This window comes from Erpetoichthys calabaricus, chromosome 5, assembly GCF_900747795.2.
Source record: "Erpetoichthys calabaricus chromosome 5, fErpCal1.3, whole genome shotgun sequence".
Classification (NCBI taxonomy): Eukaryota; Metazoa; Chordata; class Cladistia; order Polypteriformes; family Polypteridae; genus Erpetoichthys; species Erpetoichthys calabaricus.
In genome coordinates, this window is record NC_041398.2 from 29,296,464 (window position 1) to 29,411,770 (window position 115,307).

Here is a 115,307-nt window from a genome sequence, read left to right on the forward strand (position 1 = left end):
TGTGGTCAGCAACACAGGAGCGCCGCAGGGGACTGTACATTCTCCGGTCCTGTTCAGCCTATATACATCAGACTTCCAATATAACTCGGAGTCCTGCCACGTGCAAAAGTTTGCTGACGACACTGCTATCGTGGGCTGCATCAGGAGTGGGCAGGAGGAGGAGTATAGAAACCTCATCAAGGACTTTGTTAAATGGTGCGACTTAAACCACCTACAACTGAACACCAGCAAAACCAAGGAACTGGTGGTGGATTTTAGGAGACCCAGGCCCCTCATCCACTACATCCATTAAACAGTGTCATCTCCAGACAGAGGAGCAGTTTCAGCAACAGACTGCTGTCACTGTCCTGCTCCACTGACAGACTGAGAAGATCATTCCTCCCCCAAACTATGCGACTCTTCAATTCCACCAGAGGGGGTAAACGTTGAACATTATTCAAGTTATTGTCTGTTTTTTAGCTGCAATTTTTTTTTTTTTTTTTATATTACTCTTTGATTTAATATTTTTTGCTGCTGGAGTATGTGAATTTCCCCCTGGGATTAATAAAGTATCTATCTATCTATCTATGCTGATCACCGTTTTTAAAAGCCCTTTTCTTCTGGTTCAAAAGGCCCTTGATGTCACTTGTAATCCATGGCTTGTTGTTAGCATAGCAGCGTACAGTTCTTACTGGAACTACAATGTCCATACAGAAGTTGATGTAGTCAGTAGTGCAGTCAACAACTTCCTCAATGTTCTCATTATGAGATCCCTGCAGGATATCCCAGTCTGTAGTTCCAAAAAGTTCTCTCAGAGTATTCTCAGCCTCCGGGGTCCACTTCCTGAATGATCGTGTGGTTACAGGTAGGACTCTCACTTTTGGTTTATAGTGAGGCTGAAGCAGAACCAGGTTATGATCTGCTTTCCCAAGCGCAGGCAGCGGGGGTGGCGCTGTATGCGTCTTTAACGTTTGCATACAGTAAATCAATAGTCTTATTTCCCCGGGTGTTACAGTCCACATACTGGGAGAATGCAGGTAATGTTTTGTCCAGCGTCACATGGTTAAAGTCTCCAGCGATTAGCACAAGTACCTCAGGGTGCTGCGTTTGTAACTTAGCAACAGCAGAATGGATGATGTCACTCGCTGACTCCTCGTCCGCCCGAGGAGGGATATACACGATGACAACAATGACATGTCCAAACTCTCTGGGCAAGTAGTAGGGACGTAAACTTACGGCCAACAGTTCGATATCCCTGCAGCAAGTGGAGATTTTGACGTTAATGTGTCCAGAGTTACACCACCGTGTATTAACATAGAGAGCGAGTCCTCCTCCTTTGTGCTTCCCACAGGTACTTGCATCTCTGTCCGCTCTAACTGTGCTAAACCCGGGTAGCTCCACGTTGGCATCTGGGATGGTGTTATTTAGCCAGGTTTCGCAAAAACACAACAAACTGCATTCTCTGTAAGTCCTGACATTTTTCACCAGCGCAGCCAGTTCGTCGATCTTATTTGAGATTGAGTTTACATTCCCCAGAATCACAGAAGGCACCGAAGGCTTGAAACGCCACTTTCTTGCAAGCCGCTTCATTTTTAGCTTAGTGCCGGCTCTGCTGCCACGATACCGCCTTCTTACCTCGTCAGGTAAATATGGAACCACACCGGCACTGGCATTTGTTCTCAGCGCTCGAAGTTGAGTACTTGAATATGCGAGTCTCTGCGTGTAAAAATCCATGCCCACGTTGTAATAGTAAGTGTGTCCAGGGAACGAATCCACATAAAATAAAGTAATAGGAGTGATCAATAAATAAAAATAGAAAAATAAAAGTAGAAAAGTACACATACATATACAGTCATACACGGAGCTGCTGAAAAGGCTGCCACTCACGGCGGCGCCGGATGTTTGATTGTAGCAAAAGAAGTATTATTTTTGACACATACACAGAGTACAGCAAAACTTTCACATGTATGTCTGAAGAGTATCCAACATATTGCCACTTTCCAGTGCCATGCAAAAGTATCAATGACTTTATGAATTTCTAAACATAAGATTACTGGGCGATCATTCAGCTTACCAGTTTTAGATATGCAGTATTAACAATAATAACATTTCTTTACATTTACATAGCATCATGCCATTTCAGTTTCAAGAATTCTATTAAAAACTTTACTTGCAGCACTTGCCTTATTATTTTTGTTAATTTCAAGCTCTTACTTTTTGTTAATTTCCCAGTCTCACTTTTTAAAAAGAATTCTCCTTTCTTTATTTATTTTTTGTTTGTTTTTTAATTTTTGTGTTTTGCCCTGCAGTGCCATTGTAGCTTTACCAGTAACTAGGCAGTAACTTTAAATTGAACTATTTCTGGCTGCTTCAAATAAGACATTGCTAGACTGTTATTACAAGAATCCAAAGCAGATTTAAATGTTCTTAACAATTACAGAGCATTTTTAGATTTTCATTAAGGAAATATTGTGGTATCATATAGGCAAGAAAGAGACATATGCCAAACACACACACACACCCACATAAATATATATATATATTGTCACAGGAGACTGGGGGACAGACCCAGCCGGAATGCCTGGAAGGACCGGGAGGTGGCATATATGTCCCCTGGGCCACGAGGGGGCAACCGCCCTGGATCTTGAGGGGACCACGGGAGAGGAGCAAGGAGGCTCAAGCCCATTGGGGCTTGTGGCCACCGCCAGGGGGCGCCCTGAGTCTCAGAGAGCCTGGGAGGCATTCACTTATGCCACACCGGGGAAGATGGAGGAAGATTCTTCCAGGGACGCCCGAAGTGCTTCCGGGTGCAAGAGCAGCATTTCCACCACACCACGAAGTGCTGCTGGGAGGACATCATCAAGCACCTAGAGCACATCCGGGTGGAAATAAAAGGGGCCGGTGCCCTACAATCAGGGAGCTAGAGTCGGGAGTGGGAGCAGGACAAAGCTCACGTGGAGAGAGGAAGAGGCGGCCCACGGACAGTGTGAGAAAGGCCCGTGTTAGGAGTGATTGGAGCTGGGAGCACTGTGTGCTGTGCGGGACTGTGTTAAATAAATGTGTGTTTTTTTATAAAGTCTGGTGGCGTCCGGGCATGTCTCACAATATATATATATATATATATATATATATTTATATATATGTGGAGAGGTGCTATGTGTATATATACAGTATATATATATATATATATATATATATATATATATATATATATACAGTAATCCCTCCTCCATCGCGGGGGTTGTGTTCCAGAGCCACCCGCGAAATAAGAAAATCCGCAAAGTAGAAACCATATGTTTATATGGTTATTTTTATATTGTCATGCTTGGGTCACAGATTTGCGCAGAAACACAGGAGGTTGTAGAGAGACAGGAATGTTATTCAAACACTGCAAACAAACATTTGTCTCTTTTTCAAAAGTTTAAACTGTGCTCCATGACAAGACAGAGATGACAGTTCCGTCTCACAATTAAAAGAATGCAAACATATCTTCCTCTTCAAAGGAAACAGAGAGTAAAGCAAACAAATCAATACGGCTGTTTGGCTCTTAAGTATGCGAAGCACCGCCGGTACAAAGCTGTTGAAGGCGGCAGCTCACACCCCCTCGTCAGGAGCAGAGAGAGAGAGAGAAACAAAGTCAAAAATGAATACGTGCCCTTTGAGCTTTTAAGTATGCGAAGCACCGTGCAGCATACTTAAAAGCTGCACACAGAAGGTAGCAACGTGAAGATAATCTTTCAGCATTTTTAGACGAGCGTCCGTATCGTCTAGGTGTGCGAACAGCCCCCCCTGCTCACACCCCCTACGTCAGGATCACAGATATTCAGCGCAAGAGAGAGAGAAAGAAAAGTAAGTTGGGTAGCTTCTCAGCCATCTGCCAATAGTGTCCCTTGTATGAAATCAACTGGGCAAACCAACTGAGGAAGCATGTACCAGAAATTAAAAGACCTATTGTCTGCAGAAATCCGTGAACCAGCAAAAAATCCGCGATATATATTTAAATATGCTTACATATAAAATCCGCGATAGAGTGAAGCCGCGAAAGGCGAAGCGCGATATAGCGAGGGATCACTGTATATATATATATATGGTTGAAATAGTTTACTGTCAAATAAATGCAAAGAGTACACGACACGTGTTTCGCCCTCATTCTGGTTATATATATATATATATATATATATATATATATATATATATATATATACTGAGTGGGGCAGTGTTGCAGGTGGCTGGGGGGGGGGGCGACCTGGCCGGGATGCCCCGAAGGACCGGAAGAGGGCTTACGCCTTCCCCAGACCACGTGGGGATGACCGCCCTGGTACCTATGTTGGGGCCTGTGGTCAGTGCCAGTGGGCACCCCAATGCCTTTGGAGCCCTGGACCTCAACACTTCTGCCACACCCGGAAGTGCTGGGGGAAGAGAAGCGCAGCCGGCACTTCCGCCACACTGGGGAGTGCCGGTGGAAGATTGCTGGGAAGCACCTGAAGCACATCCGGGTGATTATAAAAGGGGCCACCTCCCTCCGTTCGTAGGCTGGAGTCGGGTGGAAGTGGACAGAGCTCAGGATGAGAGGAAAGAGGCGGCCTGAAGAGAAGGAAAAGGCATTGTTGTTGGCCAGGACTTTGGGGACTTTTGGGGGTTTTGAGGTGCACTTTTGTAAATACGCTTGTAAATAAACGTGTTGTGGGTGAACCATCAGTGTCCGCCTGTCTGTGTCCGGGCCGGCTTCCACTATATATATATATATATATATTTATATATATATATATATATATATATATATATATAGATATATATATATATATATATATATATATATATAGATATAGATATAGATATATATATATATATATATACTTACATATACATATATATATATAGAATAAAATTAACAGAAAATATATTAGACAAATAAGAAATGAACAAAGCAATATTTTGGAAACCATAGAAGACAAATAAAACACTAATGAAAATTGAAGAAAAAAGACAAAAAGAAACATATTTAAACATTAGCCAGGGGAAGAACCCTAGCTTAACTATAACTGTGTCTAGTGTTGTTATGCCTCACCCTAAGTAGGCTGACCCAAAACCACACAGATAGGCTTTGCCCTGTACAGCCCCAAAAATGAGGAGCAGGCTTTTAAAGTTCAGAAATACTAAATATATAGTATAGTATACTATACTATATAGTCAGTACATGGGCTCTCTCTCTCTCTGTCTCTCTCTCACTCTCTCTCTCACACACACAGGTAGATAGATAGATAGATAGATAGATAGATAGATAGATAGATAGATAGATAGATAGATAGATAGATAGATAGATAGATAGATAGATAGATAGATAGATAGATAGATAGATAGATAGATAGATAGATAGAGGAATCTATCTATCTATCTATCTATCTATCTATCTATCTATCTATCTATCTATCTATCTATCTATCTATCTATCTATCTATCTATCTATCTATCAAAGTTCTGGCTTGAGAGACAAGTCTTACAAAGAATCTTAATAAAGGAGGAAATTTATTTATAACAAAAGTAGTTAAAAATGACCCACAGAAAGCAAGTACTAAATTGTAAGCCAATGATTAAAAGCCAGATTCAAAAATTCCAGAAACCAGAAAATTCAATACTCACAGCTAATGAACCCTTCAACGATCAATGAACTGCTGACCCCACCTCTTGGAGTTCCACCCACGGAAAATAAGAATAATAACATCAGAGAAGACATGGTACATAAATAATAAATTATAAATAAACAGAAAAATATTAACAAAAAATGAATTATCACAATATATACATACATGTGCCAGGGAACACACTTTTACTGTAACATAATACTTTGTCTACAGGTTTTTATAATAATAATAAGTTAATTAATAATGTAATTATATTATGGCAATCAATACACCACTCTCAAATATAAACTAGAATAAAAGGAATAAAACAGAAAATAATGAAAACTTGTGACTTGGCCATGACAGTCCCAGTGAGGCTTCATGCAGCCTTATTGCTGTTGGCATAAAGGAGCCTCTGTGGTGTTTGCATTTCTGCTGAATGATTCATTGGCTGAAAGTCCTCTGTGTTAGTGTGTTGGAAAGAGAATGTGCAGCATTATTCTTAATGCTGCTCAGATTTATTTTAATTCTCTCCTTTGCTACGATGTCCAGGGGTTTCAGAGTGTGTCCCATAACTGATCCTGCCCTTTTAATTGTTTTTTTATTCGGCAGGCTCTGTTGAAGTGATGTTACCGGCCCAGCACACCACAGCATAGAAAATCACACTGGCCATCACAGAGTTATAAAAGATTTGAAGGATGTCACTGGGAATGCCACTAAAGGAATACCAAAAGACTCTCTCCTTTCCTTTCTTATGTAGCTCCTTTGTGTTACGAGACCAGTCCAACCTGTCATTGAGGTGGACCCCCAAGCACTTCTACCAATGCACCCACTCCTAGTGACCGGCGTAGAGTCTCTTTGGGATGGTGAGAGTCAATAACCATTTTTATGGTTTTGCTGATGTTAAGAAACAGACATTTCCCAAAGTTCTCCAATAAACTCCTATCCTCTGTCTCATCCGCATTATCAATACAGTAATCCCTCCTCCATCGCGGGGGTTGCGTTCCAGAGCCACCCGCGAAATAAGAAAATCCGCGAAGTAGAAACCATATGTTTATATGGTTATTTTTATATTGTCATGCTTGGGTCACAGATTTGCGCAGAGAGACAGGAACGTTATTCAAACACTGCAAACAAACATTTGTCTCTTTTTCAAAAGTTTAAACTGTGCTCCAAGACAAGACAGAGATGACAGTTCAGTCTCACAATTAAAAGAATGCAAACATATCTTCCTCTTCAAAGGAGCAAACAAATCAATACGGCTGTTTGGCTTTTAAGTATGCGAAGCACCGGCACAAAGCTGTTGAAGGTGGCAGCTCACACCCCCTCCGTCAGGAGCAGAGAGAGAGAGAGATAGAGAGAGACAGATAAAAAAATCAATGCGTGCCCTTTGCTTTTAAGTATGCGAAGCACTGTGCAGCATGTCACTTCACGAAGCAGCTGCACAGAAGGTAGCCAACGTGAAGATAATCTTTCAGCATTTTTAGACTAGCGTCCGTATCGTCTAGGTGTGCGAACAGCCCCTCTGCTCACACCCCCTACGTCAGGATCAGAAAAAGTCAGCGCAAGAGAGAGAGAGAGAGAGAAAAGTAAGCCGGGTAGCTTCTCAGCCATCTGCCAATAACGTCCCTTGTATGAAATCAACTGGGGAAACCAACTGAGGAAGCATGTACCAGAAATTAAAAGACCCATTGTCTGCAGAAATCCGCAAACCAGCAAATAATCCGCGATATATATTTAAATATGCTTACATATAAAATCCGTGATGGAGTGAAGCCGCGAAAGGCGAAGCGCGATATAGCGAGGGATCACTGTACACCCTATAAGTGCAGAATCATCAGAAAATTTCTGCAAGTGACATGAGCTGGTGTTGTATTTATAGTCTGAGGATAAAAGCAAACAGGACTGTTCCTTGTGGTGCTCCAGTGTTGCTCACACAGTCCTTCAGCCTCACAAACTGCGGTTTACCAGACAGACAGTCCATCATCCAGGTCACTATCGGCTCACCCAACTACATATCTCTGAGTTTACCCCTTAGCAGGGATGACTGGATGGTACTGAAGACACTTGAGAAATCAACAACCATTATCCTCACTGTGCTGCCATTTTTGTCCAGGTAAGAATAAGTCTTGTGGAGCAGACAGATATGATTGCATCCTCTAGTCCATTCTTTCTCCAATAGGCAAACTGCAGAGGGTCTAGGTGGTCTACCACAAAAGGACTCAAACAGTCCAGGACAAGCCTCTCGGTGGCCTTCATGATGTGAGAGCTAAGGGCCACTGATCTGTAATCATTAGGTGAAGAGATGCCTACCTACTTTGGAAAGCGAACAATTCCAGGATGTTTACTACAACAGCAGCACTTTTTGGAGCCTTACTGATAAAATGAACAGATAGAATACATGTCACAAAGTTGGTCAGCATGGACCTTAAGAAATTGATGACTGACTCTGTCTGGTCCCGTGGAGTGTCCTGTGTGTAGCTTGTTGAGTTGTCTCCTCACTTGGCCATTAGTTATGAACAGCTCATACTAATAGTCAGTGGTGGACACCTCACTGGCCATTCCAGTTAAAATTGTAGTAATCGTTAATGTAGCAGTGAGTTACTCTTACTTCTTATTCATCCAGTTGTTTAATTAACTGGCCATTCTTCTCTTATTTTGCATTTAGAAGAGTCCAGTAGTGTTAGGTTTTACATCTAGAAGAAATTTAGTGGCATTCATTTTCTGCCTTAGCTTAAAATACTTCAATTAACTTTTTAATTAACCTTTTTCTGTGGAGACCAGACCCTTAATTGTATCCAAAGCCTGACAACTCATGAAAGCTGTGCAGATGCAGATGCAAATGAAATTGAATGTGTTGTGGAGAAATCTCAGAAAAAACAAGCAGAGTCTTCAGAAAGGCAGTCAGAATTTAAGACTTTATTGCACAGCATAGAAAACAAATGCAGGGCAAATAAAGCCTGTCTCAATTCATGAAGTGAGCCCCGAGTGTCCAGAGAGCCCTGAATATATTACAATTCCTATCTCAAAATGCCCCCCTTCCAGACTAGTTTCCCAACATCTACTGTATGGAGGTTCCTATGATGTTTTCCCCACTCAGCACCTTCACCCATAACACTCATCTGGTGTTCCAGACCTTCTCATAACGATATTCTTGCCCCTGAAGACTTTCAGTCTTCTGCCCGATAAACCTTCTCATAACAATATTTTATGCTGGAAGGACATATTTGCCATATTGGCGATAAGCATCATCTGATTACCCCTCCCTTCATTCTTACGGCCCAATCCTGAGCTGTTAAGATCGATGGCCTTTCAGTTTGTTAATCAATTTTTAACTCAACAATTAAGTTGAGATCAGAAGGGCCCATGTATGAAAACTGAACTGCCTAATTAATAATTCAATAAATGATTACTTGTTGCACTAGCATCCTGTAAGGCTAAAGCTAACATAATAGGCAACTGTGCCAGTGAGTGGCAGCGCACAGCTTCACTGATAAGGGCCAAGTTGTGAACAACCGTGACACGACACAGTGCTTGAGAGAAAGAAGGAAAAAGACAAGCCTTTAACAATTGCTTCTTTCAGCTCACTCATATGTGCTACTATATCTTATTATCATTATCACTAAGCTGTATAAAGAAACATTGCCATATAAACTTAAATGCTACTGTAAAACATATATGTGTGTGCTAATATAAAAGCCCATGAACGCAGACAGCAGCGCTCTTAAGTCATGGCACACAGCTGCCCAGTGGTCTGACTGAGGCCAAGCTACTGCTTACGTCACGGCACATGTTCAGGAAAAAGTCCTCTAACTTTCAATAATCAACTCTTCTCTTAAGCCCCATAGTGTTCAAACTAACAAATATCATAATACATTGTGTTTTAATTGTATTGCCTAAGTTATTATGAGCTCTGATGCTGCCATTTAATTGCTTATATGTTTTATACGCTAGCTTAAAAGCTTACCCTTTACTCACACAGGCAAAAAGCTGTGCATGCAGATTGTTTTGTCCTTTATCAGTATTTATTTATTTATAAAGCACTTTAAAAACAACATCAAGGCTGACCAAAGTGTTGCACAATAAAAACCCAACATATCAGACAAACAATAACCAAAGGGTAAAAGAAACAAACATACAAAACACATAAGAGCCAAAGAGATTCATAATAAAAAGTACACATATCATACTGGGTTAAAGGCCAGGGAGTAAAGGTGTGTTTTTAAATAAGATTTAAAGACAGCTAGTGAAGGAGCCTGCCTAACGTGCAACAGCAAATCGTTCCAGAGTTTTGGAGCTGCAACTGAAAAAGCCGATCACCTCAGAGTTTGCATCGTGCCTTAGGAACACGTAAAAGCATCTGGTCTGCTGACCTGAAAGAGCGAGACGGTACATAAGGGTGCAGCAGTTCTGACAAATAAAATGGGGCACAACCATTAAAAGATTTAAAAACAAATACAAGGATCTTAAAATGGATTCGAAAACGAACCAGAAGCCAGTGAAGGAAAGCCAAAATTGGGGTAACATGCTCATTCTTGCTTGTGCCAGTTAAAAATCGAGCAGCGGCATTTTGCACCAGCTGTAGGTAAGCAATGGAGGCCTGGCTAATTCCAAAAACTTGCAGTAATCTAGACGAGAGGTTTTAAAAGCATGGATCACTGTTTCAAGGTTGCGTTTAGACAAAACAGGTTTGATTTTTGATAGCCGCCTCAACTGGAAAAAGCAAGATTTTACCACTGCTTTCACATGGCTATCAAGTTTTAAAGTGGAATCCATTTTCACACCTAAATTTGTGATTATGGATTTCTCAAATTGAGCCACAGTGGAAAGGTCGAAAGCTCTGCTCCTGCATTTCTCAAAACAAAGTTTGCCTGCTTGCTTCTTCCGAGAGCATGATGACCTCGTCTCACAGCTTGCCTCGCAGAAACTCAAAAACAAAGCAAGTAAGAAGGACAGGTGGGCAAGAGGCCTCTCTAACAAAATAAATGGTGTCCTTTTAAAGTTGTTTCAGGCCTAGACTTTTCATAGCTAAGAGCACAAAAACTAATAATGCAGCACATTGATCCTTGATCAAAATTCTCAACAAATGCTAAAGTAGTGCAGCTCCTTTTCCTTCATATTTATTTGAGTGCTAATTAGTAAGAAAAGGATTAACTCCGTGGTCCTTTAGTTCAGTTCTGTAGACCTCCATACTGTTTACCCTAAATGCCACCTGCTTTAAAATGTCCTCCTACCTTCATTGAACAAGCTTTTATTTCCCAGTTTTAACCTTTTCTTTGTCAGTCTGGAAATGACAAACACAATTCTAGTTCAACTGGAATTTAACAGTTTTGCATGTTACACTGTGATTGGGTAGTTCTCATTTTCAGGTTTTTAAGATATTTTTTTTTTGTGATCATCATTTTACTCAATAAAGGATAAGCTGAAGGCTTTTTAAGATTTTGCTGTTTTTTAATGCTGTGGTTATTTCAGGTTTTTCTTACTAATTAGCACACAAGTGAATATGGCACTCAAGGAGCTGCTCTGCTTCAGCATTGTGTCATTTGCAGCTGCTTCTGCATGGCTTGTCACTAATTGTCAATGTTTGGATACATTTAAAAGGGCAAAATCCAAAGCAAAAAGGTCAATTAAAAAGAAAATGGAAAAAGTAAGTTGAGAATTTAAAGTTACGATGGAAATGCGTATTTCTGAACTTCTTAAAAATGTAAATATTAGCACACCTTTCTGAATTCAAAATAGGGAAAGAAAAAGGCTAATTAATTTAACAATTAGAAGAGTGATTCACTGATTTATGAAACTAGCTGGAATAAAAACCTGAAGTGACAGACGTACCTCATGGCTGAAATTGAGCTATTTCAATCACGATAAAACAATGTTTCCATTTTTTTCTTTAAGTATGTAACATTCAATATTACAATTGCATTTTGTTATGTTTTAGCACTGGGGGTCCCAGAACTCCCATTGCATTCCTTATGTATTACAACCTTAATTCATGTGTGAATTCATTTATGAATATTTTTTGTTGTCTTTGTTAATTTTGAATTATTTTTATTATTTTTATGTTATATCTGCTTTTTTTGTTTACTAACTGCGTATGGTCTTCAGGACAAAAAAAAAACAACCCGAAGACCTAGCAGTTTCACTCTATTTGTGAACTTGGAGAGGCGTCAGCTAACACTTAAGAATTACCCAGGGCAGAGGACGAGGACCCACCTTGTGCTTTCTGCCCCACTGGCTTTCGTAAGAAGACACTGGCGATACCTCATCTGAGCCGTATTGCTGACATATGAGTCCTATTAATCTTTGTCTCGAGAAAAAACCTCCAGATAGACAATGTTTTTGGTGAAAACTTCAAGCCTGGTCCCCCTTTGCTAAGGTTTTTTTTGTGCTAAATGCTTTATTCAATTAAAATAGATTAGTTTTTCTATCCCAGTTTTCCCATGAATTCTGTGACTTTAGATTGGCTTCCATTTGTGATTCAACTATAAAAACATTTTCAAACCGTAAAAACCATAAACAAATATTCTTCTTCTTTTGGGTGCTCCCGTTAGGGGTTGCCACAACGGATCATCTTCTTCCATATCTTTCTGTACTCTGCATCTTGTTCTGTTACACCAGTCACCTGCATGTCCTCTCTCACCACATCCATAAACCTTTGCTTAGGCCTTCCTCTTTTTCTCTTCCCTGGCAGCTCTATCCTTAGCATCCTTCTCCCAATATACCCAGCATCTCTCCTCTGCACATGTCCAAACCAACACAATCTCGTCTCTCTGACTTTGTCTTCCAACCGTCCAACTTGAGCTGACCCTCTAATGTTTTCATTTATAATCCTATCTATCCTCGTCACACCCTTAGCATCTTTATCTCTGCCACCTCCAGCTCTGTCTCCTGCTTTCTGGTCAGTGCCACCGTCTCCAACCCATATAACATAGCTGGTCTCACTACTGTCCTGTAGACCTTTCCTTTTCACTCTTTCCGATTACCCGTCTGTCACAAATCGCTCCTGACACTCTTCTCCACCCATTCCACCCTGCCTGCACTCTCTTTTTCTCTGTACTCTGTACTGTTGATCCCAAGTATTTAAACTCATCCACCTTCGCCAACTCTACTCCCTGCATCCTCACCATTCCACTGACCTCCCTCTCATTTACTCACATGTATTCTGTCTTGTTCCTACTGACCTTCATTCCTCTCCTCTCTAGAGCATATCACCACCTCTCCAGGGTCTGCTCAACCTGCTCCCTACTATCACTACAGATCACAATGTCATCAGCAAACATCATAGTCCATGGGGACTCCTGTCTAATCTCGTCTGTCAACCTGTCTATCACCATTGCAAATAAGAAAGGGCTCAAAGCTGATCCCTGATGTAATCCCACCTCCACCTTGAATGCATCCGTCACTCATACCACAAACGTCACCACTGTCACACTTCCCCGGTACATATCCTGTACAACTCTTACGTACTTCTCTGCCACTCCCGACTTCCTCATACAATACCACAACTCCTCTCAAGGCACACTGTCATATGCTTTCTCCAGGTCCACAAAGACACAATGCAACTCCTTATGGCCTTCTCTATACTTCTCCATCAACACCCTCAGAGCAAACTTCGCATCTGTGGTGCTCTTTCTTGACATGAAACCATAAACAAATTAACAATTTAAAAAAATGCAAAAACTTACTTTGCCCAAGGGGTGGTCCTTCTTTTTCATTTCAGGTTCTATGATTCAAGAAGTTGTATGTTTTCCACGGCCATCTGTAAAATATGGGGAGAAGTTTATCTTTCTTTGCATATAACTGCCTCCTTACCCAAATTGCTTCTTTTATGTAATTTATTCTTACCCATTGTTTTTTTCCCACGTTCTCTTGCTTTGACCTGCCAAACATGACTATTTCTTTATCTACTGCACCTTCTACTATTTGTTTCGCCTTTGCCATTCTCCACACTACTTGTGCATTCTTATATTCAAACAGTGCATGTTTCACAGTTTTGATTTCCTTACATTGTGTATATTGGCATTTTGTATTTTTGATGGAGTTTCTTTTGAACAAGTTATTATTTCTGTGGAGGATGTCGTGTACGGCCTGCCATGCTAGGTTTTTCAAATAGCTGGGCAGATATTTACTGAATATCATTTCCCATATTTTTGTGGATTTCGCTTTCAATGTTTCTTTAATCCATATGGCAGATTTCTTTTCTTTTACTGTTTAAATGATTCATTTCCAGTTGATCCACACTTTCCATCCTTCTTCTCCGAAGTTATTTTGTTGAATACAATTTTTCATGGGTTTATATATTTGGGTATATTAAAGGCGTACAGTCTTCTATTGGTGGTTTTGTATAATTTGTACTTACTTAGAGTCCCTCCCATCATATATCTTGCCATTTTTGCTACCTTTCCACCCCTTTCCTGGATCATTTTAATATATACATTTGTATATCTCAGCTTCAAGATGCGTTTTAAGTCAGGGAAATCCTTCCCTGCTTTCTGTCCAATTTTCATTACATTTTCCCTTTTGACCCTTTCACATATTGAGCTTCAGAAAAAATAAAAACATTGTCTTTCAGTTTTCTTAAAAATATCTCTCTTTGTGGCAAAAAGATTAATTTTGGTAGTATGATTGACTTAAGGAGAAGGATTTTCCCCTCATAATTAAGAATCCTCCATTGCTGAAGTGTTTCACTTACACGTTGTTGAGCCGTGGCGTTTGCTTCGTTTCGACATTGTGTCTCATCATTTGTGTGTTTAGCACGACTTCGTTGTTATGCAGCAGCATTTGATGCCAGTGAGATGCGGTGAGGTTCTTGGCTGGGGAGGCACTAACTCCTTCAGTGTCAGATCTACAAATATGTGAACCCAAAAGAGTAGCTTATTCACTATTCAGTTGGCAGTCAGCATGCACATTGACTACTGGTTATGTTTCATACCTCATCAGCATTCTTTACACGGACACACAGGTAAGGTGCATACTAAGAAAGAACGTTACATTTATAGCGGTGAGAGAGAGTGGAGAGAGTGCATTTGCTCTGCACCCTCCATGTGTTCTAAATTTGCCGTTGCAATTCCACAATTCATACTCATTCAATACAAATGAAAGTATAGAGTGCTGTACAAAAAAATGGGTTTCAATTTTGACCTTAAGCTTTTAATCAATTTTAATACAGACTGTTCAACAAAAGGATAACAAGAAAAAACAAAAGAATATTTTATTTAAGGTAAAAATTTAATTTTTAAATATCGGATTTTTTCTTAGTCGGATCTCATTTTTTATGAAATTGAAAACCGTTAATGGTCTTACCTTTATTTGTAAATGACGTCCATGCATCTATCCTTCTTCACGAAAATCTCTGTCACTTTCTTATAAAAGTCCTCCTTATTTTCCTTTAGTTTTAAAAATCTTAACCTTACATTTTGGCAGTTAGTCGGAACAAAAAATAAAAATAAACGGACTGCTGCAGTGCACTTGACTTTCTGATATCGCTAATTTATATGCCGTCTGCATAGAAGAACAGCAGCAACAAGCACCTGTTGGGCTCACATGCTCCCCCTTCAGTGCGGCATGGTACTGTCTGCCTCACCTTGTGTCTTTTCACGAGGTTTTATGTCCGATCAGCAAGACTAAATATGTCACACACATTCATTAAAGATATTAGCCAGACCGTGGAAAGTCAGGGTATATAACAAATGTGTCTGCAAATATTATATTGGTGACACACAGAGAGACAACAACAGGCACGTGCCAATTGCACGCATTAACCCAATGTGTGAGGGAGAGCGCAGTCCGAGGTGAGGTGAGGCTTGTCATTACCGCACCTCACATTTCTCCTCTGTATTTGATCAGGAAATGTGCAAATTCAGCGATTTTGACTATAAAAATGATCAAAATTATTGGAATCATGAAGAAAACAAATTTATAGCACAGATAAGTAGACAAATTTACTTTATGTTATCATTGTTAGCTTTTTTATTTTTCAATGCCTCCTCTGACCGCACGTCCCTGTTTGATGCACACAAATGTTTCGTAGCAAGTGCCAAAAAATGTAAAAATGCATGCAAGCGCCATCTAGTGGCTGCAGTTGAGCGGAGCAGATTGGACTGTTCCACACACACAAGTCTTTCATTTATATACTGTATGTCTAATTATTGATTAATGGTATACTGTCCCTTTAAGTCTGCATATGTCGCATGTTTTTGTGGGTGGTCCCAGAAGATGTGGAGCTACGCTGACGTCACCACTCCTTTGACTGACTAAGTCAGAGAAACTTTAGCAGCTGTTCACTGACATATGCTGAAGGAATTAAGGAATACTCCACTCAAAAATTATATATATATATATATATATATATATATATATATATATATATATATATATATATATTAATATGTTATCACTCAACATAGTTAATAATAATGGCAGAGACCATTTTTTCATGCAGAGTGGAGAGAAACAAGTTCATAATGTAATATTAGCCAATACTGACCAATGGTATAAAATGGCAAATGATGTGAAAAATGGCCAAGGGGAAAAGAGAGGAAAAAAAATCTTGCATTACTAGTGTCATGTAATCCTCATGTCAGTTATCTAGTCAAATGCACAAAACATACAAAATGCCTGCTTTTGTTAAAATATGGTTACATATTTACTTTCAGAATGCTCAATGCACATCATAAACAAGAAACTAAAGCCTCATGGGATTGAAATTTGAACTGAAGACCCGCCTCTTTCCCTCATTTGTTGGTCAAGAGTCCTATTTTCAGTTCTGTATGTAGTTGGCTGCATTCATCCTGTCTCTTTCATTCCAACAGATGGCACATCACAAACATTAACACTGCTTTAATGAATCCCATACCAAGTGGCATGTAACAGAGACATATGCATTGTATGGTGCACTGCAAACGTTAACATTGAGGCCTACATTAAATACTTAGATTTCAATTTGTCTTATATGGGTAGCACAGCTAGTACATATATTTTTTTGTCTCAGCATCTCAAAAGTGTGCCTTGTCTTTTCTTTCTGTCCGCATTTCTAATTTAGCAGAGTGTTGTATTTATAGAGAAGCCTCATTAAATTTAATTAAAGGGACTGCAGCCTTCAGGAAGAAACTCTCCAGGAAGCTTCATTTTTCTGTCTCAGGGGGACTGACAGGCAGCTGCATGCTTGAATCCCAGGACTTGCTGTGTAATTAAATCTAATTGCCGGCAGTGAAAAAAGACAACCTCCAGTCGTGCTGCAGTAGCTTTCTGGATTTGATGTGTAGCTCTGAATCCAATATTCATCTCACAGTGTTTTTTATTAAACAAATCATGTTCTCTTGACATGTTGATGTAGAATGCTAAGCATTAATCTCTATTAATAGAATGGATCATTTGTGTTTATTAGCTTATTCCGACAGGAAAACCCATTCTTTGCTGATTGATGACTATATATAAGAGCAGTGGAGATAAAGATAAGCCTTCAGAGGCTGTTGTATTCTTATTAGATGAGCTTTTAAATCATAGACCAGTTCCTGCTTTAGATGAAACTGCTTCCTTATATATGATGGTTTTTCTTGGTGACATGATGGCACAATGATAAGTTCAGCAACCTCACAACTCCAGCATCCTGGGTTTAAATCCTGCACCTGATTGTTATCTGTCTGTTGTATGCGTGTCCTTTCTGTGGTTGTGTTTGGTTTTCTTCTGGTACCCCAATTTTCCTCCTACACACAGACGTGGACAAATTTGTTGGTCCCCCCACAGCTCACAGAAAAAGCACTGTATGTGACCTGAAAAGTCCTGAAATGAAAATCAGTTGTCCCCTGTCTACCTGCATGTCTTTGATATGTCAACAAGTAAAGCAATGCAAGTGTGAAAAGGGATCAAGTGCTTCTTATTATACAAAGATGTCCTAAAAAATTTCCCCCTGGGATTAATAAAGTATCTATCTATCTATCTATCTATCTATCTATCTATCTATCTATCTATCTATCTATCTATCTATCTATCTATCTATCTATCTATCTATCTATCTATCTATCTATCTAAAATGGCTTGGACACATTTGTTGGTATCCTTAGAAAATATTATAAATAACTGGATTGGAGTGATTTTTCAAACTAGCTGTTTTCTTGAATTCTTATCACACACATCTCCAATTGTGCAGTCAGTCATTCAACTGATTTAAATGGAGGAAAGTCTGGGTTGGGGTTGAATTGAATTTAGTTTTGTTAAGTTTGACTTGATTATATGGAATGTTACGTGCATTTAATAAATTAAATAAAAGGCAATAATAAATAAATAAATAAATGGAGGAAAGTCATCACTCTGTTGCTAATTTCCATTTTTCCCAGCTTCACTGAAAGTATTGTTTAAGCTTTTCTTACTTTGAAGCAAGTGTGTATTTTATTAAGGCTTTATAACCAGACTTTAATACTTTTCATATTTAGTTAATTTGCAATTATTCTTTTTAATAAAAAAAGCTTGACATGTATATTTCTGTACTTTGTGCATCTAGAGTAAATAATGTAATAAAATAGATACAGGGAAGCTGGTGGGGAGATTGTCGCTTTCTTTTTGTAAGGGTTGGCAGGCTGAGTGTGGATGTCCCTAGTGGAAGACAGCACGGTGAAAGTAATGCATTGTTGGTTGGTAAGTGTCATTGCCTGCCCAGGGTGTATTAGATTCAGTGTTGTTATGAAATAGCTGCACACAAGATGGTGAAAGGGGGAATGCAGGCCACAAAATCCACAAAAAATGTAGACCAATATGTCACTGCTCTGACTCAGAAACAGGCCTCACTCACGACAGTCAGGCCCCAAAACACAAGAGGCAGGCTTTAAAGCCTAATCTGACCAAAATTGGGGCACTGGGTTTAAAAGTAAAAACAGAAACAACAACAAAAAGCATTTTAAATGCTGACAATACATAACAGTGCCCTACAAAAGAGATGAAAACTGTATTCCTCTGGCTTAAAATGACAAAGAAAAAAAATATTCTTTAAATTCAAAGAATTTATTAAATTATCCAAAATTAAAGTAAAACAAAAACAAAGAAAAATAGGAAAGCCTAAAAAGGGCAAACAAATCCCAATGGCTATCTCAAAACAAAATCCAGAATCAAGAAGCAAAATAGATAAAATAACAGTAATCTCTAAAGAAAACAATACTCACAAGACAAAACACACACTGCAACAATCACAATGCATTTCTGAGAGACCTGCTCCACAGCCAGCAATATAAAGGGCAGTGAGATATATGAGGGTTGTCCTGCAGCGATAATTTAATGGTTGCCATGCCTCTTGTGTTCAATGGGTGGAACCTGCAAGGAACATGGGAAAAAATACACAATACATAAATAATAAATAATGTACAGTCAATATAGCAACATTACATAAAATTACAGTCAGTCAGTCATTTTCCAACCCGCTATATCCTAACACATGGTCTGCTGGAGCCAATCCCATCCAGCACAGGGCGCAAGGCAGTAATAAACCCCGGGCAGGGTGCCAGCCCACTGCAGGACACACACACACCCACATACCCAACACACAGTGAATGTGAACTTCCCCTTGGGATTAATAAAGTATCTGTCTATCTATCAGTAGGGATAATGTAGGATCGCCAATGCACCTAACCTGTATGTCTTTGGACTGTGAGAGGAAACGGACCACCCGGAGGAAACCCATGCAGACACGGGGAGAACATCCAAACTCCATGCAGAGAGGACCTGGGAAGCGAACCCAGGTCTCCTTATTGCGAGGTAGCAGTGCTACCACCGTGCCGCCCTACATAAAATTACATAAGAGTAAAAATTAAAATTTTAAAAACTACAGAAATAACCATAAAAGGAAACTAAAACTAATGCTAGGGAACTAACTGTGGCTGAAAGATAACACATGTCTAGATTTTTCTCTGACTCCAAGGTGTGTCACGTTTTAGGTGTAGATTATATCTGGGGCCACTGTGATGGTATGTCAGCCTTTATGTGTCTAGATTATTCTTAGTTAGGCTTAGGTCTAGGTTATATCTGGGGACACCCATGTGTTATTCACATACTGAGGAGGAGTGATAGACTGTGCAGGCATCACTAACAGTAAGTGTTTTAAGTGCATTGTATGTGTGTCTGTGTGTGTGTGTTAGGCTTTGAATGTGACAGTAGGCTGACTAATAATGAATATGATGAGTCCCACTAACCCTACAATAATACAGTGGGTGGGCACATGAGTAGGCCTTGTAATGGTCTGACACTCTGTCCAGGGTTGGGAGCTGCCTTGTGCCTGATGCAATCAATGTAGACTTCAGACACTCGTGACCTTTAAATGGATTATGCCAATTTGTGCAAGATAAGTAATGACTTCCATTCTCAGTTGAGACAAATTTTGTCAGCCTAGTTGACATTTGCCTACACGATAATGAATTTTTGGAATGCCTACATAATCATTGAGTGATGAGTTGGCCAAATGCTGAAGGAGACTGTATAAACTGTAGTTTATTTTTCTCTTTACATTGTTGTCACTCATACCCGTGAACAGAAATATTAGTGTGCGTGTATATAGTAGTATACATATATAATACATATAGTAGTGTATACAGTACATATACTGTATAATAGCAATAATAAAAGCAAGTATTCAGGTATCGTTTTGTCATGAAGTGCAGAATGCATGATAGTACATAGAGAGACATTTATAATATGTGTAAGTGCCATGTAGGAGAGACAGGCATCTCGACTGGGATGGAAACCGAGTTCTTGCCCAGCCTGGATACCATAATTGAAGAACCACAGGACTACAGACATAACACAGCTGGAGCGCCCTATAATCTTCGTCCCATCTGGGTGAACGTAGATACTGGGAGCAGTTCATAACCCCACACTGAAGGTGGCAGTGTTCTTCCAAGCTGATCCCAATCAGGACACTTACAGGGTTGCATGGGAATTGGAGTACAGAAGTACAGCCCTGTTGGGGTCCTTGGGAGCAGCCAGAGGCTGCAGCCGGAGCAGGGCAATACTGGTTTTCACGTTGCCTGGAATTGCTCCCAACATACAGTATGGTGTTACTGGAAGCAGTCCCGGGTCCTTCTTGAACAGGAGCCTGCCACCTCACTTCAGGAAGTCAGAGTCAGGAGGCAGTGGACGACACTCTTGGAGGAAGGGAAGAGGGAAGAAATCAATCTGATTTGTTATTGTGGTATTGATCTTTTGACAGGTGATTATTGGAAAGGTGTGGTAGACAAATAAATATCTGTTATTTGAATACAGAATTGTGTTGGGCATTACTGTGTCTTGGTGGCTCAGTGGCACCGCTGCTGCTTCACAGTAAGGTGACCCGGGTTCTTGTCCTGGATCTTACCTTCATACATGTTCTCCCCGTGTCTATGTGAGTTTCCTCCAGGTGCTCCACTTTCCTCCCACAGTCCAAAGACATGCAGGTTAGGTGAACTGGTGATCCTGAATTGGCCCTAGTGTGCGATTGGAGTGTGTGTGTGTGTTTGGCCTGCGATGGATTGGCACCCTGTCCAGGGTTTATTCCTGCCTTGTGCCCAATGCTAGCTGGAATAGGCTTGAGCAGAACCCCGAGACACAGTTTGGGACTAAGCAGGTTACAAAATGACTGGCTGACTGCTGTGTCTGTGGTTTGTTCTCAGTGGCGCCCCCCGGTGGTTGCAGATGCTAATGATGTACTTAAAAACTGGAGTGGAACTTTTAAACTCTCAGCTAAAACAGTAATTGTGCAGAAGAAAGTCAGATATGTGAGCTAAAAAAGAATAAAGCAGGGGAAATGGAGAAGGTGACAGTTCTGCTTGGGCGGCACGGTGGCCAAGTGGTAGCACTGCTGCCTCACAGTAAGGAGACCTGGGTTCGCTTCCCGGGTCCTCCCTGTGTGGAGTTTGCATGTTCTCCCCGTGTCTGTGTGGATTTCCTCCGGGTGCTCTGGTTTCCTCCCACAATCCAAAGACATGGAGGTTAAGTGCATTGGCGATCCTAAATTGTCCCTAGTTTGTGCTTAGTGTGTGGGTGTGTGTGTGCCCTGCGGTGGGCTGGTGCCCTGCTCGGGGTTTGTTTCTGCCTTGTGCCTGGTGCTAGCTGGAATTGGCTCCAGCAGACCCCTGTGACCCTGTGTTAGGATATAGCAGGTTGGATAATGACTGACTGACAGTTCTGTTTTCTTAAGGGACATTGGTAATGTAATCATTTTAAATTACAGAGTACAGAAGATGGCAATAGAAAATTGAAAACTAATTAGAAAATGTCTGCAATGTGTAACTTTCATGGACTTTATTAACTGATTGAAAAGTTGGAGAATTTTACATTTTTAGGTACTTTATTCAGTTATCACCTTTTTGTTTAATACAATTTTTGTCACAGTAACTCATACCATACAATACAATTTAGCTATAAATGTAGCCCACATGGACTTGTGGGGGATCAATAGTGTTTCTAGATGGCAGAGTCCAATTCGGGTGGTGTGAAAGTGGCATAAACTGGTATGCCATTTTTAGCTGTTGGCTGCAGAGGGTCTGTGACTAATGGTACCTTACATTTCTTAAATGTAACATTTTTGTAAGAATTGTCCCATGCAGAATTACAACAATTTTAAAATTCTCAAGGCAAAATTGTTGGCTGCTTTGGCCCATCATGGAGAACAAGTCTGGAGCTTTGCTGATGATTAAATCATTGTAATGTGCACATAATGCAATTGTGGGGTTGTTTTAATGTAACATAAATGCTGAGGACATATTTGTTCACTCTGGGCTTACAGGATTAATACAATACAACTCGGAGTCCTGCCATGTGCAAAAGTTTGCTGATGACACTGCTATCATGGGCTGCATCAGGAATGGGCAGGAGGAGGAGTATAGGGACCTAATCAATGACTTTGTTAAATGGTGCGACTCAAACCACCTACACCTGAACACCAGCAAAACCAAGGAGCTCGTGGTGGATTTTAGGAGGCCCAGACCCCTCATAGACCCCGTGATCATCAGAGGTGACTGTGTGCAGATGGTACAGACCTATAAATATCTGGGAGTGCAGCTGGATGATAAATTAGACTGGACTGCCAATACTGATGCGCTGTGCAAGAAAGGACAAAGCCGGTTATACTTCCTTAGAAGGCTGGCGTCCTTCAACATCTGCAATAAGATGCTGCAGATGTTCTATCAGACAGTTGTGGCGAGCGCCCTCTTCTACGCAGTGGTGTGCTGGGGAGGCAGCATTAAGAGGAAAGACGCCTCACGCCTGGACAAACTGGTGAGGAAGGCAGGCTCTATTGTTGGCATGGAGCTGGACAGTTTAACATTTGTGGCAGAGCGAAGGGCGCTCAGCAGGCTCCTATCAATTATGGAGAATCCACTGCATCCACTTAATAGTATCATCTCCAGACAGAAGAGCAGCTTCAGTGACAGACTGCTGTCACTGTCCTGCTCCACTGACAGATTGAGGAGATCGTTTCTCCCCCAAACTATGCGACTCTTTAATTCCATCCGGGGGGGTAAACGTTAACATTTAACATTATACAAAGTTATTGTCTGTTTTTTCACCTGCATTATTATCATTCTTTAATTTAATATTATTTATTGTATCAGTATGCTGCTGCTGAAGTATGTGAATTTCCCATTGGGATTAATAAAGTATCTATCTATCTATCTATCTATCTATCTATCTATCTATCTATCTATCTATCTATCTATCTATCTATCTATCTATCATAATTCATTTTCTCTTGTTTTTCTCCTTGTTTTTTTATTTCTATAGTTAACCTACCTCAAGCAGCAGGAGAAATGAGCTGTTGTACCGGCAGTGTTTGACCATCTTGTATTAGAGATCCATTTTCTCATTAGGAGCAGTGGCTGGACAAGAGCATGTAAAAAAATATACAAGATGAAGCAACTATTCTCAAGTTAATAATTGAAAACAGTCAACTAATTCATAATTGAATTGCACAGAATGTTTTCCTGTTCTAAGACAAACAAATTCATAAATATTTTTCAATAAGAGATTATGAAATTTAACAAAATGTGTACAATGTGCCATATTCAACATATCTCAATGAAAACTGAAGTTTTTAGACATCTTTCCTTGAACAATAAGCGTGCCAAATTTTAACAAATTTGGTCCACTGAGATCCAAGTTGTTTTTTATGTGAACTAACACACAAAGTGACACAGTAAGTGTTTTTCATCTTATATGCTAACACACATAAAAGAGGGTACAGGCAGCACCTCGGTGCAATGCAACTGACTTGTCAGACATGCTACAATTTGCATGGGTGACAGCTTAAGGGCTCTTGTGATGGTAGATACCCACTGAAAATGGCATTGGCTCTGTGGACTAATGCCTTCTGGGAGACTTACAGCCGCTTCCATTGTCCGTCCTCTTGGATTCACCCTTTCCTGCCAAGTGACTATATAACCCAAGAACCAGCCATCTTGTTCTCAGTTCTATTCTGAACTCGTGTGTTGCATTTTTGTGCACTCTTTCAAATTATAAGGGTCACCAAGGTGGTGCCCCAAATCCTTCACGTTGTTGTGTCTCCTTTTCACATTTGCTGTTCTCCAAATCACTGTAGACTGGCACTATCATCACTCTCCAAGTGTTATATGTGAAATAACCTCACACTTTTCAACAGTATTTTCATGATTCAGCTTTTGAGTATGGATTTTTATGGGCCTTGCTGTCATGAGATTGATCCATTAGTAAAAAGTGGTTCTTTTCTATTAAGTCAGACAGTGAATGAATGAAGCAAAGGTAGCTTTAAATACATAGTTTTATAAATATGTGTACTTTTTCTATAGGCTTCATGATTTCACTCACTTTTTTCATTATTCTATTAATTCAGTTTTTTTGTATGGCATTTGGTCTCTTAATTGTCAATAGTTGTCAATATTAGCATACGGGTGGAGAAGACACCAGGACAAAAGAGGCTGAATGCTAAAAGTCTGCAATTACTTGAGTGTCAGAGCCATTTCTTTAACCAAACAGCTGGAAAAGCAGAATGATGATAAAGGTTTTTAAAACCAACAAAAAAATCAATTAGTTATCCTCATGCAACATATATACTGTATTTTTCGCACCATAAGACACACTTTTTTTTTCCCCAAAAAAAGGTTGGAAATGTCTGTGCGTCTTATGGAGCGAATATTGCGTCACAGACCATGATGTGTATTACCTGACAAAAGTCGACATCCAGGGGTAGAGGGCAACAAAACTCATTGTTACGTTACAGGCATTCCCTCTGTGATTGGAGGAATGTTAGACTCATTGACTCGGCATCTAATCCTTGCGTGTGCGTGAGTTGCGAAATGTAAACAAATATAAGCAAAGGCAAGATGGCATCTACATCTCATGAGGGAGCGAAGCGAGTGCAGAAAACAAAATACTCAGCAGACGATGTTTTGCGCATTATCACTGAGTCGGACTCTGATTTTTCAGAATTTGATTTTGTTGAGAGTGATCAGGAGATCGAACAAGAGAGTGAGGAACTGGCATCAGCTAATCGGGACACCAGCCGATGCCGCCCCAGCTGAGCATATTTGTGCAGCCGATGCACCTATGGCAAGGAAGGATGGCGTGGGAGGAATACCTAGACATTGATCCGTGGGAGCCAAACTGGCTACCGGACTTCACAAGACAGTATGGCTTGCTGTTGGACTCGACAGATTACCAGCCGCTGGACTACTTCAGACTGTTCTTTCCTGAAGATGCCTTTTAGCTACTGTCAGACAAGACAAACAGGTATGCAGAGCAATTTTTTGAATCGAGGGCTGTGCTTGCACCGCATTCTCGTTTTTCAAACTGGAAACCCACAACAAAACACGAGATGAAGGGCTTTGTGGCATTACAAATATAGATGGGACTAGACTGGCGATATAACTTCAGGGAGCATTGGTCCAAACGTGCTTTGTCCCCTGGTGGCTTTGGACAGGTTATGCCGCGTGATGATAGGTACGTGCTCCTGCAAAGTGATTGTGAGCAACAGAGCTTAATAAATTCTGACACTAGTGATGAAGACTTCTTGGGGTTTCCATAAAACTAGAAGAGTGCTTGAACCTTAAAGTCTCTCCTTATTTGTTAATGACAGTGATGATGTTTCTTAATACCGCTGTTGAATTTACATGGTTGAAATATTATTCTGCTATATTTTATTAAACATATTAGTGCACCATTTGGTTCAGAATATTTTTTTTTCTTGTTTTCCTCCTCTAAACCTAGGTGCGTCTTATGGTGCAAAAAATACGGTAAATACGGTAAATACTGTACTAATTTCTAAATATGTTCTGTCTGACATTTGCGGTGTCTTTTTCATTAAGTACAGTGAAGTAGAGCACTAGCTGGTATCTGCTTTTTCATCCCATCTGTTTGGTATTTGAATGAAGTTTACACTTGTTAATATGCTGTTTTTGTCTTGTGTTCTGCGTAAAAAAATCAGCCTAGAAAAATTATGATAAATGCATCCAGAGAACTCATGTCATAGGGGACCCTGATGGTGACCATCATTGTATCCAGAGGACCTTAAATGCAACATGGCATTCATTGGATCAAGAAACCTACAGCATATGCTCAAGGGCTGACGTGTGGGGTGAGGCATCAAGGTAATAATCTCAGATGGTATTTTGGTAAGGACATGATGGTGTTTTTGTTAACATTATGAAATAATAATACCAAAAATTACAGTTAAATATGAACTATAAAAATTATATATACAGTATTTCAAGTGCTTATTATTTATGGTATACCACCTTTAAAATTGGTAATAAATAGTTTTCACTCTAAAAGTTTTAAATTTCTCAGAACTGCAATTGACACAGCTTCACCACACTGTGAGCTTTTAAACATCAAAAGGACACATCGGCATTTCATAGCTACATACAGTCCCTGGTATTCCTGTTCATTATCCTGATTTTCATCTGCCATATTGTATTGTGTATGTTGGTAGTCATTTTGTACACTTTTTGGAATTTCTGGAATGTTATTAAGCTGTCCATCACATGTACAGTGTTTGTTTAATATCTCTGAAGTTTGCACCTCGTGTGTTAGTTAGAAAGGGCAGGTGCCTTTTAGCTTGAAGGACAGTTTGAAAGTGGCAATGCAGAGAAGTGAGCAGCCAAGTTTCATTATCACAAAACCAGCCTATTAAAAATATATCCTGCATTTGGATCAAAATGAAGTGCTGAAGAACTTATACATGTTTATTGTTCTTAATGTCTATTTTGTAAGTTTTACTGTTTAACGCTAATCTTTTTTCCAGATTTTTTTCCAAAAATAACAATATTCATTATTTTGTTCATTATTCCGACCTTGCACTAAATTTTGGGAGTATTGTATTGTGAGGCCTGTATTACAATACATAGTGTTTTTGGATTAAGTATAATGACTCAAACACAGTAAAACATATATATATATATTGTGATAGACAGCCAGGAACCCTGCCCCGCCGGGACATCTGGAGGAAGGAGGGACCGGGACAGTGGCACTTCTTTTTCCTGGACACCTGGACGGTCCTTGATCCCTGGGGGTCAGCGCTTCCGGTACACCAGGAAGTGCTGACAGACCAGGGATGGTGTACGCCCAGAGTGCTTCCGGGTACAAGAGCGGCACTTCCGCCACACTGGGGAGTGCTGCCGGAAGTTCATCATCAGGCACCAGGAGCACATCCAGGGCATTATAAAATGGGCCGCCTCACTCCATTCGGGGAGCCGGAGTTGGGTGGAAGTGGACAGAGCTTGCAAGAGAGAAGTGGAGGTGCCTGAAGGACCAAGGGCTGCCATAGTGTGTAAATATTATTGTAAATAGTAGTATAATAAACGTGTGTGTTGTGGACATTACGGTGTCGTGTCTGTTTGTAGCCGGGAAAGCTGTTACAATATATATACACACACATATACACACACAAAGAAAGTGGGTTTTGTACAGGGCAATAATGTCTCTCTCTCTCGTTCAACAGAAAAACTGTAGAATAAAACACACCGTTGGAAAACTGGCAGATGATACCACACACACATTAACAAATCCTTTACTTCCGACCTCACCTGATGACTGCAATCGCAGTGTCAATGTTCCATGTCATGTCTGCTTGTCCTTCTTCCCAGCATTCCCTCTGTATTCAATTTCCTGCCAGTTTTACTATATAAAATACTCTCATTTACTGCAATGTTGTCCTCTGTATGATTCATTTTGAACACATAAGCCAGGAAAGGCTACTTTGGACCTTACAGTACACGGAGCTAACACACCAAACCTTTATGAGCGTGTTGTCTCAACTTCTTTCTTTCACTAAATATATATATATATATATGTATATAATGTGTATCCATCCATCCATCCATCCATTTTCCAACCTGCTGAATCCAAAAACAGGGTCACGGGTTCTGCTGGAGCCAATCCCAGCCAACACAGGGCACAAGGCAGGAACCAATCCCCGGCAGGGTGCCAACCCACCGCAGTATATATATATATATATATATATATATATATATATATATATATATATATATATATATATATATATATATTGTGAGGCATGGCTGGCCAAATATTCCGGGCCACACCTCCAAGCCGCTAGATGGAGCTCTCCCAACAACATGGAAGTGCCCCAAATTCCAGCAGGGCCATATGGACTTTGTAGTTTTTATAAATAGCCTTGCTGGATACCATGGGGACCACTAGGAGCCGCTGGAGGGAGGCTCATAGAGGGCTACGTGCCCTATAACCCGGAAGTGCATCATGAACACATGACTGAACGGAACGAGGTGCTTCCGGGATGAAGAAGTGGAGTTTTCATATGACCTGTGTTCCTAGTCACGTGGACAGAGAGGGCGAAACACTTCCAGGTCAAGGACTATAAAAGGACTATGGGAAATCCCAGACGTCGAGCTGAGCTGGGTGGAAGGGTGGCAACACGTCTGGGAGTGTGGAGGATTGTTTATTGATTGGCTTATTGTTTATTAATTATATGAGTATTGTGGAATGTAGGTGCTTTGTGCACGTTAGTTATAATAATAAATATTCATCTTTGGATTTTACCTGGTGTCTGGCATCTCGAACAAGGGTTCAAGGAAGCGATAGCGACCTCAAACTGTCACTATATATATATATATATATATATATATATATATATATATATATATATATATATGGGCAGACAAAGTGTGCTCTGCCTCATTCAGCTTTATTTAACATGCCAGCTCCCCAAACACTGTAAGTAGGAAGGCAGTTTCAGAGTTTTTCCTTATATCCAGTTCGTCAACGAATAAAGTACATGACTCAGCTCACAATAGAAAAGGGTTGGTGTTAAAGACCCACTTCAGCAACATCAGTTTTTTTCTTGGGGTGATGTCAAACATCTGGTTTGAAAGTGGAAAGAGATTCTTTCAGTAGACAATGTCAGAACTCATTAGGGCGCAAATCCATTTTTTGTGAAAAATGTTATCAGCTTTAAATTCAGAAAAGCTTCAACAGCACAAGACGTAAAGTGATCACAGGCCACACAGCTATACTAAGTGTGGAAAATGCTTTACACTTAAGAACATACTGTAATTCTAGAGGATATACATTGAAGAGAAGCTGAACAGCATGGTGTAAATGTTTAACGTAGAAGGGGCATCTCCAGCATCTTAAAATAATCAATACTGGGGGAATACTGTGCTGTTATAAGAATTAACAGACACAGAAAGAACAAAATGGGTTGGAGACGGTGGCACTGACCAAAAAACAGTAGACAGAGCTGGAGGTGGCAGAGTTAAAGATGCTAAGATTTGCACTAGGTGTGACGAGGAAGGACAGGATTAGAAATGAGTACATTAGATGGTCAGCTCAGGCGAGATTGTGTTGGTTTGGTCATGTACAGAGGAGAGATGCTGGGTATATTGGGAGAAGGATGCTAAGGATAGAGCTGCCAGGGAAGAGGAAAAGAGGAAGGCCTAAGCGAAGGTTTATGGATGTGGTGAGAGAGGATATGAAGGGGATGGGTGTGACAGAACAAGATGCAGAGGACAGAAAGATATGGAAGAAGATTATCCGCTGTGGCAACCCCTAACGGGAGCAGCCGAAAGAAGAAGGAGAAGATACCAAGAGATGTAATCTGAGATCAGACAGACAAGGAATAAAACAATTGAAATTGTCCCCATTGTCTTGGCAGCCACATCTGCCTTAGAAAGGCTCACAATATGATTAAAGACCTTAGCCATCCCACACTGTCACTTTCTCATTTCCCCTTTAAAGACTGTGAGCACTTATATCATTAGATCCAGGGAATGTTTGCTACCCACAGCCACATATCCTAACAATCAAGTGAATGAGTGTTTCTTGTATGTCCTATTTAATCAGTGGTATAGGAACGAGAGATGCCTGCCTAGGCTGAGCTTCAGCATCAGCTTATCAAGATTGTATTTACTTCCATTGATGTTACTAATCTATGAGAGAATACGCAAATAAGAATTTCACTTTACTATATACACGACAGTAAATTTCATCTTAAAAAACATCTAGGCCCATCTAGATATCTAATGCTGGCTAATTCAAGAGAATAAAAAGTAATTCAGCAAAATGCCACTTCTGTCATGACAAAACGTAAAAATATTTCCCACTTTGTAAAAAGTGTGTCAAGAGGTTTGCACATAAAGGTGATAATTAGCAGCACCCAGAATTACACATTAGAGAAGTGCCATTTAGTTTAGTTAGTATGCTTTGCAAGCACCAAACCACTCATATGGTAGATCAGGAGATGCAAAGAATAGTCAGAAGTGGAACAAAGTAGCAATAACTGTCCCGATTGGCCTTGGATTGACAGGATTTATCAGAAGAAATTTCCCTGCCTACTTAAATGCCAATTACCACCATCACTACTTAAGAGCTACGGGAAGGTACTCATAACAAACTCAAAGGAAATGAAAAAGCAATACCACAAAACAGCATAATAAATAACAGAAATTCAATGTTGCCATAAAAGACCATAAAACAAACCATTGTGGAGAAATCAAACTGCTGTGAGTGGGTGTTTTGCTGCACTGAAATAGGACACTTTAATCAGTTTGATCTTCCAAAGCCTCAACAAGCTCACAACATGAAAGAAGGTAGTACAAAATGGTGGCTGAAGAAGTTAATGGACATCTTGCTGGAGTATTGTGAGTGATGGTAGAGGACAGAAATAAGGGTATAGCGAAAAAAAAATTTTTTAGGTGGACCTGTCAAAAAGTGGGCAGCCCAGGCTCACTTACATTTTCAGGGACCCTGGAGATTGTTCTCAGCTGTTGCCCTACTGCACTAGAGGAAGGAAACTAATGCTGGTACCACAACCAGATGCTGAAGGAAATGGCCAGTGCCACGTTCAATGCTATGTCATCTCCTACAACAGGCACTACCACCTCGTGTGACCTTATATAAGCTTCATCAGGGATGGAGAGAAGCTAGTTAAACAGTCAAAAACAACTGCAGGGGAGCGCCTCCTTACGAGAGCACCAGTCTGGAATGTAAAATCTGACCCTGGCAGTCAACTTAAATTCAGCAATACCATGCTCAGGACAGATACTGTCCAGCTATCAGAAGCAGCAAAGCAGATGGTTTCATTAGAGCTCATGGTACCCTTTGAAAAATGGGTACAGGAGACCTTTGAAAGCAAAAGAGCAAAGTACCATAAATTGGTAGGATAATGCTGCAGGTTGGGGTGGCGTATGCAGTTCCTACCCAAAAAAGTGGGATGTAGGGAGTTTACTGATTGATCCCTCAGTAAGGCATTCATTCTTCTATATTTATATTAATTAGGGTAAATGCACCTTGTGCCCTGTGTTGGCTGGGATTGGCTCCAGCAGACCCCCGTGACCCTGTGTTCGGATTCAGCGGGTTGGAAAATGGATGGATGGATGGATGGCACCTTTCCCATGTGATTATTTAGTTCAAACACCATTTAGCTGCAGGTTGATAATGTTGCCTCTTTACAGTAATAATCTGAAGATAAAATTGTTCAGTCAGTTCAGTCTTATACAGTATGTGCTTATGTATTTGCCCTGTAAGACTAATAGGTGTCACAGGCGCACACAAGAAAAAAGACATCAGAATTATCACAGAGGCAGCAGTGGGGGCCATTAGCTGGTTTAAGAGGAGAAACCCATGGACGATTGATTCTTAGACACAGGTTAGGGCTTCAGCAACCCAATTTTAGTCACTTGGGCCAGGGTGCACTGTTGAAAGATGCTAAATATCTGATAACCCCAGGAAAATCACATCAGATACTACATAAGTTCTAGGTGCTAGCTTACTACTTCTTGATGAGTGTTATCCACATTGCACCTTTCCTCATGCCTCAATGTACTCATGTAGAGAGAGCTCTCTATGAGTGAATACATTACACGTGTGTGTGCCCTGAAGTGAACGTCAGCGCTGAAAACTTCATAAGCTTTAACACTAGAATTACCAGAGCCTACGAAAAAACTCATAGATCCGGCCCACCTTAAATCCTGTCACACCTCTCTGCCAGCATCTTTTGTCATCTGAATGTGCTGATAAAAGACAAGTTGCCAGCAGCCGGCTATTCCATCCCCCCACCGACTTAGAACGTGCATGAACTTCTCCCAGCTCATGCCTTGATTGATTATCTGAGAGTGAAGTGGAGTTTTAGAGTGGAAATAATAGATCGTTATTTGGAACACACACATTTCATGTGTGTTCCGTTTCTACAGTAATCTGTGTAAACACATTGTTAAAACAGAAACTATTTCATATTTTAGTAATAAATGTTACAAAATGTAGGCATAAACTATAGAATGTGTAAAGCCTGAGTTCCAAAGATCAAATAAACACTTTCACAAAAGGTTCAAGAATGATACAACAGTTTCCATGGTGTAGCGCGCTAAGATTTGCTTCTCAGAGCGCAGCTGCTTTGCCGTGCCTTACAGACCTGAGTTTATCAGCACATTTAGATGACAAAAGACGCTGGCAGAGAGGTGTGAACGGATTTAAGGTGGGTCCGGATCTACGAGTTTTTTTGTAGGCTCTGGTAATTCTAGTGTTAAGTAGGGTTGATACCCCCACTAGCTTTTATAGAAGTCCTCTAATCAATTATTTCAATGCCTCTCTTTGTATTGTCACAGTAAGGCCATTCCATATCCTGTATGAACCTTTTATTCCCTTGCCATTCTAGAAACTAGATAGGAAACAAAGACTGTCTTCTTTGTTTCCATTCAAATTGTATTATGTCTTGCATTTCACATTATTGATGGCTTTAGGCTGCACTTATTTTGTTTAATAAAATATGTATAGATATTTTTTGCAATTATTTAGCACCCATTACTAGTGTGGTCTGAAAATGCATGAACATATGGACGTTTTAATTATTGGGTGGCGTAGTGTGTAGCGCTACAGCTTCACAGCACCAGAGATTGAAGTTTGAATCCTGGCTCAGTCACTGGCTGTTGGAAGTCGTCTCTGGGAACGTTCTTCTTTCCATCTCCCAAACACATACAGGTTAGGTTAACAGGCAGTGTTAACTTAGTATGGTATTAAGGTTTCTGAGAAACGTAGTTGACACCAAAATCTTGACTACTTTTAAAAAGGTTTTCAAAAGAAATATTGCGACAACAACACAATCGGCTAGCTAACCAAGCCTAATGAAATGCATATTGCCCTTTCCTTTGTCAATATTCATATATTCTTTTGTGTGAATGTACTCTGCAGTAAATTGGTGTTTTACCTATAGATAGATACATTCAATTGTATTTGTCCCCATGGGAAAGAAGATAAACAAACAAACAAGGTCCCTGTCTTGCACCTCATGATGGTAGGATCGACTCTTGCTCTTTACAACACTCTACTAGAATAAGCAGATTCAGATAATGGTGGCAGTACAAATTGGATTTTTAAATAATTCAGTTTTTCTGGTTCAATGCAACATATTGTCATTATATCTTACAATACAATAAAATGTATTTGTTTAAAACTCTTCAACTCTGAACACATACTTAGTACAATTACACAGACTAGATAGCATATATAATTTATCAAAAGAATATAAGCATGCAATATTTGCATATATAATAAATATAAACATCTAAATGAACAGTAATAGAAATAAAATATAACAGGAACTATAAAAAAGCAATCCATCTGAATTTAATGTCTCTTTGTACAGCACACTTTTAATAATAATAATACATTTTATTTATATATCACCTTTCCCATGCTCAAGGCACTTCACAGAGTTTAAGATAGAACGGCAGGGTATACAGTATATAGCATTGTACTAAACCAGATAAATAAATAAAGAAGATTAAGACAGTAAATTCAGAGAAAAAAGCCTAACAGACAACATAATTGATACGTCTTATATTCCAAATCGTAACCTCAGATCCTCAACTGAGTGTCTCCTTAGAATTCCAAGAGCAAAACTTAAAAGAAGTGGTGAGGCGGTCTTCTGCTGTTATGCACCTAAAATCTGGAATAGCTTACCAGTAGGAATTCGCCAGGCTAATACAGTGGAGCACTTTAAAACACTGCTGAAAACACATTACTTTAACATGGCCTTCTCATAACTTCACTGTAATTTAATCCTGATACTCTGTATATCCAATTCATTATAATAACCATTCATGGTGGCTCAAAAATCTGTACTAACCCCCTACTCTCTCTTCTGTTTCCTTTTCCGGTGTCCTTTTGGTGGTGGCTTGCACCACCACCATCTACTCTAAGTACCATGATGTTCCAAAAATGATGGATGGATTAAAAGCCAAAAGTCTGTATGACCATCAGCATCAAGTGACTCCGTGAGAACCCTAACTACAAGGAGGACTATTTCATTTATGTTAGGTAGAATGCCCAGAGGGGACTGGGCGGTCTTGTTGGCCTGGAACCCCAACAGATTTTATTTTTTTCTCCAGCTTTCTGGAGTTTTTTCTATGTTAACTAATGTTGCCTTATTTTAATTTCTTATTTTGCCTTTTATTTTTCTTTGCTTCATTATGTAAAGCACTTTGAGCTACTTTTTGTATGAAAATGTGCTATATAAATAAATGTTGTTGTTGTTATACAGGTTACATGAACATCTTGACAGAGAAGTAAACTGAGAGATGGGTGATAAAGTCAAGTAGAGCTAAAAGCCTTCCTGAACAGATGAGTTTTGAGTTGTTTTTTAAAAGAATTCATGGAGTCAGCTGCCCTGATTAATTTTGGTAGGTCAATCGAGAGTCTGGGCGCTATACAGCTGAAGGCCCTGTCACCCATGGAGTGTAGATTAGTGTGGGGCACAACAAGATGGCCAGAATCGGAGGACCTTAGTGGGCAGACAAGCACATAGTGATGGAGAAGGTCACTGATGTAGTTTGGCGCGAGGTCATTTAAGGCTTTGTAAGTTATTAGTAGGATTTTATATTCGATTCTGTAAGACACAGGGAGCCAGTGAAGACGGAGCAGGATGGGTGTGATGTGCTCGCTGCTGCTGGTTCAAGTAAGGACTCTTGCAGCCGAGTTTTGAATAAGCTGGAGCTGAGATATAAGATTAGAAGGGGCACCTGCCAGCAGCAAGTTACAATAATCGATGTGGGATGTGATAAAAACATGGATAAGTTTCTCAGTTTTAGAAAAGGAGAGGAAGGAGCGAACATGGGATATGTTACGGAGGTGAAAGTAAGAAAGTTTCTTAACGTGGTTTATGTGGGCGGAATAAGAAAGGGAGGAATCAAAAATGACACCAAGATTCTTTGCAGTAGAGGCAGGTCTGATGAGATCACTGCCAAGATAGACTGGGAAGGAGCTCATTTTATTAAGTTGCAACTGAGGCAGGTTGTGAGCTGAGAGAGCTATGATGAAGTTCCACTTTTAACATTGAAATAAAGTTGAGTATCGTCTGCATAAAAATGATAAACCAGTCCATAGCTACATATAATATGGCCAAGGGGAAGCATATAAATCCAGAAGAGAACAGGGCTGAGGACAGAGCCCTGAGGAGCTCCTTGTGTGACTGGCGCTGAGCTGGATCTGCTGTTGCCAAGACTAACAAACTCTTGCCTATCAGTCAGATAGGACTTGAACCACTGGAGGGCAGTGCCAGAGATACCCAGCATGTTCTCCATTCTGGACAGTAGAATGTCATGTCTGACCTGAGTGTCAAATGCTGCACTGAGGTCTAACAAAATTAATATGCTGGTTTGTCCAGAGTCTGCTGCCATAAGCAAATCATTGGTTACCCGTAGCAGAGCAGTTTCACAGCATATTCAGAATTTTTAGTTAAGCAATACTGTACCTCATCTCTGGTACTTGTTTCGTTTATGAAGATCTTCCTTTATTTCTTTACTCTTTTTTTAAGTTCCAGAGCTGTCGGTGTTGCAGTCATGTAAAATAAAAAGCAAAAGAAGAAAGTAGTTTGAGGATACTGTGAAATTTAAAGGCATCAATAAAGTAAATGCAGCCTTCCACGCGAAGCTTTTCTTAAAATCCATGAAATACTTCACATTTTCTGCAACAAAACACATTAAGCAATAAAAACAACAATTATATAAAAAATATACCACGTTTGTGTTTAAGTGTGAGCGAAGTGACAGCAAGTTGTGGAGATTTCTGATTAATGAAGTCTCCCAAAACTATCAGGTGACGCGCATGCGTACAACTGCACCCTCCGCAGGGTGTAAGAAGCACATGCGCAAGACGATAAACTCTTCCAATCTCAGCGGAAACGGAAACCTGTCGGCTGGTAGCTAAAAGTGGCGTGAGGAGATTAGTTGTGTCTGCGGTGAACTGTTGGAGCTTTTCGATGCCTAAGGCAGGTTTCGTCGTCACACGTTCAATGATCTTCTTTCACGTTGGAGTTAATTCCTATTCTTAACGGTCTCAAGTAGTTCATTATGTCTAAAGTGACTACTGATGACTGTCCACACGAAGAAGAGAAAAACGGCGTTAAGAACTCCTCCACTGATACAAGTGATCTGTGTTCTATCGATGGGGATATAGATGTCCTGGCTTCCATAAACCAGAAGCTGTCGGTATTGGATATGCTGCGCAAGGACATTCTGGATCTGAGAACAAGCCTGGAATTCAATCCTCGGCAAATTGACGGGACGCGGAGACACAATATCCCTCTAACGAGTAAGATGCAGAAATGATCGATTTCTTTATACATGTAGTCTGTGCACTTTGATTTTAAAATTCTCGGGCACACCAGAAAGCAATTCCGATATAACCGTGAGCTGACCCTAAACTACGTTGCGTGTGTATTTTCCTTAAAATTCTCTAAAAGAACAGGCTGGTAATACGAAAAGAATAATCTTATCAAAACGTCACATTTTAAGATTGCATCATTAATTAATTACCGCAAAAAATCGACCAAGCTTTGCAGCTCGCCGGGCACTCATTCAAATGTATCGTAGACAGGCAGTCCCGCGATGGGGCGACACAAGAGTGCAGTGGTCACGCACTATGAAAGTTAGGTCATTCCTTATTTACTTCATTCAAAAGTCAGTTATTAGTTTTTTTTGCTTATTACATAGTTTTATGACAATGAGTCATATTCAGATGTAATACGGATAACGGATTGCGATTCCAGGTGTTAGTAGACAACAGTAATACATCCTTTTTAACAGCACTTTACAATGGAGTTACAAATGGAGCACAAATAGGCAAGAATAGGGTCAGTATAGCTTTCATGCACAGAAGAGTGAAGTAATGTGAAAATCGAATAATGTGAGTTAGTGGAGGAGGTTCTGTGACTAATTAGAGTTCCGTTTTCTTAAACATAATATTTTTGAAGGTATACCCAATAGAGTCATATCAAATAATACAAAATGGCTATGCTAGCATTAATTACTGTCAATATTACCCTATGAAAGGATAAAAGGAACAGAAATAAGTTCCAAATCCAGCTGTTAATATTAATCAAAACACAGTTATTTGTTAAAATTTTATAAATAAATAAGAACTTGGAAAGGAACTGATTTATTTTATAACAGGAATCTATCTATCTATCATTGAATTGCATCTGTAAAAAGCCAAATTTACCCCTGGGGAAAAAATAAATAGTTGCTGTGTTTTCACCTGGTTTTCTTCTTTTATAAGTAAAATGTCACTAGATTGTAATTTATTTAAAAAAAAAAAAAAGCAGGATTTATATTCTTGTTTTGTATTTGTGGAATTACCATACCACACAGAAATCACATTAAGAAACTTCATTTCAACCTCTGCAACACATCCTGTGCTCGCTCATTCTTCTCCCTTTCTGAAGGCTAACAAACGCCATGCTTTTATTAAATCCCACATCGACTACTGTTACTCCCTACTGGCAGGTGCCCCTTCTCATCTGTTATCATCGCTCCCGTTTGTTCAAAATTCTGCCAGAGTCCTTACACAGATCCACAACAGCCAGTCCATAAGACCCATCCTTCTCCACCATCACTTGCTCCCTGTATCTCCCAAGGTTGAATGTAAAATATTATTACTGACCTATAAAGCTTTCGAAGGCCTTGCACTGGTCCACGTCAGTAACCTCCTCCTTCACTCTGCTTCTGTCTGCCCACTAAGGTTCTCTGATTCTGGCAATCTCGTTGTGCCCCAAACTAACCTGTGCTCTATGGGTTACAGGGCCTTCACCTTTATAGCGCCCTGATTTTGGAATGACATCCCGAAATTATTGAGATCGGACGACTCAAAACAACAACATATCTTGACATTCTGACTTTTTCTGTCCGTCCTGGTGCTCAAGATAATATGGTTGTGTATCACAAATGATGTTCAGGTTTGTTTTTTTTTGGTATTATTTTGTATTTTTGTTTTTTATTCTAGTTTCAAAGCTTCATGGTTCCAGTATTTATTTTGTATTTCATGTTTTATGCTGATATTTTTTTATCCAATGTTTGAGAATATTTGAGCTTTTTGGATTTCAGTAAAGTGCTTTGAGCATGAGAAAGGTGCTATATAAATGTATTCTTATTATTCTAACCAGAGCACTGTCTGTATTATTTAAATGCATTTAAAATTCTTGGGGCTACATACTGTACTTGTGTGTTACCACAAGGCAAATGTTACGATCCTCAGGTGATGTTTTTCATTCATCTTTTTTTTTTTTTTTTTTTTATATAAAGAACATTGACTTCCATTTATTTTGCTCTCAGAGCCTTGTTGTGGTGCAAGAGGAGATGAGCTTCAGCCAGTCAGAATGGCAGCAACAAATCCTTAGCTGCAGCCTGTATGTGATGAGCCATTTCAACTGAGGATTCATAGTGTTCTGTTCTATCTTTGAACAGTTCAGTTTGTGAATTCTAATTTCAGTATGTTATTGGGCTTCAAGCACACCAAGTAGCAGGAGCTGAAGAGAAATTCCTAATTTGTGGTTTGCTGGAGCACTTGAATTTCATATGACAGTGCTTGCAAAGTTCATGATTTGTATTAAGCTTTTTCTTTCTTTTCGTATCAAGCCAAATGCACGGACAACCACCATGGAGAGAGCATTTGGTATACAGGCCTGTACGGTGTTAATCAGAAATGAGTCAAAACTCCATTGCTTCATGTTAAGGCTGCAGTCCTGATCGGCTGTGCCAACACTTGCCCATCATCCCTACAGTAATGCCTTTTGAATCCAAAATGTCTACAATTTCTAGTGCATCTTGCCTTTGCAGTGTATGTCAAACAAGCTTAAGGTTGCTAGTATAAACATGGAGACTACTTGCTTTTCCCACGTTTAGCTTTATGTGGAGTGTTTAGGAAGAATTTGTATGTCATTGCCCATTATTCAATGGCACATCAATCTGCATTGCTATACTATACATTACTATAGAATTGTTTTCCGTTGCATATAGCTTTTTAAAAACACACATCTCTCTATTATAAAAAAAAAATCTTTGGGAGGGAGACTAGGGAGATGACACGTGATCTTCTCAGAAGACAATTTGAAGTCCTGTGAGAGACACTTTAATTTGCTCCCAGCTCTAAAAAAAAAAAAGACAAGTGACAAGCAAAATAAGCAGCTTGCCAGCAGCAGAAAGCCAGCAGATGATCCAAACGCTTCTCCTTAGCATGCGTTCAAACATCACCTCCCCTGTCACAACACAAGCAGCAGAGACGCGAAGTGGTAAAAGGACAGCTGCTGTACAGTCTTTAAAATGATCGACGTGCAGCGCGACAACAGCAGCAGAAAGACGGCAGATGATCCGACGGCATCTCCTTAGCGTGCATTCAGCCACCCCACTTTCACAACGTGAGCAGCTTTATACATCCTGCGAGAAAGAGATGTAACCACGCCTGGGGCCAAAAATAAAGGACAAGTATTGTCTTTACAAAAGTTTTAAGGTTAAAGTGAAAATAATGCATATGTAACAATTCCCATGAAAGTAACAATCTCTTTAAATTGTATATCCGGTAAACCAAACCCGGGGGGTGGGCGAGTGAAGCGAGCAGGGGGCAGAGCCCCCTAGTATTCTACAATGTCAAGGATGCAGTAGCATATTTCCTGGACAAATTTAAAAAGTTAAATTTATGGTAAACTACTGTGGCTGCCAGAAGTCTACCGTAAAAAAGGAGACAATATTTTTATGTCTACGATACAACTTTGTAGTAAAGAACTGTTTTTTCTTTACAACACATTCCCGTAGAAGTGAACATTTAACCATAACCTGAAATCCATGCACTGTAATAAACATGCCAATCAATAAACCATTAGAAAATATGATCAGGATCAAACAGCAATACACAGTTTGCATCAGTAAAGTAACAACAATCAATAGCAAACACGTATCACTTAATTATGCCCATTGAAAAGAATTCAATGTTTAGGGAAGTTGTGGCACATTATCTTCTGGAGAATTAAAGTTTTCTTTTGTGGTGTATGGTGTCATACAGGTGTGCCAGCTTTTTGAATACCACCCACCATAAATCAGCTTCCATAATCTCAAAATACCATCTGCTAACTTTTAAGTTTTTACTGTGCAAAGATATGTGATTATCCAGGAACAATATGATATAAGTGGGCGTGTCCTTATGCAAATATCGTAACTTCGGGTTTACTGAAACGGCGCTTTACCGTTTTACATTTTACAGCTTGTTTACCTTCGCTATTTAAGAGTTTTACACTGTAAAATTAACAGATTTGTTTTTTAGTGTAACTGTAATTTATCAGTAAACGGTATGTAGCATATTTTGAAGGTAGAAAAATACCGATTTAACAGAACGAGGCTGTACAAAATAATGAAATGTATTGTTTAAGATGTATAGGTAATTTTCAGTAGAACATAAGGTAACTTTACTTTTTTTCAGAAAAGGTATTTTTCTTTCACCATTTTTAGCATTTTTAGTGTTAAATTTACTGACATTGTTTATAGTGTACGATACTCCGCTAGTACCGTGTTTCCCCGAAAATAAGCCCTAGCATGATTTTCAGGCTGCTCTGTAATATAAGCTGTACCCTAAAAATACACCGTAGTCAAGATCGTCAGCTGAAAAGTAAGGCACCACACAATGTGACACGTGTACCCGAAACATCCATTAAATTCCGAGGACACCGTACCACAATATTTTTGAAAAGGATGTTTAATGATTACATCCATCAATTAAGGGATGCACCCATTCCAGTAGCATCGGTGCAAGACAGAAAGAAAATCGCTGGATGGGGCATCAGCTCATCGCAAGCTGAACACAAACACACACACACACACTGGCATCATTGTAGCTTCACCAAATCCCCAAACCTTCATGTCTTTGGATGGAAAACTGAGCCCACTGTGGAAACCCACCAGAAAAACCTGCAAACTCCAGGCAGGGATCACAAGGGACGCAACTCCCTGCAAGTCAGCAGCGCTACCACTCTGCCATCGTGCCACCCCCATGTGTGTAACTATTAACAGTGTTCATTATTTAAACAAAGTTAACGATTTATCTGTAAAATGTAACATCCATATTTTAATGCATTTCATCATGAAAGTGATATCAAGTATAAATCTAAGGATTGTAAATGTGCAGAGAGTTGGAATATCATAAATGTAATGTGTTCTGTGTGGTGATCTGTTGCTGCTTGCCGCTGCTGTCAGGTCAGGAGGAAAAACCAGAAGTGCATAGCAATTAACAACTGGGTCGGTTTTAAGATAACGTTTATGATAGTCTACTTTAATGATAAAGTAAACTACGAGGTTAAAGTGGACATTTTGAGATTAAAGCTGTAATTTCCACTTTAATCACAAAATAGACATTTTCATTATGTCCTTATTTTTTTTTTCTCTGTAGCTCAAATACGCCGATGTACATTCTGATGGTATGGTGAAGGTGCAAAAAAAAAAAAAAAAAGACCGCACAGAAGATTAAAATGTATCGTGCCATTACGATCAGGAATATGCGACGCTTGAATATAAAAGCACCACGAATGCATTTGTATGTCACCATTTTGCTTCACCACAACGAACCATTCATCAAACATTGAAGCAGGCACATCGATCCTGTAGGATCCTAAAAGCTGCTGGGGTAGCAAGAAATTCAGGCTGGAATTCAGGGTTTGAATGTGGAGAGTTATGACGATATTCCAGAAGAAGATGACATGACTGTATTTGGATACATTTAAGATATCTGCTGAAAATAAGCCCTAGTGCATCTTTTGGAGCAAAAATTAATATAGGACCCGGTCTTATTTTCGGGGAAACACCTAGTATGTCACCCATGAGAAAGTGCCCTGGGGCCTGGCCTGGCCCCTTTCCAATTCACATCCTCGCATAGAGAGACTCGCCAAGAACTTGATAATAATAATAATGCATTTTATTTATAGGGGCACTTTACATTAGCAGTAAATCTCAAAGTGCAACATAAAAAGATTAAACAAAGGCAAGGCAAGATAAAAATAGAGATTAAACAACAATAATTACAGCATTCTTGTTAATAAGCTTTCCTAAATAGAAAAGTCTTTAGCAGTTTATTAAAACAGCCCACAATCTGCTGTGTTCTCAGGATCTCTGGTATGGCGTTCCAAAGCCGTGGAGCAGCGGCTTCAGAGCTTCGGTCACCCATTGTATGACGTTTGGTCACAGGAGGACGAAAGCGGTAAGTATTTGTAAAACGGCGGTTTCTTGTAGTGGATTGTAGTATAAGGAGTTCTTTAAGATATTGTGGAGCATTTTCATTTGTATTCAATACGGAGATGGATAGGGAGCCAATGAAGTGACCGAAGGATTGGTGAGATATGTTCATATTTCCGCACATGATGTCTCGGTCTCGGAAAGGCAGAAGCTTTCTAGCTGGTGCTTTCTTCCTTGGAGGCCCTGATTTGTTTTTTTTTTTTTTTTATTTTCCACCGTTGCATCCATTTTCAAGTCTCTTCATCCAGCCACAAGGAGCTAGTGCTCGATCTGGCAGTACCGAGCATAATCTGGGAATGGGCCTTGTGCAGGGAACCAGTTCATTACAGATCATACACATACAAATTTACACTCGCACTACATTTGAGATGTAATAGAATGGAAAAACTAGGCAGATATTGGCAGGATATGTGGAGATTCGGTATAGATGGACAGTGGCTGCCTGGGACTTGAGTTGAATCTAGATCTATGAAGCTGTGAAGCTACTTCTATTGTGCCACCGTGAGAAGGCAGACAAGTAATACGTATTTAGTGACAGGGAAGAGACACAATCAAAGCAAAGTGTCATCAGTCCCACAGTCAAACCAAAAGTAATCATTTAAGAATTCACACAACAATGAAGGGAATTCTTTTTTTAATCTATCCGTAATCTCAGGTATTTTCAGGGTCGTGACTGTTTAAAGCGTCCACTTGTGACGACACACGCATTGCACTAATAAATACAAATACATAGCCATGCTGTAACAAAACAGTGTCCCATAAGATATGATACTAAATTCAAATGTTTCATTAGTGCACCTTTTATTATTGGCAAATGACTGTCAATATTAAAAAATAAATAAATCTGAATAACTATTAATGCTAAAGATAAGTATAAAAAAAAAAAATAAGTGTGATCACACAGGTGAAAACGCTATTAACACAGTTGCTGTCTCTCTTGTTGTTTGCTGCTTGTGATTAATTGCTTTCTGGTTCAAATGAATTAATAATGAAATAGAAATTCCTGGCAAGAAATTGAAGTTAAGAGACTGCTGTGCAGCAAAAGCCATGGCAGCAAGAAATGCCTTTCTGAATTTCAAAGAGAAGTAAGAGTCGCCTTATTGTTAAATTTGGGGATAGCAGGCTGAGAGCGAGAGTAAGGCGTCTAATTAAAACGAAGGGATCAGTGAACCACAAGATTGATGTGAAATTAACAAACTTGTAGGAACAAAAGTCTATGACTGTCATGACTGCGACTGCCTGTACCTGCTGTTCTGCAGTAGGATGTTGAAGTAAAAGAAATGGAGTACAACTGAAACACTGCCTGAAAATCTTGAATTCGGGGATAATTGTTGGCAATAATTGCAGCTCTGTCTCATAACATTTTTAAATGTAGGCATCGCCTGACATGCTGTGTATAAAGCGAGGCTCCAGCCCCTGTCACCCTGAGTAAGTAGTTTGAAAATGAAAGGATGGCTGCATAAAGTGTCAACATCCATTTGCTTAGCCCAGTTTTGCAATATGCGTCATTTTCTAAATGGCTGGAGCATCTTTTGGCAGTTTCATCCTCAAGGCAGGGACCTAATCTGGCCTAACCTGCATGACATTGAGATGTAGCATGAATTCTCAATACCTGATGAAAACCTACAGAGACAAAGTTTCAGAAGGCAGACATGCCATCAAAGGTAGACCTTTACACAGCTAGTAACCCAAAAGGGAGGTCTAAAGTGGACAAAGACGTCAAATGCAAGAAAGAATTGATACTGCGGTCAGGCAGAGGATCGAACACTAGATATCTGAACATGATTCAAACTCGACAAAATATTTAATTAAAAAAAAAACAAAACAAAGCAATGTCAAAAAGTAAATATGTAGGGGAACAAATAACCGAAAACGCTAAACCACAGCTGTTGAAAATGGTTGCCCCAGTGGTATTGTCGTCAGTGCTGTCTTTTTTATATCCCCAGCCCCAGACAGTTGTGTAACAGACATGGATAGTTGAGTCCAGTGCTACACAGTATGCAGATAAGGGGCATGGGGCTTCATTCAGCTCCTCACACAAAGGAAAAGAGTGTGGACGCTGCAAAGACAGTAGCTTAGCCTTGAGGTGAACCAAAGTCCTCAGAGCTGTGGAGCAGTAGACGGAGACGGAGCTGGAGGTGGCAGAGTTAAAGATGCTAAGATTTGCATTGGGTGTGACGAGGATGGATAGGATTAGAAATGAGGACATTAGAGGGTCAGCTCAATTTGGATGTTTGGGAGACAAAGTCAGAGAGGCGAGATTGCGTTGGTTTGGACATGTGCAGAGGAGACATGCTGGGTATATTGGGAGAAGGATGCTAAGGATAGAGCTGTCGGGTAAGGGGAGAAGAGGAAGGCCTAAGAGAAGGTTTATGGATGTGGTGAGAGAGGACATGGGATTAATAAAGTATCTATCTATCTATCTATGATGGTGATGGGTGTAATAGAACAAGATGATGAGGACAGAAAGATATGGAAGACGATGATCCGCTGTGGCAACCCTAACGGGAGCAGCTGAAAGAAGAAGCTTCTTCACTCACACTGGGACAGATTACCCTTTACATCCCAAGAGTACACTTATAGGTCATCAGGACATCTTGATAACACCCACACAAACAATTGGCAGGGTTTTCCCAGCTCCACACAGATAATGACCTAGTTATAAATTAAACCCTATTCCTTGGAGCAGTGAGTGCTAATCATCACCTTGCTCAAAGCATAAACATTCCTTCATGCTTTTTCAAATCCACTTATTTTATTTCAGCCTTGTATGGGCCCTCCATTTGAAAGAGCACACTAACGCACACCCACACTGTCACTCATTCTTGCCAATTTAGAGTTCACAATCTTTGGGATGTGGGATGAAGAAAGTTTTCCTTATTAAACACATTACATCCTGCCTGAAGAAGGGGCCTCGAAAGCTGGCATATTGGAATCTTTTTAGTTAGCCAATAAAAGGTGTCATTTTGCTTAACTTTTCACTACTTATTAAACACCCAAACAGACACAAGAGAAAAGATACAGATTCTACACGGACAGTGATGGGCAGATTCAAACTCACTCTACAGAAACAGTGAGGCTGTGGAACTAACCAAAAAGATTAATCAAAATGTATTGTAAGATAAATTTACAGAGTGCATAATTAGTGCTAGGAGGTATACCGGTTCATACCGAAATCCGTTTTTAATTTTTGTTATGATATGGATTTTTCTTATACTGCAACACCGGTTTAAATAACCTAAACAACATTTGGAACGTGACGCAGTGGGAAACTGTTTAGGGTAGGGGGGACCTTTTTCACTGCTACACCACTAAACATGCATGCAATGGAGTACAGTGAACCCTCGTTTATCACGGTTAATCCATTACAGACTCAACCGTGATAAATGAATTTTCACGAAGTAGGATTCTTTATTTATAAATCGAATATTTTCGCAGTTAGAGTATAGAAAACCTGTTTACGACCTTCTAAATACGTTTTTTAACATTATTAGAGCCCTCTAGACATGAAATAACACCCTTTAGTCACCATTACACTCGTATTACCCAATATATAAGAGAAAATAAGACATATTAGACGTTACAAATATCATATTATTACTAGGCTCACCCGCCTTTTAAGGCAACCAACTTTTATCCTCAGTTTGTGTGCGCTCCATGTGTACATCAGGCATGTAAGTGTAGGGAATGAGAACATCAAAGTGCCCATTCATGATTACATCTTGCCTGAAGAAGGGACCTGAGTTGCCTCGAAAGCTTGCATATTGTAATCTTTCTAGTTAGCCAATAAAAGGTGTCATTTTGCTTGGCTTTTCTCTACATTCATAATGGCTAACACGGTACAGCACCCTAGTACTACAGATAACATCCCCTCGAGTGCTTGTCCAAAGTCGTACAATGTCAGCCCGAATCTGTACCGCTAAAGATGGAGTTTCATGCACTATACAGTATATAGCTATAGATGAGAATAAGCAAGCACCATCTCCCCCGATATTTACTACGCGGTGAGGCATTTGTACTCTCATCAACATTAATTATTTCCAGAGACATAATTTTGTCTATTTCTCCAGCGCATCGCGCACAAAAGCAAGGGAACGATGGGAGCACCAGAACTCTGCTCACATCATGTCACTTCGTGCCGCAAGTAGTAAGTCTGTGATAAGCGGAATACCGCTACGCTTTGCACTCACGGGACGGAAGGACAATCTCGACCGCTTTTATATAGTAGGTTATTGTACTGTACATCTAATTACACACACACACACACACACACACAGTTCTTACACACAACCACTAACCTATGAAGGCACGACCTCAGTAGGAGAGTCTTCAGGTGGTATCTTCAGCAGGTGCGTCGTTGTCTTCTTCTGCTGAAGGAGTACTAGGAGTAGGCAGTGGGTGTCTGGGTGCGCGGCTGAAGAACACCTTGATAGACAGTTGCTGGTGCTGTCTTTTCATATGCATGAGGAGGCTTTTGTTGGGTATTGCCATCTTTGATCATATCCAAGAGTTTCACCTTCTCCTGGATAGTAAGCGTCTTCCTCCGGCACTTAGTTTTATTGTCAGAAGGCTTAGAAAAAGCAGCACGTTTAGGAGCCATTGTAGGGCTTAGATAAAAGTTCTCAGAAAGTGCATGTGTAGTGACGTAAGCGTGTATGAGAAAAAATCGCGATAGAGTGAAGCCGCGAAAGTCGAAGCGTGATATAGCGAGGGATCATTGTACATGCGTTAGTGGAGGTATTGAACGGTGAAAATGGACAGAGAACATTCCAAAACTGAAGCTGTAGCAGACGAGAAAGTTGAACATGATGACTCAGAAGAACTTTTGCTGAAAAAAGGAGCCACGTCTGTTGTCTGGAGATACTTTGGTTTTAAAATGTCGGATATGGACCAGACAACTATTTACTGCAAATGCTGTCGAGGTAAAGTTGTCACCGGAGGCAGCAACACAAGCAATTTGCCGCACCACCTTAGCCGCAAACATGCTTTGGAGTAGCATGAATGTATGGAACTAAGATTGGCACCCTGCACATCCTCAGGTAAAACTGAAAAAGCCAGAGGACACTCGAGTCAGACGTCACTTGTAGACGCGTTTGCTAGAGGTACTGCCTACGACGAAAAAAGCAAGTGGTGGATCGAGATAACCAACGCCATTACAATCCATATTGTTAACTTGTCAGTGGACAGAGAGTGTTAACATTAACAGAAAGTGTAGTTGGGTTTACAAAAAAGATTTACTATTTATTCCTTTTCTAAGACACGTTCAGTGCATTATTATGCACTCAGTCTTTATCGTCTATCTTTAGCCTATATAACCATCCAATTGGGAGCAGACAATGCTATGCTTTTAAATATGGTAAGAAAGTGATTTCTTGAGACATTATTTCTGATAGTTTCACTTTATTTCACTGGGCTTGGACACTACAGCACCTATACAGTCTTAGGCTTCCTGATGTTCCCTCAACAACACTCCTGCATCTTTTCTGTTCCTCACACACACACACACACACATCTCTCACTAACACTAGCACTTAGCAAAAATAATAAGGAACAAAATAATGAAGGCTGCGGCAATCAGGCAGCGCGCTCATCAGCCCCCTTCCCCCTCTCTACTGCAGACAGAGACAATAGTCTATAAAAAGTGGCTCATTAAGCTTAAAAGGACAACATGCACACTGTGTGGCTTTAGCAACCTCCGCTCCCCGCCCCCCTAACCAAGTCAGTAATGATAATGCAACACTCTGCTTATCCACCACTTTTATGCGTATTTACACAAATATTATGTATATGTGTGAGTTTAAACATGTCTGGGATTTATATTTCTCAAACAAACACTTTTTTTTTTTTTTTTTTTTAAAAAGAACTTCTAAACCATTAAAAATCCAATTTCAAAAACAGAAATGTTAGCAGTTTGTAAGTATTCATGTCCTCTGTTTAGTACTTAGTTGACTCGCATCTCACAGCTATTCGTTTTCTTGAATAAATCTGTATTAAGTTTGGCAAAATGTGGTGGAGTGGGATTTGCCCATTTCTCCTTGGAAAAATTATTCAGGCTGTGCTGAGTGGTGGTGGACTATAATATTTATTTCTCTCTCTCAGATGTTTAATAAGGTTGAGGTCACTCAAAGTCATCAACCTTCTTCATTTGAAGCCATTCTATCTTTGCTCAACCAGCTTGTCTTGTCCACACTTCCTCCCAGTTTAAGGTTTCCTTCACAATCTGCCTGGATGATGTAGAATTCAACTTTACATCAATCCTTGAGGTGGTTGAACTGTAAACATTCCCCCTAATCTGTCACTAACATCTGCAACTCGGTTAGAATGACAATTGGCGTCACAGTGGCCTCTCTGAACCAGTAATAATTAATAATAAATAATAATTGTTTACATTTATATAAAACATTTCTCAGTACTCAAAGTGCTACCACACAGAGAGGACCCGCGATGCAAACCCCTGATCTCCTTACTGTGTGGCAGCAACGCTACCACTACACCAGTGCCATTCTTGATGGGTGACCTCTCCTTGGCAATGTTGCTGTAATCATTTTTTTTTTCTGTATAATGCACTGCACAGAGTTCTGAGATGTTCAGTGCCCCTTAGATGGTCTTGTCCCCTTTTCCAGCTCCATGACTTTTTTTGAATGCTCATTTGTCTTCATTTTGGTTTGTTTTGTGTAAAGTCCCTACCATACTCTCAAAGCTCAGTATTTGTTGTCCTCATAAAGTACTAGGGGGTTGTACAATATTAGCAATTATGGACGTAGTGAGAAGTTAAGCAAAATGACACCTTTCATTGGCTGACTAAAAAGATTACAATATGCAAGCTTTTGAGGCAACTCAGGCCCCTTCTACAAGCAGACCGTAATACAGAGACTGGAGTTCCCCGTGTTTATACAGACACCAGGACAGAGACGGCATTGGAAAACCTTTAAGTGAGACATTTTAGATGTAAAAAATTAATACCATATTTACTCATGTACCACGCACCCTCGTGTAAGACGCGCACCCTAATTTTTACACAGAAAATCGCGAAAAACATTTGCCCCGTTGTACGACATACGTTGTGATTGTATAGGAAGCGTTTAGGGCACGTTTTCCGCGAAATGCACTTCTGTTTTTGTTGCATGATGAAAGAGCGAGCGAGAGAGAGAGAGAGAGAGCAAGCGAGCCCAAACAGAAGAAGCAAACATTACAGAAAAAATGTCCTCGTGTATGACGCGCATCTGATTGAATTATGAATTTTCGGGAAAAAATGTGCGCGTGGTACATGCGTAAATACGGTAGACCTCTTTGGGCTAAGATTCATTTAGCAAGAGAGGAGAACAATGTATAGTTTAAATCTTTGGATAAGATAACTGTCCAAAAATTCTCTTGAAGTTTCTGATGAGTTTTGTCAATAGAATATGGATCTGTAGTTGTAGTCGCCTGGGTCAGTCTGAGAAATACAAGACTGTTGGAACCCGCATTGTGCTCTTTTTGCAGAATTTCAGTTCTATGTGCACAACTTCCTGAACAATGTAGGAAGAGGAAGAGACATAACGTGGTTCACTAATTATCAGCTCTGCCTATGCCAATGCCAGTAATTAATTAAGTAATTTGGTAAAGCTCTTACATTATTTTCCTTACCTTTCTCTGTAGATTGGCAGTCTCTGGCTGTTACACTTAGCTGAAACATGCTCATTTCAAGAAACAGAATAATACAATTTACTGATAAACACAAGGATTACAGAAATATGATAACTGAATTCATGTATTAACATATAAAACAGGACACAAAGCAGACAAGACTACCAAACATATAACATGGAAAAGGCTGGCTGTTTACTTGCTATTTAGCGTTCTTATTTATCTTGGCACAATAAATTGTTTTGCGATGCCAAGTCTTTAAGGATGATGTCCGATGTCGTGTGGAGTGTTGCGTTGCTGTTGCTCCGGGTTCAAGGATTGTTCTTGCTTTGGAGTGCACTCTTTCTCTTTGCAGTGTGGCCCTTTGTCTGTGGTGTGCAGTGCTTTCCTTCGTTAGGGAAAAGCATTATTCTTTGTGGCATGACACATTAGATGCCGAAGTTCTCTTCTTGAAATAAAGGCCGATTCTCTGTCTTCTGAGCCCACTGGCATGCGGATTGGCTTGGCAAAGTAGGTTTTAGCTTTCAGGTCCCCGAAAGAGGGAGCGGCTCATTAGCGTTTAGGTTTCAGAGAATGTAGTGGGTTTTGGAGAGAGCAGGAGCTCATGTCGGAGAGTTGAAAGCAGATATTTTTTCCATAGTGCTGAGGGCAGCTAGTTTTTGAATGAAGATGTAATCTCTTGTGATTGGATTAGGGTTGCCTTCAGTTACAAAATCAATTCCTTTCAATAGGCGCATTATTTTTTCCATCAGAATCACCAGTTGAATTATAGCTTTTTGGTTGGGCTTAGTGACCATTTGGTGTCTTCTGGTCTGAAGGGGCCTCAATCAGTTTAACTCTGATTTACACGTTTGTTATCGGATGAAGTCCATGGCTGAGATTGGTACAAACTGCAGTTAAGTTACTTAGTTTGGAATGTAAGTACAACACTCCCTACACTAAATCCAATCTCCTCTCATAGCATATGAACTGTTGTCTAGGGATTTGTGTTGTTTAGGTCTTCAATTTTGCAATCATTGTTGGGAGTGGCAGGAGTTTAAGTGTCCTTCTTTCAATAATTTGGCTCAACTGTACACTCTTGCTTGAGACAAACTTTCATCCTTCCAGAGGACCTGAAGCCTGGTAAAGATTTTGGGAGAAATGATGCCCTATGTTGTTTGAGATTTTTTTTAATTATGAACTGCATAACACATAATACGTCTTGTTCTGAGAAGTGGGAAGTTGGATGATGACCAAACTGGTGCTGGCCGCAAGCTTGAATGTGTCTTTATTTGTCTGTGGATGACTGAATGTTCATACAACTTAGTTTGTGCACAAATTACAACCAAATACTTGTTTAGATTTGAAAGTCCCCAAATTCTGTTTTTCATATTGTGACCATTTGTATGCTAACAACTTAAATGACAGTGAAGTCAGTGATGAAGGATAGTTTACGGTTTAGTGTTGTACCTAAAGATGGGAATGGGAATCAGCACCTCCAAATCTGAGACCATGGTCTTCAGTCGGAAAAGGGTAGAGTGCCCTCTCAGGGTTGGGAGCGAGATCCTGCCCCAAGTGGAGGAGTTCAAGTATTTCGGGGTCTTGTTCACGAGTGAGGGAAGAATGGAGCGTGAGATCGACAGGTGGATTGGTGCGGCGTCTGCAGTGATGCGGGCTCTGTATCGGTCTGTCGTGGTGAAAAAGGAGCTGAGCCGTAAGGCAAAGCTCTCAATTTACCAGTCGATCTATGTTCCTACCCTCACCTATGGTCATGAGCTATGGGTAGTGACCGAAAGAACGAGCTCGCGAATGCAGTCAGAATTTAAGACTTTATTGCACAGCATAGAAAACAATTGTAGAGCACATAAAGCCTGTCTCAATTCATGAAGTGAGCCCGAGTGTCCAGAGAGCCCTGAATATATTACAATTCCTATCTCAAAATGCCCCCCTTCCAGACTAGTTTCCCAACATCTACTGTATGGAGGTTCCTATGATGTTTTCTCCCCACTCAGCACCTTCACCCATAACACTCACCTGGTGTTCCAGACCTTCACATAACGATATTCTTGCCCCTGAAGACATTCCCATAACAGTCTTCTTCCAGATAAACCTTCTCATAACAATATTTTATGCTGGCAGGACATATTTGCCATATTGGCGATAAGCATCATCTGATTACCCCTCCCTTCATTCTTACGGCCTAATGCTGAACTGTTAAGATCGATGGCCTTTCAGTTTGTTAATCAATTTTTAACTCAACGATTAAGTTGAGATCAGAAGGGCCCATGTATGAAAACTGGACTGCCTAATTAATAATTCAATAAATGATTACTTGTTGCACTAGCATCCTGTAAGGCTAAAGCTAACATAATAGGCAACTGTGCTAGTGAGTGGCAGCGCACAGCTTCACTGATAAGGGCCAAGTTGTGAACAACCGTGACACGACACAGTGCTTGAGAGAAAGAAGGAAAATGACAAGCCTTTAACAATTGCTTCTTTAAGCTCACTCATATGTGCTACTATATCTTATTATCATTATCACTAAGCTGTATAAAGAAACATTGCCATATAAACTTAAATGCTACTGTAAAACATATATGTGCGTGCTAATATAAAAGCCCATGAACGCAGACAGCAGCGCTCTTAAGTCATGGCACACAGCTGCCCAGTGGTCTGACAGAGGCCAAGCTACTGCTTACGTCACGGCACATGTTCAGGAAAAAGTTCTCTAACTTTCAACAATCAACTATTAAGCCCCTATAGCAAGGGTGTCGGACACCGGGCCTGGAGGGCCGCAGTGGCTGCAGGTTTTCATTCTAACCCTTTTCCTAATCAGTGAGCAGTTTTCACTGCTAATTAATTCCTTTTCCCTTCATTTCAATAGCCCTGTTTTTAAGGATTCAGTCCTCTGAATTGATTTGTTTCTTCATTAAATGGCAGCCAAACAGAAATGAGACGTGAAACGAGCCAACAGATGACCAGCTAAACTGGGATTTCAAACTCCAACCAATTTCACTCCAACCAGTCTCTTAATGAGAAGCTGATTCTTGATGTTAATTAAGCCCGTTATTTAATTCAATGGCTTGTTGCTGCTCTCATTCTGCCACAGCAGACATTTCCAAATCTGTTGATTTTTTTCTGTCATATGGTGGCTTGTTTGGTGTCTCATTATTGTTTGGCTACTAATTAAGGAAAAAGAGACAAGTAAGGGGCCTGAGTCAAGTTAATTAAAACTAAAGCAAAAAGTTAATTAGCAGTAAAAAACAGCTCACTAATGAAGAAGATGGTTAGAATGAAAACATGCAGCCACTGCGGCTCTCAAGTGTTCAAACTAACTAATATCATAATACATTGTGTTTAATTTTATTGCCTAAGGTATTAATGAGCTCTGCTGCTGCTAAATGTCATTTAATTGCTTATATGTTTTATACGCTAGCTTAAGAGCTTAACCTTTACTCACACAGGCAAAAAGCCTCGCATGAAGTTCGTTTGGTCTTAAAAAAGCTCGGCTCCTGCATTTCTCAAAACAAAGTTTGCCTGCTTGCTTCCTCCGAGAGCGTGATGACCTCGTCTCACAGCTCGCCTCGCAGAAACTCAAAAACAAAGCAAGTAAGGACGACAGGTGGGCAAGAGGCCTCTCTTACGAAATAAATGGTGTCCTTTTAAAGTTGTTTCAGGCCTAGAATTTTCATAGCTAAGAGTACAAAAACTAATAAAGCAGCGCATTGATCCTTGATCAAAATTCTCAACATAATAAACAGCAAGGCATCCAACAGTGGGATTGGTAAATTGGTGCCATTTTGACATCTGAGTTCGGTTAAGAAACTGTAAGAACAAAAGGCATTTCACAATTGAGAGAAGACCACTCAGTCCATTGAGCTGCTTTGGTTAGCTAATAGCTAAGTTGTCCCAATATTTCATCCTTTTATTTTAAGGAAAGGTTAAAAGACTGAGTGGTATGATCCACAATATATATGTACTGTATTTTTGATAAGCAAATTGTATGTTGATGCAGCAGATATAAGCAGCCTCATTAACAAGAATCTCTACTAATTAAGAATGTGGTTACAAAAAAAGCCAGTAGCCATGTGGTCCTCCAGGGCCAGACTGGCATTGCTGCCATATTATCCAGATAATCTGCAGGTGCAACTTGGGGTGTCTCACTCGAGCCCTTCTGCCTGAATGCACACAATGAACTGTTTGGGTAATTAGAACTCCCTTCTTGCATTATCAGCTCAGCACGACAAACCAAATACCATTTGAAATGCTTTTTTCTCTGCTTTGAGGAAAATGTTCTTATCAGCGTCATTAACCGATTGGCTGTATGTCTGAAAACGAGGTGGGGGAGTAATAAGGAGAAGATGAAACAATTCTGCAGACAAATGCCTTTTCTTCCAGCATCTGTCATTCATTTTAATTACCCAGCAAGTCATTAAAGTCAGCAGCTGCCCGTCCTTTGACTGCAACAGAAGAGCTTTGCGTGCAAATTGGTAAATTTTCACTTTAATCAGACTTGCAGTCAGGAAGCTGCCATCCCTGATGTGCGAATTAATAAGGTTTCTCTGCAGTTTTCATCAACATGGCAGATGTGCGCAGATGGAGAAGGGGGGGGGGGGGGGGGGGGGGTACAACACTATTTTTGAAATAGAAATAAACCCAGGACATAAACTTGCATGGAGAAAGGGAAGAAATAAATAAAAACAGAGTGGAAGCTATCATTTCAAGTGCTGGCTGGAAAGGCTGGTTTGCTATTTCAGAAAACTGTTGTGTGCTACTGAAATGGCAATTGATGGCAGAAGTCAGTGGTAAAGGCAGAGTGGTGGCTCTGAGGCCAAGGATCTGCGCTGGTATCCCGAAGGTTGCCGGTTCGAATCCCCGTCACTGCCAAAAGAGATCCTACTCTGCTGGGCCCTTGAGCAAGGCCCTTAACCTTAAATTGCTCCAGGGGCGCTGTACAATGGCTGACCCTGCGCTCTGACCCCATGGGGTATGCAAAAACTAACAAATTCCTAATACAAGAAATTGTATAAGGCGAAATAAAGAACAAAAAAAAAAGTGAGGGTGGTTGTAAATTAAGGACAAGAAAATAAATTCTAGTGTACCCAGATACTTAAGGGAATAAACCTTTGAAGCCCACTGACCCTGCATGCAAGTCCAACCAAGTGGCCATCCTGATTTTAAAAGAATACAATGACAACTGCATGATGGTCCCATTTCAGTGCCACAAGGGATGACTTTGGCAAAGCAGGGTCAATGTCATATGCCACAGAAGAGAGGGAACAATTGCAGTGATTATCAAACAACGGTATGAAATGGTAAAAGTGTGTGCAGGCACAGGGAAGATGACATGACTACTTGAATACCATTGACATTTAGCAGCTGAGTGTCCTTCCTAAGGAAGCCATCTGCAATTACAAATCAGAATAAAGTGCCACTGATTTGGACAATTCTAGGACACATCTTTGTGAAATTAAGCAGAGCCCTCAGGTGATGGATACTGTTGCACCCATTCACATGTGGAAACAGTGAAACATCAGTTCATCCATTTTCTGTGACAGCTTATCTAATTTAGTGTTGCAGGCAGTCTGAGGCTACTCTGGCATCATAACCCTGTAGAGCAGGGGTGTCAAACTCTGGGCCTGGAGGGCCGCAGTGGCTGCAGGTTTTTATTCTAACCCTTTTCTTAATGAGTGATCTGTTTTTGCTGTTAATGAACTTCTCTTGAACTAACTGTAATTGATTTGCTCTTGAAGACTCCGACCCCTTAATTGTTTTTTTTTCCTTAATTAGCAGCCAAACAATAATAATAATAATATTTATTTGTATAGCACATTTTCATACAAAAAAGTAGCTCAAAGTACTTATGAGATACAAAATGAGCCAAAACAACTGGTGTCCATCATACAATATCTGAAAATAAAGAAAGATGAAGGTCTCCTGAATGTCGATCTGTTCAGGTCCCCAAAACATTTTAACAGTGCTCTTAGAAAGAAAAAATCAACAATTTTGGAAATGTCTGCTAATGCATCATGAGAGCAGCAACAAGCCATGGAATTAAAGAATTCCATCCATCCATCCATTTTCCAACCCACTGAATCCAAACACAGGGTCACGGGGGGTCTGCTGGAGCCAATCCCAGGCACAAGGCAGGAACCAATCCTGGGCAGGGTGCCAACCCACCGCAGGACACACACAAATACACCCACACACCAAGCACACACTAGGGACAATTTAGAATCACCAGTCCACCTAACCTGCATGTCTTTGGACAGTGGGAGGAAACCCACACAGACAAGGGGAGAACATGCAAACTCCACGCAGGCAGGACCCGGGAAGCGAACCCAGGTCTCCTAACTGCGAGGCAGTACTGCGCCACCGTGCCGCCCGAATTAAAGAATTGGTTTAATTAAAGACATGACTCATCGCCTAATTAAGCAGCTGGTTGGAGTGAAATTGGTTGGAGTTTGATGTCCTGACTTAGTTGGTCTTCTGCCAGCTCACTCACTTCACATTTCATTTCTGTTTGGGTGCCATTTAAGGAAAGAAATGAATGTAGAGAAAAGCCAAGCAAAATGACACCTTTTATTGGCTAACTAAAAAGATTACAATATGCAAGCTTTCAAGGCAACTCAGGCCCCTTCTTCAGGCAAGATGTAGTGAAGCAATTCAGAGGAAAGATGAAGAAATTCAGGGGAGCAAATCTTAAAAAACAAGTCAATTAAAATTAATTCAAAAGTTAATTAGCAGCACAAACAGGGCATTCATTAAAAAAAAAAAAAGGTTCAAATGAAAACCTGCAGCCATGGTGGTCCTCCAAGACCGGACTTGGTGACCCCTGCTGTAGAGCAGGGGTATCCAACTCCAGTCCTGGTGGGTTGCAGTGGCTGCAGGTTTTTATTCCAACCCTTTTCCTAATCAGTGACTAGTTTTCACTGCTAATTAACTTCCTTTTATTTTAATTGCCCTGTTTTTAAGGATTCAGTCCTCTGAATCGATTTCTTTTCTTCAAACAGAAATGAGACGTGAAACGAGCAAACAGATGACCAGCTAAATTGGGGCTTCAAACTCCAACCAATTTCACTCCAATCACTTTCTTAATGAGAAGCCTATACTTGCTTGTAATTAAACCCGTTATTTAATTCCATGGCCTGTTGCTGCTCTCATTGTGCCACAGCAGACATTTCCAAAACTGTTGATTTTCTGTTTTTTCAAAGAACACCGTCAAAATGTTTTGGTGAGCTGAGAGATCAGCCTTAATGAGACCACCTTCACCTTTCGTTATTTTCAGATATTGTGTGATGGGCACAGGTGAGCTGGTCATGTGGAGGCTCGTTTCGTGTCTCATTATTATTTGGCTGCTAATTAGGGAAAAAGAAACAACAAAGGGGTCTGAGTCAAGTTAATTAAAATGAAGGCAAAAGAAGTTAATTAGCAGCAAAAACTGGTCACTAATTAAGAAGATGGTTAAAATGAAAACTTGCAGCCACTGCGGCCCCCTTGGCCTGGAGTTAAACACCCCTGCTGTAGAGGGAGCCTCCACATTTGCTGGCCATGTTATTCTAACCTACGGTACAAGTCATCTGAAAGCAGACAGTGCAGCCTGGGGTCAAAGCAACAGGCACATTACACTTTAGCAGGCTTGTGTTCCTGTTTAACGTTCAGTCATTGTAAAAACTTTCAACTTGACTGTAAATTTGAAGCCCCAGAATACCTGCCACTGGTGGTGAGATACTCAGTATATGTTCACAGCCTAAATGCATGAATGGATTGAGGTCTCCCACAGACTAATAACTATAATGTAGGTTCAGGTTTATTGTCATGTATCCCTAACACAAACAAATTCTAGCTTACATGTCCACCACAGCCCCATCACCCTACTGTGGATAAGTGGGTTAGGAAAATGGATGGATGTGTTCCACAGACTTGTTACCCAATCTTGCCCTTCTTAGTATTCTTGAGACCCATTCCATGATGATTGTCAGAGTTTCTCGCTGGCAAAAGAGAAGGGGTCCCCTTTGAGAATCACTGCTGCCAATCGACAGAGGAGAGCAATGACAATTGTTTAAACAACCCACAGCGACCCACTTTGCAAACAATACGTATAACGGTGACTCTCAACTCTACGTTATGTAAAGGCAGCAACCTGTAGCCCATACTTTAAGAAACAAGTGTAACACCATAAACAGATGATGAATACAAAACAGTACCTTAAGTGCAATGTCAAAGAATACACTGTAGATAAGAAACACTTGCTCTCGTGCAGCCTCACTGTGAAGTTCTCCTCAAGGCTCATGCACCCCTGCTCCTCTTGCTCACTTCTTAAAATCCACCACCGTCCTAACAGTCATACCTAGACTAAAGGCTCACCTTTTCTCTTTGTTTTTGGAACGGCTTTTACTTCTCAGTAGTACATTACTCTGCTAATGCTGTCAACAGTTACCATCTGGTTCAGACCTAAAGTGGATTCAAAATGTATTCAGAACCCTTCACTTTTTGCTTCCTTTATTGTGTTGTGGATTTAATTTTAAATGGATACATTTGTCATTTTTGCTCATCAATCTAACTTAACCTTTCAAAAAACGTTTACAAAATTATTAAAAATGAAAAATGGAAATCTCTCATTCATATAAATATTCAGACCCTTAATTTAGTACTTTGTAGAAGCCCCTTTGGCGGAAACTACAGCTTTGAGTGTTCTTGGGTAAGTCTGTATAAGTTTTTCACACCTGGATTTGGGCAGTTTATCCCATTCTTCCTGGAAGAGTAGATGAGAGGTGGCTGTAATCTGCCTTTTTTGGGTCTCTCTACACATTTTCTATGGGGTTTCAGTCTGGGCTTTGGCTGGGCCACTTCAGGAGAGTCAGAGACTTATTCCAAAGTCACCGAAGCATGCCATGCTTTGTGCTGAAAGGTGAACTGTCAGCTATGTCACCCGGTCTGAGGTCATGTGCACTCTGTAGCAGCTTTCCTTCAAGGACCATGATGTTTTGGGTAGCATTGATCCTTCAGTTCTGATGAGTTTCTTTTTCCCTGCCTAGCATGATGCTACCAACACCATGGTGGTATTAGGCAGGTGATAATCAGTGCCTGGTCTTCTCGAGTAAAAGTGCTTGGAGTTCTGCTCAAACAGTTTAATTGTTGTCTCATAAGACCATAGTCCTTTAAATGCTGTTTGGCAAACTCCAAGCAGGCTGTCCGTATGCTTTTTACTCTGGCATCCATCTTGTCACTCTAGCATAAACTGCCTGATTCATGTAGTGTTGCTGAGATGGTTGGCCTTCTGACAGGTTATTTAATCTTAGCAGAGGACTTGTGAAGCTCTGTTAGAGTGACCATTGGGTTCTTGGTCACCTCCCTGACCCAGGCTCCTTTTGCTTGGTACAATACAATACAGTTTATTTTTGTATAGCCCAAAATCACACAGGAAGTGCCTCAATGGGCTTTAACAGGCCCTGCTTCTTGACAGCCCCCCAGCCTTGACTCTCTAAGAAGACAAGGAAAAACTCCCAAAAAAACCTTGTAGGGAAAAAATGGAAGAAACTTTGGGAAAGGCAGTTCAAAGAGAGACCCCTTTCCAGGTAGGTTGGGCGTGCAGTGGGTGTCAAAGGAAGGGAGTCAATACAATACAATGCAGTACACAGAACAGAACAATTTCTCAATATAGTAAGAAATAAAAAATACAAATTTTAGAAGTACAGAGCAGTACAGAGCTTGGTCACTCAGTTTGGCTAGACAGAATAATCTTGGAAGAGTTCCCATGCAAATATTAGGATATATTAAAAAAAAAAAAAAGAAATGACAGAGGACCATGCATATATTTATGGCGACTTTGACCGCTGTGTGTGCAACATTTTGGAGAATCTGGGATATGAGGACATCTTTGATCAAGCAGAGGAATGCAGCCAAACCAGCTAAATGATGATTTACATGCATAATAATTTATATCACTGAGCTGTTGTTATAATGTGCATTGATGTCACAAATATATTTCACTTTGATGATGATGATGAATACGATGAACAGACTGTGTTTTAGTTCCCTTTTAGGAGGGCCAATGCTACGTATTTGCACTGAAGAATTTTGTTTTTTTATCAGTTTATATCGGCTACTTATCGTCACTTCTCGGGGAACTGGCCAACAGGTCGGAAATATCACAGCTAACCTTCACTCCATCAGCACCACTGTGCTGGAAACCATTTACCAACTGGTAAGGCACTACATTGTTTGTGTGGTGTGGGTCTACATACATAAAACATATTTTTGTCAACTTAAAAAGGCAATTTGCAGCAGTGTCCATTTCTAGTAATGTAATCGGTGCACTTTGCTGTACTCATGTTGCAATAAGGGCACCTAGTGAAAGTGAAGCTGTTTTTGTTAACCGTAAGCAGTGACATTCCACTAATGCACCAATCATCCAAGATGTGACTAGCAAATATTGTGTCTCAGTGGCCTGGGTCAACCCATAATTAATTTATTTTGAGATAAAGTAGCTTTGACAGAGGTGATGGTACTGTATGTGATGGCTAGCATGTTGATAAGGTAACTGGCTGAATCCTCAGTGCTTCATATGGCTTGTATTATTCATTGTAACAGCAATCACATTATTACACGTGCAACAGTGATAATGGCTACCCATTCAGACATGATGGTGCCTTACACGGTTCCTAGAGAGGAGCTATAATGCTGCACATGATCTTGCACGTTCAGTTGTGGAGCACAGCCTGATATTGGCAGGTGTCGGGGTCTCAGTGTGTCAGGTGGGAGCTGCTCCAACAGGTAAATAAGTTGTGCAGCATCATGATTGCATATGTATGAGGTTGATAAGCATGTCCATATATGGATGTTGCAGGATGGCATTCGAAGCGTGCCCATGTACGTAAGATGATTATGATTTATAAACCATAAACTGTGTAGAAATGTGTGCACACCAGGTTTTTTTTTTTTTTTTTGACCTACACCTTTTCCTGTTTTTTTTTTTGTTTTTTTTGGCATGCGCATATTTTCATGCTCGAATCCACACAGCATTTTATCAAATAGGCCCTTGGTAGGTCTAAACTTTTTTCATTTGACAGTTGTTAAGGCCACTGTGTTCAAGCTTTAGAGATGGTTTTATCCCCTTGTCCTTATCTAACCCTCACCACACAGAGTTATTTGGATTTCCTGCCTTGGTTTTTGTCCTGACATGCATGGTGAATTGTGAGGCCTTATATGCAGAGGTGTGTGCCTTTCAAAATGATGTCCACTAAATTCAGTTTGCCACAGGGGGACTCCAGTTAAGTTCTAGAAACATCTTAAGGAGATTCAAAGCAAACAAGTTGATTCTCTTAAACTTAAGTTACTTGCTTAACTGAGTGCTTGTTTCTTTCCTTAGCCATATCAGAAATTCCTACCATTATAAATTTTAATTTGTTTAGAAACCTGCATGTTTTTCTAATAGAACTGTACCCTTCTACCTCCTATTCCTTTTAATTTTTATTTAATTATTTTTATTCAACTACTTTAAAATGAATATTGCACCCTTCTGTTACATGACTGCATGATGAAAAAGAGTATTAGGAACATGTGACCTTAAAAAGTGTGTAAAATAAAACAGGCAAAGGCATCAAAATTAAAATGTCTGTTCTGTAAAATGTATTACTGCAGTATGTACTGCACTTCAAATGTGAAAAACGTTGAAAGGAATAGTCGAATCTCATGTTACTTGTATCACATATTCCACCATTCAGTCATATGTACAAAACATGCAAAATGCATGTTTTTTTGCTAAAATATTGTTAAATATATACTTCCAAAATGATCGGTGCATACCATAAACAAGAAACCTAAAGCCTCTTGAGCAACAAATGAGCGGGAGAGGCAGATCTTTAATTCAAAAAGTGACAAACTTTACTTTATTCACTCTGCATGAAGATGTGAGAATAAACATTTTTCTTGGCTATCAGTACAAACTACATGGGGTAAGTTACATAAAAAATAATTTTTGAGTATTGCTTTAATGTAAGTTTTCTGGGTTTATCCAGGTTGGCCAGTTGACCCCAAATCTATCTATCTAAACTGGTTAGAATAAAAACCTGCAGACACAGTGTTATTTTACAGTAAAGGTTTGTTCCCTGGCTCAAGTTTATTTTTCTTTTATTGTCATTTTTTTATTCTGAAATATTATTTTTCATGTGCTTATAATTCTTTGTTAATATTTTCTGTTTCTTTATTATTTATGTACCATGTGTTCTCTGATGTTCCTTTTTTTTTATCGTGGGTGGAACCCCAAGTGGTCTATCTAGATTTTACACAGACGGCAGATATGAAAAGCCGCAGCTGTGAGATCCTCCAGGATGGATTATAGGAATGCCTTCAAAATAGTTTTGACAGAAAAGTGTGTCAGTAGGCACCGATATTTTATTAATGCTAACTGCTCTACACATCATTCCCACTAATTAAGCACCCAGGCACCAGTCAAGACTGGTGAGTTTGTACTGTAATATAATAGCAAACCTTAAGACAAACTGAAAAATAATTAGAATCGGGCTTACATTCGAGTTTAAAATTAATTCTGGTGACTAGTTCTCCCTCTCTGCAGTGGGTTGGCACCCTGCCCGGGATTGGTTCCTGCCTTGTGCCCTGTGTTGGCTGAGATTGGCTCTAGCAGACCACCGTGACCCTGTGTCCGGATTCAGCGGTTTGGAAAATGGATGGATGGATAGTTCTCCCTCTGAAAAAAAAACTGCATTTTAATTATAACTTAAGTTCCAAGGATCTCAAAATTAAAAACATTTGCAAATATCTATTGATATAGGGTACTAAAGTGTATTGTATTTGCAATAAATTAGATGGTTTTAGAATACATTTGAAATGTCACAATATGCTCAGACCAGATTCTGGTGATTATTAATTTAGATTTATCTCCATGATCCTAAAGACGTATGGAACAGGGTAACTGTCGTCTCAAAATGGGCTAGTACGTGTGAATGCCAATGTGTCTTTTGATGGACTTGTGCAAAATCCTTTTAACTAAATAAATGGGTTAGAAAAACTCGTTATGATCACTATCAATCGACAGAAAACAAATAAAGGTCTACCCATACCAGAACTACAGTGAAAACCAGACACAAGAGTGTAATTAGGAGATTCACTACTGTGAAAACCGACGCACTCTGCTGCCCTGTAGCATTTCCTGAGACCATACCATTGATAAACCACATCTTTAAAAAATGAGTGGACGAACCCTTCAAGAGTAGTATGCCGCCTGCAAAGCCAGATTTTTTTTTTCTGCTGCCTGTTCTGGAGCAGCGAAGTCGGGAGCCCGTTGCATTTACGTCACTGTCTCCTACCGCTATGGCTGGAATGTACCAATACCGCCGCTACTTTCATTGTGCAAGTCGTGGAATTATTTTTATTGAAAGATGAATCGAATACGACATAGCAGGAAACCAATCGAAGAGAATGTAAGAAAGACCCCGTTACTGACTGCATTTTATTCTAATCTGAATCCTATTCATATGAATCCCCCGCGGTGTCAGGAAAAATGTATCGCCCCAGCGGACTACATGTGCGCATGCGTTTGCCGTCATGCCGTCTAGCTTCTTTAAACAAGGTGTAAACAATCCCTGAATTTGCTTGCTCGTCCTGCTCTTTGTTTTCCTGTTATTCGTTGTCTATCGGAGGTAAAGCTTTTAATCGAATTGAATTTGGGAAGGTGCTGCATGCGGGTTCGCTCTCTGAGAGTTTCAGTTCTAAGCGGCGGGTTTATTTCTTAAGAGATTGAAGCTCTCATTTCAAGTGGTTTAGAGTCGATTTATTTGTGTGCATGTAATATAGTTTGTAAAGTCAGAGGAATAGTAAATAAACGTTTTGTTGTGCAGAAGATTACCGTCAAATAATGTTATTGAAACGAATTAACGAATCTTTTGAAATTCTCAAACTTGATAATCTGTGGAAACACCTCGGTTCCTACAATTTGTTTTGTTCGCCTCTAGTTTTCTTTGTTACAGAAATTGGTAAATGTATCTAAATTCATCATCCAGTTATCTGCTTAACTCCCCCTTTCTTTAGTGCTGCGCAGTGTACACGACTTCCAAGCTATTTTTATTAATTCATTAATCCATCCATCCTCCGATCCACGTAATATAGTCCAGCGTTGTGTGGGGGACCCAATCCCGGCGGTTTTAGTCACAGGGTATCTAATTACTGGGTCAGAAGTTTGTATCAGTATAACAAGGAAGAACCAGACAGGGACGTTAGTCCATTCATCACACTGAGCCAATTATTAGTTACTGATACAACTAGAAGCGCCTCTTTAGCAGTTTATATATATTCTCAGTTATTAATTTAAAGTTTTTGTGGGGAAGCTACAGGATCTCGTACAGTATAAAAGACTGTATAATATACCCCAGTGTTGTATAAACAACTTCTGGTTTTACTTTACATTCATGTCTGTCTATCTATCTATCTATCTATCTATCTATCTATCTATCTATCCTTATGTAAAAGCCAGTTTTCCCCTTGGGGACAAATAAAGTTTCTATCTAATTGAAGGTGGCCTTGCACCAGTATACTCTGCTGACTTCACCATTCCCTCTAATGCTGTATATAGTTCACACCTGAACAAATGCCATGTCAGGATATAATGCAGCCACTGAGAATGGACTTCACTGGGAACCTCTAGAGATTAGTGAACATTGATGGAGACTTTCAGTTCTTCCACAGATGTCTTAGGGGCTTTAGTTTGGCTTTGTTTAATAAAGGGCCAGTTTTAGTTAATTGATCATTTTAAAGCAATTTCTGTTTCCATTTAAGTTGTAGGTTTATAGGGTCCTGTTTGTCATGTGAGCAGAGTGCAGTGAAATTCTTACTTGCAAGTGCTGAACAACATGTGACACATGGCCACTCTAGGTCACCATGATTAGTGAGTATAACAATGTTATATTCAAACTTTTTCTCTTCCTTTCCTTAAATGACTACCTTACATTAAAACCTCCGTCTTCCTTACTTAAAAAACATCTGAACACACAACAAGTAAAAGAAAAGCATTAATGTTAAAGAGAGAATAAACAAACATGTAAGCAGAGAGCCCCTAATATAATTAAGTGTAATTTACTGTAATTCCAATTAACTGTATGTGGTTTTGAGTCTCTCTTATAGTTATAATGATAAAAGTGAGAGTCTGATGTTATGCTTAGATGGGCAGGTGGTCATCCATCCATCTTCTAAATGTGCATATCTTGACCAGGATTATACATAATTACTTTAAAAGATGAATAGTTACTGTGCTTGTTTATAAAAAGTAACAGCTGGAGATTTTGCAGGAGTGATGAGTTTAGAGGCAGGATAATAGCAGGTCCAGAAGATGACCTAGGACAGGATTTGATTTGTAAAGTATTAGCAAAATGGTCTCAATATCTTATTCTGAAGTGTGTTCTATTTTGAAATCCATCTGGGCTCTCCCATTCAACTGAATGATTTCATAGTTGGTTTCAAATTCCTACACCTCTTTTTCTGAACAAGTCCAGATAGATAGATAGATAGATAGATATTTTATTAATCCCAAGGGGAAATTCACAAAGGTTATAGGTTTCTGTCTTCCCCTCTTTGGAGTGATACTATGGGGTATGACCAGATCATGGTTTAATCTTGAAGTGTGAATATGTGTAAAATGTTACTGCAGCTTTTTATCCACAATCTGGCAATAATGTACATCCCTTTTGAATGATGCTTAATCCTTTGTACTTGAGAGGTTTGTTTTGCAAAGTATCAAAGGTCCACTTTGGGACTTGCACTTAATCATGACTGTTTTATCCATTTAACTGCTTATTCATTATATTAACCTTCAGATTTATTTTGCAAGCACTTTTTTTCTGAAATGACCTTCAGATCTTAGTGAATGCAAACACTAGGCAGCAGTCCAATCACTAAATCATAATTCAGTAAGTGCTAGTTACGGAGATAGGTTGCAAGTGAAGTGGTAGATTAGACAACTAAATGAAAGAATGGATGTGACTGGCATATTTAATTCTTTGTTTATTTAATGCTTTTACAAAACATAGTTTGCTTGGCTTTTCTCTACAAAACATAGTTGAAAGAATACAAATATTAAGCTGCAATGCAAACACTAAACAATATTTTAAGTGCTGTTTGAAGAAGCATATAGCAACGAAAGTGATGACCAAAACAAAACATGAAATGGCAAGTGATACCGACATATCTAAATCAGGCCCCTGTGTTCACTGCTTTTTATTCAAAATGATTTGAAAGCTCAAACTCGTAGAGCAATTGTTTCCTTATTTCTTCAGTTGCAGTGCTGGCAATATAAGTGAGAGAGAGTCAGTGGTGAAGACTAAACCAGCATTCCCATGCTTTACACTTGTGTACCTTACTGGCTCATTATTATATTTCATGTTACAGTGTGTCGATCGAAATTCTTGCATGTAACCAGAAATGAAATTAATGATTCGTTATGCTTTTCTGAAAGGAACTGAGTCATTCAGGTTGTTTAGCCTTCACTCATTATATGTATTTTGTGTCTCGTTTTGTTTTTTTTAAACCATGAAAGTTCTAAATTCACTTGCAAGCCACCACTTCTTGTGATGTTTGTAAATACATTTTATATTTTAATGTCAGTTAATTTTTAATGCGTATTTCTTGAAAGTTTCATGACTTACCCGTTGGTGTGTGTAAAAACTGAGCACTGCTTCAGTCTGGATAAGAATTTTGGAAATGTTGACTTGCCATCCTTTGCAGAATTTTTTTTTTAAACTGTGTAAATTATAACATATTAGAAAATGTATGAATGGTGTAATGTTCAGGTAGACACAGAAGCCTTCAATGGGCTGAGTTCAGTAGGTAGGTTTTACAGTACAACCTTCTCACTGTGTCTCACGAGGTGGGCAAAAGGCTGAAAACAGGCCTGAACAAGACTCCAGGACCACTTTCTCACACACACATAAACAGACAGACACAAACACACACTCTGTATTCACACACAGTAACAATTTGTAGTTAGCAATTAACATAACCTAAACAAACAAATAAATAACCTTTGTAATATTTCTTGTGTGCTTGAGCATGTCTGGTCTTAGTAGTTTTAATGAAATGGGATGTGCAAAGCTATTTAGTTATGACAAATGTCAGGGAATAACAGAAGTGAAAGGAAAACTTTTTTTTTTTTTTTACAGCAACGGACCATTTTTGGATATTGGGTAATGGTAAATTATAGGATGACCAGATTTTCAAATTCCCTAACTGGGTCACTTGTTTAGCATGTATGCCCCTTGCATAAATTCACATTTGTTTAATGCCTGTTTTATCTCATCATTCACGCCAAGAGTTCAGGGCAGACAAAAAAAAAAAAATTGGAAACTTTCACAAATGCACATATATGATTCCATATAGTGCTTGAATTGGAAACAAATAAATAAAAGTTCCGTCTGCTTCTTAGTAGTCTTGACAATACTGTTCAAACTTAAGATAAGTTCTTAATTTAGTTTTCCTGGTCAGAGTTTTAACCACACTGTTATACGTGAATTATACTGAATTGGCATTGGTTCTCCTTGCTATTTTAAATAAATTGTGAGGATGTTTGGTTCGGTAGTGCAGTGTTTTATTAAATGGTCAGCCTGTTAAGACTGGGACATTTTGATATTCTTTATTTATGTATTGCAATACATTGACTTGCTTTTAAGAGAATTGAAGTCTAGAGCATGAGCGTCCGGTAGTAAAAGCAACTTCCTACCTTGTACATAGAAGTTTCTGTTTTTTCATTAACTTATGTTGAAGACCTGTTTGCAGTCAGTAGCGTCAATTGGAGGTAAAAAAAAAAAGGATAATATGCAAGCTAGTGTAACCACTCTCAAGGTAAACTGAAACAGTAAATTAATTTGCAGTTGAAGTCGCACAGAACGTTTCTCCATTTTAGGATACAACGAGTTCGCAAATTTGCCAATGCTTTTCAATGGGAGTTTTTGAAATTTTAAAGCAATGTAGAGTGAGATCTGTTCTAAATATCACAGTGAAAAATGAGTTGTCTCGACGAACTTACTTGAAGAATAAGTGAACCACATTTCAGTAAAATTGGCCATGGCGAGTGAGTTGCACCATGTAGACAGATAAGATGGACATGGCTATTGCAATTTGGGGAGGGGGGGGGGGGGGAACACCTTTTTACTCACCAAGAACTTTCAACACCTGGGCCACTTATTCTCTACACTTGTTCATATTTTCAACAAAAATGTTTCCTATTTTCTACAAAACCTAAGTAATAACACATTATCTTGATTATTGTGCTGAGCAGCACAAAATGACAAAGACCACAGTTATATTTTTGTGATCATTGCAACACGGCTCTTGGCACACACAGCAGCAGCCCACTGTTTTGCAGTCGGGTGATACTGGACATATGTGGCACCTTCTATGTTTATTTTTTCTTTTTCCATACAATTTGTTTCCATAAGAGACTATTTCAGGTGCTATGGATTGTGCCGTTTCACTCCTTGCATCCCTTCGGCTTCATTCTGTTTCTCCTTATTTGAGCTGTGCTCCTTTACAGTTCCCTGCCCAGAATATCCAGGACTGGATGGCATCAGAAGTCTCACTCTTGTTCATCGATAGTCTCCCCACTACCTGTCTATCTCCGTCTTGCCATCTACTTTCAACGGTAGCACTCTTTCAAGGGCTTGTTGGGCTAATGAGCGCTGTGGCATTTCTTTTTTAACCTCTTACCTCTCTAAACTTGTAAATACATAAATAATAAGAAACAAGGTGGAAACACAGCTATAATGGACATATACAGATTGAAAGAAATCATGGAAAAATGCATGGTTTGTTCAAGTGATGTTTGCAAAGTTAACAAATGCAGTATTTAAAATATGCACATAAAAATACTGATATTTTTCTACGTTTGAGATTGATAGTGATCCTGTATATTTTAGGGGAATAAATAATCCGAATAAAATTAATTTTAAACAATTTTGGCATAATTTTGGTAGTAAATTGCAGATAAAATGAACGAGGCACACCTGGAGAACTGCATCCACACCGTATCATATGACCCAGAGAGAGCTGTAAACATAATATCACGGTTCGCTAGTAACCTGAGTTGTATTTACAAGAGTTATTTTAAATACTTACATTTTTTTGTTTGTTTATTTATGCAGATGTCATTACTCAGTTTTAGAATGTGGGTTATTTTTCCCTGTACTGTCGTTGCTGCTTGTTTCTGCCTCAGTGAATCACAGAATTAGTGATTGGTGTCCCTGTTTCGGCTGATTTCTGCTCTGACGTGGCTTGGTGAATGAAAGCTAATAGCATGTATGTTAATGGAAGGCAGTGTAGACAAACATCTACCAACATTAAGTTATGTGTTTTGTGTCTAGGGCAGTCCTATGAGCTGAAAACTGGGATAGTGTGCATCCTTTATTCGAATGCTTGGTTTTCTTTTGGGAATTCAGTTTTGACTTTTTTTCCTGCCCTTGAAGAAAAAAAAAGTTGCACCAGCCTAGGTGTTTAACATTAATGGGTTGGGTAGTCTAGTGATTAAGATGCTGGACTTTATATCAGAAGGTGTGTCTCTGTGATCTCTGCATCTGACATATTACTGAATCATTCACCAACCACGATTCAACTATAAAATATCTGAATATGTACGAGGTTCGACACAAAAAGAAGTGACTGTGTCTGTAATTCTTTTTATTTAACAAATTAAGAAAATTAACTACAATCGCCCACAAAACAGTTCCCATCTGAGTTGACACACAGCTGCATATGATGCTGCCAACATTCAAAGCAATTCCACACCTCATTTTCTGAAAGGCTGTTGAGTGTCTCAGTAGTTTAGTTTTTGCTTTCACATTTTCCACCGACAAAAAATGGGTTCCTTTGATCACCATTCAAAAACACGTCCACGAGACATGCCCTCTTCACTGTGAACCTCGGTCAACAACTGAAAAGTTTCCATTGTGAACATCTTCAGTTTCACAAGGAACTTGATGTTAACTCGCTGTGCACTCTTGCACTCTGACATTTTCTGAACTTGGGTAAGAAAACGTCTATATTTGAACATGAGTTCACTCATACTGAGTGAAGTAATCGTGTGGAGCCTTTTCTCACTGGGACAAGTTCAAAAATGTTCTATAACCATCTTTGTTTCTTCCCTCTTTCTCATGGTTCCCAAGTTATAGGGATAGTGTATTTTTTTTTTGAGTGTCAGACCTAAATGTGGTATACTTCTTTATTATAAATAAATTTTACATGATGTATACTTGGTGTATACTATAGAAATAGGACTTGTACGATAAATGGTGGTTTGTAAAACTGGGTCCATTTGGATATATTTCCAGTCTGTTATGTGTAAAACGTGGTCATAAATAAAGTTAAAGCCAATTTAAATGTGGGGAATTCTCAATCATACCTACTACACTGTATTCTGTAGTCAAGGCGTCATGTTGTCTGAGCTATAAAGTTGCATCAAAGTAAACAGCATGTTGTGGTGTTTGTGGTAAGAAGATGCCAAACTCTGTCAGATATACTGTAAAAATATGAAACCCATCATAGAGAAATATACATATATATACTTCTAAGATAGTCATGTAAATGAGGAGCTGCATAAGTTTCTTCCAGCATTGCAATTTGAAGGTCATAAAGGGGCAAGGCTGAAAGCAATACTGGACCTCACATTAGAATAACATTTTTTTTTAATATAGTTTCTTCTTCTTCTTTTGGCTACTCCCGTTACGGGTTGCCACAGCGGATCATCTTCTTCCATATCTTTCTGTCCTCTGTATCTTGCTCTGTCACACCCATCACCTGCATGTTCTCTCTCACCACATCCATAAACATTCGCCAAGGCCTTTCTCTTTTCCTTTTCCCTGGCAGCTCTATCCTTAGCATCCTTCTCCCAATATACCCAATATCTGTCCTCTGCACATGTTCAAACCAACACAATCTTGTCTCTCTGACTGTCTCCCAACCGTCCAAACCTGAGCTGACTGTCTAATGTACTCATTTCTAAACCTGTCCATCCTCGTCACACACAGTGTAAGTCTCAGCATCTTTAACTCTGCTACTTCCAGCTCTGTCTCCTGCTTTCTGGTCAGTGCCACCGTCTCCAACCCATATAACATAGCTGGTCTCACTACCATCCTGTAGACCTTCCCTTTCACTCTTGCTGATACTCGTCTGTCACAAATTACTCATTACAGTCTTCTCCACCCATTCCACCCTGCCTGCACTATCTTTTTCACCTCTCTTCCACAATCCCCATTACTTTGTACTGTTGATCCCAAGTATTTAAACTCATCCACCTTCGCCAACTCTACTCCCTCCATCCTAACCATTCCACTGACCTTCCTCTCATTTACACACATATATTCTGTCTTGTTCCTACTGCCTTTCATTCCTCTCCTCTCTAGAGCATATCTCCACCTCTCCAGGGTCTCCTCAACCTGCTCCCTACTATCGCTACAGATCACAATGTCATCAGCAAATATCATAGTCCATTGAGACTCCTGTCTAATCTCGTCTGTCAACCTGTCTATCACCATTGCAAATAAGAAAGGGCTCGGAGCCGATCCCTGATGTAATCCCACCTCCACGCTGCCTGCATCCGTCACTCCTACTGCAGACCTCACCACTGTCGCACTTCCCTGGTACATATCCTGTACAACTCTTACATACTTATCTGCCACTCCCGACTTCCTCATACAATACCACAACTCCTCTCGAGGCACCCTGTCATATGTTTTCTCAAGGTCCACAAAGACGCAATGCAACTCCTTCTGGCCTTCTCTTAACTTCTCCATCAACATTCTCAGAGCAAACATTGCATCTGTGGTGCTCTTTCTTGGCATGAAGCCACACTGCTGCTCACTAATCATCACCTCACTTCTTAACCTAGCTTCCACTACTCTTTCCCATAACTTCATGCTGTGGCTCATCAATTTTATTCCACTGTAGTTACTGCAGTTCTGCACATCCCCCTTATTCTTAAATATTGGCACCAGTACACTTCTTCTCCACTCCTCAGGCATCCTCTCACTTTCCAAGATTCCATAAAACAATCTGGTTAAAAACACCACTGACATCTCTCCTAAACACCTCCATGCTTCCATAGGTATGTCATCTGGACCAAGTTTAATAATAAAAATAGTTTAATAATTAAAAAAAAAATGTTCTTGGTTTTTACTTGCATCATGTTGCGCTACTTTGAATGGAAATGTAAATAAGATATTGACCAAAAAGTTGGAAACAAAAAGCTCTAAAAAATAAGTTTTGGCACTAGAGTTATTGCAATATTTCCTTTTTTATCCACACAGGTAGAGAAGAAGCTGCTCCTTACAAGAAAAGGGTGTGCATGAAAGCAGAGAATAGTAAGACAGCCCAGAGGCCTTCTGAAATGAGTGGTAGTGAAGATGAAGAGAGCATCACCTGTGCTGAGAATAAAGACACCATAACACTTGGACTGCTTCCACCTGAACAAGATGAGGCTGAAGACCAGAGGTTTGTCAGCATTGAAAATGTCAAAGACCACCTCAATGTCATCATCAAGGAGGAGGTGTGTGACCCTGGCTATGACCTTGGCAGTGAGGAAGCTTGTGAGATTACTTCTGTCATCATTAAAGAGGAAGAATATGATTGTGACTCTGACGTGAACAAATCCCTTGAATATGAAACTGTGAGAATAATACAGGAGGAACCATTGAAACTAGAGTCCCGTCCTGATTTGGGAACCAAGCGTAGACGGGGCCGACCCCCTCGGAAGCCTGTATCTATGCCATGGGAATTGACCAAGGAGGAAAATGCATCCATTCAACCAGGAACATGTAAGTAAATTAGTAAATCTGCATAGTTGGAAACTTTTTTTTAAAATGAGAAACTGATCTGGTTTAAAATAAATCACCTCTTGAAGAACTTTTTGTTTACCTGTGCTGCATTATGTGTATATTATAATTCAATATTTCACTGCATTGAAATCACATTTGAACATTCAGTTTATGCTGCTGTCTTTTTTGTGTAACAGATTTGCACCACATCTAGATAGGTGAGACAAATAAAATACTATTATGCAAGGGGGATATTTCTTTTTTTTACAGAAGTGCAAGAAATACAGAAATATTACAACACACAGCAGCAACAGCCCACCTCCAGCACACTCGAGAGTTACAAAAAAGATAAAAACTTCAAACTTGGTTAATGACAAGGGAGTAATCACATTATACAGGAGTATTATTGTAGGCATGAAGGAGGTCCATTATCGTTTAAGACACACTTCTGCTTATAATGTGATGAGTAAAAGTCCTCAGTGCTAGTATGTCAGAGAGGATGTGGAGCATTGTTCAGTGTGGGGAATCAAGTTAGCCTTCATTCTCTCCTCCACTAGTCCAGAGGGCATCCAGTAACTAAGCCTGCCTTCTTAAATTAGCTTGTTGATTTGGTGGGCCTCTTTTGAAGTGTTGCTACCAGACTTGCAAATCAAAAGACTGGTTATCACAGTGTTACAGAACATATACAGTAGAGGATATCACTACCCATATTAAAGAAACGCAGTCTTCGAAGAAAAAAAAAGTCTTCTCTGCCATTTCTTCAATAGTTCTTCTGTGTTATGAAACCAATCCAGCTAGTTATTGATGTAGACCCCCAAATACTCCTAGCATTGCACTGTCTCCCTATCCACTTCTTGAATAGTGACTGGCCATAGAGGCTCTTTGTCGCACTGCAAGTGTAACAGTCTGCTTCAGCTTACCTCCCTTTCCAAAAGTTCAACCCATAACCTTTCAATTTTCATTCCTTCCGAAGAGAAAAAAGTTGCATAAAGTTGACCTAAATGAACATTCTTGAAGCCCTGAGGTCACTTTTTTTCTTTTTGTTTAGTTGAATGCTTGTTTTTTTTTTTTTTTCTTAAACTGTCAAGTTGACTGGCTAGATGACACCTACGTTGCATTGCATCGCATCTTTAGTACCAGCCCTTAAAAAGGGAGAAGTGAATTTAAAGTGGTGAGAGGCAACAACCACAGTGTGGTTGATAGTTTAAAAAAATTCTTTGATTTCTTCCTTGTGTACCATATCTGCTGTTGAGATTGTGAATCTACAAATATTTTTTTTTCTTTTAAGTCCAGTGCACATGTAGCTGTATGTTCATATTGAAATTTATAAAACCGCTTCATTTCTCCATCTGATCTGCCTTTCTGTCCTGTTTATCCCTAAAGTGTTCCTTTCAGTTTAATAAGGTGGGCATTCAGTGGATACATCCTGTAGGATTGTTCTGCATTTTCTGCCATCAATACTGTTACGAAATAGACAGCTTTCAATAATAATGTTTAAGAGCCTGTAATCGGTTGTTCAAATAATTTCAGAGATACAGTGGTGTGAAAAACTGTTTGCCCCCTTCCTGATTTCTTATTCTTTTGCATGTTTGTCACACAAAATGTTTCTGATCATCAAACACATTTAACCATTAGTCAAATATAACACAAGTAAACACAAAATGCAGCTTGTAAATGGTGGTTTTTATTATTTAGGGAGAAAAAAAAATCCAAACCTACATGGCCCTGTGTGAAAAAGTAATTGCCCACTGAACCTAATAACTGGTTGGGCCACCCTTAGCAGCAATAACTGCAATCAAGCGTTTGCGATAACTTGCAATGAGTCTTTTACAGCGCTCTGGAGGAATTTTGGCCCACTCATCTTTGCAAAATTGTTGTAATTCAGCTTTGTTTGAGGGTTTTCTAGCATGAACCGCCTTTTTAAGGTCATGCCATAGCATCTCAATTGGATTCAGGTCAGGACATTGACTAGGCCACTCCAAAGTCTTCATTTTGTTTTTCTTCAGCCATTCAGAGGTGGATTTGCTGGTGTGTTTTGGGTCATTGTCCTGTTGCAGCACCCAAGATCGCTTCAGCTTGAGTTGACGAACAGATGGCCGGACATTCTCCTTCAGGATTTTTTGGTAGACAGTAGAATTCATGGTTCCATCTATCACAGCAAGCCTTCCAGGTCCTGAAGCAGCAAAACAACCCCAGACCATCACACTACCACCACCATATTTTACTGTTGGTATGATGTTCTTTTTCTGAAATGCTGTGTTCCTTTTACGCCAGATGTAACGGGACATTTGCCTTCCAAAAAGTTCAACTTTTGACTCATCAGTCCACAAGGTATTTTCCCAAAAGTCTTGGCAATCATTGAGATGTTTCTTAGCAAAATTGAGACGAGCCCTAATGTTCTTTTTGCTTAACAGTGGTTTGCGTCTTGGAAATCTGCCATGCAGGCCGTTTTTGCCCAGTCTCTTTCTTATGGTGGAGTCGTGAACACTGACCTTAATTGAGGCAAGTGAGGCCTGCAGTTCTTTAGACGTTGTCCTGGGGTCTTTTGTGATCTCTCGGATGAGTCGTCTCTGCGCTCTTGGGGTAATTTTGGTCGGCCGGCCACTCCTGGGAAGGTTCACCACTGTTCCATGTTTTTGCCATTTGTGGATAATGGCTTTCACTGTGGTTCGCTGGAGTCCCAAAGCTTTAGAAATGGCTTTATAACCTTTACCAGACTGATAGATCTCAATTACTTCTGTTCTCATTTGTTCCTGAATTTCTTTGGATCTTGGCATGATGTCTAGCTTTTGAGGTGCTTTTGGTCTACTTCTCTGTGTCAGGCAGCTCCTATTTAAGTGATTTCTTGATTGAAACAGGTGTGGCAGTAATCAGGCCTGGGGGTGGCTACGGAAATTGAACTCAGGTGTGATACACCACAGTTAGGTTATTTTTTAACAAGGGGGCAATTACTTTTTCACACAGGGCCATGTAGGTTTGGATTTTTTTTCTCCCTAAATAATAAACACCATCATTTAAAAACTGTATTTTGTGTTTACTTGTGTTATATTTGACTAATGGTTAAATGTGTTTGATGATCAGAAACATTTTGTGTGACAAACATGCAAAAGAATAAGAAATCAGGAAGGGGGCAAATAGTTTTTCACACCACTGTATATATATATATATATAATATATATATATTTTACTAATTCACCCATATTCCCAATAATGTGTTTTTTTTTGGTTAATTAGTTATTCAGAACTACGCCCTTCTATGTGAATGAGTCCTGGGATTGGCAGTACAGGAAGGGTACACTTGAAGCTTGGGCCAAATTGTGACCTTAGGTGTGTTATTTACTGTGTGTCAGAGGCTGGCACAGAACTGCTAACCTTGTAGTTTCAAATCCAGCCAATAGGCCACACTTGCCTGCCTACCATGCCAGCATAAAAATACATTTTTATACAGGAAAGGTTTTTGCATACATTGGCTTCCTCTATCCTCTATTCTGTTTAACAATGAAAGGCCAGTGATGCTGCTGGCATAGGCTCTGACCCCTCACAACCCAGAACTGGACTAAACTTGTCTGAGAATGTCATATTATTGAATGACACCATCATCGTTTATTTATATAGAACATTTTCGTACAAATGAGTAGCTCACAGGGTCTTAGAAGACGTTAAAGAAAAAAAATATAAATTTCAAAGGAATATAAAAAAAATATAAATAAAATAAAAAAATAATTAAAAATAAATAGAAACTTGCACAGTACATCAGAACAAGTTAAGTCAATGGGCTTAACTGATGGCTTGCCTTTTATGGCCATGGAATAAAAGTTATCAATCAACTTTGTGCTAGATTTCTCTCTTATGTACAGTATGGTACAACTGCTTGTGGACAATAGAATTTAAATATTATCATATATGATTGTAATATAGAAATGAACAGTAATTACTTTGAACATTAAAAAGGCACTATATAAACATTTTTGTGATGTCCCTCGTTCTTGGACCCACTCAACAGGACACAATTGCAGGTTAACATGCTGGAGAGACTGTACTCTTCCTCGTGCATCAAAGTTTTAAAAATTCTAGGAATTTTCTGTTATGTACTCATTCATTTTTACTTTCTCGTATATGAAGTATAGGGAAAGTATTGTAATTGTCCAAAGATTCAATGTCAAGATTTTGATGAATCTCGAAGGTTTTAGACCTCCCTGAGTTTCTTCTATATGGAGTATAGGAATCCTCCAAAAATTCAGTTTCAAGATTTTGATGAATCTTGATGTTTTAGACCTCCCCGAGTCCGAAAATACAATTTTTGGAATTGTGTGTGTGTCTCTGTGTGTAAACATGATAAGCTGAGTACAATTTCACTTAGGTCAACTAAATTTTGCATACAAGTATTCGGTACAAAACGTAGATTTCTGTCAACTTTTGGGCTATTTCCGTTAACCAGAAGTGGTACTTTACCTTTTATTCATGCAGTCTGATTTATATAACTTTTATAATAATTGTTAAATATATTTTAATTTGATTTGTTGTTGATGGTTCTTTAATATACATAATATAAAAATCATTGTCTTGTAGTTTAGATAGATAGATAGATACTTTATTAATCCCCAACGGGAAATTCACATACTCCAGCAGCAGCATACTGATAAAAAACAATTAATTAAAGAGCAATAAAAGTGCAGTGCAAGTTAAAAAATGCAAGGTGGAGAGTGCCAGGCAGGTATAATAGTCAATAATCTTGTATAATATTAACGTTTACCCCCCCCTCTAGGATTGAAGAGTCGCATACTGCGGGGAGGAACAATCTCCTCAGTCTGTCAGTGGAGCAGGACATTGACATCAGTCTGTCGCTGAAGCTGCTCCTCTGTCTGGAGATGATACTGTTCAGTGGATGCAGTGGATCCTCCATGATTGACAGGAGCCTGCTCAGCACCCATCGCTCCGCCACAGATGTCAAACTGTCCAGCTCCGTGCCTACAATAGAGCCTGCCTTCCTCACCAGTTTGTCCAGGTGTGAGGCATCCTCCTCTTTATGCTGCCTCCCCAGCACACCACCGTGTAGAAGAGGGTGCTCACCACAACTGTCTGATAGAACATCTACAGCATCTTATTGCAGATGTTGAAGGACGCCAGCCTTCTAAGGACATATAGTCGGCTCTGTCCTCTCTTACACAGAGCATCAGTATTGGCAGCCCAGTCCAATTTATCATCCAGCTGCACTCCCAGGTATTTATAGGTCTGCACACAGTCACCTCTGATGATGACAGGGCCTGGTCCTCCTAAAATCCACCACCAGCTCTTTGGTTTTGCTGGTGTTCAGATGTAGGTGGTTTGAGTCGCACCATTTAACAAAGTCCTTGATTATTTCCTATACTACTGCCCACTCCTGATGCAGCCCACGATAGCAGTGTCGTCAGCAAAGTTTTGCACGTGGCAGGACTCCGAGTTGTATTGGAAGTCCATGTATATAGGCTAAACAGGACCGGAGAAAGTACAGTTCCCTGCGGCGCTCCTGTGCTACTGACCACAATGTCATACCTGCAGTTCCTGAGACGCGCATACTGAGGTCTTTCCGTAAGATAGTCCACGATTCATGCCACCAGGTATGAATCTACTCCCATCTCTGTCAGCTTATCACTAAGGAGCTGAGGTTGGATGGTATTGAAGGCACTAGAGAAGTCCATAAACAAAATTTCTACAGCACCTCTGCCTCTGTCCAAGTGCGAGAGGGTTTTTGGTGTAGCATATAAATGATGGCATCCTCCACTCCCATCTTCTCCTGGTATGCGAAGTGCAGAGGGTCGAGGGCGTGGCGGACCCGTGGCCTCAGGTGGTGAAGCAGCAGCCACTCCATGGTCTTCATCACATGTGACGTCAGGGTGACAGGCCTGAAGTCATTCAGCTCACCAGGACGTGATACCTTTGGGACTGGGGTGATGCAAGATGTTTTCCAAAGCCTTGGGACTCTCCCCTGTTCCAGGCTCAGGTTGAAAATGCGCTGTAGAGGACTCCCCAGCTCTAACGCACAGGCCTTCAGCAGTCATGGTGATACTCCATCTGGACCCACTGCTTTGCTGGCACAAAGCCTCCTCAGCTGTCCGATTACCTGGGCTGCTGTAATTGTGGGTGAGGGGTAACTCTCTCCTATGCTGGTATCAGCAGAAGGATGGGTGGTGGGTGCAGTACTCTGAGGTGAGAGTGAGTTAGGGTGGTCAAACCTGCTAAAAAAAAAAAAAAAAAAAAGTTGTTCATCAGGTTTGTTCTCTCAACGTCTACCTCGATGGTGGCACCCCGCTTTGAGCTGCAGTTAGTGATGATCTTCATCCCGTCCCACACTTGTTTCATGCTGTTATTCTGCAACTTCTGCTCCAGCTTTCTCCTGTACTGCTCCTTCTCTGCCCTGAGCCGGACTCGGAGTTCCTTCTGCACACACTTGAGCTCATGCTGATCACCACCTTTAAAAAGCCCTTTTCTTCTGGTTCAAAAGGCCCTTAATGTCACTTGTAATCCATGGCTTGTTGTTAGCATAGCAGCATACTGTTCTTACTGGAACTACAATGTACATACGGAAGTTGATGTAGTCAGTAGTACAGTCAACAACCTCCTCAGTGTTCTCACTATGTGACCCCTGCAGGATATCCCAGTCTGTAGTTCCAAAGTAGTCTCTCAGAGTCTGCTCTGCCTCAGGGGACCAATTCCTGAATGAGCGTGTGGTTGTAGGTAGCTCCCTCACTCTTGGTTTGTAGTGAGGCTCAAGCAGAACCAGGTTATGATCTGCTTTCCCAAGTGCATACAGTAGGTCAATAACGTTTGCATACAGTAGGTCAATAATCCTATTTCCCCGGGTGTTACAATCCACATACTGGGAGAAGACAGGTAATGTTTTGTCCAGCGTCACATGGTTAAAATCTCTAGAGATTAGCAAAAGCGCCTCGGGGTGCTGTATTTGTAGTTTAGCAACAGCAGAGTGGATGACGTCGCATGCTATCTCCACATCCTTGTGAGGAGGGATGTAAACAATAACAACAATGGCGTGTCCAAGCTCTTTGGGCAAGTAATAGGGATGCAGACTTACAGTCAACAGTTTGATGTTCCTGCAGCAGGTGGAGATTTTGACGTTTACATGTCCAGGGTTGCACCACATAGACGGTGAGTCCTCCTCCTTTCCACTTCCTGCAGGTATTTGCGTCTCTGTCCGCTCTAACTGTGCTAAACCCAGGTAGCTCCACATTAGTATCTGGGATGCTAGCTGTTAGCCACGTTTCACAAAAACACAACAAACTACATTCTCTGTAGGTCCTAACATTTTTAACCAGCGCAGCCAGTTTGTCCAGCTTATTTGGTAGTGAGTTCACATTTCCCATGACCACAGAAGGCACCGAAGGCTTGTATCGCCACTTTCTCGCTAGCCGCTTCGCCTTTACCTTAGCGCCAGCTCTGCTGCCATGATATGGCCTTCTTACCTCATCAGGTAAATAGGGAACCACACTGGCATGGGCCTTTGTTCTCCGCTCTAGAAGTTGGCTACCTGAATAGACGAGTCTCGGCGTGTAAAAATCCATGTCAAAGTAGTAAAACGTGTCCAGGAAATGAGTCCACATAAAAGAAAGTGGTAGGAGTGATCAGGGAGAGAGAGAAAAAGGTAGAAAGATAAAGTCGTACACAGAGCTGCTGGAAAGGCTGCCAATCGCGGCGGCACCCACACTTACTCCTCAAATATCCTTCCCTATATCTGAGTATACGAGAAAGTCTAGGGGAGACCACTCCCGATTTTTGTCAGAATAACCCACATTGCTAGCATTTATGCATGCTAATTTCCACAAAGTTGCTCAAAAGGTTTGTAACCACCAGCAAAAACTATTCTTTTAGTTGTAGAATTTCAAACTCCCAAAGTCTTTTATGGTTTATTTTCATTAGCACTGTCAGGTGTTATGTTTAACACGTTAAATGTGTTCTGCCAATTCACAGGTTTAGTCCCACATAAGCAGTCCTGCTTGCATACTGTTTTACTGGTTTTGGCTTGGAGATTACCCAGTCGTGTTTCCCTAAACACTTGAATGAGTTTTTATTTGTTGACATGTTCTCTTAGTTGAGGTATTTACTGTGTGGGAAAGTGTGGTAGAAATTAGTTGTTTGGTTTTTCCTCAGTGTAGAGCTGTATGTGTGAGTCACACCATCACCTGCATGTCCTCTCTCACCACATCCATAAACCTCCTGTTAGGCCTTCCTCTTTTCCTCTTGCCTGGCAGCTCTATCTTTAACATTCTTTTTCCAATAGACTGACAGCTGTGCCATAGTCTTTCCATGTCTTAAAGGTTGATTTAACTGGCTATTCAATGACTTAGATATTTACCTGTGTCCATCCAATGACTTGTGCTTTTTCAGTCCCCTTGTCACTAATTTGCTTGATGTCTTCATTATGTATGTTAGACCACCATACTGGCTGACCACAAGTTGGCACCAACCAGGTGCATTTAGACCACAGTCAGTCGAAACTCCAGATGGGTGATCTCCATTGAATTAATTATATGACATCTAAAATGAATTAGTTGCACCAATGATGATTTAGGTGTGTCATATTTAAGGGGATGAATATTTATGCCGTCAATATCAGTCCTTGAAGTGGATATAAATCTTTGTCTCTCGAAGGACACATTTTTTGCAGGTATTTCAGTTGCAAACTCCTGATGATTCATTCACAGCTCCTTGAATTAAAGTAGGCACTACACAGTTAATTTCTTCTTGCACTCATATACAATACAGTACAATACAATTTATTTTTGTATAGCCTACAATCACATAATCACATAGAGATGACTTTATCTTAGGCAGGCAGAACAACCTGGCAGGTGGGCCGTGGCACCAAGTGCCACATTTGAGTACAGAGAAGAGAAACGAAATAGGTGAGGGATAATAACAAATTATAACTGTCATGTTACTTTTGTTTTAGTGCTTATGACTAACAGCAGAGATGCAGTCTGTACAGTTTATCGGCAGCTCTAGTCAAGGTATGCTAACCTGAAGTAGTGTGTCTTCAGCCGGGATTTGAAAGCTGAGACCGAAGGGGCATCTCTTATAGTAGCAGGCAGACCATTCCACAGTTTAGGGGCCCAGTAACTAAAAGCTCGACCTCCCACTGTTATTTTATTAATCCTTGGAATCATAAGCAGACTGGCATCTTGAGATCTTAATGTGCGCTCTGGCTTGTAAGTCATGATAATGTCAGACAAGTAACCTCTGCCATTTAAGGCTTTATATGTTATAAAGAGGATTTTGAAATCTGCTCTAAGCCAGTGTAAGGATTTCAGAACTGCAGTTATACGTTCGTATTTTCTTGTACTTGAAATAATTCTTGCAGCAGCATTTTGGATCAACTGGAGGCTGTATAGAGAACAATTTGAACATCCAGTGAACACCACATTGCAGTAGTCAATCCTACTAGAAATAAATACATGAATGAATTTCTCAGAATCCCGCATATTTAGAGAACACCTTAATTTCCCAACATTTTTAAGATGGAAGATGCATGTTTTATACAACTTTGAAATGTGCGCTTTAAATGACATTCTTTAGAGTCAAAGATAACTCCTAGATTGTGGTGTGATTCAGTAAAATTAATAGTGAGTAACTCCTATCCACAAAAGACATACAGTGACACAAGTTTGAGCATGTGCTTCAATCTGTTCGTCAATCACAAAAATTTTCTCGATAGAGCCCACTTTCTCAAGTTTGACCGTAGAAAATGACTGTGTTCATTTCAAGCAATATTTAATTTTGCATATGGTGTCACGAAATAAATAAATACAGAAATAATTAAATATGTACAAAAAAAGCAAGGAAAAATATTTCCTGACACATTTAATTATTAGTTATTTGTCACATTTCACAATGAGTTTATTTTCTATTTTTTAATTTTATAAACCATCTGGTTTTGTGTGCTGATTTTTTTATTTGAATGAGTTTCTGATATCAAAATGAAAGAAATGATAGTAACAGATGTTGTTGTAAAGGCTAGACTGCATGTTTAAACTGGTTTAAAGACTATAAAGTGATACTCTACTGATTTTGATTTCCTTTCTTGTGCAGTGAAGGCGGCCTGTAAAAATGGAGGTAAACGCATTCGGAAGAGTCAACGTACAGATGGTCTTCGCGATGGCTCTTCGCAAGGCACACATTTGATTACGTCCGGAAATCTTTCACAGGGAAGGATAACTGTTGACAGAAGGCCTGGTGAATCAACTTTGCTCCCCATTCATCTCCGAATGTATGCTGAAAACCGACCTTACGACTGTAGTGAGTGCGGGAAGAGGTTTGTACGGAAAGACCATCTTCAGCACCACCAGAGAATTCACACTGGAGAGAAGCCACACAGCTGCCCCGAATGTGGAAAGAGGTTCACTGAAAAGAATCATCTCCAGCACCACCTGAGGACTCACACTGGAGAGAAACCTTTTTCTTGCACCATTTGTGGGAAGTGCTTCACAGTGAAGAAGACTCTTGAGAGCCACCTACGGATCCATACTGGTGAGAAACCATATAGCTGCGATGAATGCGGCAAAAGCTTCACGGTAAAGAAAACTCTTCAGAGCCACCAGAGGATTCATACCGGGGAGAAGCCGTATTCCTGCACTGAATGTGGAAAGAGGTTCACACAGAGGGGGCACCTTCAGCAGCATAAAAGGATCCACACTGGCGAGAAGCCGTACTGTTGTGAGGAGTGCGGGAAGAGGTTCTCTGAGAAAAACAATCTTCATCAACACCAGAGAATTCACACTGGAGAAAAGCCTTTCTCCTGCGAGGAATGTGGGAAAAGATTCACCCGCAAAGGTGATTATCAAAAACATCAACGATTTCACTCTGGAGAAAAACCATTTAGCTGCACGGAATGTGGAAAAAGATTCACATGGAGAAGTAATCTTCAACAGCACCTTAGGATTCACACTGGAGAAAAGCCCTATTGCTGCACTGTATGCGGGGAAAGGTTTAAATGGAGAATTCATATTCAACAGCATCGGAAAGTTCACCTTGCGGAAGAGGAAGGTCAGGCACAGCAGAAAGAGTCTCAACCACCTAACCCACCTCAAGAAATTAATGGCAATACAGAGGAAAATGTACAAGTTAAATGAAAACCCCAGGGGTGGCATGTGGCAGATAAACTTGGCTAGATCCTGCACATTTGGTTCAAGTTGTCTTGTGCCAAGGCCATGCAAATGTCGCCCATGTCTTGATGCCTTATTGTGAGGTGCTATATGGTAAAAGGAAAAACTGAAGTAGCAAACACTACTAACCCACTGGCAAAGTGAAACTTCCTAGTGTGTGACAATCCCGAGACCTATACATTAAGCAAATACTTAAATGGGTTACTTTCTAGAAACAAACCACTAACTAGATGGAAAACCTGACATTTTCTTTCTAATCAAACACAATTGAGGGCCTGTATTGCCAAGGTCCAAGTTCCATACCATACAGTATGTAATATGGGAATGGAAAACCAAGCTCTGTGTTTTTAAAAGTGGCACATATTAAGAGCATGGCAAGACCAGATGAAAGCTGCTGAAAGGATGGGAGCATCACTGCACGCCGTTTACAGCCATCACTCTGCACCACCGCACAAGGAATCTTCACAATGTAAACATGTAGCAAATAGTATTTTTAGTCCAAATGCATTTCAGATCAAAAAAGAAGTGCATTTACTTTGCCTGTATCAGATAATCAGAGATTTGTTTACTATGTAGTTTTGCTTTTATCAATGTATGAATTTTTATTGGCTTTTATGATACATTGTTTTATAGAGTAACTGAACTAAAGACAATTATTTTTTTTTTATTAAGTTTTTAAGCCATGACTATTTACACAAGCAAAAGGAATTCTTGGCAGAACAGATAATTTCCACACAACAGAGAGTAAATGTCTTTTTCTGTTTTTTAAAAGACATGTTTGTATGCATTATTTTTTACATTTATTAGTCTATTTGTGGTTTATTGCTGTTTTGTTTTCAAAAATATGATAAATAACCCTTTTAAGTACACCTGAGAGGAGAATGATGTCATCACTTAAAGATTTCCCGTGCATAGATGTTTAGAAAAGATGCCTTCTGTCCACCCCTCCGAGATTTGTGATTTGATTTTTTTTTTTGTCATTTTGCAATAATGTTAACTGTCAGGTTGTTCAAAAATTCGAACCCATCATGTATGTTTGCATTAAATGACACCATTATGCTGATTTTATGGATAACAGACCCAGATATGATTTGCAACGATATTAAAATCATAGTTGTTAATAAACAGGCTTCTTGTTTAACCAAAGTTGAATAGTGATGATGTTTCTTACAGTGTCATATATTTTACTTATTGATCAGACATACAATACTTTAACTCTGAGTGGACCTCACATAAAGAAAAAGGAAGTAAAAAAAATCAGATAATTTGATTAGAATTAACCAGTCATATATACTAAGACATGCAACAATTTTGGAAATATTTTTTTTTTTTTTGCCACTTACCCCATGTTGTTTGTAGTGATGACTGAGAAAAAGCATTTTCTCATGTTTGTATGTGGAACAGAGAAACAAATGACACAATACGAGGGACGTTCAAAAAGTTTCTGCACTTTTATATTTTCATTGGAAAGGTTGCAGGCAGGAGTAGTAATTGAGCACTAAAAATTTGGTACGACGCTGGGAAAATTGCATCGAAAATAAAGGTGACTGTAGAAAAATTATGTAATTTGTTTTTGAAATTCTTAATAAATAGTTAAAAGTTAAAAAAGTGCAGAAACATTTTGAACGTTTCTCGTATAAGTCAATGGAAACCAATGTAAGACAACATCAAAAAATATCAAAATGTCCATGAAAAAAATGCCCCTTGTGTTGTGTAATCCACATCAAGTCATCCAGTTGTATGCTCTCAAGTTTCAAAGAGATGTACTTTTGCTAAAATGTTGATAAATGAGTCGCTTCTGTAAAATGCTCTCATTAACTAAATTGGAATGCACACCTCCTGTTACATTTATATATTCCTGACCACAGTTGGAATACAATGTGATTATTTAGCAGCAGGTTGTGAAACTGTACAGGTGAACTGACCACCTGCTTGTTGAAGCTTCCCTGATATGTATACGTCCGAGATGGATTCTCTTCATAATAATGTTTTCAATCTGTTTTCTTTAACTTTTAATTCTTAGTTTTGTACATCTCTCAGTGAACCTTACACTGTTGCTGTCTTGTGAAATGCATTAACCAATGAATAAGCTGTTACTAGGATGGACTCATGACCAATGAATATAGTGGAAAGTGGCAGGTGGGTCTTCAATTCAAATGCTCTTCCACACTCAAGTCTGTTATGTTTATGACTTTACGATATTTTGGTAAAAATATATGCATTTGAGACATTGTGAGCATACAACTGGATAACCTGACGTGAATCATGCAACGTGAGTAATGTAAAAAAAATTTTCATGAAGGTTTCTTATTGTATGCATCTCTTAGTGAATGCTGGTTTGTATTGTATTAAAACTTTCTCTCTATTCTGCATGTAAACAGGAGATTAAAAATATTTGTTATTTTTTGCTTTATGCAAAAAGAAGAGCAAAAACTTTAGATTTGTCAAACATTTCAATCTTTGGTTTTCGACAGATCTTGCCATTTTAGGGCACCTTGATACTGAAAATGTTGATTTCTCGATGATGGGTGTCACGATTTCTAGAGTTAAAAATACCAAACTCGAAACGTATGCCTGTTATGAGATGACGATGTGCTGATTAGTTTTTGAGCCATAATGTGAAAGAGAGAGAGGCACTCTAGAGGAACCCTCAAATAGTGTAATTCTGCAAATAATTATGAATTCTTCTCGTCAATTGCTATCGTAATGACTTATTTTAAGATCAGAAAGATCAGCATCAGAGCAGTAAATAATTACTGAAATGTTATAGAACAGTTTGGGTAACTTGATTCCTAGGGCATTAAGCTTACTGACCTTCATGTCCGAATTTTATATCGAAAAACATCTTAGTATAAGTAACAGATAAAAAAAATAAATTTTTTTGGTGAAGTGTCAATAAATATCTGCCATATTGTAAAGAAGTTCAAGTGTATCTGTGTAAATTGATATACTTTTAATGTTTTAATTTTAAGAAAAGTATGACTTTCATATACCTCTTTGTTATGGTAGATGGATTTGGCTGCTTCCAGTTAAGCAAGGATAGGCGACATGTTAGTGTAACGTCCCAGAAGAGGAAAATAAATTAAACGCTCAACACCGCTTATCCTTATTAATGTCTTTATCATAAATCATTTTGACATGCACCAACTTTTAGCAATTGAAGACAGTAATTTAATAGTACCTGGGGGCTTTCCCCCTCTGTTCGCTTCGCTTGCCAACACCCAGGCCTGCGCTACACGCTATAGCCTCTTTGCGGTTCTGCCGCTCGCGTATGGGGATGCGGATGTACAATTTAAACAGATTTTTATTTTCATGGGAGTTGTTACGTATGCATCAACCCGTGATTGAATTTTGTTTCTTTCTCTCTATTAAATAACTTTTTCGAATGTTTGGCTCTGAAATTTGTTAATTGTCTTTGCTAAAGCTGTCTTAATGGGAAACTAAATGTTTTAATACAAATGGCATATCAAGATCTCCTTTTTTTTTTTTTTTTTGTCTAATTTTATCTGCGGAAGATGTACTACATTACCTTTTTTGGATGCATCTTTCTTTTTCCAGTAATTCGGCCCATGGAAGACCGGGCGTTGTTAACTTTTGTAGATATTCTTCAGGATATTGTAAGTTGTTGTTGTTTTTTATCTTCCGCACGATCACCACCAACTGTTTCAGCATAGTCTGTTGATATGCATTTAACCAATTTGCAGTGTAACTGATCGTCATTTTTGGAGTTAATTCGATTGACTTCCTTACTTCTCGGTGCTAGTGGACCATGGTCTTGTTTGAAAATGTTTGAGAGGTGGGCATGACTTGAAAAAATCTCAAGGCAAAAGTTTCGTCTCGCGGGAGTCTTGTCTTCCAAAAAGTCTTGTTGCGTAGAAGGATTTTTTATATATAATAGAGAGATTTAGTTGTTGTACGCTTTGACCATTTTATCTTTAGCACATTCAATTAGCCCTTTGCACAAAATTCAGAAGTGACGTATTGATGGGAATCCCTGCTTCTTTTTAATTAGCCAGCAGTGAGTCGCATTTACTTCAGCTCGCTCTTCTCACTTCAAAATTCAGTTTTAGCAGTGACAAGGTATTATTTAAATGCACTACACAATGAAAGTGTCAAAAGTGGACAGAGGATATTTCTTTGTCATGAAGGGATTCCTTTCTAATTCTCAATGAGTTTGTCTACTTTTTAATGCGATTTAAGGTAAACTATTTTTTAAAATTAGTTTGCTTGCTCAGTTACAACAGATGTTAGTATATTGTAATTTAGAATAAACAAAGTAAATTAGCAAAAATCTTATAACCAAATTCAGTCAATGTTTCACATGCTGCAGTAGATGTGGTTTTAAACTTGCAATTTATATTCTTATTCAAAAAAAAAAAAAAAAAGTGGTTCCAATGCTTTGCAGTTATGTTGTGTATACTGACTAGGAGCAGGTGCCATTGCATTGTGTTGTTCCATTGATAAGGTACCCAGTGTGTTCCTGAGGGTGCTGTGAAAATTTGAGAAGGGTCTAGCAGCAGACCTCTGGCTGTTCAGCAAAGTTCCTAAATTGCAGACATCTAATCATTGCATGTTTATGTCACATGGTTTACTCAGTGGAAAATTTGAGACGCCCATAGCAGTACATGATTGTGTTGCTACCCAGCAGACAGTTGTACTACATAACATGCACACTGCAAGATGCCTCCTCGACATTCGTCAGGTAGGACACAACCTTAAACTTAACCGTAGTGAATGTATGTTTTATGAGAAAGAAGAGCAAAGTACACTTTCAAAATGGACAAGTTGATAAAGACACAAATGACTGTGTATGGTGTAACATCATCGATGTACAGTGGTGTGAAAAACTATTTGCCCCCTTCCTGATTTCTTATTCTTTTGCATGTTTGTCACACAAAATGTTTCTGATCATCAAACACATTTAACCATTAGTCAAATATAACACAAGTAAACACAAAATGCAGTTTTTAAATGATGGTGTTTATTATTTAGGGAGAAAAAAAATCCAAACCTACATGGCCCTGTGTGAAAAAGTAATTGCCCCCTTGTTAAAAAATAACCTAACTGTGGTGTATCACACCTGAGTTCAATTTCCGTTCCCACCCCCAGGCCTGATTACTGCCACACCTGTTTCAATCAAGAAATCACTTAAATAGGAGCTGCCTGACACAGACAAGTAGACCAAAAGCACCTCAAAAGCTAGACATCATGCCAAGATCCAAAGAAATTCAGGAACAAATGAGAACAGAAGTAATTGAGATCTATCAGTCTGGTAAAGGTTATAAAGCCATTTCTAAAGCTTTGGGACTCCAGCGAACCACAGTGAGAGCCATTATCCACAAATGGCAAAAACATGGAACAGTGGTGAACCTTCCCAGGAGTGGCCGGCTGACCAAAATTACCCCAAGAGCGCAGAGACGACTCATCCGAGAGGTCACAAAAGACCCCAGGACAACGTCTAAAGAACTGCAGGCCTCACTTGCCTCAATTAAGGTCAGTGTTCACGACTCCACCATAAGAAAGAGACTGGGCAAAAACGGCCTGCATGGCAGATTTCCAAGACGCAAACCACTGTTAAGCAAAAAGAACATTAGGGCTCGTCTCAATTTTGCTAAGAAACATCTCAATGATTGCCAAGACTTTTGGGAAAATACCTTGTGGACTGATGAGTCAAAAGTTGAACTTTTTGGAAGGCAAATGTCCCGTTACATCTGGCGTAAAAGGAACACAGCATTTCAGACAAAAGAACATCATACCAACAGTAAAATATGGTGGTGGTAGTGTGATGGTCTGGGGTTGTTTTGCTGCTTCAGGACCTGGAAGGCTTGCTGTGATAGATGGAACCATGAATTCTACTGTCTACCAAAAAATCCTGAAGGAGAATGTCCGGCCATCTGTTCGTCAACTCAAGCTGAAGCGATCTTGGGTGCTGCAACAGGACAATGACCCAAAACACACCAGCAAATCCACCTCTGAATGGCTGAAGAAAAACAAAATGAAGACTTTGGAGTGGCCTAGTCAAAGTCCTGACCTGAATCCAATTGAGATGCTATGGCATGACCTTAAAAAGGCGGTTCATGCTAGAAAACCCTCAAATAAAGCTGAATTACAACAATTTTGCAAAGATGAGTGGGCCAAAATTCCTCCAGAGCACTGTAAAAGACTCATTGCAAGTTATCACAAACGCTTGATTGCAGTTATTGCTGCTAAGGGTGGCCCAACCAGTTATTAGGTTCAGGGGGCAATTACTTTTTCACACAGGGCCATGTAGGTTTGGATTTTTTTTTCTCCCTAAATAATAAAAACCACCATTTACAAACTGCATTTTGTGTTTACTTGTGTTATATTTGACTAATGGTTAAATGTGTTTGATGATCAGAAACATTTTGTGTGACAAACATGCAAAAGAATAAGAAATCAGGAAGGGGGCAAATAGTTTTTCACACCACTGTATAATCCAAACGATCCTAACGTCATAGGATTTGTGCAATTTGATTGGCTCCTCAGTCAAGTGGCTCCCTTAAGGTCTGCAGCTAGACTCTATTGGAAAATTCAGAATATGAGATTTTGTTCCGAGTTATGCAGATGCTGTGATCACACTATCAAAACTCAGTTTTGAAAGCTGTACTCTTGCGTATAAAGCACATGGAGGCTCTAAATTTTTCACTATACCTGCTACAACAATACTCGCTGCTACAGAGTGTACTGTAATGCATTTCTTTCCGCCGTGCTACATTATTTGGATGGTGTTGAAAGGTATCCAGTTTAAGATAACTGGAAGAACGTTTACCAGACTACAATAACTCTTGTAAGAGAAAATACAGATATGCGACAAGGGCCAATGCACAGCCATTTATAAAATTAATGCCTAACGTTCACCTATCTTCTAAACTTTTAACACAAACGCACTGCTTCAGAATGCAGACACCTTATTTCACATGTAAAACGTACCTTTAAATAGTGTCTTTTTTTTAATAAGCATACTACACACTTGACTTCGATCGAACCATCACATTTGTGAGGTGATAATCTTGCAATCCACAAAAGCTAGCAGTGGTGCGCTTCTGCGTCTTTCCAATCTTTATATTTAAACTATCAGTAAATAGTTATAATGAAACAGAAATACTAAGTGAACTTTTTGGAAGTTAGAATCTAATGAAAATATTGTTAGCTATTTATCTAACATACAGTACATCCGGACAGTATTCACAGCGCATCACTTTTTCCACATTTTGTTATGTTACAGCCTTATTCCAAAATGGATTCAATTCATTCTTTTCCTCAGAATTCTACACACAACACCCCATAATGACAATGTGAAAAAAGTTTAGTTGAGGTTTTTGCAAATTTATTAAAAATAAAAAACTGAGAAATCCCATGTACATAAGTATTCACAGCCTTTGCTCAATACTTTGTCGATGCACCTTTGGCAGCAATTACAGCCTCAAGTCTTTTTGAATATGATGCCACAAGCTTGGCACACCTATCCTTGGCCAGTTTTGCCCATTCCTCTTTGCAGCACCTCTCAAGCTCCATCAGGTTGGATGGGAAGCGTTGATGCACAGCCATCTTAAGATCTCTCCAGAGATGTTCAATCTCATTCAAGTCTGGGCTCTGGCTGGGCCACTCAAGGACATTCAGAGTTGTCCTGAAGCCACTCCTTTGATATCTTGGCTGTGTGCTTAGGGTCGTTGTCCTGCTGAAAGATGAACCGTCACCCCAGTCTGAGGTCAAGAGCGCTCTGGAGCAAGTTTTCATCCAGGATGTCTCTGTACATTGCTGCAGTCATCTTTCCCTTTATCCTGACTAGTCTCCCAGTCTCTGCCACTGAAAAATATCCCCACAGCATGATGCTGCCACCACCATGCTTCACTGTAGGGATGGTATTGGCCTGGTGATGAGCGGTGCCTGGTTTCCTCCAAACGTGACGCCTGGCATTCACACCAAAGAGTTCAATCTTTGTCTCATCAGACCAGAGAATTTTCTTTCTCATGGTCTGAGAGTCCTTCAGGTGCCTTTTGGCAAACTCCAGGCAGGCTGCCATGTGTCTTTTACTAAGGAGTGGCTTCCGTCTGGCCACTATACCATACAGGCCTGATTGGTGGATTGCTGCAGAGATGGTTGTCCTTCTGGAAGGTTCTCCTCTCTCCTCAGAGGACCTCTGGAGCTCTGACAGAGTGACCATCGGGTTCTTGGTCATCTCCCTGACTAAGGCCCTTCTCCCCCGATCACTCAGTTTAGATGGCCGGCCAGCTCTAGGAAGAGTCTTGGTGGTTTCGAACGTCTTCCACTTACGGATGATGGAGGCCACTGTGCTCATTGGGACCTTCAAAGCAGCAGAAATTTTTCTGTAACCTTCCCCAGATTTGTGCCTTGAGACAATCCTGTCTCGGAGGTCTACAGACAATTCCTTTGATTTCATGCTTGATTTGTGCTCTGACATGAACTGTCAACTGTGGGACCTTATATAGACAAGTGTGTGCCTTTCCAAATCCTGTCCAACCAACTGTATTTACCACAGGTGGACTCCAATTAAGCTGCAGAAACATCTCAAGGATGATCAGGGGAAACTGGATGCACCTGAGCTCAGTTTTGAGCTTCATGGCAAAGGCTGTGAATACTTATGTACAGGTGCTTTGTCAGTTTTTTTATTTTTTAATAAATTTGCAAAAACCTCAAGTAAACTTTTTTCACGTTGTCATTATGGGGTGTTGTGTGTAGAATTCTGAGGAAAAAAATGAATTGAATCCATTTTGGAATAAGGCTGTAACATTAACAAAATGTGGAAAAAGTGATGCGCTGTGAATACTTTCCAGATGCACTGTAAATAAAATAAATAAAACCCTTTGTGAATTTCCCCTTGGGATTAATAAAGTATCTATCTATCTATTGAGGAAGATCAATAAGTAAATAAATGAATTGCTCCACACTGCTTATCCCCTTCAGCGTCTTTATCATATTGGGAGATATCTAGCTGGAGATGCTTCGAATTTTGTCCCTGCAGGCATTAGTGTTCTACCACTTGTCAACTCTCAAAGGTAAAAGAGTTTATCATTCGGTTATGGGTCAAGTATGCAAACTAGAAAGTATTGTTTATTTTCCATCTATTCCAGTAGCAAAGCAGCGTCTGTAATGTGGATTGTTCATCAAGCAGTGTATTTACTCCAACCAGTACTGGTGTTGTAGGGTCAGAAATGACTGTGTGGTCAGAACTATAAAGAACAGTGTGTTCCACTAAGCAAAATTAGCAATAAGGTCTTAGCATATCTGGCATACCCATATTAAGGCACACCATTTTGAAAGTGAGGGTGTTTGCAGTGTGTGCATGATAATTTAAAAATTGAAAATCTTAAGATATTTGACTGCATAAATAGTTTGAAACCTAGAAAAAGCTACAGTTTAAAACATACTTAAAAATCAAATCAAATTAACTTTGTCACGTACGAATTACACATGCTGTATACAGTATTCCTGACCATTTCGGGAGACACAAAAACACGTCCAGGTCAGGTATGGTCATGGCATCATTTTGTGTTCACATACAGAAAGACGCCTCACGCCTGGACAAACTGTTGAGGAAGGCAGGCTCTATTGTTGGCATGGAGCTGGACAGTTTAACATCTGTGGCAGAGCGACGGGCGCTCAGCAGGCTCCTATCAATTATGGAGAATCCACTAAATAGTATCATCTCCAGACAGAAGAGCAGCTTCAGCGACAGACTGCTGTCACCGTCCTGCTCCACTGACAGATTGAGGAGATCGTTCCTCCCCCAAACTATGCGACTCTTCAATTCCACCCGGGGGGTAAACGTTAACATTATAAAAAGTTATTGACTTGTAGCAAGGCTACATAACGGACAGTCGTGTTAGCCTTCTGGATTGTTCCGTCACTTTATAATATTGGTTGGGAGAGTGTTTTAAATAGCCCTTCAGGCACCTTTGGTGACGCCCCGGTCTGGAAGGATCCCGCCCGAGTAAATTTTCCTGCTGCCTGTTGCCGGCGTAAGGTTGCCATAACAACCGAGAGGGGCAAGGATTTTCGGCGGGAAACTTTCTCTTTTTAAGGGGAATGGCGGAACAAGTAGAGGAGAGAAAAAGAAAGGATAAGGCTGAAGGCATCGCAGCGACTATCCACGCTCTAAGAACTATTCAGGATTTTACTTCACCCAGGGACGTCTGCTATTCATGGGTGGCCACCCCGAAGAAATATTCAAGGACGAATCCCTGAGAAGAGGCCAGGGTCTGGTGTTCTCCGGGTGCTCCCGTCTGGTGAGTCGGATTCCTGAGTTTTATTCTTCGTGATAGTCCGCGGAGAAGCCGTTCCGCCAAAGGACGAGTGTGTTTCCTGCCTTCACGGATGAACTAAACTGCAGTGTTTCATGTTTTCCTATATTTTGGACTAAGTGAAATCTTCCTTTTGCTTTCTCAAAGAACAGTTTTTCTTATTATTTACTTTTTTTCTTTTTATTGTCTGTGTCAAACCGGGGGTTAGTATTTGGGCGCTAGGGAGGGCGTCTGGGGAAGGGGTTCACTTAGGGGCACTCAGGCACCGGTCAAGTTAATGTAACAGCAACTGTTAATATATTTTTTCTGTTCCACTTCCTGTTGTGTTTTATTTTGCTGCAAATTATTAAGAAGGGAATCGTGGCAAGAGGGGACGAGGACCGAATATGGTTGTGCTATTATGCTTTCAAACATCGTCCACTCCCCTGTACGGGTTGTGAAGTGTAGGAATCGCGTTCCCGTATTGTGCGGTTGCTACAGTCTGTTTTTCACCTGCATTATTATCATTCTTTAATTTAATATTATTTATTGTATCATTATGCTGCTGCTGAAGAATGTGAATTTCCCATTGGGATTAATAAAGTATCTATCTATCTGTAACCGGTGGGATATTTGGTGGAGGAGGAGGTGTTTGAAACACGTCATGTCAGAGTGTCTCGCTTCTGAAGGATAGTTAGTGCTTTCTGAAAGTATACATTTCCCTTGGAAAACAAAAAATGGAAATTTTTATTGCTTTCAATTTTGCTTCTTCTTCTCGTCTGTCAGGACTAAACAATTTAAAGGGAAAAAAAATGACATTTCACAAGTGTATGAAAAATGTAAGCCTGATATTGGGTCCTAGTGGGGCTGCAAACAGTGATCTCCATAGGTGTAAAGGGTTTTGTAGGAACCATTTTTATACAGTCTTAAAATTCAAGGTGTCAGAGTGGTTCTTCAGAGTGGTGCCATGGGGAAACCATTTGTGGTTCCTAAAAGATTCATCCACACGAAGGTTCCAGAAAGATCGTTTTATTTATTTAGATGTGTGACACGACTCCATACAGTAAATAACCATGAACAGATGGTAACAGATTTGGGAAATACTAAAGGTTATGGATTTTAAAAAGACTCTCACTGAATACCGTAACACAGGCTCAGTGTTGGTGTCCTGCTAGGTGGGAAGTTTTTCAAAGCATGAACAATCAACTTCATATGCAAAGTACCCGTCCCAGATTGAAATGGTGTTGGTCAAGCAATGGTTCTACATGGAACCACACAATCCAGTAAAGAACCATACAATGCCATTAAAGAAGTGGGATTTTCAAGAGTGTACATGAAACAAAGTGCAGGTCACTCATGGACAATACACAACAAAATGTGCAAAACAGCACAAATACAACACAGAAACACTTCCATGACTCTGCTGTGTGTTAATGTTGTTTATTTTACAGTTCTTGACAAGATAAACTGAAGACGGGTAAAAACTAGTCCTGAACAGAGAGGTGCCAGCTTTGACCCTGGCAAACCTACGGCCTGACCTCAGATTGGAAAATGGACTGCGCCCAGGGTGAGTGGGGTGGCACAGAATTGCACCAGTCCTGTTTGTGTAGCCTTAGGTACAGATGGACTCCAGGGTGGTGTGAAAGGACTGTAGTGATAAGTAATAAATATAATTTAGGGGTGGGGGTTGATTTGTTTTTTGTGTAAAAATTGATCTATTTGTATGGAATGATTACAATAAAATCAATAAAATTACTAATATATAATATAATTGATCTCTTTCATGTATGGTACTATAGTACCAGTTAATAGTTTGGACATGTCCAAAACCAGATAGAACTTTATTTGTCCACAGGGTGAAATTTGGCTTTTTACAGAAGCTCTTTAAATAAATAAATACATAAATAGGTGGATAAGTAAATAAATAAATATACATGCCCGCTATGGTCTGAACACACACCAGACTGACTTAAAAGAAAGACAAATTTAAACGAAAAGAAACCTTCAGACTTGGCAGTCCCGGTCCCAGTGCGGCATTATGCCTGTTGGTATAACGGAGCCCCCGTAGCGTTTCTTGACAAACTTCCGCTGAGTAACTCATTGGCTGACAGTCCTCAGTGTTAGCATGGCAGAGAGGAGATGTGCAGTGTTGTTCCTAATGGCACTCGGTTTTATTTTAATTCCTTCTCTATGACCTCTAGGGGGTCCTGAGTACGTCCCATAACTGAACCTGCCCTTTTAATTAACTTGCTGATTCGGTGGGCCTCTTTTGAAGTGATGTTACCAGCCCAGCACACCACAGCGTAGAAAATCGCATCAAAATGTTCCAGTTTTTGATAGAAACTGATACCATTTTGTATATCAACATTCCTAAAACTAGTATTTAAATCTACAGCCAAGACATTACTAGTGTTTTTATGGCTATTACTGCTTGAAATGACTGAAATTATTTTTTTTTTTTTCATATATGACTGCAAAGGCCCAATTTCAGCAGGAATTCCTTCAGTGCCCTTCTGGTCATCTCTCATAGCGTACCCTCAGGTAGTCCTGTTTAAATGCTAACTGGTTATTAGAGAAACCTTTGTAATTGATTTAGCTCTGCTGAAACTTGTCATTCCATGCATTTGTGTGAAAAGGTTCTGACATTCCTAAAGTTCAGCTCTATATCCAGATATGGCCAAAATGAAGCCACTTTCTCAAGAAATGTGTCAGCTTAGTGTTTGTTTTTTTTTGTTTTTCAGAGTGAAGGTTATTCCATGTGACAGATTGGCAAGAAAATGGAGATTTCATAGAAGGGTGTCTGTTACTGTCTTGAGAGAAGATGGGAAAACTGGATCTGACCAGGATAGAAAAAGAAGAGGAAGGCAATACAACTTCAGAAGAAGAGATGGACATCAAAAGTGCGTAGTGTGAGAAACAGTCCAGACTTGTCTCCCATTGAAAATGTGTGGCGCATTATGAAGCGCAAAATACGACAACGGAGACCCCGGACTGTTGAGCAACTGAAGTTGTACATCAAGCAAGAATGGGAAAGAATACCACCTCCACAGCTTCAACAATTAGTGTCCTCAGCTCCCAAACGCTTATTGAGTGTTGTTAAAAGGAAAGGTGATATAACACAGTGGTAAACATGCACCTGTCCCAGCTTTTTAGGAATGTGTAGCAGGCATCAAATTCAAAATAAGTGAAGATTTGCAAAACAACAATAAAGTTTATCAGTTTGAACATTCGATATCTTGTCTTTGTAGTGTATTCAATTGAATATAGGTTGAAAAGGATTTGCAAATCATTGTATTCTGTTTTTATTTACGTTTTACACAACGTCCCAACTTCATTGGAATTGGGGTTGTAGAAGAGGACCCTCTGACGAGCGTAGATAGATAGATAGATAGATAGATAGATAGATAGATAGATAGATAGATAGATAGATAGATAGATAGATAGATAGATAGATAGATAGATAGATACTTTATTAATCCCAATGGGAAATTCACATTCTTCAGCAGCAGCATACTGATAAAGAAACAATATTAAATTAAAGAATGATAATAATGCAGGTGAAAAACAGACAATAACTTTGTATAATGTTAAATATTAACGTTTACCCCCCCCGGGTGGAATTAAAGAGTCACATAGTTTAGGGGAGGAACAATCTCCTCAATCTGTCAGTGGAGCAGGACATTGACAGCAGTCTGTCGCTGAAGCTGCTCTTCTGTCTGGAGATGATACTATTTAGTGGATGCAGTGGATTCTCCATGATTGACAGGAGCCTGCTGAGCGCCCGTCGCTCTGCCACAGATGTCAAACTGTCTAGCTCCATGCCAACAATAGAGCATGCCTTCCTCACCAGTTTGTCCAGGTGTGAGGCGTCTTTCTTCTTAATGCTGCCTCCCCAGCACACCACTGCGTAGAAGAGGGCACTCGCCACAACTGTCTGATAGAACATCTGCAGCATCTTATTGCAGATGTTGAAGGACGCCAGCCTTCTAAGGAAGTATAACCGGCTCTGTCCTTTCTTGCACAGAGAATCAGTATTGGCAGTCCAGTCTAATTTATCATCCGGCTGCACTCCCAGGTATTTATAGGTCTGCACCATCTGCACACAGTCACCTTTGATGATCACTGGGTCTATCAGGGGTCTGGGCCTCCTAAAATCCACCACCAGCTCCTTGGTTTTGCTGGTGTTCAGGTGTAGGTGGTTTGAGTCGCACCATTTAACAAAGTCATTGATTAGGTCCCTATACTCCTCCTCCTGCCTATTCCTGATGCAGCCCACGATAGCAGTGTCATCAGCGAACGTTTGCACGTGGCAGGACTCCGAGTTGTATTGGAAGTCCGATGTATATAGGCTGAACAGGATCGGAGAAACTACAGTCCCCTGTGGCGCTCCTGTGTTGCTGACCACAATGTCAGACGTGCAGTTCCCAAGACGCACATACTGAGGTCTGTCTTTAAGATAGTCCACGATCCATGCCACCAGGTATGAATCTACTCCCATCTCTGTCAGCTTGTCCCTAAGGAGCAGAGGTTGGATTGTGTTGAAGGCGCTAGAGAGCGTGTGTGACAGCTCTCAATGGCGCTGCGGTAGAAGCTCACCGGCATTTGGTTTCTGCATACCACAGTCCCTCAAGGGCCTGGGGGGAGTGCAGAAGCTGCTGTGCTTTTTTTCAATGATTGCAGTGGGGTTTTGTGGCCTTTTTCCATCACTGACTCATCAATGCAGACTGGTCAAGTGGTTCACCTGCCCCCTCCTGAAGTCCAAAGTCTTTAGTTTTGCTCGAGTACAAAGCGACATTTTTGAGGTGACACCAGTCAGTCAGAATGATAATCCCCTGATGGTATCCAACTTCACCATTGTTCATAATGAGACTGATAATTGTGGTGTTGCCAGCAAATTTATGTACATGATTCGTGTCAAATCTGTCTGTACAGTGTGGATGCCTCTATGCTACAAGGACTGGGGGAGGGAGCAGTGCCTCTCCTGGAAGGCTAGATGGCAGCCCCCCCGGGTTGCAGTGGTGCCTCAGACTCCCACAGGGCTCCATGGGAGTTGGAGTCGGATACAGCAATGTTGTGATCTGGGGGTGCCACCAGGAGCTGCTGCTGAACCCATATGGGCGGTTCTTCTGCCACACCCGGAAGTGCTGCCGGAATGAGGTCATCAAGCACCTGGAGCAGTTCCGGGTGGGCTATAAAAAGAGCCAGCAGACACTACTTGGGGAGTCAGAGTCAGGAAGAGGGAGACAAAGCTTGCCAGGAGGAGTGGAGGAGAAAGAGAGAAAGAAGAGGAGGAGACGAATTGTGTTGTGCTTGGAGACTGTGCTAGACTTCCCACAAGGTAAAAAGAAAAATAAAAAAATCCATGTGACTAGAACTTGTGTTCCATGCTTGTCTGTGTCAGGTTTTGGCGGCGGTGCCAGCCTGGTGGTCCACAACAGTCATAAATGATCTTTGAGCTCATACGGCAGCCATATGGCGCTCCAGTGTTCACCCTCAGCAGTAATGAATTTCCCCTTGGGATTAATAAAGTATCTATCTATTGATCGATCGATGTTTTGTTGCCAATCCTAACTACCTGAATTCTGGGCAGACAGACAGTTTGGAAAGGGTATGACGATATTTAAAGCAGAGCTGTAGCCAGTAAATAGCATCCTAGCATACATGTTCATTTGTCACTGAAGTGGACGCTCTGCTTGATGGTCAGAAGTGACCAGAAGGTGGCATGGCTCTTGTCTTACAGAGTGGGAATCCATGTATGATGTGATTCATCTACTTCATCTTATCTGACCTCCCTGTTTTGGGTCACAGTGATGTACATATTTTAAGTAATAGTGTTCTCCATAGCTGATTTATTGTCTATTCCATAGCAATAGAATCAGATTTCAGTGTTTAACTACGGATGTGCAGTAACAGGGCCCACTTATTACCTTGGCGTGTTTTTTTTTTAATTTTATTTATTAATTTTATTGTAATCATTCCATACAAATAGATCAATTTATACAAAAAGAATTGAAGACAAATCAAACCCCACCCTTGAGTAGGAGAGCATGGCCAAAGGAGAATTGCTTAGGGCTTTTTAATAGGGCAAAAATAAACAAAAGAAAGGAAAAAAAATATATATATATAATAATTCATTACATTTATATAGCGCTTTTCTCAGTACTCAAAGCGCTATCCACACAGGAAGGAACCGAACCCACAATCTTCTTACTCCAAAGCAGCAGCACTACCACTGCGCCACCTGTGAGGACATAATATATATAGGTAAATAAAAAATGGAGAAGGGAAAGAAATGCGGAAATAATTATTTCTTCTTATTCTAAAATAATATTGATTTAGATCCTGCCAGGTTTTGTAAAAATTCTGTACAGATCCTCTAACTGAGAATTAGATTTTTTCCAATTTCAAATAATATAAAACATTGGTTTCCCACTGACTTATCAGAGGAGAGTTATTTAACAGAATAAGTCTGCGTGCCAAAAGTGTAGTGAATGCAATCACCGTTTGCTTGTCCTTCTCCACTTCAAGTCCATCTGGAAGAACACCGAACACAGCTGTTAGTGGGTTAGGAGGGATTGCGATACCAAGTCTGTCTGAGAGGCACTTAAAAATTTTGGTCCAAAATGATATTAGTTGGGTGCAGGCCCAGAACATGTGACCCAGTGAGGCAGGAGCTTGGTTGCAGCGTTCGCAGGTTGGATCTTGCCCTGGAAACATTTTGGACAGTTTTAAGCGAGACAGATGAGCTTAATATATAAATTTGTTAGTTGAATAATTCTATGCTTTGCGCATATGGAGCTCGAGTGAATTCTCTGCAATGCTACCTTCCACACCTTTTCTGACATATTGATTAAGAAAATCTTTTTCCCAGTGTCCTCTTGGATCTTTGAAAGGAAGGGATTCTAATAAGATTTTATATAATGCGGAAATGGTGTCTTAAGTCCTCGAAATTGAGCAATAATTTTTCCAGGATGGTGGAGGGTACGAGATGAGGAAAATCGGGCAGTTTCTGTTTAACAAAGTTTCTAATTTGAAAATAGTGAAAGAAATGTGTAGCTGGGAGGCTGAATTTGGAACTTAATTGTTCAAAGGATGCAAAGATATTGTCTATATAAAGATTTCTAAGCAATTTAACCCCAAATCTTTTCCAGGTACTAAAAACTGTTTGCGAGGGTTGAAAGAGGTGGTTCTCTTGCAGATGTGCCACTGATAAAAGATTTTCCATCTTAAAATGCTTTCTAAGTTGATTCCATATTCTGAGTGAGTAAAGCACAATTGGGTTATTAGTATATTTGCGATAACTTGCATTTATTGGAGCGCAGAGCAGGGAATATAAAGAAGTACTACAGGATTTTACTTCTATTGCAGACCAAGCCTGGGTATGTTCATTTATTTGTGTCCAGGTTTTTATGGCTTGTATGTTTGCTGCCCAGTAATAAAACTGAAAATTAGGTAAAGCCATGCCACCTTCTGCCTGAGGTCTCTGTAGGGTCGCTCTTCGGATACGTGGGTGTTTTGAGTTTCAAATGAATGAGGTTATAGTTGAATCTAACTGCTTAAAAAACGATTTATTGATATATATTGGAATGTTTTGAAATAAAAAAAGTTTAGGAAGGATATTCATCTTAACAATGTTAATTCTTCCGGCTAGAGTGAGATGAAGGGTTGACCATCTATGCAAGTCTTGCTTAATTTTTTCCATACAGACGGCAAAATTTTGTTGATAAAAAGCTTTATGTTTACTTGTGATATTTACCCCTAGGTATTTAAACTGATCTGCTATGGTAAAAGGTAGGGTGTCTAATCTGATATTATATGCTTGTGAATTTACTGGAATGAGTATACTTTTATTCAGATTAATTTTAAGACCAGATATCTTTTGAAATTCTGTTAGTGCTGTTAAAACAGCGGGGACAGTGTTTTCTGGGTCTGATATATATAAGACCATATCATCTGCATATAGAGAAATTTTCTGTTCCAGTCCTTCTCTGATAATCCCCTTTATCTGATAAGAATTTCGACAGTGGACCACCAGTGGTTCAATGGCGATTGCAAACAGCACTGGTGACAAGGGACATCCTTGTCTGGTACCACGTTCTAGCTTAAAGTAGTCTGAGCAAATGTTATTAATACAAACTGAAGCTTCTGGATTGGTATACAGTAGTTTGATCCATGCACAAATATTCAGGCCAAACCCAAATTTCTCCAATGCAGTGAAAAGGTAATGCCATTCGATCATGTCAAATGCTTTTTCTGCGTCTAATGATAGTAATATCTCTGGGGTGTTTGACTTTGCTGGTGAATATATAACATTAAACAAGCAACGGAGATTGGAAGTTAGGCCTTTAATAAATCCAGTTTGATCCTGTGATATTACCGAAGGCAGCACTTTCTCCATCCTTCTAGCTAGAATTTTTGAGAGTATCTTAACATCATTATTCAGGAGTGAAATTGGTCTGTATGTGCATCATGCCTTGGCGTATTTTGTAAACTGCTTGGAATTCCATATTTAAAGGTACAGTGGAACCTCGGGTCACGACCGAAATTCATTCCGAAACTCTGGTCGTAACCTGATTTAGTCGTGACCCCAAGTAATTTCCCCCATAGGATTGTATGTAAATACAATTAATCCGTTCCAGACCGTACGAACTGTATGTAAATATATTATTTTTAAGATTTTTAAGCACAATTATAGTTAATTACACCATAGAATGCACAGCGTAATAGTAAACTAAATGTAAAAACATTGAATAACACTGAGAAAACCTTGAACAACAGGGAAAACTAACATTGCAAGAGTTCGCACTATAGCGCTACCAACTGCTCACTGTAAACACTTTTTTTTTTAATGAGTTTTAAGCACAGGGAAAAAAATGAACATTTGAAAAATCCATAATTTAATAAACACCCAAGAAAAGTAACATTGCAACAATGCATGCTACGAACCGATCGCTGTAAACAGAAGTGAAGTGGAGGTTAAAATCCAATAGAAAAAAAGTCTTCATTAAATACGAGGTTAAAACAATGCTGGAATCAGTCTCTTTAAAAACAAGTCCAGTGCATTCTTTAACTGCCTTCTCGGCCTTATGTGGCCAGCCCTCTCTCTCTTTTATGTGTGTGTGTGTGTGTGTGTGTGCGTGTGTGTGCGTGTGTCTCTCTCTTGCTCGCTGCACAGGGAGAGACTGAACACGTGCGGAAATCATTGGCGCACAGAAACCGAAAGGGAAACTGGCTTGTTCGTGAACAGATGCAAAAGTTTGGCGGAATTTTTGGTCGTAACCCGATTTGTACGTGTTCAGAGATGTTTGTGAACCGAGGTTCCACTGTATTTTAAAAATAAAAATCATTGGCTACACATTGTATTACCAGTATGACTGACTATACTGCCCCACCAGGTCAGAGAAACCAAAATGAAATATATCTGGGTTTTATTACTGGTATAAACTAAATTATTCACGCATAAATGGTATGTTGGCAGGGTGGCACGGTGGCGCAGTGGGTAGCGCTGCTGCCTCACAGTTAGGAGACTCAGGTTTGCTTTCCAGGTCCTCCCTGTGTGGAGTCTGCATGTTCTCCCCGTGTCAGCGTGGGTTTCCTCCCACAGTCCAAAGACATGCAGGTTCATTGGCGATCCTAAATTGTCCCTGGTGTGTGTGTGTTTGTGTGTGTGTGCGTGCGTGTGCCCTGCGGTGGGCTGGCGCCCTGTCCGGGGTTTGTTTCCTGCCTTGCGCCCTGTGTTGGCTGGGATTGGCTCCAGCAGACCCCCGTGACCCTGTGTTAGGATATAGCGGGTTGGATAATGGATTGATGGATGGTATGTTGGCAGTGAATTCATGTTACTATCATAGCAGAGCATTTGTGTTCTTAAGGAGTTTCACTACTCCTCCCATTAATGTGGCCCGTCATTTGCTGTATTCATTTCTTGTGGGGTTGCCTAATCCCGAAAATATGCAACAGCTGCTGCTTGCTACTGGATAATGTCCAAAAAGTAATGAATGGCTGTATTATACACATGGGATGAGACTCTGCTCAGGAAAAGCAGGTTTGGGAAACCCAGGTCCCGGTCAGTGGGAGCAGTAATGGTACAAGGTACAAGGTAGGTTACTTACTTGTCAGATGTACAGTATGTCCATGTGTTCTGGTGTGGAAAAGCTTCGATTTTTCAACTACAGACTATTTATATTAAATTTTAATTATTTTGCTCAAATAAGCCAGGACTTGAATTACAGGCATTGCAAGCAGCCTATTCTATTTTACCACTAATTTATGCTTTTGTTTTTTTTCCCCCAATTACTTTTTTGACCTGGAAATGGAATATGAGTACAGATGCCACAGAACCTGCTTTAATTTACTAATATCCTGGGAAGGAATGGATGGCATAGAGAAAGGAAATACAGAATTAGTTTACAGGTTGGGAAAGGAAGACAGGTGGAGCAACCTAAAAGATCAAACACTCTGACCAGAGTCATTTGTCATCAAGATGAGGTCGCCAATCAAATGTGTGCAACGTCACAGGTCCCGAAATCCCACGTATACTATTTGACATAAATATGGCTTGTCCGATGGAGTGAAAAGAAGAAAAAGAGAAAGAATTAACCACCCTTCTGTCATCGTTATGTTGGGTGTCAGAAAACGTAATTATGAAGAACACCAATCACTAAACCAAAAGCTTCCCAGGACGACATCCACTTTTTAATATTTCTGATTTTCAGTAAGCCTTTCTAAGACTATTTACATCCAGACATTGCTATTTTATTTTCTACTAGCCATCCCACACAGCTCCGCCCACGTATTAGTGAAACAGGACAGTGAGGGGGGGTGGGGGAGTGAGGGGGAGTTGTCCTGCCCGGCTCCCCACTCCTGACGTCACGCTTCCCATCTCCCCTCGGGTCGCAGCCTCTGTCTCGGATTAGCAAGAATATAACGCTCCTGCAAGCAAATTATGATTCTTAGCACGATGAGAGAAGTCACAAAATCAATCAGAATGTTCTAGCAAGTTATAGAAAAAAAAACCCGATCTAAATCTGTTAAGTAGTTCTCTCATTCGCTAGGTAAGCAGATGTAAGGTACACCCTGAGGATGGCATGTGAGTGAGGGAGGTAAGCCTCGGCCCGCTGCGTGTCTCTCAGATTCGCGCAAATAAATCGGTAACGCAAGCGAACTATGATACTAGGAGAGAAATCTCAGAATCAACCGAAATGTTCACGCAAATTACAGAAAATCTTAACCCATTAAGTAGATCTCTTCTGAAAAGTGGACAGACATACAAACAGACAGACAGACGTTGGATTTTATATATATATATATATAGAGAGAGAGAGAGAGAGAGAGATTAGGGCAGCACTGTGGCGCAGTGGGTAGCGCTGCTGCCTCGCAGTTGGGAGACCTGGGGACCTGGGTTTGCTTCCCGGGTCCTCCCTGCGTGGAGTCTGCATGTTCTCCCCGTGTCTGCATGGGTTTCCTCCGGGCGCTCCAGTTTCCTCCCACAGTCCAAAGACATGCTGGTTAGGTGGATTGGCGATTCTAAATTGGCCCGGGTGTGTTTGTGTGTGTCCTGCAGTGGGTTGGCACCCTGCCTGGGATTGGTTCCTGCCTTGTGCCCTGTGTTGGCTGGGATTGGCTCCAGCAAACCCCTGTGACCCTGTGTTCGGATTCAGCAGGTTGGAAAATGGATGGATGGATGGATATAGAGATTATATTTTCCTCTATTTGATATTGTTATACATGAATAAATACCATGTTGCCTTTATATTTTCTATACTTTGTCTTTTATCTAGAGTGATTGAAATAGTAAGAGGGCTCCAAGTGGTGATCGTGAATGTAGAGAATCTTATGCAGGATACTGCGGGGTGACTGGCAGTTGGCTCCACTCGAGACTCTGTTTGGATAATATCGCTACATGTACGCTTGTTCATCTTCAAGGGTGAGAGTAGATGAACCCAATAAATGTCCCTGGTAAGTCTCACAAAATTTACAATAATGTATAAGGACTTCATTAATGTCGGAGTGATTGAATTCAACCCAAACCTGTAACCTAAACTCATAAGACTGAATTACATGGCAGGAATGATACAAGAAGAAGAAAGACCTTGTGCACAATGGTGTGTTATGTGAAAATAAGAAAATCAAAATGAAGCTGTTACTTCGAAAACGAATTATTGGTTTGAAAATCTAGCAAGTCTGAGTGTTTAAAATGATCCTTAATCAGTTGTGTGCGTTTGTCTAATGAAGTATTGACGCCCGGCAGCTCCACTATATTCTGCTTTAATGTTACCTTCTCTGGTTTCATTAGAGACTTCAGCTTGGATTCGATCACGAAACTCTGTGCCAAGCCAAAGTATCATTTAGAGAGAACAAACAACAAATGACATGACATTTTTAATTGAATTTTAGAAATCTTGAAAATAAAAAATATTTTTTTGGTAAAAATACCTCAGAAGGATCGATAAGTAATACAAAGCTATTGGGAAATAAGCTGGACATATCAGATATCTAAAATTCATTTTGCTATTATGAAGACAGTTCTTTATAAACAACCGAACATGCTCAACTTTGTTATGAAATCATTTTAAGATATCTGACCATAATTTCTTTCAATTTTAATTTGGCTTGGCATAGAACTCGTCTGATCAGTGAGTATCTTATTGAATGCTGTGCACGGCTGTTTTAATGAATACCACATTATGAAGTAAAACCAGTGCTTGAAGTAGCCCAGTACTCACTGATACTCCATACTGGCGCTTCTACATCTTGCACTTTGGAGTTACGGGATTTTTCTTGTCTGCTTTTTTACCTGCATTATTATCAATCTTTAATTTAATATTGTTTTTTTGTATCAGTAAGGTGCTGCTGGAGTATGTGAATTTCCCCTTGGGATTAATAAAGTATCTATCTATCTATCTATCTATCTATCTATCTATCTATCTATCTATCTATCTATCTATCTATCTATCTATCTATCTATCTATCTATCTATCTATCTATCTATCTATCTATCTGTCTATCGGAAGTGTTTGAAGTTTCACCTGTGCTCAGCAGTATGGAGGACCAGCACTTCCCACAACTTCCCGGAGCTGCTGTGCCAGACGTGCTGACCTGCCACTGTCTCTATGGACTGTATGCTGAAAATGTAGTCCTTGATGAACTTCATTACCCAGGATGCACTTAGTCACACAAGTCAACTCACATCCATTATTGCGTTGTTACTGCTACTTTACTGCCCTGCTAATGACACTTAGAGCAGGAACATTTGTGATGATCTTACATTGGTTTTAAAAATGTAACAAGTAAATAATAGACAAGGCAGAAGACAAATTGCCACTTCAAAATCAAAAGGAGTCAAATTGCAATTAAAACACAGACCAAAATTCCTAAGAAATGTTTCCAGCACCTTGTTGAATTTGTGCCACAAAGAATTGAGGCAGTTTTGAAGGCAAAAGGGGGTTCAACCCTGTACTAGCAAGGTGTACCTAATAAAGTGGCCGGTGAGTGTATATATGCAGTATTTCTTTAATCCTTATGTTGATCAATACATTGTATTATTTGTGCTTCACTTACCTTGATACAAGTCTAATGGCTGAAGATCTGCCTTCTACAACAGAGAAAGTTAAGGGAAATAAAGTAGGAGCCTTACCAAATTATTTAATTAAATACTGAGGGCAGGACTGATAATTAAATTAAATCGCTCCTCATTTCCTACACATATAACCTATTTCAATAAAATGTGAAAAAGCAAATTTCCGAGAAATACTGACCAGGTGTGGTCCATTAAACATTTGTATGATGAGCTCAGAAAAGTGAAAATCAATGGTTTTGGAAAAATCCAAACGCTCGTTCCAGGCTGTCAGTCCTAGGAAGGCAGCAGGTCCTGATGGTGTCCCTGGATGTGTGTTGAGGAGCTGTGCAGAGCAGCTGGCTGGGGTCTTTACAAAGATCTTTAATCTGCCACTGTCTCAGACCTCAGTTCCTCCCTGTCTGAAATCCTCCATCTTACTCCCTTTACCAAAAAAATCGCCCATAACCTGCCTGAATGCCAGTAACACTCACCCCGATGTTGATGAAGTGTTTTGAGTGACTGGTTCGGAGTCATATCATGTCCTTCATCCCTACCACCTTTGATGCACACCAATATGCTTACAGGGCAAACAGGTCTACTGAGGACGCTGGTGCTGCTGCTCTCCATGCTACCCTGTCCCATCTGGAGCACCAGGGGAGCTACGCACGTCTGCTCTTAATTGTTTTTAGCTCTGCTTTTAACACCATCCTCTCTCACAGATTGGTGTGCAAGCTGCTAGGCCTGGGACTCCCGTATTCCACCTGTATATGGATTAAAGATTTCCGCACACAAAGGGTTAGGGTGGGCCCTCACATCTCCTCGGTCATCTGCATCAGCACCGCCTCTCCTCAGGGCTGTGTGCTGAGCCCCCTGCTCTTCATGCTGTACACACATGACTGCACCCCCACCCACCACAGCAACACCATCATCAAATCTGCAGACGACACCACTGTGGTTGGGCTCATCTCTGGGGAGGATGAATCTGCCTACAGGGATGAAGTGGAGCGACAACAACCTGCTCCTGAACACAATTAAGACCAAGGAGCTCATTGTGGACTTCAGGAAAAAGAAAACGGACATCAAACCACTCGACATCGAAGGGGACTGTGTGGAGAGGGTGTCAAACTTCCGCTTCCTGGGAGTCCACATTATGGAAGACCTGTCCTGGGGTGTGAACAGGCAGAGAAGGCTCAGCAGAGACTTTATTTCCTGAGAATCCTCAGGAAAAATAACATCCCCCAAAAACTGCTGGTGTCCTTCTATCACTGCTGTATTGAGAGTATCCTGTGCTACTGCCTCCGCGTGCACAACAGCGCAGAAGAAAACACTTCAGCGGATCATAAAGACTGCCCAGCAGATCATCGGCTTCTCTTACCCTCTCTGGATGAACCGCACAGCTCTTGCTGCCTCAGGAAAGCAGAAAATATCTTAAAAGACTCCTCACACCACGCTCACGACATGTTCCAACTGTTGCCATCAGACAAAAGATAGAGGAGCATCAAAACAAAGACTCATAGACTGAATAACAGTTTCTACCCTGTTGCTATTAGGGCACTGACTGCCACCTAATCACCTCCAATGCAGCAGTGCAATAGAGGACATCTTGTGCAATAGTGTTCATGTGAAATTAAGGTCTTATGTTGAATGTTTGTGTTCTACCTTATTTCTTCTTATCCTTTTGTAATTATATTTATTTATATTTTGACACCGCAGGGACTGCACCTAATTTTGTTGTATTTGTTACAATGACAATGAAGATTCTGATTCTTGAATTATTTAATCTCCAGGTACTTTAAGGTAAATATGCCATTTTTTCAATATTACATCTCTGTTTGTACAGGTTATAAATCTTGGTGTTATTTTACATCCCTCACTCTCCTTTGAACCACAAATGAATAATATTACCAAGACAGCCTTTGACCATCTTAAACAAATTTCAGAGTTGTGTCCATTTCCTTTGGATGCTGCGAAGGTGACCCTAATCTGTGCTTTTGTCGCCCTGTGACGTGATTATTGCAACACAGTGCTGCAAGCCTAAACAGGCCTAAATAGGACATTCCAAATTCACCGGCAAGTGTTTGGGAGCATATTACACCTACACTTTAAAAATTACATTGGTTACCTGTCCTTTATCACATTCAATATAAACTTCTCTTCCCAGTTTTTAAGGCCCTTCATGGTCTGGTCTCGCCTTATCAGTTTTCTTTATTAAACCCATACTGTTTGTTCCCTCACGTTAACATGCTGTTAACTGTCCCACTGTGTCCTATGGGTGACAGAGCTTTTAATGTATCGAGCCCACGGCTATGAGATGTCCTGCCATTGCAACTTTGTACCCAGGGGTGACCCTACTATGAAATTCATGATGGTTAAGCTTTGGTGCTCCTAATTGTGGAAGCTATGCAAGTCCAAATTGCTTAAAATGTTTGGGTGTCTACTGTATGAGAAGTGGTTCTAAAGAAAGAATAATATTAACACTAATATAGTGTACTTCAACACAAAATAAAGAGTGTTTTGCTTCAGGCCAAATTCAGAAACTTTTTCGTAAAGTGAAACACAGAGATTTGCTGCAAATTCAATTTCGCGCGGATCATTTGGCTCATCGGTTTTCGTTTGAGATCATTACTCACTTTGGTTTGAATTAAATTGCTCTTTTGCATGTTAATGAAGTTATTCTCTTTGTTTCCTGAAGTGGATACTTTTTTCACTTTAATTTGCAAGTTGTTAATGAGTGGATAGCTCTTGATTTCCCCTGGGGAAGCGGGATGGAGAAGAGCGAGAGGACTACAAGAAAGGGCAGGAGCACACAGAAATTGCAGAAAGATATTTTATTTATTTATTTATTGATCTTGTGGTATTTTGTTTTTTGTTTGTAGATTTGTAATTTCAATTGGAGTGGCTTGTCATCACCAATGAAGGGGCAGCTATAAAAATGGCAACTCTGAAAGTCACATGCTTTTTATCTCTTTGTGTGGCTTAACGCCAGTAGTCCTTTTAAAAGTAAAAAGCTACTAAAAGAACCTAAAATGAGCAGGAATCCACTAAGTCAGTCCTGGCAGGCACCATGCAGTGTTACATTGGTGTCAGAAGTGGGATATGTAGAGGACCTAGGTTCTGACTCAGTGAAGTTGCATCTGCGGCATCAACCTAAAAGGAAGGACATCCAAGAGACCAATACCGCTGCAACTACACACAAACAGACTCGTCTACCCAGGTCAGACATCGTGGAAAACTTACCATGCACAACCATATGTGGCAGCTCACCACAATAAATGGGACGATGTACCTGGGCATGGCATTGGAAGGAGAAGCAGGAAGATAGATATTTGCCCAGAGGACCAGGAAGACCAGTACTAAGCACAGAAGAAGAAAGGCAATGGGTGTCTTTTTGCTTAATTGTGGGGTTTCCTGAAGATCTGCAAGAGAAGATTGGCCTTCAAAATTTCCTTAGCGCACTGTTTCACCTGAAGCTCCATCTAGCAGCATCCTGGAGCTTCAGAGAGGCACCTGTAGAAGCCAAAAGGTCATCTTATATCCACCCGGCAAACCTCAACATTCCCGCCATGCACTGTGTGAGGGGGACACAACTCACAGGGAGGATGCAGACCATCTTTTATATATATATATATATATATATATATATATATATATATATATATATATATATATATATATATATATATATATATATATATATATATATATATATATATATATATACAAATTAAGTTTGCCCATCCTAGCAACCAATGGTGCCTTGCTCATGAGAGAAAGGCTTAAAGTTCTTTTAGCACCGCAGATGAAATCTTTGCATTGCCTGATACATCAAAATGTTCTTTGCACAAATCTAAGTGATGACTTAAATACAATGAACATCTGTCTTCTAAACCCAGTTATACAGGAATGGGGTAGCTTCTGTATCTCAGCGAGCATTGGGCTCAGGGCAGCAACAATCCAAGGACAAGGTGCCTGTCCGTTGCAGGGTGAACATCACAGACAGGGCCGGCACCACCATTAAGGCCGGTTAGGCATTCGCCTAGGGTGCAGATCATAAGGGGGCCACAGGTTAGCTACCAAACAGTCGGTTGGCACACCACTAAGCTTGGCTTAGGGCTCAAAATAGCCTAGCACCAGCACTGATCTCACACATACACACACATGCACCAGGGCCGATTTAGATTTGCCAGTCCACCTAACCTGCTCATCTTCAGGTTTGGAGGGATCGGAAGCACCCTAAGTAAACCCTTGATGACACGGGGAGAACCCAAGACATGAACCCTAGTCTCCTTGTTGCGGGGCAATAGCACTACCCAGGTTTTGTAACCTATGGCATGAGATTATTGCCTTTTTCCACAGCTGCCCTAATAAAACATCCACAACTACGACTCTTTTAACATATCAGTAATAAAAATTAACATTTCCCTCGTACATATCCTGTACCACTTTTACATACCTCTCTGCCACTCCCGACTTCCTCATACAACACCACAGTTCCTCTCGAGGCTTTCATCAGGTCCACAAAGACACAGTGCAACTCCTTCTGGCCTTCTCTAAACTTCTTCATCAACACCCTCAGAGCAAACATCGCATCTGTGGTTCTCTTTCTTGACATAAAACCATACTGCTGCTCACTAATCATCACCTCACTTCATAACTGATCTTCCACTGCTCTTTCCCATAACTTCATGCTGTGGCCCATCAATTTTATCTCCCTGTAGTTACTACACTCCTGCACACCCCCCTTATTCTTAAATATCGGCACCAGTACACTTCTTCTTCACTCCTCAGGCATCCTCTCACTTTCCAAGATTCCATTAAACAATCAGGTTAAAAACTTGTCAAATGCTTGGGGGCGCTGTTACCCCGTGAAACCCTCATAGACACAGGGTAAAAGCAATAAGAAGATCTTTTTAATTCTTCTTTTCCTTTGCAGTGCCTCCAAAGCACCCCAGCCACGATAACAGGCAATACAATAAATAAACAAACACAATAATTCTCTCCTCCACCTCCCAGCAAGTTCTGTCACACTCCTACTGACTCCGGCTCGCTTGCTGGGTCTTCACCAGTCCTTGACCCAGAAGTGCTTCTGTTCCTCCACTCACATGACTTGCCAGCACTTCCCGGGTCAGATAGAGACTTGGATTTTTCTTCAGCCCAGAAGTACTTTAGGATTCCCGTCCTCGTGACCTGGGAGTACTTCCGGGCTATAGATGTGGCATGAGTCCTTCTGTTCCTTTACAGCTCCTCCTGGCAGCACACACAGCACCCAACAGGGCTGCACAACCGAACTCCAAGTTCCAGGATGCCCTGCGGGAATCCGGGACACCGCCAGATCCCAGGGATGCTGCCATCTAGCGTTTTGGGGGAGGCAGTGACCAGGAAAATCTGCCTACCCCCATCCTTCCATCACAGGGGCATCCTGGCCCGGGTTGAGCTGCCGGCCGTCCACCACAAACTCCACTGCCATCTCTCCTAAACACCTCATGTCATCAGGACCAACGGCCTTTCCATTCTTCATCCTCTTCATAGCTGCCCTTACTTCCTCCTTGCTAATCCGTCACACATCCTGATTCACTATCTCCACATCATCCAACCTCTTCTCTCTCTCGCTCCCTCTCTCTTTCTCTTCATTCATCAGCCTCTCAAAGTAAATGAGTACTTTAGCTTCTCAAAAAATTGCAAAAGTACTGCTACAAAGTACTTGGCTTCTCAAAGCAAATGAGAATAAAAACCTAAAAATGATAATTCAACAAAGAAAAGCAGTTAAAAAGGTAAATTACACAGAAGCTTTTTTAAAAGAAAACTGCAACAAGAAACTTCCATTTAAGTAAAAATATGCACTTGATGTAATTGCATTTAAAAGATGACGTGAAATGATTTTGTTAAGTTATTTCACACTTTAAACAGTTTCATATAATTTGGCACACCATGTGTTTGGCATCACAGTGCACATGCAAGTGAGCTGGCAGCCATCAGATGAGAATTCAAGCACGTAATAAATATGACTACATTCAGGATCAAGGCTAATAATTCGGGGGCGCTCTCCTCCGCATCTACCCCTGTCCCGTGTCACTCCCAACTGTGCTCCTCTCACAGATCCATCTGTTTTCTGTGGCACACTGTTTAAGTTTTGAGGCCATCAATGTACACGTTTCAGAAAATCTAATTCTTGACACATTAGTATCACGTGTCCCATCCCTACAGTCAGCCGCAGAAAAGAACACCACAAAACAAAACTCTTCACTGTGTTTCGTAATCGTGAAGTCATACATGAAAGAAATTTTAGTGTCAGTGGTGTGAAGCTGTGTACAAATCGAAATTTGACTTGCTTTGCTTATCACTGACTACATATTTCAAGTCATAATTAACAGTGGAGAAAACCTAAATAATCTCAGTTTATTTGACCTGAGAAGGACACACAGAAGAAAAAGAATCTCAGGAGACACTGGCAGGTTCACTAATGCAAGTCTGCTCCATTCTCACTTAAAACAAAAACAAAGGCATTGTCCAGTCCTCCAATAGAATTGGTCCACACATCCAAAAATCTCACCTAGAGATGAAATGGGCCCTCATGTATAGGCAGCGATGTCACTTTGGCCTTTGTCAGGCTCGCCAAAGGAGTTTCAAGAAGAATGCTGGTTAATCTTCTCGTAGTTATCATGTTGCTATTACAATAAAGCCCATCCATCCATTTTCCAACCCATTGAATCCAAACACAGGGTCACGGGGTTCTGCTGGAGCCAATCCCAGCCAACACAGGGCACAAGGCAGGAACCAGTCCCGGGCAGGGTGCCAACCCACCGCAGGACACACACAAACACACCAAGCACACACTAAGGCCAATTTAGAATCGCCAATCCACCTAACCTGCATGTCTTTGGACTGTGGGAGGAAACCGGAGCGCCCGGAGGAAACCCACGCAGACACGGGGAGAACATGCAAACTCCACGCAGGGAGGACCCGGGAAGCGAACCCAGATCTCCTAACTGCGAGGCAGCAGCGCTACCCACTGCACCACCATGCCGCCCTATACAATAAAGCCTGAAAGGGCAGTTCTACTCTTTCTTATTCTGTCCGTATTTCACAACCTCTGAGTCAGTGAACACTTTTTCTTTTTTTCTAAGAATCATACAGGCCTACTTCTCCGAAAAACATGATGCTGCATCCCGTGATAGCTCATCTGCTCACTTACTTCACTATTAAAGCCACAGATATTTAGGGTATTCATTTTATAAACTGTATTCGTTAAGAGTTCAGGGCCATATTTCTCTGATATTTAAAATAGCCACCACCTTAAAGAGTTCTCAACCTTTCCAG

At 40.2% G+C, this 115,307-nt stretch overlaps 1 protein-coding gene across 2 annotated transcripts; it reads left to right on the forward strand.

The window, feature by feature from the left end:
• The first annotated feature begins 36,240 nt into the window (after positions 1-36,240).
• LOC114651586 (zinc finger protein 501-like) lies at positions 36,241-85,281 on the forward strand. 2 transcript variants are annotated; one of them, XM_028801413.2, is made up of 3 exons: positions 36,241-36,650; positions 72,514-73,020; positions 83,101-85,281. In XM_028801413.2, the coding sequence occupies exons 1-3, from the start codon at positions 36,410-36,412 to the stop codon at positions 84,138-84,140; spliced, it is 1,788 nt and encodes a 595-aa protein (XP_028657246.2). In that variant the 5' UTR covers positions 36,241-36,409; the 3' UTR covers positions 84,141-85,281. The 2 variants fall into 2 exon arrangements, with proteins under 2 accessions (XP_028657246.2, XP_028657247.1); XM_028801414.2 differs by lacking the exon at positions 36,241-36,650 and adding an exon at positions 63,767-63,873.
• Positions 85,282-115,307: the final 30,026 nt, after the last annotated feature.

What these genes read in the sequence shown, in the direction of transcription:
- LOC114651586 (XM_028801413.2), top strand. Translation starts at nt 36,410, where the DNA reads ATGTCTAAAGTGACTACTGATGACTGTCCACACGAAGAAGAGAAAAAC. An exon ending in ACACAATATCCCTCTAACGA is followed by an intron (nt 36,651 to 72,513) that starts GTAAGATGCAGA and finishes TTATCCACACAG; the next exon opens with GTAGAGAAGAAGCTGCTCCT. An exon ending in ATCCATTCAACCAGGAACAT is followed by an intron (nt 73,021 to 83,100) that starts GTAAGTAAATTA and finishes TTTCTTGTGCAG; the next exon opens with TGAAGGCGGCCTGTAAAAAT.